Source organism: Numida meleagris, chromosome 2 (genome assembly GCF_002078875.1).
Source record: "Numida meleagris isolate 19003 breed g44 Domestic line chromosome 2, NumMel1.0, whole genome shotgun sequence".
In the NCBI taxonomy this organism is placed as follows: domain Eukaryota; kingdom Metazoa; phylum Chordata; class Aves; order Galliformes; family Numididae; genus Numida; species Numida meleagris.
In genome coordinates this window covers 67,033,029-67,177,207 of record NC_034410.1, presented here as the reverse complement: position 1 = coordinate 67,177,207, position 144,179 = coordinate 67,033,029, and the positions used below count along the sequence as shown (strand labels likewise).

At 39.0% G+C, this 144,179-nt stretch overlaps 3 protein-coding genes and 1 long non-coding RNA gene across 9 annotated transcripts in view; 3 read left to right on the top strand and 1 right to left on the bottom strand.

Annotated features, from left to right (window-relative positions):
- The window catches only part of LOC110394877 (cadherin-6), a 106,463-nt gene extending 103,420 nt beyond the window's left edge, over positions 1 to 3,043 (top strand). The window contains exon 13 of the mRNA XM_021388933.1: positions 1 to 3,043. This exon is cut by the window's left edge and continues 5,540 nt beyond it. The gene's annotated coding sequence lies outside the window, so the exon portion shown is untranslated.
- Positions 24,714 to 92,675, bottom strand: DROSHA (drosha ribonuclease III). 2 transcript variants are annotated; one of them, XM_021388931.1, is made up of 33 exons: positions 92,590 to 92,675; positions 91,634 to 91,779; positions 90,010 to 90,864; positions 88,051 to 88,143; positions 86,640 to 86,871; positions 85,628 to 85,769; positions 82,235 to 82,389; positions 80,546 to 80,626; positions 78,704 to 78,790; positions 78,512 to 78,598; positions 74,889 to 74,960; positions 73,323 to 73,404; positions 71,959 to 72,033; positions 67,919 to 68,088; positions 62,823 to 62,947; positions 60,280 to 60,379; positions 57,265 to 57,372; positions 53,414 to 53,521; positions 51,706 to 51,844; positions 50,980 to 51,040; positions 48,947 to 49,006; positions 46,952 to 47,051; positions 44,189 to 44,291; positions 41,707 to 41,777; positions 40,609 to 40,653; positions 37,351 to 37,508; positions 36,384 to 36,489; positions 32,899 to 33,040; positions 31,833 to 31,915; positions 31,613 to 31,716; positions 29,536 to 29,628; positions 28,684 to 28,730; positions 24,714 to 25,164 (listed from the first exon to the last, which is right to left on the bottom strand). In XM_021388931.1, exons 3-33 carry the CDS (start codon positions 90,855 to 90,857, stop codon positions 25,034 to 25,036), a joined length of 4,008 nt encoding a protein of 1,335 aa, XP_021244606.1. In that variant the 5' UTR covers positions 90,858 to 90,864; positions 91,634 to 91,779; positions 92,590 to 92,675; the 3' UTR covers positions 24,714 to 25,033. The 2 variants fall into 2 exon arrangements, with proteins under 2 accessions (XP_021244606.1, XP_021244607.1); XM_021388932.1 differs by having other exon boundaries at positions 92,487 to 92,623.
- C2H5orf22 (chromosome 2 C5orf22 homolog) lies at positions 92,630 to 106,242 on the top strand. Of its 5 annotated transcripts, none has more exons than XM_021388938.1 (10): positions 92,651 to 92,782; positions 93,116 to 93,178; positions 93,766 to 93,911; positions 95,075 to 95,224; positions 96,868 to 97,330; positions 98,932 to 98,994; positions 100,497 to 100,618; positions 102,133 to 102,199; positions 102,633 to 102,772; positions 104,092 to 106,238. In XM_021388938.1, exons 3-10 carry the CDS (start codon positions 93,871 to 93,873, stop codon positions 104,219 to 104,221), a joined length of 1,176 nt encoding a protein of 391 aa, XP_021244613.1. In that variant the 5' UTR covers positions 92,651 to 92,782; positions 93,116 to 93,178; positions 93,766 to 93,870; the 3' UTR covers positions 104,222 to 106,238. The 5 variants fall into 5 exon arrangements, 4 of the variants coding, with proteins under 4 accessions (XP_021244609.1, XP_021244613.1, XP_021244611.1 ...); XR_002435991.1 differs by lacking the exon at positions 93,116 to 93,178 and adding an exon at positions 103,059 to 103,220 and having other exon boundaries at positions 92,655 to 92,782; positions 104,092 to 104,224; XM_021388934.1 differs by lacking the exon at positions 93,116 to 93,178 and having other exon boundaries at positions 92,630 to 92,782; positions 104,092 to 106,242.
- LOC110394243 lies at positions 128,424 to 134,285 on the top strand. The gene is made up of 3 exons (XR_002435474.1): positions 128,424 to 128,472; positions 129,171 to 129,201; positions 132,994 to 134,285. It is a non-coding gene; the product is annotated as an uncharacterized LOC110394243 (long non-coding RNA).

Genomic DNA, 144,179 nt, shown 5'->3' with positions numbered 1-144,179 from the left:
ATGAGTATGAACTATTTTGTAAGTTGTGAAAGGCAGGGTATCTTTCTAACCCTCTAGACCTGTGAAACAGCAACCTCCCCCAGTAAATGTCAGAGCCACAACTGAAGAACTGAGGACTGTGCAGGCAACAGAGCACTGGCACAGGTTGCCCAGAGATGATGCAGAATCTCCTCCTTGGAGATCTTCAAAAGCCACCTGGACAGGGTCCTGAGCACCCAGCTCTGTGTGACTCTGCTGGGGGGTTGGACCAGATGGAGCCAGAGGTCTCTGCCAACTTCAACCATTCAGTAATTCTGTGATTTTTTTTTTAAATTTATTTTCAGTTTAGCCTTCTGCAAGACTTGTTTCCTTAGAGTTTGTTTCTCTATGTAAGAGAGATGAAGAACAAAAACATATTTAATGCCTACAGCCTTGTGCATTGCTCCAGGAGGGGAAAAACACAGCAGCCAACTCCACGCTTTAATGCCAGTCTTTCCCCTCAGCAGTTTTATTTAGGCACAGCTGAGACAATCTTGATCCGGCCCATCATTTTGCAATATTATACTTTTCAGCCCAGACCTGCACTCATCATGCACGAAACACTGCCCTGAACAGTTCATAAATTCAGCAGGAGGTATCCAAAAGCCTTGTCTGGGGTTACAAGGAGTTCAAGAGTCAGAGAGCCGGGAGTTTCAGGCAGAAGAACAGAAAATGAATTGCACAGGGTGGGAACTGGGGGGAGACAATCACTCACATGCAAGGCAGGCCCACGGCACTTAAAAAGTCACAAAGCTGTCATATTATACATAGAGTTGCTAGATTTCAAAGGAGCTTTTACAGAAGTTGCTCTTATTTTTTTCTGCATGTCTTCTTTCTTTAAAAAAAGAAGAGGAAAAAAAAGGAGCTGCAAACTTCACATTTCTCCTTTCACAAAGTTAATGTGACCAAGAAGGCATAAGTCTCACACACAGATTAATCCTTTCCACTCCCATGGGCTTTTGACCTTTCCTATGAGACTGCACTATTTATGTAAATATACCTGGAGACACTTTCTATAAGCTTTTAGTTTTCTACAATCTATTACCTTAGTGTTTATTAAAGGAACAAATGTATAGTATTATTAAGCATTCAGGTGAACAGAACAAAGAAACAACAGTGCAAACATAAAATTGTTCTGGATTTTGACATATAAAAGCTCTTCAGAATCACTGTACTGTTTCAATTCTGTGATTACTTTCATTGCTTTGAAAATTAAACTTAAAAAAAAAAGAAAAAAGGCCTTACAATAAATGCTATGTGCATCTTAACTGTGTTACTGAGCTAAATCAATCTGGCAAACTCCTATTGCGATTTGTGATTTTTAAACCCTTAAAATAAATGCTTTTCGGTATTGATTTTTTTTAATTAAAAATACATCCAAGAATAAATTGAAACCAGTGCCACGACCTGGGAAGATTTACTTGCTGGTATGCTCCAGCTACACAGCCTCTCGTGATGTGTCCCCTCGTGTAGGGGGAGCCTCAGCATCGGATGGATCTGGTCATTGTTCAGCAAGAAGGAACATTTGCGGGCGATAATATTTTTGGCACCCAAGAAATTTACACCTAGAAGCTTCCCTGTATTACAGAGGGACCCATGCTGGAACGATCACCTCTTCTGCAGCGTGAATGGGCAATTTGTTATGGTCAGATGGCAAGTGTGCACTCTCTCCCTTATATTTCTTGTTCACTGTACTGGCTTCTTTTCGGGGGGTGGAGGGCAGGGGGATTAAGGATTTAATGAGAAACCAATTTGAACAACAATTTCTCACAAACAGAGTGAATTTGCCTTTTTGCAAATTGATTTTTGTAACAAGTTATTTATATGATGCTACTTAATAAATTGTTTTTTTTTTCTAACTTGGTTTTTTTTTCCCCCCTAATTCTCTCGATCCATGGTTTACATTTTCACAACTATCATAAAGGTAAACCTTCAGAAAGATTCTGCAGTGGCTTTAGAGCACAGAGGTAAATTGGCTCAGTCTATCAAACATCATTTTTAAGTGTCTGGCTTGCAACATGCTGTAAAAGCAGTAGGATCACTGCCCATGGTTAGTGAGGCATCCCAAAAGAGTGATATAATTTCAGAAAATATCGTTTAGAGATGCTTACTATCAGGAGGATATTAATTCATGAACACAAGCCAGATTTTGACTAGCCCAGGCTTCCCTGGAAGCCAGAGGGAGCTTTACCTGAGTAAAGCATGTAGAATACCTTTCCTGAGGGATACAAAGATCATAGAATGTAAAATGGCACCGATATTTTTCTTTCATTCTATGAGGTCCAAAAAAAATAATAAAAAAGACTAAGTCTTTGTTCATTTAATGAGAGGACAAATGTCATTTGTGATGTCTTTTTACATAAGTAGAAAAACCTCCAGATAAAATTATTCATTTAACATTTCCTAAAGAAAATATCTGCCTACATCTCTAGAAATTTGATCATGCTCAAAATTCTTCCTAAAGGAAGAACAAAGAAAAGAGGGGGGGAAGTCACAGCAAAACAGTACTTCACCATAAGCATTAAAACTAGCCAAGAAGAACAACCAGTTTAATAGTGAGACCCGCCTGTACCTTATGAATGAACTGAGGAATTTCTGTAACCAATTAAAGTAACCAGCTTAAACATCCACCTGCAATCTTTGGTGGACTTCAGGAAGAAAACTTCCATACAATTAGCCCTAAACATCTTTTTGAACATTCAACAATAGTTCATAAAGCTATAAATACACAGGTCTACCTAGTAACTAAAAGCATTTGCTTATTTTTATTTCATTATCTGAACACCAAACCACAGAGAGAAAGCCCTACAGGTGGAGGACGCCTCTTTTTCCCCCATCCCCTGTGGTAAGGTCACACACTCACAGGAGCCAGTATGGAGGGGCTCCAGATGCCCTGCATCATGGCTCTGTTACTTTTTGTGTTTAGAGCAGCCCTACAAGTTTTCAAAAAACTCCTGCTTGAGTTCTTTTAAACTAAGGCATTAGCAGCAGCAGGGGAAGGAATCCTGGCTCACAGAATCATAGAGTAATTAAGGTTGAAAAAAACAAACACTAAGATCATCTAGTCCAACGTACAACCCATCATCACTATGCCCACTAAACCATGTCCCTCAGTACCACATCTACACAGTTCTTAACACCTCCAGGGATGATGACTTCACCACCGCCCTGGGCAGCCTGTTCCAGCACCTTACCACTGTTCTGGAGAATTTTTTTTCCCTAATATCCAACCTGGACCTCTCCTTGTGCAGCTTGAGGCTATTACTTCTAGTCCTACCACTGTCACCGGGGAGAAGATGCTGCCCCCCCCCACCTCCTTTCAGGTGGCTCTAGAGAGTGAGGTCTCACATGAGCCTCCTTCACTCTAAACAATCCTAATTCCCTCAGCCACTCTCCATAAGACTTGTGCTCCAGACCCTTCTCAGCTTTATTGCCCTTCTCTGGACATGGTTCAGGATCTCAATGTCTTTCTTGTACCGAGCGGTCCCAAACTGAACACAGCCCTTTGAGCTGCAGCCGCACCAGAACCAAGTACAGAGGGAATATCGCCTCCCTGCTCCTGCTGGCTACACTATTTCTGATACAAGTCAGGATGCCACTGGCTTTCTTGGCCACCTGGGCACACTGCTGGCTCACATTCAGATGGCTGTCAACTCACACCCCCAGATCCCTTTCTCTTGTGCAGTTTTCCAGCCACTCTGCCCCAAGCCTATAGCATTTCATGGGGTTGTTGTGACCAGAGTGCATGACCTAGTACTTGGTCTTATTAAAGCTCATACAATTGGCCTCAGCTCCTTGATCCAGCCTGTCCAGATCCCTCTGAAAGTCCATGCTACCCGTGGGCAGATCAGCACTTTCTCCCAGCTTGGTGTCATCTGCAAACTTACTGAGGTTTCATTCAATCCCCGCATCAGATCATCAGTGAAAGCACCAAACAAAGCCAGCTCCCATACCAACCCCTGGGGAACACCACTCATAACCAGCTGCCAGCTGAGCTTAACTCCATTCACCACCACTCTCTGGGTCTGGCCATCCAGCCAGTTTTTACCCAGCAAAGGGTACACATGTCCAAGCCATGTCTGCAGTCCTCCCCATGTACAGGGGGCTCTGACTGCCAGGAACAGAACACGGGGAGCCTCCTGCCTTTCTTTACTGGAAAGGAGAATTTGACAAATTTCTTATTTGAATTCTCAGAGAGCACATCAATTAGAACGAATTGTCAGCTAGAAGCTAGTATATCAGCTAGAAAACACATCTGATTCTCAGTTACTTACCAGTTTCATCTAAGTAAAATATGTCCCCACCCCACAATAAGCAACATAAATCACTAACACTCCAAAAGTTCAACTTTCATTAATACTACTGAAGTTATCACAGAGACAAGTTAACTAGATGAGCCATTAATGCTTACAGTGTCTTTTTAAAAAAGTTATACCAGTAATTGCTGGATTTCAAGGACAGCTCAAACAAGGAAGCCAAAGAAAAGAGTGATGTGTTTCACTAAGGCTTTAATCTTCACATCAGAACTGCAGGAATGATCATTTACATGAGCAACCAAGTGAATTCAATGTTTGTCCTTCCAATTTTAATATCAGATAATGTTACTTTTGACACTGTATATGATAAGGTAAAGACCTTATAATTTTTTTTTAAAAAAGGAAAAATAAAAAATAGAATGAAAAGAAAGAAAATTCCATCTTTATCCAAAGCCTTTGAAATCTTCCCTCTTACTAGCATTATATCATTCCATATTTTAGCGCAGCTGGCTGTCAACAAGCACCAACCCTCTACATTGTCCTTTTTCCATACTGAGTGTACCCTCTAACAGGTTCTCTGCCACTGCCCGTCCTTATGTCTGACCCTCAAGCTGCTCTGGCCCTACTGTTGGAAAAGATGATTCTACTTTCCTTATTCCCCACAAATTAGAAAGCAAACTTCAGCATCATCAGAAGTCCTCAGTCAGACGCTGTCTACTTTAGAACTGCCCAAGTACTCATTTATAAAAAATATAGTACCCAGTACTATGTTAGTCCATGGAGTGCACAATCCCATGTATGTTTTCACAAGCTATGGAGATAGGTACAGCCTAATAGGACATTATGATCCATCTTACTTCATTTAAGCAAAAGAGAAGGGACTTACTAGGACCAGAACATAATCAGGAAGACTGTATGCAAGGAGGCACAATGGCTTGAATCTTCAACAAACAAACAAACAAAAAAAGAACCCAAAACTTTCGGGGTGGTTCCTCAAATATAAAAAGGCAAGAATCACCATATGCAACTTTCTTTGTACCCCTTGCTGGAACTTTACCTTTCTTAACTCAGAACTTAGCTGGCTGGCTGCTCATGCATGCATCTTAATTAATAAACAAATGAATAAAACCCCTTCTGATTGCTTTTACATGTTTTTCTAAACATCTGCTTCTACCTACGATGTTAAACAAAGCTGTTCTCTTCTATAACTCAGCTGGGGAACTTATTTCTTTCTCTCTCTCAGGACACAACTGGGTTTTTCACGTCAATTATCTTAATTGGAAGCAAGCTTAACCCATTTCCCAATTACAGCTCCAGCTTATTAGAACAAACAAACTCTCAAACCTCCCTTAATAAAATATAATACGACCAAAAACACCCCAAAGAACAAACATAAGCTTTGTTAACGAGACACTGAAAAATGGAGTGAATGAAAGAGCTCTGGCAAGGGAAAGAGTGAGGCACTTCGGAAGCTGGTGGAGTGGCAGGAGACGGTGGGGTCTAATTGTCCAGCTAATCCACTGGTGCCACATTCATTCCCGCAAGTCTGCATACTGGTGGCTCACAGAGGGTGTGCTCTTCACTCTGTCACTCGCTGCATTTGATTTTCTTCCCCATGTACCAAACAAAACACTGAGCCAGATGCATCTTTGTTTTGTCACCACGGGGCATTTTGATGGCCCAGTTTCTCTACAGTTTAACCAGGTTTTTTCTGCCTCCTCCTCTTTACTCCACTCCCACCCTTTGGACACGAACCTAACACCTATTATCAAGGACAGAGAGCCTAAAGAAATAAAAGGAATCCAGTGGCAAGAGGGCCAAGCCACCTGTTACTGCTCCACACGATTGCTGGGTTAGCCGTGCCTCTTCATGTTTTCTTCTGTCTCTTGCTTACCCATTTTTGTCCCAGTGTCAATGCATCAAAGCTACAACTTCCAGTACTAAACAAGTCTTTCACTACAGATTTATGAACACAGTGCATTTTTACTTTTCTATTTGGCTTCCCATGGCTGCCACCAGCTTTTTCAGAGGCACCTTTTGTATACACACTGGATACTAGTCTAAGAAGCTCTGCACAGAAACTGTTCCACCACCTACATGCATAGAGCACAGGGTAAATGGGCAAAACATTTAGCCCACAAAGTTATAAAATTTCACCCACCTGCAGCATTTGCCAGGCACAGAACCAATAACAACTGTTTCCCCTGGCAAAGCTCAAATGTTCAGACATAGCAGTTATGGTGATGTTCTGATTCTGTTGTTTTCTGGTATTGTCAACATTTCTCTAAACAACATTTACAGTTGTTTTTGAGTAACAGAAGAAAGTCAAAACCAAACTTTGAGATTCACCGTTCTAATATCTCGGTATTTAATCAACCTGTAATATAATATTGATTGCAGATGCCCTGGAGAAAAGAGATTGGTACTTTTCTTTAGAGCAAATACTTCATATAGCTCTTTATTGCAGTAAGAGCCTTTCAAATGTTTTGATACCAAATATCCATCTGGCCCATGGGCTCGATCACTTGCACAGTCAGACTTTTATCATTGATTCTAGCAGGAGTGAAACGGGACACCTGGAAGACAATACATGTTAACTGTGTGATGGCCAGGAGGAACTGCAGCAGAGGGACTCGCATTACAGATATTGCTCCTGAGGGCTATGAAATAAAGGCACTGTGTTTGGAATAAGATTTCCGGCAGAAGGACCATAATATACAAAATATTGTAAGAAGATTTCATTTTGTTACTCACAAACAGATACCCTGCAAAACAAAAAAAAACCCACTCACTGTATGTCAGCTGTTACCCTGCTCCACCAAGCAGGTCACGTCCCTGGTGCAGACGGTCCTGATTTTGTGCTGGCTCTGGCTGCTCCTCCTGCATACTCAACAGCCATAGTAACTGGACCAAAGCTGAACTGCAGATTGATTTCATTCGTCTCTTGTTTTGGCATCTCCTTTCTTCTATCCGCTGCATAGCTTACGTACATTGATAAATGTGCACTATATATTAACCATACACATATAAAGCTGTTTAGTGAATGACAGCACAGTCTCATCATCCTTTCCATCTTGCCTTCTGAAGCCCTGCCGGATGTGTAGCTCCGTCTCACTGGCTCACCTCTATCAGTGTTATGAGGCTGCTCACACCTCTCTCTCCCCTTGGGGCTCTGCAAGCACCAGGTAGCAGGTTCTGAGCACAGTTCCAAAGCTTTTGGAAGCTCTTTTTTTCTGGTGAAAACAGCTGCCAGCTAGCACTCTTCCCAGGCCCCCAGCCCCATAGCACCAGCCATGGAAAAGGAAGAAAAGAGCTTGTGCTCACCCCACCTAAGGACAAAAAGGGGTGGACAGTACAAGAAACATAAAGGAGTGCTGAGGGTAGGCTGAAGAAATGCTGTTCCTGACAGAAATGTGAGCTGGACTGTCACAAAGGGTTAGCGGATGTGTTTACTTTTCTCCCATAACCCTGCACCATTAGTATCGCAGGCACAGAAGAGCTGAGCAAGGGAAAATCAGAAACCCGAAGACTGCTCCAAAATACATGGAATTTGTTTCTAGAACCTGGTGGGGGCTCAAGAAGCTGACTGAATTTTATTTTTTAAGTTAATTTCAGTTTGCCATTTCACCAAAACTAAAGGCACTATTCCCAGAGCATGAAATGAAAAGTGTGCATAAATCTGGGTAACATTGGTGCCTTTCTTTCTTCAGCTCCAGAACAAGGATTCAAATGGCACTGTTTGAAAAAACACTTTGGCACTTGTGAAGACCAGAACAATCTTTTTAAAGAATGTTATCTGTATTTCCCATCATCTCTTCGAGTCATATGTGACTCATACCACACCAAAAACTATAATGAAGTTGTGCAGGGCAAATGACTGGAACCAGGTGTATCAGAATAAGTGCTGATGTGGTGCAGGTATGAGAGCTCATTCTCACAATGAAATTACCACCTGTGGTGTTGTGCATTGCCAGGCGCTGTCCTCAAAGCCCCGCTGCCTTTCTGCGTTAGATTTCTCATCTATTTATTGTAACAGCTTCACATCATTTACAATGAAGTCAGTATAAGCATACTTGTACAAAGAAGCTTTGGAGAGTAAACTCATCAACATATGCACATACTCTAGGACAGGGTTCATTAACACAATTAATGTCCTGTCCACAGACTTGCTGCATTTGGAGGGACTGCGACAGTGCTCACTTCTTTGAGATTGCCTCTGTGAAAACGTGCCGGAATTCCCCTTTGCTGTAAGTGACAAAACGAGGGCCTGCTTAATTTCCTATTGCATTCTGGATTAATGCAATGCTCTCCTGCTGTTGCCAGTGGTTCTGCACCTGTATGGGGGTGGCTGTGTAATCAGATGTTCTTTGCCATGTCCTGATTTTACGAAGTTAGCTTTGTTTGCTGCATTGTAATTATATTTAATTTGCCTCGAGCTGCACAGTTTAGGTGAATAAATAACACTTTAGTATGTATTGGTAGTAAAAGGTCTCAGAGTTAGTTTGTTTAGAAGGAAAAAAAAAAAGACAAAAGAAAAAAAAAGGAAGGAAATAAAGTCCCCAGTCTTCTATTACAGCATGTGGACAGACGGCTGCATCTGTGCAGAGCACAGAATAAGGCAAGGAATATTTTACCAGGCTATCAAAGGGGAAAAAGTAATAAGGTTACCAAACATTTAGTGCTACTGAAACATTTAAAGACCCAGCATACAAGCTGTTCTGTACCTGAACAGTCTAAAAGTCACACATGTGAGGTGTTTATATAAGCAGGCTCTTTCTGTGCTACAGATTAACCTGATGCAATCATTTATTTTTTTCAAAGGGGTATTTTTGACTTGAAAACAGGTTATGCTTCCTGTGTTTTCTCCTATCTACATCTATATATGCTGGAACAAATGAGTCTGCCAGGCATAAAGACAGTTTGTGACTCAGACTTGTTGACAGTTGTATGGAGAATTACTATGAATTTGTATTTTGTGTTTCCTTATCTCTGGTTGAATTGAAAGACTTGATGCTTGATTTCAAGTATTTATTTTTAAAACCATTTTAGTTTAGAATTTAACCGGGGAAACATTATCACTCTTTTTAACAAGAGTGGCACAAATAGTATCTCTGTAACATGGTGCCCATTGTACTCAATGGCTGAGCTACAAAAAGCACAATGCTCCTTCAAATTCCTCCACGCAAAAGAAAGGTGATTTTCCTTATTCAGGTTCCTTGAAGTAAGAAAGAATGGGAGAGGAGATAGATGCAGCTCTTTGTGGTACTCCTTAGAAGCAAAGGTTGATCATGAAGTACGGTGCTGTTTTTAAATGTTTCGAAATGTAAAATAGAGATGCATTCAGACCTGCCTCATAAATGGACCATTCTAGTTGAAACTCTGAGAAATGAATTCCTGGCTCTGCTTCTTTTCACTGAGAAAGAAAACATAGTGGCCTTCTGGGGCAAGATCTTTAAAGATTTTCGATGAGATTTATATGGCTGAAAGAGCTCTCAGAGACAAATCGATAAAACTAAGTACAGCGCTCTCCTACAATCACGCTGATCCGGAAAACTGGCTGCATCATCACAGGGCTGTCATTTTCTCACTTGCTTTGTGCAAGATTGCCTAGGGTTTCTCACAACACTGAAACCAAACCCTCTGGATGACAGCGACAGCAGGGGCTCAGGAGCTGCATCGCCTTCAGTTTGAGGGTTGTCACACACATTTCTTTTCCTGATCAACTCGAGCTTCCTCTTCCCTTGTCCTGCACTGCCATGCAGACAGGTTCTCAGTGTGTCTGTCCCTCTATCAGATGAGCTTTATAACTGGTAAACAAATATGAGGCCAGAAATTGCATTTGTGTATTCTTACACTCTTTATAGCTCCATCCTATTTCTTTATTGGGGGATATATTTTCAGACTATTTGAAAAGAATGGAGAGCCAATGCATCGCCTTGGATCAGCTAGCTGGGTGTTTCAGGTTGTCAGTTATTCACTCCTTCCTCATCAGGTGAGCTGATCACACAATGTCTGTTTTGCTTGGCTTCTTTTTGCATTCAATCCACCTTGTACGGTCCCTTAGCATTGCCTCAGCCTTTTGTGGCTGTTTGCAGGCTGGTGCTGCCAAGGAGCTGTGCAAAGCAGGGCCCCGCCACTCCCAGTGCTGCATAGAGAGAAGGGCAGCTCCTACCAAGCAAGCATACCTCAACCAAGTAGCAGGTAGCCAAAGGAATTCAGGTATAAATTCTTAAAAATCCAGAATTTAAGGATTAGAAATTGAGCCAGCCGAGTCACTTAAATCCTGCTAGACCTCTACTTGCAGGTCAATGTGCTTACACGCAGCTGTCAACTTCGCCTGGCCCTTGGTAGGAAAACAGAAAGGAAAAGCATCTGAAGCACGAAATGCAACCTGAATGTGACTCTTGTATTTTAACTGCAGAGCACAGCTGCTTTTCCGTGCTTGTTTAAGTGCACACACCAGACACAGCCATGGACTGCAATTTCTTCCAACTCTATGCAAGTTCAAGCTGTTTGCAAGTAGATACGTGCCAGTGAGGAATCAAAGCAATAGGAATATGAAGTCCTACTTGAAAAAAAGAAGGCTACAGATTTTATCTGTTTCACCACTGCTGCAGCTGCCATAGCAAAACAAGATGTTTTCTGCTGATGGACGCTGAAAGCACAAGACAGCGCGTCAAAGTGGTGATATCAGGCTGCACTTTGTGGAAACACCCCTCAAACCATTTTAAGGTAAATTCTGCTACTTCCTAATAGCCAGAAACATACAGGATAGAAATTCACATATAAAATTAGTTCAGATCCTAAGATGTACTGGTGATAAAAAAAGATAGGGACGATACAAATTAGGGAAACAACAGGAGAAAAAAAGAAAAGGAACTGAAGAGAGCAGCACAGCGGAAAAGTGAAACCTCAGGAGGAAAATGAACATAGCCTGTAAATACCTTCAAGGTACCAATGTAAATGAAGTCAGGAAAACACACCAAGTCTCAGAAGATAACAGAAAAAGAAGTAATGGCCATAAGCAAAGGAAGGAAAAGTTTAGGCTAAAATTTTTTTGAGCAAAAATTGAAGAGTAATAGGGCTAGTAAAATAAATTCAAAGGTAGCTGAGATGCAATTAATAGCCACATTTAAGAACATTAGACAAAGAAGAAAATGGTGGAGATCTGTAAAATGTAAGTTTTGAGAAGAAAAAGAATGTCTTCTTCCTCGGCACTCCATCTATGACTCTTCTCCACAATGGTCTGATCAACTTCAGATTGGCATGGAGTTCAAATTCTGTTACTTGGAACATACCTATTGTTTCCTTCCATCTGCTTGTTCATAATTCTTTTTCTTTTGTGACAGCTGACATCAGTGCTATTCTTCTTTTTTTTTTTTAATCTTATTTGACTTCTCATCAGTTATACTTCAGTCACCGCAAATCCTCGGCTCATCTCATCGTTTTGTTCTCTCTTCCATCCAGCTCCTGCAATCAGTACAGAGATGCCTCTTTTGCAGCAAGCACAAATTTGACTCTGTGTTCCTTCAGTTGCATTTGCCCCAAACACTTTGAATTGTCGTGTTGCAAGAGAGCCTGTAGCTGTTCAGATGTAAGTGGCCACTGTTAAAAGCTGTGCAAATGGATGACCCTTGTTCAACACAGGGGTGGCTTTCAATAGCTTCTTTCTTTCAAGAGATATCTGTGTCTCAGTAAGTACATTATGATTTAGTGCTGATGAAACAACACCTATTCCGTGTACTATCTCCTTGATATTTTGATGAACTGTAAATTCATGCTTTTAAAGTCTCTGTTACTCACATGCCAAGGTTTCATTTCAAGGTTCAACTTTCAGCACAATATAGACACTTATTAAAGTCAAGGGAAGGATCCCAACAACTCAGATGAGTTAAGAATGAGGCCTCACACTCCTATTCAAGTCTAAGTAACCCAGAACATAAATTTGCCATTTGGATCCCTTCACAGTTGGTCAGTACAATAGCTTCCACTTCAGCTATCATAGACTATACTGTAATTCAATGCTCTGCCTTCAGCCCCCATCACAGCTCTTGATACTTTTGTATGTAAGTACTCAGAAGCGTAAAACAGACTTATATTCCCAATATTATACCATCAATCAAGAAGTGCTCTTTTCTGCTTTTGCAGATGGGCAATTGACACTCAGTTAAAAAGGACTTGGCTGCCCACATAACCTCGAGGACCCACATGAAAAGGACTTTTATAGTGTTCCAGATGCCCTTCAGATTTCCTGGAAAAAAAGCACCAGAACTCGAATTTCTCTGCATGGTGGAGACCATAAAGTGGGGAAAGCTGGATGGAGCCATAGCATGGCTCCTGCCAGGGCGGGCTGATGCAGCTGTAAAAACCTTGTGCCAGCCCAGGCACATCAGTGGGAGACAGAAGAGGTGGAAAAGGAAGACAAAGTTCATAGTGTCTTAACAGTTATCTCCTCATTTTGTCATTCTAAACTTGCCCTTGCTGAGTTAATTAATAGCCAGTGCTAGAGAAACAATGCAGGCTGCAGCTTTTACCCCTCTTCCATGTTTTCCATAGCATTGACTAACCCCTGGGACATAACCTCTGTGAATGCTCTCTCATTAACTTTCTACTAATTAGTCTCATACCATTTATGAGGTATATTATCTGGGGATTTTAAACAGTTTAACACATTAAAAAATAAAGTTTCTTGACATTTGAAAATGTTCTCACTTAAGAGAAACTGTCACTCCTCCTCACATCTGCACATAAGGAGATGGTGGAGGGGTCATCTGGGGATAAAGATGCATCTACCCCACAGCAAGGACTATGCAGTGTTAAGGTGGCTATGTCGGGCTGGCTCAATTTGAGCATTTGTGTCTTAATTAGAGCTATATGCCACACATTTAAAGCCCAGATTCAGCTTATCTAACAATGGGCACAGGACTAATGGAGATAAAGGAGCTGTCACCCTTTGGTTTTCAGACAAGAGAAAAGCACATCTAGTGGGTGACTCATCCTGCCTCAGCTATGAACCAGTCTCTCTGGAAGGACTGCCTTTTCTCTCCACTCATTATAGCTGTGGGCCTCAGTACCTACTACTTGGTAGAATGCGTTTCAATCTTAGAGTTTCATACTGCAGAAGAACTTGACGGGAGTTCTTGAGTCTGGGGCATGCTTTCTACAGACACAACTTGTCATAGTTCCATGTAATTTCAGCCATGGTCCTCAAAAATCCAGTATGCCAGCCTATGCCTCCCTCCACTGTTCTCTGTTCACGTGCACTCAAGTTGAAGACAAAGGTTACTCAAATTTCATTCTAGAGAAGCAGAAGCCAGGTTTGCACATTTCCTCCACTGAAATATGTTGGCTAAGGTACTTAAATACAGAGGCTACTGCAGAGCCAGCTACATTCACAGATTGCTGGTATTTACCTTCAGCAAAGTAACAGCTCTCAGTCATCCCCTCACTTCCCACTCCTCCTTGGAGATGAGAGAGGAATCAGTGAGGGTTAAACTTCTGAAAGAGCCATGCCAGAAGTCAAGAGGAGCTTTTTTCTCTCTCTTCTCAGAGCATCCTCACAGAGAGGAGATGGGGTGTCTCCTCCAGAGTTGCCTTCTTTACATATGCCTCCTTGTACGGAAAAATTGCTGAACAAAAGAAGCTGAGTTCAGGTGAACATCTTGAGCTGTAATACAAGTTTTAAGACAGAAGGATGTGATCTATTCTGAAAGTCCCTGATGATTTATTTAGTGGGCATATTTTTACATTGTTTCCCTTAATATCAGAGAAAAGGTGCCTTTGGAGACACACAGCTTTTATCTCACCTGCTTTAAAATCGCACCACAGATCTCGAAAGAAAGGCTATGCCATGTCAGAATTTAAAAGATGCACCTTATGGCTGTCACCCAAAGTACATGAAATATGTACCACAGAGTTTTAAATGACTGCTTATGCTGCCGATCATAGTTAATACTATGGAGTCAGGTTCTCTACTGAATGATACAAGTTCTCACCATTTTCCTGAAAGTTATGAAACTGAATCTTTTTAAACAAGAAAAGGATATGGCCCTTAAATTTCAACTTCATCTGAATCCAAAGTAATTTCATCTACTTGAATAATTTATCATAACCTATTTTTCATTAATGCGACTATGCTCTCGTTCCTCTCATGCTTGGTACTTTGTGTAGCTCTACTGCGAAAAACAACTATGTGAAATTAGAACTTTCTTACTCAGCAAATCCCTTTCCTGCATGAAGTCAGGAAGAGCACTGTTTAACTTACCATAAAAAGTACTAAAGTCTTCCTTTTTATTTTTATTTTTTTAGAATCAATAGAACTGAGCGGAAGCAAACAGGATTTGGGGCTTGTGTATTTACAGAACTATTCACTGAACTACAGAGCCACCTGCACAGCCTCTGTGTCTCCAGATTATGACTGCAGTCACATTCTCATTGCAGACAACGGAGAGCTGCAAGTACAAATACAACTTGCAAAGCTCTCGCGACTGATGACATGCAAGTTGAAACAATATGAGTCCCAAGTTCCAGATGATGTGCTCAACTCAACATAGACATTTGCATGCTTATAATAACCTGCAGGTATAAGCACTGCAGAATCAGGGCCACTGCAAGTTACAGAATCATAGAATCATTTGAGTTGGAAGGGACCTATAAAGGCCATCTAGTCCAACTCCCCTGCAATGAACAGAGATGCCTACAGCTACATCAGGTTGCTCAGAGCCTCATCCAGCCTGACCTTGAATGTCTCCAGGGACGGGGCATCCACCACCTCTCTGGGCAACCTGTTCCAGTGAACAGCCAGGGGACAAAAAAACAAATGTGGCTATCTGTAGGTATCCTTCAAATCATCTCCTGCACTAACCCTCCATTTAGTTAAAATAAATTGTGTAACCAGACTGAGTGTTCTAAAATCAAGTAAGATTTGAGGTCAATTTCTCAAACTGCAACAGAGAAACTGGCTGTTTTTTCAGAGACAGATAAAGTAACATCAGCATAAAATCTCCTCTCTTGTGGAAGAAAATATAGTTTGAGGCAATGTATTTTCCATTAGATCCAAAATACTATTTGTTACTTTTCAAGGGAAGTTATTTCTAAAACTCACATTAGAAATTTACAATTAGTATCCCTTTAAGATTGTCATTAAGTACAGGCAATGCAAAGGCAGAAACTTTCAAAACAGCTCTCAATTTCCCTTTGCCATAAAATATCTTTTATCCCCAGAACATTCTTCAAATTTACAGTCTCTAACATAAGACTAAATTTAAAGTCACTTAGATTGTCAAAAGGTAAAGGGCAAATGAGTTATAAGGGCAGCTGGGTCATCAGAAGTCTCTCTCTTTGGGTCTGATGCAGTGAAAAATATCCACAGTCTTCCAAACAACTGAAGTCCCAGAAGGCCACAAATCCTAGCTTTGCAACAGGCCAACCTATTCCACACAAAGGTCAGTATCGTTAAATGGAATAAACAGAACAATCCTATAGCCAGAAATGACAGATCTGCCTAGAAGGTGAAGGAGTCATGCAGCTGTCTCTCTGGGCCTCCTTCACTCCTACACTAGCACAGTCCCAGACCTCTTTATACAAGCACGTGCACACACTCATCTGCTTCACTCCATACACACATGTAGATACGTACATCTGTATGGTGTGTGTGCATGGGTCAAAATGTGGGAAGCCATCTATAGAGTATGGCTCAAGCATTGCCGGCTGAAGAAGGGGAGAGGTTGTGCAAGACCGAAGAACAGGATGAGGCATGGTACGGTAGCTGCCCTCTGGTCAGCGATGAGAACTGCCCCTAGCGACGCAGGCTGGATAAAGCCATAGCTACGCCTCTGTCACTCCCCTCATCTTACCTATGCCTAACCATGTGCGGCCTACTACTCATGTCCAGGGCCTGAGCTGTGACTGGAAGTCATCAAGGGAAAGAAAAAGCGCCACCTTTGGCAAAAACATGGAGACCATAAAATTGTGTGATGATTAACATATAAAAAATCCCTCACATTTTTGGGAACTTAAGGAACCACTGGCAGTTTCTCTGCTTCTCTGCAAAGTCATGTGTTTTTCACACCCCTGCTTATACCTCAGTCCGCATACCTTGTAACAGTGTGCCCCCTCCTTGCTTAACATGGCAAACCACATGTAAAAGGAGTATAAGATCAGGACGCTGGAGGACAGCTTTCAGAGCTCCCTTCAGCCGGCCTAAGACCCTCCAGCATGCACCCCCCCTCCCTAGGCCCCATCACATGATGGACGAGTTGATGAGACAGGCCACATAACTTCTCCTACCCTAATTTACCTTCCCTAGAATTTGTATAACCTTGTAATAGTGATTACTCATAGGCTAATACCCTGCTTGCTTAGAATACATGTGATTATAGATCAGATGTTTGACAGCTTGCACAGAATACATTTAATAAATTGTTTTGGTGCCCCTCATCTGTGTCAGTGAAGTGTGCTATAGTCACTGTCTTTTTGCTGGGCAAAACAAACGAGGGAACAGAGTGGGACACTACCAGGTAACCCATCGCTAAATAATATGGATGTAACATAATATGCTAAATTATATGGGAGTAAATGACCTCTTCCACATGTCTCCTACCTTCTGGACCTCTGTTGCTGCTACTCACCATCTCTCAGGACATGCTGTTTCAGTCTATGACTTGTAAGGAGAGATGTTCTGCTTCCAACCGATGCCTGCCAGTCAAAGCTGGGCTAAAAGCCACACATGTTCCCCCCCCACTTTCTCGCTAGTGAATGTGAGCTTGTTGCATGGCTGCTGGCCCTCCTGGGAGCCAGCACGCGGTGTGCCTAGGTCACAGGGACACTAAAAAACAAGGAAACAAGGAAATTGCTTTGGCACTCTTCAATCAAGTACTGTGCAGAAATGAGAGTGCAGCTGTTTGCACAATGATTTTCCCTTGTGACCAGGCTGCAAATATATTGCACATGCTTAGAGCCACTCTAACCTCAAACAGGTCGTGTTCTACTCGCATGCTGCTTGTCCCGTGGCCTGTCACCAAGACGGATGGGTGAGCCTCAGAGCCACAAGCCAGAGCTGCCCAGCAGGAGCTGATCATCAAAGGCAGGGAAATGCCAACACACTGGCTGCAGAGGGAGACTACACACAGCACTGACTGCTTGGATTTTCTTTTCCACTGGACTCTTTTATAATTACTTCCACAAGCTTTCGATTTGAAAGAGGCTATAGAAAAACACATTCTAGTCTGCTGTGCAAGAAATTTAAAATGTTGACATTAATGTAGAAATAAAATAATACCAGCCCCTAATGTTAAATGCTGTAAATAAAGAGCTACAATGGTATGGAGAGAGGACGAACCTCAGCTGGGGCTTGGAAGACTCAGGTTTTGTTCTCATTTCTACCCTTGACCTACTCTGTGACTTTGTGCAAGTCGTTGCTTTCTTTCTGTTTCTTTCTGGGTCAGGGACTGCCTGTCATTTTGTGTTCATACAGCAGCTGGCATGAAAAGCCCTAGCGCTAGTGATGATCTCTGGATACCACTATAATACAAACAACATTTTAATACCTGTTAAACAAGGAGCACAAGAAAACATTTTTCTTCCTCGGTAAAAAACTTTCACGCTGTAATGAGTGAAAACTTCATGTGCTTCATAAATAGTACATATAACGTATTTGTCTTAACCCCAAACACATATTCAAATATGTTCCTAATTAAACTCCAGAAAGCTGTTAGAGAATTGCTAGAATATTTCCCACTTCTATCACTTAAGATATTGAACTTTTATTGCCTCTTTTCTACTTCTCATAAAAAGTATTGATTGCTATATCTTGCTATACCCTTTAGATTTATACCCTAGCTTTGCATAAAACTGCACTCCTCGTGCATTTTTTTAAACTATCATTATCCTGAGCAGAGGGCACAATTGTATTTATGTTACAATGAAACCTGGTATTTTTGGCATATAGTTGAAAGTGGTTAATATACTACTTCTGTCCAAGCCAATCTGCTTCTCAGCAGTCAATGCTGAAATACTTTTTTCCACTGTTTTAGGTAACAGATCTCTTTTCTTACCTTTTTATTTTGGCTTACATGTGCAAATGTCCATTTATAAGCTATCAGCTGAGATAAATGCCAAACGATCTAATTGCATAAATTCATACTGTAAGCTGCAAAACGTATATCACTGTGTGCATAAAGATCTCACACACTCTAAGGTGTCCTACAGGCTCCTATAAAACTGCACAGAAAGATTCAGTATTTTATTTGTGTAGGTGCACAGTGAAGCTCTCATTCCTGCTGTTAGTACTTTATTTCTGATATAAATGCTGAAGTGTCACTTCCAAGGTGAAGGTCATTGCAAGGAATTGATAATGTACCTCCTAGACAAAAGGCAGCCTTGAAATAGAAGACCGTATAATACAGATTGAGATAAACAAACAAACAAACATGTAAAACAGAAGAAAAAAAGGAACGAGAAGTCTTGAAAACAAGTTGTAGGGTAAAACCACGAGTTTTCTGAAATTTTGAAGGCTTATAAGGTTGGCACTTTTTGGTTTCCCATGATTTTGGATTTCTGGTCAAGCTGTGATTCAAAAGAAAGCATGCAACAGTACATAGATTGTTCTAGCCTTTTAGTGCACATAGACTTACTAAGCCAGGATGCTGGTTGTAAGGTTTGACACATTTTGACAGGTGGAAAATATATTTAAAATACACGGCTTGGGTTTTTGAAGAAGACTACAGCATCGAACATTAAAAATCTTAAACATAAAAAATGAAAAGTTTTTACTATTTTTTTCCCTTTGAAAAGAAGTGCTGACAAAGCTAAAAGATTCTCATGTATTTGATAATGTTCATTAACCAAAGAAGAGAAGGTAAGAAGAGCAGTAATTTTGGATGACTTGTCCACTATGGCCATTAGACATTCTTCTTATAGAATTTTAATTTTTTTCTTTTCTGTAAGAGAAACCCACTACTTTATAATGGGATACTGAATAACACTAGCATTTTAAAGTGCTGGTGCATTAGGAAATGGTTGTTTTTTGTTTGCCAGTTCAAGTATCCCTCTGGAAACAGAGCCACGACATTTGAATTGTAATTCTAGTTGGCAGCAAAAACATTTCTTGGCTGGTCAGCATGTCAGGACTGTTCTGACACAGTAAATGGCTGAAGTAATGACAGGAGAAAGTCTGCAGGGAAGTAAATTTTGTTAGAAATGTTGGCTCAGCTGGCTTCAGAGGGGTCCCATGGGTTCCTATGACCACCATCCCCATCTTTATTTAAAGTAAGAAGCTACCTCCAATGACAAACACTCACCCATCACTGTCGCATCACTTCTGGACTACCGACACAGGAGCTGCTTCTGCCACTGATAAAAGCTCACAATTTGTCAGGTCAAGAGTCTGTCTTTTGTTAATAGATTACTTTTGAAATGTCTACTGGGAGGGAAAAAAAGTATTTATTTTATATATTGTTCTCTTTCTAAAAAGAGTACAAGCAACACGCTGTTTGGGCCCTGGCTTCTCATAGTAGGATCCCCAACTTTAGAGACTTTCTTCATCACTGTTTCCCCACAGCTCATCCCTTGAGAAAGGCATGAGGTTGACAGCACTGAGGCTGCATGGCAATGTTCTCTTTTTCTCTGTCAGAGAGGCTTTCAGGCACATGAAGAGTAACGTAGGCTTTCGAAGAAAAAAGATGCTTAACCCTTGGATGAAGCATCATTGCTCTATCACAGATCCCTCGAGGCCAGGACCCTAAAGTCATTTATGTTCTCATTTTCATTTCTCAGCAATAGTATAAATAGTGCTTTATTCTCTCAACACAGGTACTGTGAAGAGCAGCAAACACATTTTTGGGGCATTCAGACAGGACTGTAATGGAAGTCGCAGGTATATCATTTATACCTCTATTCATGAAAGATTTTGGAATTCTTTTAGGGAATGCAAAGATGATTTAGACAAAGGGCAATTTACCTATTTAGAGCGGGTTTGAGTGTATTTATTTGGTACCCTGTTATCAATAGCAAGCATGTGAAGGAAATGGCCTCTGAGATGAACTTTCTCCCTGAAGGGTGGGGAGATCAGAACAGCTGGAGCACATAACCTACTTCATTTTAGAACCCCAGAAAAAACCTGACCTTTGAAGGCACCTGAAATACCAGGCATGAGAATGAAATAATCCAGGTGAGTTGGAGAAGATAGTGACTCTCTTTGCTTTCTTGATTTTGAGCAGCCCTTGTCTTTTTTTTTTTTTTTTTTTTTTTTTTTTAAAGAGGGGAGATCTTTCCAGGCTCAGCCTACCTGTTCTGGCCAGTACACTCAGCCACAGCTGTAAGGTTGGCCTCTCTGTCTGAACTTCTGTCATTGGGAGATCTTCCAGTGTGCTGATACCTGCCAATGCACTCCAGGAAGTAATGCTGCTTTCCCATAGCTCATTACCTTCCAGATCAAGAATGTCCCTACAAGCAGAAAATGCAGACAAAAGAGACTAAGGTCTTCTTTTCTGCAAGCTTCAGAGAGTTCTTCTGTCTGAGCAACTCACTGCAACAGCAATGTGGTAGGCTACCACAAAGAAAAAATAAAGTAAGGAAAATAAGACAAGTGCAGATTTATCTACCCTTGCTTCCTCTTACAAAGAACTGCTTTAAAAGAGGAATCCAGCTAACAACTAACAAGTTGTTGTGATGGATGATCCCACCTAGCATTTCATTGCTAGGCAGCTGTACTGCGTTCATGAAAAATTTGCTGCAAAACACACCATCTGTAATTCAAACTGGGAATACATCAGAATACAAGGAATGAAAGCTATGAAATATTTTTTAAAAGCCTCACTAAACTAAAATCTCCATCTTGCCTGCAACATGAAATGACCAGCACATCCCTAGATTGGTAGTCCATTTTAATGAATGTTCCTATCTCAAGGAGAGATTATATCTTCAAAATATAAGGAGGTAACCTATGTTTTAAGCAAAACCCATTTGAAATTAGTGGTAGATGGTCTAATGGGCAGCTCTGCAGAACGATTAAAGGGTACTGAGATGTGAGAGTGACAGATAAGGATCTGGTTACTGCTCCACTTACCGCCTTTTTTCTTTTTTAGTGTAGTAAGAAAATACAAGTTCATTACACAGCCATCAGTTTTTTATGTAGCTGCTTTCCAGGTCATTCACCACATATCCCAACAAGGAATCAAAGAAACAGACAACAGAATCCAAAATGCCTGCCCCTGACACCATGCTAACCTGGGCTTACCAGGGAAGAATAATTACCAGAAACCACTGATGAGAGAGGTCACATCTTTTTCTGAGCTTATTCACAGTATCTTTTCAGTCATACCAGAAGTTAAACTGAGGCCTGCAGGGAACAGAGGGCAGCGGTATCTTCAACTGAATGTTTTCACTACAGCTTAGACACTGCTTCAGCGAGACAAAACGGGACCACCTTCTGGTTTAGTATTCCCCATCTGCGCAAAACTGTTTCAAATGCTGGATGCCAAACAGAAAACCTGTATGGGGCAGGGTGAGAAAAACGCAGGGTGGGATGCATGAGTCTCAGAAATTTTTATCACAATACCATCGTTTTATCACAATACTATCTCCACCAAAGATAAAATACTATGTAGATGATCAACTCCCTGAGATCTTACAGGCTTTATAAACTTCCTGCAAACAAACTTCACAAGTGAATCACTTCATTTAAATACAGAGCCTGTATAATCGAATCGCCTTTGAAGTAGGAAGACAGATGATCAGGACTCGCCTTTTGATCTTTCCAAATTGTTTTAGCAAGTAACAACCATGCCTGAAGTCTCATCTGGAAAATTTTATTAGCAGCAATGTTTACAGTAGTCTTAGAAACGAAGGTTCTTTTAGTATCTTACTGAAACTGAAATATCACAAAGTGAACTTCAGCTCCGCAAATAACGGCAAACTTTAGGCAATTTCAATTAATATTCCTAATCAAATTATCTGTTTTGCTTGTATTATTATTCAATCCTCCGTAAGTTATGCATATTAAAATAAAACAACTGTTTTTTCACAGGACCTGCTGGATCCACACAAACCTCACTCTTGTTCTTCAGACATCTACTTGTACCCAAAACAAGCCAAGGGATTTTGCACTGGCAACTCTATATCAGAACAGATCAGGCTCTGGAGCAAACAAAAAATAACTTTACTCTGTCAAGAAGCCAGAGACATATCTGCATCTCTGAAAAGGAAGGGAAGTAGTCCAGTTACCTATGACAACAGTTCTGTTGATTAACATGAGCTCAGTCATCATTTTTCTAAAATTTAAGTTAAACTTCATCTCATTTCTGTGTTACGCAGACTGTGTTCTCTGTTAACTATTCTCTGCACCTCCTCATATTACCAAACACACTCACAGGCACCTTTTAGTCAGAAAGATTACTGCAGCTTAGATGTAGACAAAGGAAACAGTCTTCTTACAGCTGAAAAATGAAATGCATAGGAAAAATGTAAGGAATGATGTAAGGAAGAACAAAAGTGATACTAAGTACAAACTAACACGTCCTCTGGGTACTCTGGTGATATGAGACATGACAAAATCTGCAAAGCAACCACACAAAAATGAAGATGTACCTTCTTTTTGTCAAACACCTGAATCTGGCCTTTGTTAAGAGAAAAGTAACAATGCACACAATTACCAACAGCCTTCTACCAATGCACCACTTCAACTTATTGCTAGAAGCAGAGGGGCAATTCTGCAAAAGAAATTGAAATACAAGACTTGGGGGCAGAGGAGTTGTTGCTTCTTGCTTTCTAAGTTTGCAGCTGTTCAGAGACATTTCAGCTTTTTATTTACAGATTGAAGTGATAAGGAGCTGCAATCACTTCTAAAAAGTCTAAGAACAGCAGCATCCAGCAGAGAGCAGCTCCCTGCCTTTATCTTGCTGTTGTTATTATCCCCTCCTTTATGTTTTAATGGTTTATTATCACACTCTAAATTACTGAATGTTTTTTTTCTCTGGTCCTCTGAAATGGATTTAAAGCACCAATCCATTAAGAAAAGACAATCATACAAGCTAGAAGAAGTGAGGTAGTGCTGTGGGGTCGAGTTTTAAAAACACTTAAGCACACCTCACGTTGCATGCGTACAAAAAACTGTGCTCATGAAAAAGCACACTGATTAGCTCAGAAGGGAAACTTTGGGAAGACATTTGAGTAGTCTGATCTTTTCAGCTACACTTGCGCCTACTTTGTCACCTGCAATGAAGTGCTTTCAGTGATCCCTATCACACACCTACAGAAAGGTGCTTGAGACAAATGAAGAATTAGTACTGAAAACTAGTGCTAGAAAACACCGCTTAGAGTAGCATGACGATCAAGCAAAAGGCTTTTTTCGGAAGCCCTCCATGAATCCTCTGGGCCACATTCATGCATCCATGCTCAAGAATCTGCCAGGCTACCTTACCAAATACATTTGTTATTCACACTAGGTAAGGTGCATAAATGAATTGCCAAAAAAAACATCTGAAGCAGGTAGAAAATGCAGAGCTCAGATTCAATCTTTTTTTTTTTTTTCTTGAAAAGAAGATGCACAGATGACTTGACTACACAACAGGTACTAGGTGACTCTTAGCTCACAAATCAGCACAACGGAAATGAACGGCGTGAAGCAGGCAAATTAAAAATAGAAACACAAACACCTACACTGAAGCCAATAGTCGGTTGGAAAAGCATCAGTAGACATAGTGGCTGTCTCATTATTTGGGACCATTCAAAGTTTTCCTTAAAAAAAGTGTCTTACACAAGCCTCAGACTTCAAAACTGAGAAACTGGGTGACATAGAGGCAGGTCAGCAGACCCAGTTGTTCTGGTCTTAAAACTGCACACCACCTATGAACTACACTTATGGAACAAACTCTGCCCTACTGTGGATACAATCAGTTTTCAATGAACTTATCTAGAACAGCATCTGTATGGAGCGTCTATTAATCAGGGCTACACTGGTATTTTCTGGACAAATAAACCTGTTAGAAATCAATCTGATAAAGCAGTAAGATGAGAATGAAACTAACCTTGTAAACGTAAATTTTGTACATTCTCTACAAAAAAAACAAACTTGGTATTCTCGTTTCAAGATTACCTTGTTTTCTTCTCTCCCTCCCCCTAAACTTTTACAATATTGACTTAAAATTAAAAGAACACCTCTCACACATCTGCCCCTGTGCAGGTGTGGAAAGGACAGTTTAAAATGTTTAAAACAAAAGTGAACATCTCTTTGGCTTAGGTTACTATACCAACCCATGTAAAAGGACAAGAAGCTTATGGCTGTGGTTTAGAAGAGTCTAAAAGTACATTTAGTCTCAAAAGTGGAGTTGGATACATACTTAATTTCTCTGCTGACGTAGTGTCATCACGTTTCCTTCCTCCACAAGTGAGTTCATACAACAACTGACACAACACTGCGACACAGGAGACTTGCTAAGCAGCTTCTTCTCCTACAGACTTTTGAAATTAATACTTTATTATTTCATACAAGATAGCAAAAAGAATAAAAATAATCCCACAACTTTCCATAAAAATTAAAATTTAAAAACAAATCTTACCGGAAAAAAAAACAAAATAACTTGATAATTAAAACCAAACTAAAGAAACACTATATACACACTTCAAAGTAGAGATTATGGTTTTCTATTTGATATCAACAGGCACTCCTCATTCATCATCTGCAAAAAACTAGGTTAGGTCTCCATAGGCCACAGTCAGAGTTATTAGGTAAGTAAATATGCCACTGCTTCCGTGCCCTCCTTTTATTTCCTTGCTTCTTCAGTCTCATCTGTCTCTCTCTCTTGATGCTCTCTTTCCCACCTCATTTCTTTCAACTCCTGTCTGTATTTCCGTTCAATGAACCGCTTCTGATGGGCCATCTGGGGAAAGTTATCTGACACAAGAAAAAATATTTTACATTAATAAACAAACTGATAACACAGTGAAAGTTTCATTTTTTTAAGCTTTCATAAGATCAGAGTGGGATGAATAATATTATTACCGTTTTTACTCATTTCTAATAATCCATAAAAACAGGGGCTGTCATAAGAATGGTTTCTTTATGATTTCCATGTTTCTCCTGCAACAAAACCCTGGCAAATCTAATACTCTCAGAAAAACAAAATATAAAACTCTAGTCTAGTAACATGGCCAGGTGTTACTTAGATTTTACATTCAGTTCCCTTAGCAACAGGTGGTCAATTCTGAAATATGAATGCGATTCTACTGTCAATGCTGTCAAGGTTTTTTGCCTTGTTCTCACTCCAAAAAGTATGAGCCACTGGTTCCAAGCACTGCACAGGCATTTCTTTCATTATTACTTTAGACCATGAGGAATCCACTAGATGCCCCACATTATGGCAAGGTTCCTAATGGAAAAGTAATAGCATAGCAGAATAGATTGCAGTAAAATCCATTCTTGAAAAAGTTGGTGTTTAGCTATATGCCAGTACACAGGCTTAGTGGAGTCTAGGGGCATGGATGGGTGAAGACTGGCTAAAACAGACTAGACACAGCTGAGGTGATGGAGAGATAGCTAGGGAGGTAGATACTTCTGATTTCAGACATTTGCCATTGGGCTGATACATAGGTACATGAGTAAGAACGGAGGCTGAAAAATCAGCTTATGTGACTGATCAGAACTACTCTCCATTTAGTGCACACCTGGCAGAAAATGGCATTTCTACCTGACATGGGTGCTGACATTCATCAGTGTCTGTTCTGCAGAGGATTGCTTGGACCTCTCTCTCCAGCCAGTCTGAAAGCAAGAGGTGGGAGCCCTTGACTGGCAGGAAATCCTGCCAGGGTCATACAGCAGCTGAGCTCTGGGATCAGAGCTGGCTACCCCTGTCTGAGATGAATGCAAAGGGTTGCAGCACTGACCTTTAAAGCTATAACCAAGTCTGGGAAACGTCTTGGCAAACGTCTTTCTCGCTAGCTAGCTATCACAAGAGAATTTAGCTGAGGCTGCTCAGAGAGGAGTCCCTGGGCACCAAGAGAGATCTAGGTTCTGGGTGGGCTTTTCCCCTGGAGAGTTTCTCTCTTCTTTCCGGCAGCACAGATTTTTTTCAAAGGGAGAAAACAGTGCAGAAGCCATCTAATCCGCAGGAGTTTGGGGCAGAGCAGAGTGACTTTCTACTGCTGTGTTTTACTGGCTGCTCAAACGTGTTGTGTTTTTTTAAATAATACCACTGGAATGAAAGGTTTACTCATCAGTTATTCACAACTTGGGTATAGGAGAGTATTTTTATTTAAAATATAAAACTACCTAAACAAAAGTAAATTGTTTTTAAATTGTTGTTATATTTAAAACTTCAGTGCTTTGTTTAATGGAGTTCTGGGGGATTTTGTTGCTCATATGCACCATAAAACAGAAATTGTGTTTTCAGCACTGTGCCTGTAACGTGATTCTTTAAGAACCTACAGAACTCAGCTCGGTAGCAACATGTTTTGTTTATAACCCATTTATGGCGTGGAGAAATAAGTTTACGCAATAAACACATCACAACTATCAGATACGCGAGCCCTGCTCCAAAAGTAATGCCTCCTACTTTATTCTGTTGGCCCACAACATCAGAGGCAGATGTTGGTGGTATGGCAGTAGAGGTTGAACATTCTCACCAATATTCCCTTACATTTAGTTGCCATGTGACAGACGGCAGCAAGGTGGCAGCTGGACAGAATAGCATCTGACATGGAAGAGCATACAAAGCAGTGGTGCATCATTGATTTCTCCCATGCAGAAACAATGGCACCCACTGATACTCAATGAAGCTTGCTGAACATTTATGATGACCAAACAGTGGATGTGAGCACAGTGAGGCAGTGGGTGGTGCGTTTCAGTAGTGGTGACAACAGATCACCTCTGCTGATGTTTAAGAGCTTGGCATGCAGGCTCTCGTTCTTTGCCAGCAAAAATGCATAGCTGATGGTGGTGACTGGTTGAAAAATAGTGTTTTGTAGCTGAGAATTTGCTCTATCAAACACTGTTATTGTGCTCTTTGTATCAGTTGTAGTTTCCATGGAAATAAATAGGAAGCATTAACTTCAGAGCAACCTATGTATAATCAGGTACACAAAAATGAATTTTACTTGAAATTAACTACATAGATATTCCTTAAAACAAAACAAAACAAAACAACAACAACAAAAAAACCAAAATAAAATTTGAAGCCTCTCCATAAATCTTCATACCAGAACAGGTGCCCATAGGGGCTATAGAGTCTCTATCTCTTTAAAAGAATCAAAATTTGAATGCACGAGGACCTCAGAAATATGATCAAACTTCAAAGTTGAGCTTGCTTTGAGGGGTAGATGGAATAGAGACCTCTAGAGACCCCCTCAACCTAGATTATTCTATGGTACCAAAAAAAAAAAATCATACATCAGAAAAGAGCAGTGAGGAGTTTTACACTAAAATAGGGGATGAAGTTCATAGCTCTTTGAGAGGCAACACTCACAAGAAAACACAAAGAAAACTTCAGGAAGATTCTGCAGTTATTTGCTGGAGAAGTTGTGTCTTTTACTTGTCAGATTTACTGGTGGTGAGATGTCTATGCCTAGCAGGTGGATATGAAAAAGTCCGAAATCCCTGGAATGACAGGGATTCATTGTCTCCTGAAAGTTTAAGTCCTGCAATTTCCACATGCAGAGATAACAGATTAAAAACCGTTGGCAGTTGGGGAACTGCAGATATTTCAATCAATCATAAAGATGTACCTTTAACCTTTCCGCATACAGAGGTTTTTTTGCTGCACAGAACACATGTCATCTATTTGTTTACCATACTTGCACACCTGGCATTTTAACTCAAGTGACTGGTTTTCATACAAGATGTCTGCATACGCTCACTTCTTTCACTTCAGATTTCATTGCAACTGCTCCCATGCTGGCATTCCTTTGCATAATTTTGAAAGATGCATGCAAAGATCACTGTACCTTCAGCTGATATAAGCTGCTGTTAACAGAAAAGTATCAACTTACATTGGCTAGGGACTTGCCTGTTAGACTTCAACCTTCCTTCTGTAAAACGTGTGATCAAATTGGCAACTTAAAATTAATTTTCCTCCTCCTATGAATTACAACATGATATGGATAGCCTCACTGTCAGACTAAGCAGGCTTATCGCACTGCATTTTTAAGCATGGAATAAAATCTAAATGAGACTACTGCACATGGTTCCCCTCATGATGCATTTGCTGTAACGTATCAACTCTCTTTGAAATGATGAATGATACCTATTGGTTTCATTAACACTTTTGTAAAATTGGTTACAAGTATTAATGAGCAAACCTATCACTCAGAAGCTGAAAGCATTCAGCACATTCTGTTTGATTTTGCTCCCACACAAAACCTGCACCTAACATTGAAGTCCAAACAAAAAACAATTTTCATTGTTGCCCAAATATCTTACATTTTTCAAGTGCATCCATTGCAGCTCCCATTTCTGCTTGTTGAATACTGTGAAAGCCAAACAAAAACATGTTAAATACGATTTAACTTGTATGGAATAAACTGAATTATCTAATAAAGTTATTACAAGACAGAGTTTTGTAATAAAACTCTTTGGATAACCACTAGCCCATAATTTCCAGAGTACATATCACCCTTTCTATAATTATGAGAGCAATAGCACTACAGCTCCAATAGAACATTTTAAAACTTAGATCAATAATGCTAACAACATATTCTACTTTATCCTTTGCTGAAGCTTTTGAGCTGAGAGAAAAAAAGGAACAAAATCGGAGGTATGAACTCTCTAAAGCCAAAGATATTTTTATAAACACTACCAGATTTGGTAGCACAAAGTAAGATGATGTATTTTGTGTTTGTGGTTGAAAACTTTCCAATTTTAGAAGCCATTCCAAAATACCTAAAAGTGATAACATCTGATGAAAGTTAAGAATCTTGCACCCCAACTTTGCCAGCCTAAATTGAACAATAATCTAGCAGTAAAGCCAGAGATGAAGTTACTATTTCCAGCACTCTGTTCTGCAGTTTCCACTCTGAGAGCCACAAATAGGAGATTATTGCTGGCCACCTTGTTCTTAAGTTCACCAAAAATGAAGCTTAAGATCCAGAAGTATACCAACATTGAGCTCTTCAGGTATTTCTGAGGCAGAAACTCAGAACGACCTGAGGAATGCCCCATGACTTTAATCTCTAAGGCTAGCCAGATTATTACCTATCTTCATGGTGGGGCGTTTTGGACACTGCCACAGTCAGACAAACTTTAACAACACGAGATTAATTTTTTCCACTATACCTTGGGCCTTTACCGCATCCTATTCTTTCCCCTTTGAAATAAACAGCTACTGTGTATGTCCTGGCATGAGATGGTCCCACTGTCTGTAGAGTTCTGAAATGAAAGACATGATTTATTCAGGCAGGAAGTATAAAAAGCAGAATCTGTCAGTGGCACATACATCACCAGGCTTTCAGTCCGGTAAATACATTTAGTGGAACTAATGCATAGTAAGGAGCAAGAGTTGAAGGATGGCTTTATAAACTACATTAACCCACAGATCACCCGTATGGTGCATGTGCAACAAAGAGAAGTAATTTACATAAAATGCATCTCATTCATATTGAACGTACTTATTCTTCAATGTTTAGTCAGGAGCACTCTATGAAAATTAAAACTTCCACCTTTAGGCAAAAAATGCATACTGCGCACAAAGCGCTGAAACACTGAATACACTTGGAATAAAATCACTTAAATTACATGAATCTGTGCAATTGCAAATAAACACACCGATATGATTGTGCACTCTATAATTTTAATCAGTGAGAGTCGTTCATCCTGTGAGGACTTCATACAGGACATGGTACCTCACTACACCATGAATTGTCACAGTACTTTTCCATCAGCTTTGAAAAGTCTGAGTTTCTGCCACAAAACAAACTTTCCTTTTGAACTAGGAATGTCTAGGACATGCATCAACAACCACCTACAGGGGAAAAAGATAATTCCCCAGACATACAATGAATTTGCTTCTTCTGCTGTCTCTTCCTTCTGTCCCAAATCTCTCCCTGCTGTCAGCTTGAGTTCTGTCCATTACCTTGTTTCTTTTTGGAAGAAGCAACAATTTCACATCAATTTTTAAGCATCTAACTATAGTACTCTGTGTGCTGTGTAACAATAAACATGAGCAAATAAAAGTCACCCCAGCGTGGCTGGCTGGGGTGCAGCACTAACTGCACCGAAACACATAACCACAAGAAAAAGAATTTAACAAGATAATAGCAAGATAACAGCGTATTACTAGCTCTAAGCTGTAAGACAGAAATCAATTTATTGTCATAGCAAAACCAAAACAAACATTTGGTACTTGATACTCAGTGGGTTTTACAAGACTCAGGAATCCTATCTTTTGTATTCATCTTCCTCACTCAAGATGAAGGTGTAAGCCCTCACTCCGTGACACTGAGAAGTAAGGTCTGCATACCATCAGTTACAGTGTTGAAATGATCATATTTCTGAAGAGTATTGTTTCTCACTAACTGAATTGCTACAATTCATTGAGAACTTTACTTCAGTAAATATGATAAATGCACTCAGACTTCCATTCTTCATGTATTTTCGATAAAATTATCCCAACAGCAAAAATCCTGAACTTTCTTAGCCTTTAACTCTTATTTTGGGGGCTAATATTGCACACATTCCTGCATAATTGAGTAGATGTGAACAAAACATACAATTCTTAAATTATCTAGTTTACAACTGAAAGAGAAGAGAAATCCATCCCACACAGCTTTAGGTATCTAACTGAGGTATCCAAGCTGAAATTCATTGCCCTGAGCTCTTCTGTTACTACACAGGAAGACAGATACAGGGTAAATTGCACATAGAAAATGTCCAGGATCTTTGTTGCCCTTCAAATGCATCTGACTCTGTGGCCTACAAACAGAGGCATTTATTGTGTTTCTGCAGATGTAGAGAAACTTCATACTATTACTGACAAATAGGGTGGAGGTATCTTGACTTAATATCCAAATAGCCACTGTTGCAATCATTCCATATAAAATATTCAAATTTCTTACACTGAAGAAATAAAAAATACAGAATTATGCCAATGAAATATTCCATCTGTCCATCACACATAACCTTTTCCCCTGAAACTGTAAAAGTTAAAACCACTTGCTAATTCTGTCACAGTTTAGGACATCTAAGCTTGGAAAAAAATAGTTCAACGTTTTCCATCTTCAGACATAGACTGGAGGACTTGGATAACCACAATAAAACTAAGCTATGGGAAAAACATAGGATGATTAATATCATCTTCCTCCTTATGAAATGAAAATTGACAATTAGTTGGTATCTGTAAGATGCTGGCTCTTACTTGTAAAGAGGAATGTCTGGTTCTTTTCCTTCTGTCCTGAGAGTCAAGCAGCACTGCTGAAGCTGAGATTTAGGGTCATTCCAATCTTGATTTAAAATGAATTCCTATAAGAAGTTCACAAAAATGTTTTTGCAGTTGAGAGACTGTGGTAGGAGTCCAAAATACAATAATGTGTTAAAACACAGTAGTGATAGTCAAGTAGGAAACTGACTGGTCTTACCTTTAGCCGTGGAAAAAAACATACATTCATGAAAGTGTGAACATATTCCAAATCTTTATCAATGTACAGGGCAGCAATAAAGGCTGGGGGGAAGGAGAAAAGAAACAGGTACTGTCATTCATCCAAGAAGAACGTTAATGGCTTGTCCTTTTAGAAACAAGCATCTCTCTGAGTACTCTAAAGCCACATTCAATTATGTTTCGCAGCAGCAATCTGATGAGGGGATTATTATCTTGCATACACAGGAAAAAACTAAGTTGACCAAGAGATTAAATGACTTACACAAATCCACTCAGTCATTTAAAGAGTTAGAAACAACACTCAGCTCCTAATCTCACATTTTAACCGGCAGACCATGGCTACTTACTAATAAATCACTACTAGGTACCATAAAAGAAGTTTTAGATATAAATCACTACTGTTTGTGTGCAATTTCCATTTGCTAAGAGGATTTGGCCAAAGTCAAGGAGCTTGAATGGCTCACAAAATGTATCAAAACACACAGGATACAGATTAACTTTCTTTGCACAATATTTATCACTGTTTCCACTTTCTCTGGAAACAACTTAGTACACACTTTCATAAATGGACAAAAAAGCATTTAATTTCCGTGTAGCTTTCCTTCTAACAGAATGATCATTTTAAAATATCTCATAAAAAGTAGCCAAATGAACCACAGAAATACTCACGGTGGATGGTATTACTTTATCTTCTGGGTAGTGACAAGAACACACCACTGAAACATTGAAATTGCTGTTAAAACAGCTTGACTCAATGGCAAGTTTTAAGGCTTTCTTCTGACCCAGTCATCATCATCACCACGATCATCACTTCTAAGACTATGGTTTTGTATCTGCAGTTATACCTCCCTCACACTCGCATATAGACTTCAAAAATTTAGGTTGGTGTTTAAAAATCTGGTAAGCAGAGATATAGGCATAATTGTTCAGAAAATCTGAACATTCCTTTCTAATAACGATTTGTAAGATTTCTGACAGCTTTCTCAAATAAGCCCCACAGGGGGGGAAAAAAAAACAGGGGGGCTGTTATAACCACACTGACTTACATTCCAAGAGATCAGCCAAAGTTTTAGTTCGAAGAGCTACAGGTCTTTTCGTCTTGTCATTAGTGATGGCAAACTCTTGCATTCCCAGCTCTTCTGCCACTTTGGCCTGCGTCCTGTTGTTCACCAAAGAACTTCTCAACAGCTGCAATGGAAAGAATTCCACCCAATGGTAACAATTAGCAATGCCAAACTATAAAAGGTAGTGAGAGCTGGGGGAAATTATTAGTTTTTATTCTTGCTGCCTCTCACTTCTCAGTTTATTGGTGTTTTGTTTCAGCACACCCTAAATTATTTAGGTAGACACACAACCCTAAATTATTTAGGTAGACACACACACCTCTCCACACCCTCATTCTTTCTACTGCTGATTTTTCCCTTATGTTTCACTTCTCATCAGATTTTAATTCTTGCATTTAAAATGCTGGTTTGGGAGTTTCTTTGCATTCACATACCATTTCTTCATCAGTCCTATGCTTTTTCAGTTAATCTGCATTTTTCTACCGTAAGTAGTACACAAAGTTATATAAACTTTATCCCACACAAAGTATAAACACAGAACATTCTAGAGACTATAGCACAGTCCCAAGTGTCCACCACATAAGAAATGGGCAGTAATTGAAACAAACGCACATCGAAGCAAAACTGTCTAGTTTCAGAACCAGCAGGTGAGAAAGATGCTCCATTATTTGGGTAGAGAAGAAAGTGCTTATCTGGATAGCCCATGTGTACTATTACACTGTTCTACTGAAGGCAGCATAGCTGAACTAATGCATCCCCAATGAAGACCAGGCTCTAACATTTTCAGTGTGTGACAATGCCCAGGATATCTGGTTCTCCAGCGGAGCCTCCAAAGTGCTTACCTCTGACTCTAGGCAGATTGCTTAAATAAACAGAAATCTGTCAAAGATAAAATCTCAGATAGCTGAAAGGAGTATTTTGGACTTAGAGGTTTCTGTTCAATTTTCTGAATGCCTAATAAAGATGAGCTCTTCTTTTTTTTTTTTTTTTTTTAATTAGATAGTGTAGTTTAATAAATAGAGGATATTCTGAGAAGTACACCTCTCCTTTCCACTGCTGATATATAGTCTAGAGTCAAGAAGCTGCATACAACATTTTTACCTCTTTGTCTTCCACGTCACATTTACGCAGCTTATTAGATCCAAGTTATATTCTACCTGGCTCCAGAATGTCAACAGAGCTTATGAAAATAAAGATTTATTCACTACACTTGATACTTCATCTCTGACAACAGATAAATAAAGAACAGTGTGCTCATAATTTGTTTGGCAATGATGTATGAAGCAGATACTCACAACTGGATCTTCATAAACTAGGCAGACTGCAGCAAGGATTAATACCTTTCTTCCTAACCTGCACTAAAACTCATCTTTTGTTTCTTCCTTTCCAAAATCACTCCTTTTTATGTCCTTAAGATAAACAATCAATATTCTTCCCAACCAAATCCTAACTACAGTGTGCAACCTACGAGAAAGAAGTGCAACAAAAATCATGTGACAAATACCAATTTCTTGCAATGGGAGAAGCACCGTTTCTTTTGCTGCATTTGCAGAGCATTTATTTCAACACGACCCAAATCCACGATTAGCAGTATCATAAAAGAAAGAGCCAAATATACACTACACAGAGAATTAGAGATGACAAGAGCCTGTTACACTACGACCCACAACTGCCGCACAGTGCTGGAGAAGTATCTTCCAATACTCAACAGAATTTTATTCTTTTTTTTTGACAGATCATTAAGCTGTCTCAAAATACATATGTAAGATTACAACCCCCTTCTTTTGTCTTACATACAGTTAATTTTGACTTTTCTTCACAAGTAACCACTGCACATCAGAAAGACATTGCATAGCCAGTCAAGCAGAATCTTCCCACCCTTTACCAACACTGTCTTCAACACTACAGACACCATCCATCTGATGTTTCATTATTACTTCAAATCGCCCCAGGAGAAAGGAACCCAGTGTTTGCTGTTTCTCTTCAGGTCCATCATTCGCCTCCTCTTACATCACAAGCCTCATTTCATTTGTCCTCATACTTAAAAGACTTTCAAAGACTATTTTCTTTTCTACTGTATCAATCCACAAAATTAAAATTTTCTTCTAGGCACTGCCTACCTCGTTATGTATTTTCAGCATTCACTCTACTCTTTGTAGTTTCCCCTAAATCTTGGACAATGTGCAGCTTGTTCTACTTGCCAATTCACTTATCATTAAATTAGGCAACACAGCGACATTCTGATCGTTGTTCCGAGTATTTACACCCATTAACAGCAACACTATGTCCTTCCTGCCAAGCAATTCTTGAAAGATTTATCTTACTATAACAACACTGATGCCTATGTTCTTAAAAGTCACCTACAAAGGAAAAAAAGCAGCAAATTTGGATTTCTGCCTTATGTTTTTGTTTCCTCTGTGAAAAATTAATGACAAGCCTCTTCCCCTTTTAATTTTTACATCAAAAGATCAGGCTTTATCAACTCCTTCTCCTGAACACTGCAGAAGAATTCATACAAATGTAAATGAAAGTTAAGTAATGGCAAGGAAAAATGAAAATGAGAGCACATATGCTTTCTGTTTCTTGAAAACAGCTAAGTAGTATTTTCCTCAAAACATACTGTCTGTCGGAGACTTAGCATCACCATCTCTTTATTGATTTCAGAAAACCACTTACAGTAGCAAAGACATCTAAACTGTTACTCCCTAATTTTAACTAGAGAACTTGACATATAACTCTAATACATGTATCAATTTTTTAATCTAATCACTACTTGAAAACTAAGAAAAATCTAGAAAGACTAAGGAAAGCATTGTCTTCTCATAGTGCTTAATATGAGTTGCAGTACTAAAGGATTCAGTTAATCAGGAGAAAAAGCTACGTATCTTACAACCCTGTACTTACAGTAGTGTGTATTACTGAAAGATCCCCAAATTTGGTTGTTCAGAGCCTGAACAAGAGAGACTGATCTACTAATCAGATACAGGTCACTGTAACACTAAAACTAAATTCAAAAGTTACTATGGGGGATCCAGATGGAAAGCAATAGGTAAAACATGGTAAAACAGATATTAAGAATTTCTCATCTGGAAAGGTAACCCTGCTACCTTGTTGCAGGTTCAGTGGACTAGAAGCCATGAAAAAACCCTTACGTAATGTGCGTATTTAAATAAATGGTTTTAAACACCTGTCTTTAAACACCTAGTCTTATCTCTTAATTTTGTAACTGACATCCTTAAAATTATTGATCCATTCCACAGAGAACAAAAATTACTGCACTGAGCTTATAAATCACCATTGTTCACTGCACGACTCATGACTTAAAATTAACCAAGCCTTATTAAGAACAGTGGTTGCTGGGATTTCTTTTATTAATCTAATCTAGAATAATTCACTTGCAACTTCCATAATTTCAGTCTCCTTCCCACACTTGCTTTCCCAGAGAGCATGATTGATGGCAGTCTCACCGTTAAGTGCCCTTCATGATGATCAGGGAAATGTATGAATAAATACTCTGTGGCTACCAACTGCATTATGGAGTCACCCAGGAATTCCATCCTCTGATTGTGGCCTCTGAAAAATGAGACATCGATGCAGCAAAATCAATAAGTACTCAGGGAGGAAAAAACAAAAGCAGCATGCATATACATATTAAAATAAAGAATGATCTGAAAGTGAGCCTTACTTGTTTTTAAACAAGTTTAAGACAAATTTCCAGTGTTAACACTGGTGAGACGAAAGCACAACAGAAACTGTTGTAACACTGACTCTGAGTTAGAAAGTAAATCAGGGAAGCCATAGATAAACACAATTATTAGATCACAGGTCTAGGACAGCAGCTGACATCAGGTTTGTGATGGGATGAAGTCTCTAACTGTAACTTCTTACAAGTAAGCAAACCAATGACTTCAGTAGAGAAAAAGATCTGCCCCTTCACAAGAAATTGAAGGATCAAGGTTTAAACCTATGTGAGAGCTTGGACTAGGTATCCACTGGTACAACTGTTTTCTTTACAAGAGGGTCTAGCAGCTCTAGTCAGACACCCAAAGCCTACTGCATGTTTACGTGCTGTACACACAATATAATACAAGGGCTGCAGTTGTCCCAAAAAGCATGACTTTACTTTTTGCCTCTGCCCAAGTGTATCTTCAAGCATGTTCTGATACAGTGTTAGGAATGATGTCCCAAAGTCAACAGTCCAGGAAGCTCAGAAGATACAACAGGATGGTTCTCTAACACCCTTAGAATTCCCAAATTATCACTACTGACTACTATCAGAGACTGGATACTCAGCCACACAGGCTGGTGAACATTTCTGTTCTTTCTCTTCTGGAGAACAGACAGATCATCTAGAGTTTGTCAGCGAATAAAGCAATTTGGTCTACTAACAGTAAAGCCATGGAGCTCTAAGAGGGTCCTTGCCAAATTACTCACAGAGTCAGGTGGTTAAAGCCTACTGTCCTCAGAGTGAATGCACGTGCTAGAAGTCGAACGTGAGTAAAGATGACTCCAATTGCATCCTCAAACTCTGTAAGCTTTTGAAGAACCGGAGAGGTCTCAATGAGTTGCCTGTCAGTATTAGACTCCTGCAGCTGTAAATAAGATGAAAAGCAAATAATGACAAACTGGTACTTCAAGATATTTCAAGGTATTTCAAGAATTTTTCAAAGAAAAACAAACCTTTGCTAAAACAAGGTCAAAGAACACAGTGAGCAAATCATTTTGTGGACAGCTTGACTGAGAAAACCCAGTTTCTTTTGGGTTTTTGTCTTTCATAATTAGCACTCAAATAAAATGTCAGGTCTGATGAACTTGCCTGAGATTTTTTTTTTTGCTTGTTTGTTTTGTCTTTTTTTTTTTTTTTAAAGCAACACTTGAGGTATTTATAACATGTTGCTTATATGGTCTTGCCTCATGTGAATAGCATGACAATGAATCAAGATGAGACCAAAACAAACAAATCTATTTCTTCCACTTCAGTATTAAAAATGAAGAACACAGTATACAAAAAATTCACAAAGACAAGAAAATTAAAGTGAACGCTTTAGGTCATTAAGTGTTCTTATCAGTTTCTTGTCTGATGTCCCTGATGTGTGACATTGTTAAATGGCTTCTGGGGTGGGGAAATTACTTAAGCATTTCCTCCAGCTACGCTAGGCATTTGACTTGTATACCAGTGCCTTAGAGGAGAAGGCACTCAGATGAGGATGCCTGAAGGAAAAGTAATAATTGTGCAAGCATATTAAGGACTTTCCTGATAACTATCTAATCCTTCAACTATCAACTGCAATGGACTGCCAGGTTTTATGTTAAGCATACTTAGTGATCTGCAGTAAGTTGTGCAAATCTCTTCCACAAGCTTGACCTTTGTCACATGAAAGCTTTCACTATCCTCAGAAACATTCAGCAACACGTTCCAGATCCACTACCCTATTCCTAAAGAACTAGCTTGCTCACTTCTAAACCCCTGCTGTCCATACTGGAATAGGCAGCAAGCAATTGGCTAACTGCTCTTCTACTCATGTTTTGGAGATGTCTGTTCCAGGCCCTCCCTTCCCATCAACTCTTCCCCCAGCCTGAAGATTACAGTCTAATCCCTTTTCTTCAAAGAGAAGCTCATCCATACCTTTGATCCTTTTTAAGATATCTTTGCTGCCTCACTAGTTCTTTCTTCCCAGCATCTTTAATATTTTATATTTCCACTATAGTCTTCTCAGAATGTGAAGAACACCTGATAATACTCAAAAGTGTACACAAGCCACACTGTTATCACCACTTTTTTGAAGTGGTGTTATGATCTTTTTTGGTCTGTTCTCTGTCCCTTTTCAATTAATTGATAACATTCAGTTTGCTCTTTTATTTAAACACTAGTGAGCCTATGTTTCATAGGCTAGATGGAATTTCATTCTCTTTTTCACAGAACAGCTACTGACTTTTGTATTCTGACTGTCAGGCTGCAATTCTTCAGCCACATGTCATCCCTGCTACCCTGAATAATTTGGTACTGTTAAATTACCACCTCATCGCTCCTCCTCCTACCTAAGGTAAGGATGTGAAGTGCCCATATTTCAACAAAGATACCAGGGGAATCTGATGATGATCTCCATTCCTTGTATGATGTGGTCATTTCAATCCTCCCATTTCTTACGTTTCAGCCATTCATTTAAATCTATCTAAGGAGAGACCAACTCACTATTTTGTTGTTGTTGTTGTTTCTGTTTTACTTAATATTTTCTTAATCATGGTTTCCGCTGATTTGACTGCTTCAAAATGATAGGGTTACAGGCCTACAGCTCTACATATCTCACCTGGAATTACTATTATTTAACTTTAATCTTATTTGCCATATTGTAACAGACACTTTAAAAATTTTAAAAACACGCTTTTCAGGCTAGCTCTACCCAAAGGCCAGCCTGAGGAGACTACACCTCCAGGCACACAGAGAACTAGGATGGCTCCTGGGACATGGAAGAAAATACGCTTTCATCATATAGAAGTTAAGACAGGAGAAAGAAATGACAAGCTGCATATGCTGTATCCAATCTCTAAACAGAACCTAAGCCTTCCTCATGAAAACTGAGACAAAGAAAATAAAAGATAAAACAAAAAATAAAGAAATTCAGAATAATAAATTTTTTCTTGGGAACTTGTGCCACCGTTTAGCATTGCTGATGCTGTATTCTTGGAAGTTTATCTTCCCACTAACAGTCTTTTCTGTTTAGTTTTGTCTTATACCCAGCACAGAGTTGGTTTTAAAATGCTTCAGGTGCACTGATCTGTTGCAAAAGATTTTGTCTATGTAACCACTGCGATGACCATATGGCTATATGCATTTTTTCTCATGGAGGTCTCAGAGTGACCTGCTGAAGGGTGTGCTCACAAGAACGTTTCAAAGGAGCCAAACTGACTCTGTACAAAACATCAGAGATTTGTTTGGACAAAAGAAACTCTCTTAGATGTCTGCACGATCCTGAAAACCTTACTGACTGGATCACAATTTGAATACAGCTATTCTTGCGGTACTCCTGCACGCTTGGAAAATGTAAAGATGGGGAGCTACAGCGCAGAGAGGTTCTGTGACTTGCTCTAGCTCTCATCCAGAATTCACTCAGGGAGCACGGACTGAGAAGGAGTTCTCCCAGCTTCTGGCCTTGTAAGCTAACTGCTTGAGCACTTCACAAATGCATAAAAGATATATCAGTCTTCAGATACCTTCAAAATTTTAGTGTTCACTTGCTATTAAAGGTACTAAAATCACAGAAACAACCATGCTGTCAATGAACAAAAAACCTGCAGCACTATGCTCTTAAGACATTTAAATAACGTGCCTTTCTACTGCTGAAGTTTCAGTTTTAATTTCAGGTTAACAAAATACATACACAGACTGTTTTTGTACCCTTCCACCAGCTTCCAGAAGATGAACAAGATGATGCCAAAATGTTACCTATCACTAGATTTATCACGAGAAGCACAGTTATATATCAAACATGAGCCAAGGAAAGGTGAATGATTAATCCAAAGAGAGGCAGAGATTTGTTCTTGATCCAAAAAGATCACAAAGGCATCACATACACTTCTCTGGCCACATTTTAGAAAATTTTCTGAAATGTCACTACACTGGAAACCTATGGAAAAGCATCCCTGAAAATAAAACAGAGCTATGAAATTTATTACAGAAAGGAATACACTTACTTGGAGTGGGTGTAGTGGATAATTAAGCCATACATCCCGCAGGTCCTGCGAACATTGAGAGATGCCTTTAATGCTCAAGGGAGTCATTTAACAAATTCCACAGTACTAAATAAAATGTCATTACTTGAAATACAGAACTATTTCAGATGCTGACACTGCTTATTGCAAATTCAATAGTGCTGGCAAACTAATTTTTAAAATCGTGTATTTGCTGTTCAAACTGCCTGTAGTTCTCCCAATTAGCTTGTGTCAAAGAGGTGGAAAAATCCTTGAACCAAATAGAAAGTGGTTGAAGGAAATAATAAAAAAAAGAAATAATTTTTCAGGCCTCAGGTTTAACTTTATTTGCATTCTTCAGTAGCAAGTTTGATTTAACCTAAAGTGAGAACTAAAGAAGACAAAACCCTCATGGCTCTTGTCTTTCATATAGGTTTCCTTCATAATTTGCTGCTCAGTGTCTGTAAACACTGAGTGATAATGTGCTTCAAAATACTTTTATTTCTACTACAGTTTGTTATTTCATAGACTTTCAAGACAGAAAAGACTGTGTAATTAATCCCCTAACCACTGCCACGTGTATTGTCTCAGCAGACTGTACTGGTTATTTCCCTCAGTCATTATATGGGAAAAATTCCAACTAACAGTGATTGAAGATAAAATATGCAAGAAAGGATCTGACTAATAGGGTATTTACCCAATTCCATAATACTTTTTTCAAAGATACATCTAAAACTATTGGTGATCGTATGATTTGCTTAGCCTATGAAACAAGAATAGTTGTTCAACATGTGCGTCCTTTCTCCAAAGTATGCTGCCCGGATGGATCCACAGCACCAACCGCTTGTCAGAGTAGCACTGCATAGAAGCCTGCAGGTTTCACGTACCACACACCCCTCCCTCCCTCAGCCAACCAACACATAGCAAACTTGAGGGAATATCATGAATTTTTGTGCCTGAACCAGTGCAGCTTGCTGTCATAAATACGCTGTATTACATTTAATTTCTAGGAATTGAGTCCCAGGTGTCTTCCTCTTCATTTGTGATTCTCAGGTAAATATTTTTTAAAGTGAAAGTTGAGTCATAAAAATACATGAATACCTTGTCATTGAAGAGCAAACGTCCAAATAATTGTTTGGCTTCTTCAAGACTACCCTCCAGATAAACTGCTCCTATATGAGGAGACAATATGTTAAAGCACAATAATGCAATTAGTTCCTAGAAATTACTGAACGCTGGTTTACTAGTTATTTTTTTAACAGCATGCTGTGGTAATAATCAAAACAGAATATCCAATTTTTTTGAGAAATCTAAAACACATTAGACACCAGCATAAATCAATGGCTGTAAAATGCACAGAAAAAGCTGACACAGTTAAGCCTTTGGTAGAAAATGATACAACCAAAGAGCAAAGTTTAAGCAAATTAGGACAGAAGCAATCTATTTCCAGAAGCAGTTTCCACTTTTCCAGCTGTCTTTACCATATGTGTAGACAGTGACAGGCATTAAACACATTTCAATATATAGCAAATAGTTTTCATTTACTCTGCACTTTCAACATTATATTCTGCATATAAACATGTCAGGACTGCTCCAAACTTCAGTGCCTCCCCAGTATCACAACAGTACATTATCTGAAATGGAAACTGCACCTCTTTCAATTTCTAGAGATGACTTGCAGATAATATATATTAACTTCATATTCAGTCCTCACTATCCCTCCACTTGCACATTTGTAACAAACTGCGTAACTTGTGCTAGCAAATTATGTTTTTTGTGTGTATCATATGCACTCTGTATCTCTGCAGGAGCTTTTAAAATTCAGTATCAGCACTTTGTCCTCTGATTATTTTTACAGAAGGGCTTCGGAAAACCTCTAGCTAGTCCTTGTAAGCACATCTGCTTTAAAAGCAAAGGAAATACACAGCTACATGAAGAATGCACAGCAAAGAAGTCAATGCTCCCACAAAGTGAGAACGCTGCATTGCTGTGCTTCCACCTCTTCCCTCCTTTTTAATGCTCTCAGTATGCCAGCTACTTTCTTTAGACTCTTTGGAGAATGGCTTGGGAGTTTACAGGAGTGTCCTGCCCAAGCAATGTTATGAGAGTACTGAATTTCAAGCAGGTCCTAGGCAGTCTACTTGTATTTTTGCTTATAATTTTCATCACAAGGAAAAACCATCAGACTTCTAGAAGGGTTCTCAAGTAGGTGCTTCAAGCCCCACATCCATTTTTACAGTCCTTTTGCAAGGTGCCAGATTTTTGCTATGGCCCTGACAAAACCTTACTGCTCAACCAACTTCACGAACAACTTTGTAGCAGATGTTGAACAGCAAGTTTGCCCTCTCACAGAATCTCAGTGCTTGTCCAATAGTCCTCATCACCATGTCCCAAACAGGCTGAAGGATACAAATGAAGCCAAATATAGGTATCTAGCGCTCCTTTTCTGTGTTGTTGGGGTTTTTTTTTGTTTACTTTTTTCCCCATTTTTTATTTTTAAATTACAGATCAAAGCACTCACAGAAAGCAAAACAGAGTTAAAACGACAACTCTTCATTTCTTGATAAGATGAAATACAATTTGGCCCAAGGCAGAACACACAAAACTTGCCATCTAAGCCTGCTGTGATCTTTTTTCAAAGCAGAACAAAAAGCTTTGGGAGCCTGGATAGAATGTAAAGACCTGGAACAGAGTTAAGCCTTTACCATAGTTAGTATCACATATAGTACATTTATAAGAATATGAAAATTAATCAGTCAAGTTTGAATTGTTTCATATATTCAAAAAGATTTATAAAAATATGCTACTTAAAATAGAACTTGTGTGGACGTAACGGAGCAGATTTCTCCCTTACTTTTTGCTGATTTCAATAACTGTGGTCAGGCACTCCTGACTTCTCCCACATAAATTTATCACAGACAGTCACTGATCAACATCCTACTGACCAGCAGCAAATTTGGCCCAATTCCCCTTCATCAGCTAGTGGGTTTGAGTAGCTTAATGACATATTGCCATGCTTTTTTATTTGTCAGAAAAATGAAAAATGGAAAGACAAAAACAAAAAAATTACTGGATGAATGTCACATTTAACCCACAGGTTATCAGGGCACAGAAGAAGTGGGCTGGTGTATTCTGAAAGCAACCCACAGATTAAAATTCAGGGCTGAAGCAGGACTCCTCATCTGCAGGTCCGTGCAAATACTAATGGAAGCAGTGAGTTTCCACTTTTCCTGCCAAGCCATGGTGAACAAACTGCTTCTTCCCAGAGGACCACACATGCCAGTCCATAGCGGTGCATGAGTGGTAGAGTCCTGCAGCGATGGAGGGAAATGCCACACCACAACATCACAAAATGGGTGCATATTCAGTATGTGGGAAGCAGAACACTGAAGATGAGATTCTTCTTTATAATACTGTGCATTCATACTGTTACACACATGGCACATGTACAAGAAATGTGAAGAGATGACAAATTTAAGCATTACTATCATCTACCCTTACAAGTGCTACTCAGGACAGACCTACATGCTATGTAAATGTATCAAAACATAGCTGTTTGCATACACAAATACACGTGCTTTACCTATTAGGGCTTCAAAGCAGTTGGCCATGGCATGGCGGAGATCAGATTCCCTGCAAAGGTCCGGACCGTGAGCATAAAGCATAAAGCGATCTAGTTCCAGCTTCTGCAGAATGTGTAAAACAGACAAAGGTTATAAAGGTACAAAAGAATTCAAGTTCTAGTCACTAGAGCTCAATTGCACTACTATTATGTAGCAAGTGGATCTGAGGGAACATTAAAGCTGTTCTCTACAGTTTCAGCTCAGACATAGGTTTTAAAGGTAAAATTAGAACACTTTGTCTATAAAAGGCAAACAGTGTGATACTGGGGGAAAGCCAGGAATTACCACACCAAAGTTTCAAGGGAGCCCAGATAGATTTAGGAAGGAGTTCAAGAGGAGGGCTGAGAGTATGACAAAAAATGTCTGATATCGGATGGATGTTAAAAAATGTGTCATGTTTCTAGCTATTAGTTTGCCCTCACGGGCTTTGCCTTCAGATAATGCCAAGGGGGCATACAAAGGAAGGGCACTTTACATTCATACAGGGAGAGGATGAGGCAAGACAGTGAGGAATTGGAATTCTGGCAGATACAATTCAGTAAACATCTGACTTATTCCTTTATGAGTTTCAACAGGTAGTAGTACCAAAAGCCTCTGGGCACAGAAAGGTGAAAAATGATGTTTTAATCCACAGTGCCACCTAGCTTTCTTTTTTCTTTCAATCATGCATCATTAACATTCATGTTTCCTAAGCCATAATTCTGCTTGCCAGTCAGAATCTTAGGTAGTAAGATATCTTATATAATATATGATAATTCTGCTATAGAAATGCAGGCAAGAGCTACTAGCTTCTCTTTCTGTATTCATCTTTTTGACACAAGCCCATTATTGAGATTTTTAAGGAAGAGAATTGCGCATCTTGCAAAATTTGTATGAGAATAGGTTCTTCCCAAATGGGTGCAAGTTGCTACTGACTGATTTCTCATTAACTTTCAACTTCATCTTTCCAGAGGATATTTAAGAGCTACAGGTATTTGAGAAGAAGCTAAGGTATTTGAGATATGTGGTTTAGACACATTTCAATTTGAAAAAAGAAGTCTTCCATTTTCAGTGAGCAAAAGCCTATACACTGCTCCTGAACACAAGGAACTACCACTTACTGCTTTATACAGTGCGAGAAGCACTTGTTAGAGTCAGCACCAAGTGGAATATTAACTTTTTTACAATGAATTTAAACTTCTTAAAGATTGTTTCCATTTGTTTGTGTTACCTCTTTCCTCCAGTATCTTTGTTCCATTTTTGGAGCTTGCATTCTGTATATTTTGCATATTTTTTTTCTCTCATTTCTGATCAAGACATAGTGCTCAGACTGTTTTTAACATTTCTGCTACATCGTCCCTTAGAAGCCACAAAAATTTATCCTTTGATTTTCAATTAAAACAGCACTCCATACACTTACGAGAACTTAAGGTGTTGAGAATTTTATTGAGGAAGTAAACAGAACACAACATGACAGTGCTTGGGTCAAAGGGCAAGAAATCAAGAAAATCATATAAGATACACGAGAGCGGAAAAATGAATGCATGGATTTTTCGAATATGTCCAGTTGTATCTAATACAAATAGAGTTTAAAAAATGTCACAATAAATTTTCAGAGATAGACCATTTAGAATGACAAATATTGTGAACAGAGCTTGAAAAATGTATGAACTTGCCTGATATAGGTTTTAAAAACTAAATTCAACTGTCAGACAGTTTAATACCATTTTTAAAAACAAAGCCCCAATTGAACTGTTTTTCAATCAATTCATGTCTGTCTAAATCATTAAAGAAAGCTTTCGAGGAAAATGATTGTGTTCATTCCCTACTTTGCATTTCTCCCGAGGATTCAGCAAAAAGGCACGATAGAAATCATGCAGTTTTTTTCCAAAATCTCAAGACTGCATAAGCTTGTTTAAATTATTATGTGAGTATGAACAGACAAGATTAAAAGAGACTTGAAAACCATCTGCAATACACAGCGGAGTGGTGGGGGGGATGTGTGCGCACATGTATGGCGTAATACATTGCACCAGTAAGCCTCAGTCTAGTCTTCATAAAAATTCTACCAAATTCTCTGTGCACGAACAGAGACCTAGTCAGCCTCATATGCCATATTCCCACCCACCAGTATTAAGTAGAAATGGGGAAAAAAAAAAAAAAAAAGCTCTTGTCATTCACAGAATTAAATGAAATTCAGAGGCTGCTCAGTTTCTCCCATGATTTTTTTCTTTTTTTCTTTGCACCAAAACACTTCCTAACATTTTACTCTTGCACAGTTCACATTAAATTTGAAGGTAAATGCACAAGTTACGGAGTGGACAACATGATTCCTCCCCTCAATCCCCACACTATCCCTACTGCCTACTGCCATATTCTATCAGGCCATTCCTTTATATCAGCCAATTTGTCAGAGTTTGCACTCCACACCCACTACCTTTCTGATATCAGCTATCTGTGCTGAAGCAGTTAAATACAGAGACGACTTCAGCTAAGCATCCTAAAAACCTATTCTCCTAGCAAAAATTACTCAATTACTCCTCCTAAAAACCTGCTTTGTAGGAAACTAAGTTCTGCTTAATATCATTTCCACACTGAAAAAAGCTCCTGTATCCCAAACCTTGTATATAAAAAAATTGTGAAGACTGATGCTTGAAGAAGACAGATCCTTCAAGAAGCAACACAAGCACTAATAATCTTGTATAAGGGTTTTAAATACAGACATGTAAATTATAGGAACGTACCTTAGCCAGCATGGCCAGATGTTGGTTCTGAACTATGGCAGTGCGGTATGTAGCTAGTCCTCCTTCCTCCAGAGTGGGAAACAAGTAGTACAAGTGGACACTGGCAAAACAAAATCAAATCAGATGCTGGCAGCATTTGGTTAAAGATGACCCTTGTGTGTCTTTAAGGAACACTGCTTTCCCACCAGATCCTAGCTAGCAACGCTGCTTGAAGGAAAAGAAAATCAAATATTAAAACATTTCTCAATAATATTGACTGAGTAGCACAGGGAGTAGGGAAGCAAGAGTTCTGTTTCTTTACCGGATGGCATGTAATTTCCAAACCCCTGCAATGACAAGCAGCGCCCTCATCTGGAGGTGTCTAGCAGCAGTGGGCTCAGCAAGGCTGACAGTTACAGGATGCTGAGGAACAAAGCAGATGGTACCATGCAGATTGAAGACCACGTCACAGGTACAGTGACACTACAGTGACAGCTACAGTGCTTTACTGAAGATACTTGGGATACAGTTTTTAACAATTTCTTACAGTAGTCTAGTAAATAATTGCTCCTAAATGCCAGCAAAAATAGGCTGCTTAAAAACAACAGCATTGAACAGGTGCTAATGGAGCTAAACAGAAATCAACAGTCTATAGTTACCATATGTGTGAAGTCATTAGTATCACAGAGAAAAATGAGTAAAAATCACAGGCTTCCAATTGCCTTTAACAACATTTATCATCATGAAAGTAAGATATTTCATAAAACAAAAACAAAACAAGAATTCAGTGATCCAAACAAGACCTGAGTAAAGGATAAATGATTCTCTCTCACTATATGGCTATCTAACCCATGCCAGAAAAGTTAGTGAGAGTTTTCAGCATCCCACAACTGGATGACATTATAATAATTAATGTTCTCCTACCAATATTTTATTAATCCACAACAAAGGGAAGAGTATGCAAGTGGGTACAAGATTTAAGAACAAAAATCGCAGTGAAACTCAGAGGCAATCCAATCAAGGATCATAACTCACAAAAGCAGAATCCTGATGTTGTGTGGGGGAATAAAACTTCAGATTTAAATAGGTGCTTACATGCTTTATTGAATAGAAATGTAGCACATTTTTTTTCTTAATTGAGACAAAAGTTAGCTCAAAGTCAAGTGACGGTTGATGAAGAATGACAATGAAAAATGTAAGACAATTTATTCAGTAAGTCTTCCATCTTATCAGCCTGTATTTTGCTGTGAGAGAAAAGGCCACAGGTTTTAAGGGCAGCAGAAACCTTTCTAGAGTAGAAACTTTTAATATTGAGTGGCTAATGGCTAGTGGAGTCTAATAGTGAATGGAGATACGAGCAATTTTGTTATTTTTATGACAAACTTATTGTAAAGCTTTGCTTTATGCAAACAAGACTATTCCCTTATTAACAATGGTAGAACAAAGCAGTCAAAATGGATAATAATCTTTATTTTGTGCAAATTGGTTGCACCAAAAATATATTATCTCTAATTCACTAATTTCAGAGTACATGGAATGGACCCAAACTGGAGCAATTTTTGATGAACCATGATTTTTTGCTATTACTTCCAAGTAATTTAGATGCATCCTCAACATATTCCTAATAGCTAGAACTTAAGAACTGCAACACAGTCAATATTACCAGTAAATGTTTTTCACTGGCAGCTAGAGAAAAAGAACTCATGGAAACAAAATGGCACACTAAAATAAAAATCTTTTCTTTCAGGAATTGTAAGAAGTTCAACCTGTCTGTAGCTTACATACTAATTTCTAATAACTCCAATCAACTTTAAAGCACACTCCATGAAACAAAAACCCTAGTTTTTCATCAGCAGCACTGGAAGCATTTTCAAGAGGAGTTTGTAGATTTGCAGCTCAAATATCAGGGGACTGCCAAGATACACAGCGGTAAAGCATGTGCTACAAAGCTGAATAAGCCAAATGGTATGAGAATAACATACAAAAATGAGGGCTATTGAAGAATTGTCCATTTACCTTGTTAAGAACTCCACCACAGCATCTCCCAGAAATTCTAAACGCTCATTGTGGTTAATCCTGAAAAAAGGTATTTTTAGGTATTTTTACTATTGGTTAAAGATAGTATGCTGGTTATTTACACAGTATAACTAGAACAAATTTGACTTTCTTGCTGGTCAGACACGAATAGCCATTCTTGCAGCATTCCCCCACCTTTTCTTGAATACAATCTTTTCCAAAGCAGAAAAACTATGAATCTTGGAACTCATGAGTGACACCACTGTCTTTAAATTTTTTCTACACTCTATTCTGAGATACAGTCAGAGCTTAACAAATGTAGAGAGGAAACAGTACTGCTGATTGGCACCGTGCAATACCCTACTGAGACTGAGCTTCTTTGTCCAGCAAAGGGCATCAGGGAATTGAAACAGATGATCACCTTCATTTTTCTATGTGCAACTAGGGAAGCTGACATAATTAACATCAACCCCTGCAGGGCATGATGGTTCTGCAGCAGATCTGTTGGTATGGAAGAGCTACAAGTACTTTCATTCTTCATGGCACTTTAAAATACCATAAAGACATGCACACTGTCCGGCTCTCTGTAATTTCCTTTGAGCTCAAAAGGAAAAAACACTGGACAAGGAGATGCATTCATAGACAGTAGAAAGCTAGTAGAACTTTATATTCCCTGTGTTTTTCCTTTCTTCTGTGTCTGCCCATGTTTTTCCTTTGTTTTGCGGGAAGTTTCATTTACTTGTAAAACAAAGGACAAATAGGACACAACTGAAGAAGAATTTGTCTCCAGATATATACAAATTTCTGCTCTACATCTTGAGGCGTGTAAGCAGCATCATTGTGACTTCACACGTGACTGTAACAGAATCAAGGCCATTGCCACAGGATTTCATTTTTTTTTAATTTAATATTTCTCAAGTGTTCGACAGCTTTTACAATAATTTGCATTCCCTCAACAATTACATAGTTTATCTGCCTTCTGAAATAGCAGGCCTTTGTTATGGGCTGAAAGAATTCAAGTACCTACGCTGTTAAAAACAAAGCGTGATGAATACAGTAACTCCATCACATCGCACCATAGCAGAAAACACATCTTTCAGATGCAGGATTTTATATTTGTGTATTATTTCACGAGAATCAATGCAATTTAGTCTTATCTCACTTTGTTCTAAGAGAGCTGAAATAAGCTTGAGATTGACTCTTAAAGAAAAGGGCACGGCCTAGCTGAAACCGCATTTGGAGAGGACTACAACAATCATTTATTCAGAATTCTACTTCTCCTGCTCCCCAGCTTCCTCCAAAATGATGACTGTTTAAAGACCAAGTTATAACATCAGTTAACCAATATACCCTCTATCCCCTAGTTTGTGCATTTAGATTTCACATACAACTGCTTTTTGTATTATCCTTGTCAGCTTTGTTTATTCAGTTTGGCTACATATGGTGTCTGTGGCTGTTAAGCTCATCTAGTATTAATTCCTTGTGGCTGTTTAAGCATTATTACTTAACAACGCCAATGATTCAGCTTTTTGCCCTTATCTGTTTATGCACGTCTTTAAATTGGAACAGTACACCAGCAAAGCCCCACACTGGGCGTCATACTCATGTTAACAAGGTGCCATGCCAGGAACGTACTGCTATAAGGAAAGGTGATGGAAAATCCAATTTACAGCAATGATAACAATAACAACAAATCTTATTTTTCATTCTGCAGAAAGCAAAAGGTAGCATTTTAGTTTTCCTCACCTCAAGGATAAAGAGAAATTCCAGAACTAGCTGTTAAAACGTTCCTCAGAGGGGCTCTGCAGGTATCACCAGACATTTACTATATCACTGCTAAACAAACTTTAGCATACCCCCAGAAAATAAAAGTTAATTCAAAACGACTTTCCATTTCAATTACTTTCTAAAGCTCTTACTAACGGTAAATTCACAGATTTTATTAAACACCTCCTTTTGAAACAGTTTCTCTCCTTGCAAACATAGAATGTAACTAATACCCCCACAAATCTAAAATCAATTATTATTGTTACCTGGAAGGAGCTGGATCATCCTGTCCCAAACGGGACATAATATTTATCAAGGTGTTTATCCCTAGAAATATAAACAACATGCTATTAAACAAATCACCACTAATTCAATTTAAATAGACTTAGAAAGTAATTACTCAAAATGCTTCTTTGTAATACCTATAGCACAAGATGTTCCTGTTATTTACAGAGTTTACTTATAGTGAGTATAATTTACAGATGCACTCTGCCTAACTGACCACAGACCTATTACAAGCTGCTTTTGTATGTTTGTGTTCAGAGAGGCAGATAGAAAGCCAGCATGGAAGGACATGCCAAACATTACATAAACAATAAACAATTTACTTCACTACATCTGAATATACTTTTAAGGGATGGGGAATATTCTGCTGCAGATAGACCACATATTTTCACATTAGGAAAATACTTTTACCAAAATCACCTCCAGGATGCATACTGTATTGAATAGCAAACTAAGAAAACAATACTTGCCAAAAATTACAGAAAATACCTCATATATCACCCTTGCTTTTTCTCAGCTACTCATTTGTTGACTAATCTCCAAGATCGAGTCATTTAGAAAGGTCTCACTGGTTTCTAAGTAGAACCACTGAAATTCTTCACTAAAGTGATCTCAGAAGAGCCACGGCCAATGAAACAATAACAGACACAAATTTTTTTACTGATTAAGAATGAAGTGAGAGACAGTGATAGTGGTGTAATCCATACCTTTTTTTCTCATATGCATATGGTGAACTTTTCTGTCTCCATACTTCGGCTGTCGAATCCCACAGTTGGATAAGGAATTTCTGGCATGGTCTGGATTCATTCCAAAGTTTAAGTGATGGCTTGGATGAGTCATGGCAAGCTATAATGTAACACACACAAAAAAAAAGTCTTAGGCATATTTTTGCAAGTGCATGAAAAAACATATTAGATTGGTACCTAATAATTATTATTTTTCAGTCTGAAGAAAGGCTACAAAGTGAAGTCATAAATTACTAGCTTGGTTCCAGCAATTTAAATGTAGGATGTATGATTTCAGATGTCAGAAAGAAGTGACACGCTCAATCATCACTTTACCTAATTAACTTTCAGTAAGGTTGTTTTTTTTTAAAGAAATAAATTAGCTTTGAAGAAGAAAGCATGAATTGTCAATTTGCCTTAATTTTTTTGCTTACCAGCTTTGCTGACTTGCTCTAAATACAACTGCGTTTGATTATTTTAAAAAATATATTACAAAATCACAGAATTGTAGAAGTTAGAAAGGACCACTAGAAACCACCGAGTCCAACTCCCCTGCTAAAGCAGGTTCCTTACAGCAGGTCACACAGGTAGGCATCCAGATGGGTCATTCTAACACTCATTCTCTAATAGTCTATTAATTCCAACATTGTACCACAAGTGTTCACCTCACAAACAGGAACAACTAAAGAGCATCTCAACCATTTAAGGATTTGATTAAGATTACATCAATAGTAAAGCTTTTTTACTTCAAAACAAAACAACAATAAACAAGTATATTATCTCTGTCATAGTTATTCAAAGCAGGACTTTCCCACAAGACTATTCAGAGCGACTCTTCAATTCAAAGTTAATAGCAATGGCAGGATTGCTTTTCCATTTTACATTTGTACCACTGAGCACCATCAAAAGCTTAATCTGCTGCTGACACCAATATTTCTCCAGTCAGTGGAGAAGGACTAGGTATTTTAGGGAGAGATCCTGAACAGAAGCTCATTTCCTTTCAGGAGCTTTGGATGAAATGTAAGGAGAAAAGGAACAGCATGTCAAGAGTCAGTCTTCTGGAGCTGATCAGTTCCACACACAGACTTACATAAATGGCTGATCATGCACCAAGGAAGTATTTAAAACAAATAAGAAACTCTACAGTTCCTGTCCTTGTTCATAAACGCAGGATTTCAACACGCACTTGTAGAAATCGAGAGCTGAACAGAAGTTTACAAATTCCTTGTACTAGTTATAAATGTTGCCTTTCTATTTTGTATTTAAATTATTCTTCTTTGGAATAACAGGCTACAAGAAGAAAAAAGGAAAGCACACAGACTCATCTCCAGAAAAGCATGGTATTCTGCTCAAAAATCTAGGAAAAGAACTTCATACGAAATGAGTACTGTACCTGCCCACTGTTTCAGTAAGCATATTTGTATCTTCTAGACATTGCAAGCAAATTCAGGCCTACCACTGAGCAAAGGTAGGTATATGCCTATATGCACAATAGATGTCTCTAATTTATTTAAAAGATCTGTTGGGATAACTAATACTTTGAAAGATCTGCAGTGCAAATTATCAACCATTTTCAAGCTATGTCAAAGCAGCTCATTTCTGTGAGTTTATAAAGGAGATGGGATTACAGACAAGCAAAATAATTTTAGGACGATGAAACAGCAAGTAATTTATTTTTTGCACTTCTTACCTGCAGCAAGCACCTATCTCGAAAAGTGTAGCCTATCAACTTGTCCAAATGCATCAGACACTGATGGTAGCGAATATGGTGGGTGAGGACAGGAAGCATCATAGCATGCTAAAACAAACCATAAAAAAAAAGCTTTCAACTTCAGTGCATGGAAGACACTGTTGAGTAAGCTATAAACAGAAATACATCCCATTTGTCACACGTTACTCACTGATTTTGGTTTAAATGAGAAAACAAGAGAATTGGAGTTTCCCAATCTCCATCGTCACGGATTTGCCCATCTACATAATCACAGTGAGGGCACATACCCATATCAACATAAATAGAATAACAGATACATAATAATAGTCTTCTACCGAAGCATTCTGAATGAGTTTAAGAAATGTCTGGTCACCAGCAAGGTCCATTTTCAATAAGCTGTGACTCAATACGATGCTAGACGCTTCTCGCTTTGAGGAAGAATTAAGGGCTTTTTGAATGCTGCAGTCTGGCAATTTCTTGGATAATGTGGTAAAAAATATAGGAACAGCTGTTGTATTATCATCTAGGACACAGATAATCTTTTCTGCTGGAGGAAAATTTAAAATTAAGCTTATGTTGCATCAACCAAAGTCTCCCTCTTTCAGTGTTTCAAAACAGTATTTGTACTTAGCATTACTGTTTGTGGACGAATTTGGATTCAAATAAATAGTACCAGTTTACCAGTATAGCAAATAATACTGACATCAAAAATCTTGTATAGGAGTGAAAAGTGAGAGCCCTACAAGAACTTTATGAACATGACCACTTCCGTGGCACTGATGTCAAATTTCAGTTCATTTCTACTAGTGGCATTATGTGAATATATTCAAAATTACAATGTATTTTAAAGCAATAAAAATCCAAGGGCTCTCCATATTAATTTCAGGAAAAAGAACGTGTCTGATTACAGGTAATACACATATTGTGTGGAGAGCTGAAAAAAAGCAAAAATACAAAGAAGGTGATGTATAATTTATGGAATAAGTGATGCTAAGGATTTCTGCAGGTCTTTAAAGAAGGGAAGCAGAAAAAAAATCTTATGAAGTTGCAATATTGAGAAGATAAGAATAACCATTGGCAAAGATTTCCATTTCAGTAAAAGAAGGTCAGTTCAGTTTTTTAGAACTGAATATATAGCTAAAAGGTAGCAATGTGAAGTGATTGGTTAACAGTTAGGGAGCAGCTCTCTGGATCTCTGAATGGCAGAAAAAAAGCAAAACCACTGCAATCAAAATGAATAAGTTGAAATGAAATTTTGTTTCCCTGTTACTCATTTAGAGCCGCTTAGGGTAATGTACAAGCTGGGGGAACACTCCTCTCATATCTCCACATAAACTCTACAGATGCGTTTCCTAGGTTTTCCTTCATGGAAGGAATTAATTACAATAAACAAAAAGGTTGTTCCACTGCACAGGCTGCCAGACAATAGAGTCCCCCAAGCAAGATTTGATTTTCTTTACACTTAGCAACCAGTGCGTGTGGCCCAAAGTTTGAGTACTGGAATATGAAGTTTTCGATTATATCAGCTGCGGTGAAGTGAACGAGGAATAGATATCTCCCTGGGAGGCACAGAGGAGGTCTTTGATTTGACTCTTGCAGTTATATTGACAAACTGCTGCTTTCACAGCACTAAATACTTGATTGATTCAATTAATGTGTGTCATGTTAGATTATAGCTATTTGATGCTTCTGATGTTTTATTTATCTGCATGAGAAAATAAAATGGAGGCTTTTAAAGTTGAATTAGTCTAAAGAATGGCTAGCGATTACAAAAAATTTCCCCTGAAACAGCATGGGTACAGAAGTCATCCCATAACCTTGGTACTTGAATCTAGTTATAAACATACTCGTAATTTTTATGCGTACAATTCTAGCTGTGCTGCATGTTTTTTTCCTGCTGCAGCTGCCATGGCAAGCAGCAGACTCTCCCAGATGCCCCAGCTATTCAGCAGCAACATCCTCCCGAGTCTCTGGGCAGGTGCTTCTGACCTGAAGCTACTATGAAGTCTGGCAAGCCAAAATAGTTTGAAATGCATCATTTCTCTGCTCATCCTGAACACCAAACTCAGCTGCTGAGGGCATGTCAGCAGAAATACAGGCAATGATGAGTGGGTATCTTTTTGGTGGGAGCCAGTCTCCACCAAGGGTCCCATCTCAGCACTGGCCAAGAATTGCACTTCACCTACTGGATAATTTTAAACGAGCCTGGAAGAAGATTGCCACTGCACATTTTCAAACCATTATGCTCACCTTTCTTCCTCTCTTGCTCCGAGTAGTTCATTTTGAAAATCACAAAGACCAGTGTTACAGCTACGTAGAACTTGGAGCAACTTTGAAACTTTTAAGTCATTCTAATAGCTTTAATCTTCTATCTACAATGCTTTAGAAAGCTAAGGAAAATGAACAATTTTAACTCACTGCACTGTCACTCTGCTCACAGAGTTGATTTACATGTATTTAGTTTTAGTCTTCTCTAATACAGGTAAAAGCACGCAGCAACAATAGCAGCCTTTCATTTTTTACAAATATACTTTTTACCTACTCTTGAACTCTCAAAGAAACAAAATCAAAGGACTTCTCTAGTAGAACTGCCTGATTTAGATATTCTGGTGGCAGATATGCACAAAAACACAAAATAGCTTCATTCTCATCAGCCTTTGCTGATTTGCTGTCCTTCAACAGCAAAATGAGAATAAGAATATCCTATGATATGTTAAAAGATTAATTTTACAAGACCATACGAATAACAAAGAACTATTTCAATTCTCTCCTAAATTAGAACTTTATATTCTTTCCTTAACCTATAAAAATAGACACAGTTTACTATGAAAAAATAGAAAAGGGCTATAACTTTCCTCTGCTACTATTTATTCATTGGCTTCAGAAGCGATAATAGAATCAAAACAAACGTTTCAGACAGGAAAAAAAGCTATTTTAGTTATTAGTTTTTCCTCTCTTATACAAATTCCCCTTCTAGTCTTAGCGGGGTTTCAATACATCAACATGATTTCTAATTATACCTTTACTATATCAACCCTAAGTTAATATTGATTAAATTTTTAGTCTTTAATTCTTAATCAACACCTCCCAAACAGAAAAAAAATGACCTAATTATACCACTAGTATATTTATTTGGCTGTTATTTGAGTTTTGCTAGTACAATATTAGACAAAAAGACTGCAATTCTTGTTATAGTTAACCTTTGTTTGTAATCACAAAGTTGGTGCCTGTCATCTGCTTTGAAACAGGATCCAGCAGAGATCTGTACCTTGAAAATGTCACACATACGGAACATTAACTTATCTGAAATGATCTTCCTACTGAGGGTTATCCTTTTCTAATCCGTATTCGTTTTTTTTTTCTTTCACCTCTTTTCATCCTTCAGTGAGAAAAATAAATCAGAAATCCTTAAACAGAAAAATATCTTCAACTAAAAACATTAAACGCCAACCCTACTGATGGATGCAGAAACTCTTGATGTTCAACACCAGACCCAACATGTGGCTGACATAAGTCACGGCTGCTGCATTTCAGACCTCCAAGCCTCAAAATGGCCACTCTTGTGAACCCCTTACACCACTTTCCGCATTGTGCCACTCGAGGGCGGCAAGCCTCTGCACGGGGCTAGAATATTAAACCTATAAAATAGCTTTTTATGGGGAAAGGAAAGGAGGCCAGAATAGTTCCCTAAAGCAACAGACCATGTTGAGCCAAAGGTATTAACTTCTAGACGTTGGTTCTTCAGCACAGAATCATAGCAAACTCTTACACAAAATAAGTGGCAGCTATCAAGAAAGACAACACATCAGACATCTCTGCAGTCTAGTCACCTGGCAGACATCAGAGCGTATCCCTGTTTTCCAGAATCCCTGGCTACTCAACTCGACAGTCACTTCACGTCTCATTGTGTTCTTCTGCCGGATTTTCTGCAGTGCTTCCTAGACAGGAAGAAAATGGAGCTCTTGCAAAGAACTTTCTACAGCAAAGCAACATTAAAGAACACACATTCATTCACAATATTTAAAGTTCATTTTTGGCAAACAGTTTTTCTAGTCCAAACCTTGTAACCGTTAGCCACAGCCTGTGATGGATGTGCCTGAGAATAGTCCAGATAGAGGATTTTGTTAGACCAAGAAGAAAAAGAAGGTGACTACAGTTCTTCTTGTAGATGACAAAACAAACCAGTTCTATTTGTACTTCCAAAAATGATATATACACAGACAAGATCCTTATAATGAACACACTTTTTTCACCGTGCAAAACAATCTCTTAATTCAAGTCTATGTCCACATGTATTTCTAGTTCGAAGTATTCAGTAGAAATAAGGTAATCAATAGATTGAGTAAAAGAAAAGTCTTGTTACAGGATGCTAGCTACTTCACAGTAGTTCCTCTTCACTACTGTCAGTATTTGCATTCTGGGAAATGGATCAGCATTCACTGATCCTGGAGCCTACTACAATAAAATCTACCAATACTATTACAATCAAAAAATTAAATTTTTTAAAAATCTGTTTTGACTTGACCACAGTTTGTTTGGTGTTGTGCCAACAGTGGTTTTGTCTGTATAAACTATGAAATGGACGCTTAGCTTCTTTGACAGAACCATTTTTAAGAAGTATTTTCTGTAAAAACGGATGAAAGAAAAATAGCTGAAATAAATCACCTCCAGATCAGGATCTCCTCATTCAAATATTGCCAAGTCCCTGGAGTATGGAAGCTCTTCACACAGTGTGCACTTAAGTAAAGTTGTCTTCTCTCTTCAGTACACAAAACTTCTCAAAGCTGCAATGCATCCTCCCTCTCCTCCTTTTCACTACAGAACACCTGTTCAAAGCCATCTATTCTCAGCTCCCAGACTGAAGCCCATGAGCATCTCTGGGCAGGAACAGGCTCTGCCTTCTGCTCTGCAGAGACTCACAGAATGGTTCCAAGAGACACATCTACCCAGTTTCAAAGATATTTCTAGACAGTACTGAGATGTCTAGCATAGGATGCTAGTTAGCCCAGCTTCCTTTTATATTCAGTGAAGGAGGATAAACTGCTTCAAAAAACGTATTTCTCTCTCCACTGACTTCAAAGCAAGCCTTAGAGTCTCAACTTATGCTCCTACTGTAAGCACTAGAAGTTAGGTATAAAGCCTCTAGGCACCACCTTTTCACAAACATCATGCAATCACATGGGGTGATGAAGGCAGAGGGAAGACAAGTCCTTAAAGCACTGCAATGATGCACCCTTGAGCATCATCTAAAAGTTGCCTTTCAAGACTGTGCCATTGGGTGTTTTCCAACAGGTGCTGCAGTGCTTGCTGTACTTTCAGGCTGACTGGCTCAGGAGCACTCCAGTGTTATTCATAACATGTGACAATCTTCAAAAGCATTGCTACAGCTTAAGTGCAGCCCTGCAGATCCTACTACTATGTTTATGGACACTCGATTGGCAAAATGTATTATTTGTCTTCACATGAAACTCCTGCTTCAGCCCCACACATTTCCCTAATTGCAGACAACTACTTGAGAAATGCGTTATCCTAGAGAACAGAAACAAAGACCAGACCACCACGCAGTCGGTGATAAACACCAAAGGAGCATTTTATCTTTGGAAGCTAAACTATCAACCTCCTACAATAAATCCACCAGAATTTTATACACAAGTCATCCATTAGCCCCTAATAAAAAGATGGCCATAATACAATGGTCTCCCCTTCCACTTGCTCTTCTCTGATAAGCGAAAGCTGTAGCAAAGATAATTCATCTTCAATTGGGTCAAAACAACTTCTCCTTAAAAATTTTGTCACTGCTGAGTTTTTAATCCTGAGTGGTTCTTTTCCTCCACGTTTACAGGGAAGGAAGTTAAGGACTTACTTAATACCCACATAAAGAAAATGTTACTCTAAGTCTCTCCCTCATGCAACAGCATAGTAGGCTTTGCAGTAATAATAACAGGTATACTGTCAAATATATCAAACAGCTTCCACAGCCACAGCATAAGCAAAGTAAAGATAATTCAAATAAACAAGCTTTTTAATAAATTAAACCACAATAGCAGTTAATTCCATCATATACCAAAGAAGTTCATTTCTCCTCTGCATACTTTTTAATGTAAGTCATTCAATCATTAGTGCCTGGTAGACAAACCATCAAATGCAAAGCTTTAGTCCACGATCTTAAGTGATGGATACCTTAGGACAGACTACTTTAGTCTCTATTTAGGTTAATTATCTCTATTATTCTAATTTTTATTCCCTATTGGCTGAGCATATGCACTTAGGAATTGTTTATTTCTCATTGCTTTGAGAAGAAAAAAGAAAAAAGATAAAAACTCAAAACACACCTCATTTGTCATTAAGTTCCACTGAAAATAAAAGCCATCAGATTATTCCAACTGTTTTTTAAAATGTTCTATCACTTGAAGATCTTAAGGAATTCACTAAGACTGCCTATTAAATTAGGGCTTAAAATTATGCACAACCGTGGCAGTTTTTAATCTCAAAAGAGAAATGTTTAAAATTATGAGACACTTAAAAGACCATTCTGAAATGAAAAGCCCTCCTCTATGCTAATTCCTGAAACCACTAAAGGCAAGGGCTATAAAGAAGTTATGGTTCCACAAGGATCATTTTCTGTAATTGGTTAAAACTTCCAGTAGTCTGGGAGTTGAAAAAAGGAAAAAAAAAAAAATCCATTCACTAGCAAGCAAGGATAAAAATAAAATCTGTATTAACAGCCTGAAAAGAAAACCTTTTGTGAAGGATTTCTATTGTTTCCATAAAAAGGGCAGTCACACAGCTTTACTCCATCCTGAATTACCATGTTCAATTATCAGATACAGGAAGACCCAGCATACCTCTCTCTGAGATAATTTCTGTTTATCAGCTTGTTTGACTTTGGGACTGTTAGCTAGCAGGTGACGCAGCTTCACGTAACTCTTCCACAGTTTTTGATATCTGAAGGACAAAAGCAGAAAACAAGGATTTTAGTCAGTACAGTAGAAGTCTCTTGTAGTTTGGCTTTCTGAACTAATATACAATGTAGACAGATCTACAGGCATCTTTTTGCTCCAGAAAAATCTCGAAGCATTTTCAAAGAAAGGTGGCAGTGTCTCTGCAGCTGACACAGCGACGTGATCAAAACAGCAGTGTGAGGTGAACAGCAAAGCTCAGGGCAGAACTCAAAGTCTGAGATACCCACCCATCCTCATCGAAGGATGACTTCTGCCCACTGAAAAGACTTGCCTACAGCGTGACACCTCAGTTCATGCAGGTGAAGGTTCCCTCTTCACAAGATTCCCTTATCACTCACTGAAAAGCAGTTACCTTTTGCAAGAAGTGTCTTTCCTTACATTGGCTGAAATATTTCAATGAAGCACACAAAAAAGATCTACCAGTTGTGAGCTGCACATAAGCATTTTGTCAAAGTGAAGTTTCATTCCTTACGGAAACTGAAAGCCAAGTTTTCTTCAGCTACCACAAATGTAAGTTTCCTGGTTTTATCTAACGACCTTGCCTGTTCATATTTTGGGGGTGTCTAATTACACATAAACTCGTGTAACAACTCATCTGTGGAAGCCTTTCAGTGACCTAACACTGATTTTCACAAATGAGGATGTTTCAGCCTCAAAATGAGAACTTCACATTCTGAAGTACAACATACATTTTACTATTAATACAGGCAGAACCAACTGTGTTATTGCTGCTATGTTTGAGAAATAATAAACACATGACAATATGACAAAGTGATAAAAATTCTGTATGAGAACGTCACAAAAAACATGTTACAGGAAATTCTTTCCTGGGCATTATATATTTCACATATATATCAGAGTTAAGGCTGAGATTTATGATGACATAGTTTTGCTACTTTGATAAAAGAAGCACATCTAAATTCTCCAGACAGCTCTAGAGAGAGAAAAAAAAAAAAAAAGAAGGAAAGACCATGAACATCTTAAAGAAAGATAAAATATAAAATGTTGGAAAAGTAATATCTATGGTATTATAATATTTTCAATTAGGAAATTCAGCATCAAAATAGAGACGGTTCTTACATTCTCATCTAATTTCTTACAGTTAAAAAACTAGATGATTAAGAAATTAAAAGTTATACCCATAGTTAAAAATAAATTATTTTATTGTTTTGATAAGCACTCACTCTTCCCACTCCTGTGGCATTTTTGGTATTAACATGACAGTTTAAGTTTGCATATTTTTTTCTCAATAGCAACATATCAAAGCTAATTAAAAGATGTCAGCAAGTGTGCAGAATTTAGCAAAATCTGTACTGCTAATCTAGAAGCCTTTCAGATTAAGAAGGTATCATTTTCTTCAAATAAATGGGAAAACACTGAAGCAAAAATTTGCTGGTGATTTAAAACTATTTAGGATATTAAATCTAAAATTCTCAGAGTTGTAGAATAATGTGTGTGTTATACATTCATATGGGAGTGAATGTATAAATCTGTGTGTATAAAATCTGTGAATTATTGGAAGAGTTCCCTGAAAACATCAGATTATTACAAAAAAAACTTGTGAGCAGAACCCAGAAAATACTTGTACACCGTTACACAAATCTATAGTGAGACAATTATCTGCTCTGCCTGAACTTCTGGTTTCCTCTCTGTTCCTTCACTAAGTTCGTATCTCTATAAATACAGAAAAGGTTCAGGCAAAAGTAGAATGGATGCAAAAGCTATGAGAAAAGTAATAGACCTCACCCTACAGCTCATAAAAGGAGATCATGAAGAAGGATATGACAAGGTGCAGAGAAACCAAATTGCCATGAAGAAAGCAAAGATGAAATGGATACATTATACATTACTAAGTGTAAGAGCTGAAGAGCATCTAATTAAGTCAAGTAGCTGCTCTGAAACAAAAGAAATCAGTCATTTTTAATATAATGCACAACAGCACTGGGGAAGTTATTACCTGGAATCTTCTCCCTGTCAGTAGACTAAAAATGTTCAAGCAGTGATTTGAGAAATTTAGTGAAGGTAGATTCATTAATTAAAACAAAATGTTAGACAAAATGATCTAAATGCATCCTCTAGCTCAGAAGTCCATATACTACACTGCCTGAGGAAGAATGGTTTTCCCCTTTTCCTGTTATAATATTCTCTCCAAAAAAAAAGACAACTGGCTACTCAAGGAAATAACACAGAGCTACAGCAACCTTTGGTCTCACCTAAAAGAGTTATTCACAGGTTAAGAAAATTCCTATTGCATGTGCATCAGAAGTTCCTGAATTAAACCAAAAAAAGTTGTATCTCATTCTCAAATTTACAAAAGCTATTGTCCAATGCCATAAGCACTAAGCTTTATGTCAGACTGATAAGCATATTTAAGTCACAAATGACACCGAGTTTCTGAGCAGAAGATAGAAGGAAAAGCATCTTACTGAGGATCTCCAGCATAGCTGAGTTGAGCAGGTCGTATCCCAAAGTGGACAATAATGGGGAAAGTAATTACATCAGGATTGAATTGCTCACGGTCCAGTTGATCAATACGAACTGAGCTGGGTTTCTAGGAGAAAAACAAAATATACCCAACTGACAACAGCTCTATGGAAAATTCATCGTCTCTAGCCCACATTGTCCAGGAACTATGAAGCAGCAATATTCAAGCTTATTAAAATACACATAAAAACAATCCTTTATATTATAATCGATATTTGGCAATAGTAATGATTAAAATAAAGTTAATTGACTTCGCTCTCCCAGAGAAAAAAAAGAGAAGTCTACTTTCATTTTAAAATTTAAGAAATATACAGTTTGATTACTTTTGAGAACCTAATGCAGCTTTCTTTGGTTGAGCATCACTTTGGAGATAAAATCAGGACTAGAATTCTGGCATCCACGCTCCCACATGCCTGAGCACTTCACTAAGATTAGGTTACCTCTCTAATTTTAGTTCTCTTCCTGATTTCCCAACGTAAGCAAAGCCGTTATTAGATCCATTCAATCACACAGATTGAATAGCATAAGAAAAATTTAAAAAGTATAATCCTAGGTTGATATGTACAATGGGGAATATAGTTTTGTATAATGAAAAGTCTTCCATCCTTCTTACACTTCAAAACATAAGCTTTTTATAGTTAAAAAGGACAGTGTAAAAGGAAGTGATTTTCACTTCACCTTTAAAAAATGCAGAAAGAAAGTAATTACATGTCATTGCAGAAGACATACTGCTTACAGAGCTCTTGATAACTTATCTAACATTTAAGAAACTCTGTTGAAGTTGCAGTTTGTCTCCAAGTAAATATTTTTCCCCATTACCTTCCAATCTGCTTTGTTATATGCCTGCTTACTCCCTACTTCACAATCAGCTGTATGAGGCCAATATTTTCTGCTTGTCTAAGGTTTCAGAAAAAGGACATTACTTCTAGTTACCTGCATCTCAAAACTTCTAATTGAGCACTGTGAACTTCTCAAAAATGAGTCTTAGAATTACAGAAACAGCTCCCACCATTCTCTTTACAAAACAGTAAGAATTGCATCAAGAACAAAGCTTTCACCCTTCAAACCACCTTCAGAGAACTGTTCACAGGAATCATTTTCTGCATGGATAAGCAAAGCCAATTCTAGAAATAAAGGCAAACCTCCTCAGGTGGCAAAACTTCCAATCTATTCTAGAAAAAAAGATTACCTAAAACTTGGGACTTGCAGATAGAGAAACATTTACCAAGGGAAAAATGCTTATCAGCTTCCCTTTGGATATGATGACAGAACACAGCTGCCCACTCAAAAAAAAAAAAGTGACTTAGCTGATGCTAGCAAGTTTTAAACTAAGAGGAGAAAAAGGTTTTCCCCACAGCACTTCCAATAAGAGGAATAGGGCAGCAAAACCTAATGAAAAACATGGGAAGGATTTCTAACAGGCATACAATAGTTCTCTTAACCAGAACTTAAATTCCTGAAGTTTAAGTGTATCTAGTTCTGTGGGTTTTTTTACAGAGGCAAATTGAAAAGGTTTGGATGGGTGGAGGAGTGCAAATCTTCACAAAAGTTGCTTGTTTTTCCCCTCTTAATTTTAGGAATGTGGAACTTTTCCTTTTTTTTTTTCCTTTTTTTTGTATGTTTTTTAAAAATATAGTTTTACTTCACAACAACACATCTGAGAATCAAAAAGACAAAATATGATTAACAGAACATGTTAACAATAATTATACTATGTACACTGATTAAAAAACATTATATTAAGGTTACAGACAATGTTTTCATATTCAAATATTTCACATTTTACACATGTAAAGACAAGTAACCCAATCCTCAAAAGTGAGTAGAGAAGAGCATTCAATATATCTGTGGCAGGGTGTATACCCGTAGCAGGCTGTGTATGTAAAACATGTGGGCTCAGGATCAAGCTGTTTTAGATCATCATAGAATCATTTGAGTGAGTTGGAAGGGACCCTTAAAGACCATCTAGTCCAACTCCCCTGCAATGAGCAGGGACACCTTACAGTGAGATCAGGTTGCTCAGTGCCCCGTCCAGCCTGAGCCTGAGTGTCTCCAGGGATGGGGCATCTATCACATCTACGGGCAATCTGTTCCAGTGCCTCACCACCGTTATTGTAAAAAAATTCTTCCTTATATCCAATATAAATCTCCCCCTTTTTGTTTGAAACCATTTCCCCTTGCACTATCACATCAGACTCTGCTAGAGTCTGTCTTCTTTTTCCTCACAGTCTCCCTTTAGATACTGGAAGGCCACTCTCAGGTCTCCCCGGAGCCTTCTCTTCTCCAGGCCGAACAGCTCCAGCTCTCTCAGCCTGTCCTCGCAGGGGAGGTGTTCCATCCCTTGGATCATTTTGGTGGCCCTCCTCTAGATACGCTCCAACAAGTGCCACTCAATTACACAGTTGTTACTATGCACTTAACAACTAGGACAGAAGACCTCCTTATCTCTTGATCACAACTGTTGCTTTGAAATTGTGAGGGTTATGAGAGGTAAAACTATGCTGTGTGTCCCTGCCTCCCAGAGTACAATGAACACCAGCTTACCTCTGGTACTGTATTTGTAATAAGCAGCATTGTAAAGAAACACACAGTATAAAGTATGTACCAGGAAACGGGACGTAAGCAAATTAGATGTTTTTTTTGTCCAGACTTTTATCCCTCACTTCTTTGCAAGAAGGGCTGTCAGAGATCACCTAATAATCATAATCAGAATCCTGTTTTTAACATCTCTCCCAAATCCAAGAAATTCTAACAGAACAGAGGTCCATTATCTTTGTTTCCTATTCCAAACCTCATCAGCCAAGGCTTTGCTTATAGCAGAAGGCAAGGTTGGGACTGCATGCAGATGTAGTACAAAAGCACATTACAAATATATGGATTTGTACTGGCAAAAAAAGCAGCAGCATTTTGAAAAGAAAGTGAAGTATTAAAAAGGATTAAAATCTGACCCTTTAAATCTCTTCTAACAATTTTCACTGAACTAATGAAACACTATGAATAAATTAAATAGTTATAAATAATGCTGAACTATTGTCGGTGGTTAAGTGGGACATATGCCTATCATTTTTTCCCCCTCTATCATGCATAAGATTCACTTCACATTTTATAGAAAAATTGGATCTGTTCAAAAGAGAAATTACTTCTGAAGCGACATTGTGGAAGAAAGCAGCAAAATAAAATTTAGTGTTTTCACTTTGTTGTGTCAAGTGGATAAAATTGAATTGAAAAGCTGTCATTTTCTAGAAGTTTCACACTGTCTCTCTAATAGAAATGTTTTATCTTCTAACCCTGTAAAATGCACAGAAAATATTTTAAACCCCATTTTTCACTTACTTTCATACTCATTTGAATATGCTGCAATGAAAAAAATCCACGAACTAAGAAAAATATCATAGCATTCTTCTTCTTCAGATAGAAGTACATTCTAAGGATGGCATTATAATATGACAACTTTTCAAAGTGTTGCAGATTTCTTTTATGCTTACGTATTTTGAGGTCCACGCATCATTGAAAACATTTTGTAGAATGCCAAGTTTGTCAGTAAAAATCACACAAAATCTCAGCGTTAACACTGCCACTCAAACCGTGCTTGTGCACAAAGACATTTGCAGTTCTTCGAGGGATTCCAGAAAGGAGTATATATGCATACCCTCGTGTTAAACAAAGACCACCAAGTTTTCAGCTAGCTGAAGTCAGTGCATCTTCAGCAAAATTACGTTAGTGTGTACCATTCCAATGCTGAAGACTACACACTACCGAATAATTTCTATCACATAAACCATTGGCAATATTAAGTTGAGCAATTAAGGCTAACAATTTCTATTACAAGATTCTACTTTGCTTTTAATCACCTCATGTAGAATTTTCCACACTGAGAGTTCACATGTATTCTGTATTTCATGCTCCCACACATGGTCTTATTTTCCCTTTGGTGTAGGAAGCTTTAGTCAGAACAAAAACACTGAATGAAATCAAGGGAAAAATAAATTAATCTGACAAGTTATGATTAATTTATAAAGTAATTTACTAAATGTAACACTACCATATTTTAAAAAAAGGAGTTTGAAATATTTTCCTAGAAAGGTGCCACGGCTTCAGTTTGGGGAGAGGTTCTTCAGTTAAATTCCCCTTTAGGCAAGATTACACCTCAATTTTTTTTATGGAGAAGCTGAGAAGTTGTGTAATAATCAAAGGAGGAAAATGAAGTCGAAGGAAGAAAGGTCTTGCAACAGAGAAAGCTGCAGGAAACTCTAAACTGAGATCCAAAACAAGCTGCTATTACTGAGATACCATCTCTGTGATGCTGGCCAAGCCATGTGGACAGACTTTTACAGCTTTTTGCAGGCACTGTTTAATCTTGTGACCCACATTTCTTAAGTGTGAAATTCAGAAAAATGGGCTAAATCTGCACATACACTGGAGCTGAAAGAAGCCAAGAATTAACGCTCTAAATACTAACAGTTTCAAAAATTATAAAGCAATATTGGTTTCAAGTTGTGCATCGGATATTAATGGATGCACTCATTTACATACACAAAATTCTTCAGAGTGAGCAACAGCAGTGTAAGAAATGACGTGGGGAAAAAGCTTGCAGAAAGGAAGAACATTTTCCATATTCAGGGCAGAATCTACAGAGAGCACGTTAAACAGAGGTAGGGTGTCAAAAGAGAAACATGAAAGAAAATAGCAAATAATTACTAATTCTCTGGTTGTATGTTGGTGAAAATGGAATAAGATCACATTCATAAAGACCATCAGAAAAAATCAGGAGCAAATTACATTTTCCTATACTTAAAATATAGCCATTCCTTTCAACATGCACATTGAAACTGTTCTCCCCTGGAAATCTGCCCTGGGATAGGGCAGCAAAAGGTACAACTCTTCCTAGGGCTGGAATAATGCAATAAATTGTTCCTATAGCAATCTGCAACTGTCACTGGTCATCTCTGCCTTTCACAATTCAGACTCCAGCAGACTCTCTGAAACAAGATATCTACATATTATTGAGTTATTAATTTGTCTTAATTATTTGTTCTACCATGCCAGGGCTGGTAACGATCATCCCTTTGCATTCTTCTGCATATTTCTGCCATTCCAGCTCTTCCCACTGAAGCATGTTGGCAATCTCCTCTTCAGGCACCAAAGCTTTATTGCATCGTAACAAGTAGAGAAGAATCTGATGCATTGACAGTACTTCCTTCCCTCCATCTTAAAAACATAATAAATAAAATGCATTTCAGATATTCACTCCTAAAGCACAAGGAAAATATATAGGATGTAAAATATTCAGATGAGCAAAGTAAAATGCAAAATGTTTAAGCAACTTGACAATTAAGGAAGCAAATGTTTTACTGATGAATAGTGCACATGCATAAACACACTTCTTCGCTAAACTGGAAGCAATAATAGTAACAGTAGCAAGAACGACAGTTTCATCATACTGTAATGCTGAAGTTTCTAACTTGCTGGAAAAACTTCTAAATGAGTAAGCAGAACAAATCAGTTATGTAGTCCAGTTATGTCTTCCTTTTCACACTTCTACCATTCTTTTTACAACAGAAGTTAAAAAGCCTCTAGGCATCCAAGCAGTTTTTTAAGGACCGCTCAAAATTTTACAGGATACTTTTGGATGAATGTAGTAAGTTATCCTTGTATTTGGAATTCATCTGTGGTGCTTACATGCTGCACCTGCAGTAATGAAGACTAAAGAGCCTCATGCTGTCTTCTGTCACTAAATGAATTGAGTGCATGTGAAAACTGCTAAATACTTCTGAGACCTCTGGAAATACGCACAGCAAAGGCTGCTTGCAGGGAATTAAGACAGTGTAATAAACATCTGATCAGTTCCAGGCAGCCAGTTACAGTTGTCAACATGAACAGCAAAAGATGAGTGATAGTCCTGACAGAACACCACTTGGAAGACACTGACTATTCAAACTCAGTATGTCTGCTCATCCGATTAAGAAGACAGACATGTTACTACAGTGCTTTAATTTTGGAGGAGGAGGTCAAAGAGATTTGTGCCAACAGTGGAGAGTTAATCTACAGTTATAGACATCTTAAAGTTATAGGCATCTTTAAGTTTCACCCCTGACAGAAGTAAAAATGTCCATCTCCCTTCCAAGACAGACATGGAGTACACTATCATGACACATGATAAGGAACAGAGAAAAAGTAAAGCCTACAAGTGGTATGGAGGATAATGCCACAGCATAGGGAACATGATCCCAGCACACAAAGAATCTTGCAGAATCTCAGTGTCACAGCAGTGTAGCCCAAGATGCCTTTTACAAGACACTTGAGGAAACAAACACTTTGTTCCAGCGGGGACTGTAGTACTACTCTATAACAGGAAAGACGAAAGGGAATGATGCAATTCGGCCTACTAAAACAATTAACCTCATTCAGCAATGTACGCTGGCAGCCCAAAGGGCCAAATGTACCCTGGGGTGCACCAGCCCAGCACTGCCACTGGGCGAGGGGAGGGGTTGTCCCACTGTGCTCTGTGCTGTGTGGCTGCACCTCCAGCACTGGGTGCAGGGTTGGATGCCACAATATAAGAAGAACATTAAACTATTAGAGAGTGCCCAAAGGACGGTTACAAAGATGGGGAAGGGTCTGGAGAGCAAGGTGTGTGAGGAGCAGCTGAGGTCCCTGGTTTGCTCAGCCCAGAGCAGAGGAGATGGGGGGAGGCCTCATGGCAACTGCAGCTCCTCACAGGGAGCGGAGGGGCAGCACTGAGCTCTGCTCTCTGGTGACAGCAACAGGGCCCGAGGGAACAGCATGGAGCTGTGTCAGGGGAGAGGCAGGCTGGGGGTTAGGGAAAGGTTCTGCACCAGAGGGTGATGGGCATGGAACTGGCTCCCCAGGGCAATGGTCATGGCATAGGGATGGATTTCAAGAAGCACCAAGAGTGAATCTAAAATGGGGAAAAATCAACCCCAAAGCTCAACAGAAATAGAAAATACTTCTGAAGAGCTAGAGACATTTTAAAAGTTAATTTTTCCTTCAAATGAAAGAGGAATTCAATTCACAAGACTTCGGAATTTGTCAGCTAGTTTATATCATTCTGCAAGATGCAGAATCCAACAATCCAACAATCTCTGAAACATACTGAAGATCGTACAGGAAGGGCACAAGTTGTTACAGACAGCTGTGCTAAATGGTAATTCAGAGACTGGACCTCTCTTGAGTCAAAACATGCCATAGCTGTAAACTCAAAATAGTTCTATAGCATTTCATTCTTTAATATATCTATGATGAAATACAATACAGCAACTATTCTGCATGCCATGCATCTCTGGCACTCAACAAACCTGACGTGATTCACTCAAAGCTACCCCCAAGATCTGTCTCTGCAAGTATATCACACTGAAAATGTGGGCAGTGAGACACTGGGACAGGTTGCTCAGAGAAGCTGTGGATGCATTTGAGACCACGTTGGATGGGTTCCTGGGCAGCCTGATCTGCCCATGGCAGTGGGGTTGGACCTAGACGATCTTTAAGGTCCCTTCCAACCTAAGCTATTCAATGATTCTACAAAAACCTGGCATCCTAAACCTTGACTTTTCAGACCACAATAGAAAAATTAGAAAGGTAAGTAGGAAGAAAGAGAAATCAGCTGATTTCTGTCTTCAAGGAAGCAGCTGATGGATGAATGGAGATCTTTTGTAACAGTGTATCTTGTTTGAACAGACACAAATAATGTTTTGCAACAATATCTGAAGGACATGGATTCCCACTCTCTCGGGGATTTAAAATCCCCAAGGACATCTCAGAGAATAATATAAAATGTATACGTAATTAGAAATATATCATCATAAAGATACTAGAAACTAACTATACATGCAGAAGTAACAGGAAAAGCCATTTTTATACAGAATTAGAGAACTGAGAGCATTAAAAGAGAAACACAAAGGAATACATGTTGGACAGACTAATCTCTCCCTGCCAATAAATCCAGCAACACAGGAAGAGCTGACTTCTGAACTAAAGCAAAACAAATCAGAATGTAAAAACTCCTAAGTAACTGGAAAACACCCTCAAGCTACACAGTCCAGGCAGGTCAAACTTGTTCTCATTTTGTGATGAGGTCAAGTTAATCAGCCACATGTGGCTTGATGGCTTATTCTGTAAATTGCTTCAGCAGAACCAAATCAATGTTTGCTAGCAAGCCTCACAGCTCTGCTTCTGATTGAATAGTATTGTGTATTCAGGAAGGAACAACAATTAGAAATACAGTCATCTAGCCTTCAGTACTCTCCACAGTAGCGAGCCAAACCTCATTTAGCTAAAGCTATAATTAATATAACAACCAAGTTCCAAAGCCCAAAGCAGAGAGCACCTTCAGGCCACAGCCCTCTTGATGAAGTCCGTTTCACATCTAATCTGTGCTCTCAGTCCAGCAGCTGAGCACATCTTCCTTTCCACACAACCCTTTCAGAATAATCACTGGCAGGATCTCAGCAGGACACATTTTCAACGGTGCCATGACATTTATACCAACTGAAAGTCTGTCCTACTATCTTAGGATGTGTTAAATGCTTTTGTAAGCTGTTCACTCAAACTGAGCATAGCTCTCTGCACTCAAGCTTGTCCTTGGCTGGCAGGCTAGGGTTGAACTGTACTGCAATGGTGTTTTTCTTTCTTTCACCGTTTCTTGCAAGATCGAAACTTACATTAAAGATAAAAGAAGAAAGAAGCAGAGCAGCCTGTGCTCAGGAGTGACAATCTTGCTGATCCTCAAAACTGCACATCAATAATTTCAATGTAATCACATGGCACGTATCCTGAATAGCAGAGGGAACAAGAAATTCAGTTTCATGTGTGAGAGTAGATACTAACACTGCTCAAATCCTACAGCTCCATAACAGGATGGATAAGGAATGACCCAACACTGCCTACAGTCACCATACAACAGACAAAAGCTGAGGGTGATACCTGGCCTGCCCATCAGAATTCTGGTGCTGAGTAATCTACACAAACCATCAGTGATCGTGAAAGACTTCAGATGGAGACATCAGTTCTTCACAACTGAACTATTTGACCTGCAATGAATTTAAGATCTTATTACATTACCTGGAAGAAATCTCACAAATCGTGGCATGAAGTGAAATCTGGGGCAGGAAACAGAATCATTTTCAAGTGAAGGACCTTAAATATGAAGGAAAAAAAAACATGGAAAGTTTATGAACAGCAACAGATTTGCAAAAGAAGAAAAAAAAAAGAAAGAAACCCTGCCCCAGACGAAATCAATGGCCAGTGATTATATTTGATAGGGCTTAAATTTCAGACAGAAAAGTAGTAAAACGCATGAAGGAACATAAGAGCAACTTCTAATAAATGCTTCCACATGGACAATTTCAAAGGAAGCTACAGTAGCTTCAAAAAATAAAGAATCTAAAAAACACAGTGTTTTATTTAAAACTGCAAAGAAAATTATGTTTTATAAAGTTTATCCACTTAAGTTTTAGAGGCAAAGCACTAGTTTCTGATTAGTCCCTCCCGCTTAGTGGTTTGTAGTTGTTTCCTATTACAATAATAAAAATAAAAAGGAAATTTCCAAGATATGATTTAGTGTTTCTCTCCTTTCCTATTTCATCATCCAAACCCTTGCAATGAAAATAAAAACAAAAACAGTAAGTATCTGCCATTTAAAAAAAAAAAAAAAAAGCAATCAGAACCAGTGGTACAAAACAACATTAATATTTGAAGACACTCACCCAAAAAAGACTACACAAAATGTATGAAATTTGTGTGCTCCTCTGTTTAACTACAAGTGCACAGCACATCTCTACTACGTCAAGACAGGAAAACACCCCTACGGATTCTTAATTAAAATTCCTTTGAATTTTTCTTTGTTTTCTTTCAGACCAAGGAAAGGATCATTCCTGAAATTCTCCTCTGTCAGTCTTCCCAGGAACACACATTTTCATCTCAACAAGTTAAAAACATTCAGCTACAGTAACTTACCCTTCTAAAGCAGTCTGTATGACACTGCTTTGTGAGCTGATTGTTGAGAAATACTGCATGAGTATTTTTTTTTTAGCTTGTAAAAACAGGATATTTTACCTGGCATCTTGTATGTGACAATACCCTGCACACAATACTGTCTAATAACAAACAGTAAGAGTTACCATTTCATTAAAATGGTCAGTTTTTGGATTAAGGAAGAAATTTAGTTAATCTGTGAGAAAATAATGCCAGACTTTTGCATTTTAATTGCTCTTATCCCCACTAACAACCTTCAATAAATTTCACCTTCTCAAAGAACGAAGTCCAAGTTTGCTCCTCTCACTTAATACACCATTTGACTATTATTTCAAGGTCATTCCCCAGTTTATATTAAAAACATTAAAAAAGAAAAAAAGAAAAAGAAAAAAGCAAAACAGAGGTCTATTTCCCAAAGCTTTTCTTTTTTTTCTTTTGGAAGTAAAAGTTACCTTTAAGATTCCAGTCATAGAGCTCCAGAATATCTTTGAATAGATAAGAAGAGAACAGCTCAAGACCTTTCACACAAAAATTCTGTGGAATAAAAACAAACAGCTTTATGATTACATAATATTGTAATATAGATAATGCTACTACCGGTGTCTTCAGATTTGTCAGCTGCTAGAAACGGGGCTTTGGAAACAGTATTGATGCATCTTTAATCATTTACTGCAGCACAGTGGTCTAGTCAGAAAAGCACTATCAAGAAAGCATCATAATGAAGATTCTTTATGTAATGCCTACATCCGCTCCATTGGCAGAAATCATGAATCTGGTAATTCACCATGCACCTAAACACTTTCACTTTCTCCTGAGTAAGCTAAGCAGACAATAATATTTCTGAGAAGGATCTTTTTAATATTCAGTTTTTCCTACCTGTTTATAATAAAAGCTCACAAGTTATCAGCTGTAGTATAATGTTCACTTTTTCCATAGCAACAAGACAGTACAATGTAAATAGAGGATTATGACCTTAAGAGCCAGCAGGAAGGGGGCGGTGGGGGGCAAAAGAACAAACAAAAAAAACAGCTCTTGCTCATCAGGTAGGGAAACAGTTCCTCCACAGCAAGGAGCTTTCAACCAGAAGTGTAGGAAATGTTGCTTTAAAAAGTCTTCCTGAACAAACAAGATCAGATCATGACAGGATAACATAAGTTATACGTGTATGAAAATGGCCATAACTTCCAAGCTCAACAACACAATGTTTCAGAACAGTGCATTAGTAAAGATGGTTTCAAAGTAGGCTTTAGATACAGGCATCAGACCAGGAGTCCACAAAGACAACACATCAGATTCAGTAATAAGAAATGACCTACACTGATCACATTAATCTTGCTGAGGAATTTCAGAGATCTTGCATATATTTCAGATAGTGTTGAACAACAAATAAGGAGATAACTAGAAAGAAAGACGTAACTATCAGGCTAAAACACTGATCCTATCTTTGTAGTTAATATGCAGAGGTATTTCTGTACCTACATCTGCTGTTCCAACACAATTTAATTCACAAACTGGCTTTACCAGAGATTAATTTCTAATAATAAAAAAAAAAACATTATGAACTGAATGTGCTTTGTTTGTATCCACCGGAAATTTGTTTTGGCAACAGCTTATAGTAAGTACTGATAAGTGATCCTTAGAGCATCACACTCAAGATTAAGTTTCAGCTTAGCATTGACTCATGTCGGTCTGGAAAACCAGCACCTCCACATTCATTATTTTTATCATCTGTAAAATAAGGATAATGCCTAAGTTGGCTCACAGATAGAGTATCTGACAATGTATGTAACTTAAAATGAATAAAAGCACTTCTTACTATTTGATTTTAATATATGATAGCCTAGGTGGATGGATTTATGCTAACACTTCTGAGTGAAAATTCCTTTTCAGACATTCATTCAGAACATAGCCTGTCTCTTACCATCTCTCTAGAAGAAGGGATTCTGAAGAGTTTAATCCATTAAGCATATCAACAACTCTTAACCCACTCTGACTTTTTGACTAATTATCCTTCTTACCTCAGGCATCATCTCTTCAATGAAATGAATTGTATAGTCAATGTTAAATCTGATTACTTTACATAGAGGAATCTGGAAGGAAAAGAGATTCAGCATGAAAAACCTTACAGTGTCAAATGTACAGTTAATACAATTATGTATTAAAGGTATTACTATCTGCTGAAAAGGGAACTTACTAAAACAGCTACTTAGTGGGATCACACAAAGATAGGAATGCAAGCATTTACAAGGGAAGCACCAATTCTAACCTCCACCTCCAATAACACAGGGCTGACAGGATAGTAAAGTAAGATTGAATGATGCCATCTACTGGAGATAAAGGTTTGTTTAGAAGAAAAAGCAAAGTTCATTCAAAAATTTACACACCCGCTCTCACTTGTTTGTTTGGAAATGGATTTATTTTTGGTGATACAATATATCAGACTGATACACTAACCTGAAGGTAAGCTGTTTTTAGCATGTTGCCAATTCAGTTAGCAACACAATCCTAAAAAAAACAGCATTAAGTGATGAAAATACAATCTAAGACCTTCAGGATAAATGTTGAAGATGTGTATAATTTCATTCAATAAATATTCCTACAAGTTCACGCATCTAACTAGTAAGAAAAACATGTAATTCATTTCTCTACCTACGCTGGAAAAATCCACAGACTGCTGAAGGTTGTTTTGCAGTTGTTGTTTTGTGGATTTTCTTGGATTTATATTTTTTAAGCCAAAAAGCCACATTTCTAAAAACTACAAAGATGCTTAATCCTACCATCCACTGCCCTTGCAAGTGTAAGAGTGTTGATCTGCCTGGGGGTAGCAAGGTCCTACAGAGGGATATGGACAGGCTGGATCTCTGGGCTGAAGCCAATGGGATGAGGTTCAACGAGACCAAGTGCCGGGTCCTGCACTTTGGCCGCAACAACCCCAGGCAACACTACAGGCTTGGGGCAGAGTGGCTGGAAGGCTGTGTGGAGGAAACAGACCTGGTGGTATTGGTCGATGCTTGGCTGAGCATAAGCCAGCAGTGTGCCCAGGTGGCCAAGAAGGCCAATGGCATCCTGGATTGTATCAGGAACAGTGTTGTTAGCAGGAGTAGGGAAGTCATTGTCCCTCTGTACTCAGCCCTGGTGAGGCCGCACCTCGAGTACTGTGCCCAGTTTTGGGCCCCTCACTGCAAAAAAGACATTGAGGCCCTGGAGCATGTTCAGAGAAGGGCAACAAAGCTGGTGAGGGGTCTGAGCACAGGCCTTATGAGGAGCGGCTGAGGGAGCTGGCATTGTTCAGTCTGGAGAAGAGGAGGCTGAAGGGAGACCTTATTGCTCTCTGTAACTACCTGAAGGGAGGTTGTAGTGAGCTAGGGGTCGGCCTCTTCTCTCTTGTAACTTGTGACAGGACAAGGGGGAATGGCCTCAAGTTGCACCAGGGGAGATTCAGGCTGGACATTAGGAAATTCTACTTTTCTGAAAGAGTGGTCAGGTGCTGGAATGGGCTGCCCAGGGAGGTGGTTGAGTCACAGTCTCTGGAGGTGTTCAGGGAGCATTTAGATATAGTGTTGAGAAACATGGTTTAGTGAGAAATATTGCTGACAGGTAGATAGTTGGACTGGATGATCTTATGGGTCTTTTCCAACCTTTGTGATTCTATGATCTGGGAAACTGATGCAGATCAAGGTTTATTTTGCATTGAGATACATACAAAGATTCAAACGGTGCTAGGGTTGCATTGAAATCAATGGACATAAAGACAATATTCTCCTTGCACCTTCCCGTAGCCCACTGTTAAAACACTTGACTGTTTTGTCTACGTACACCTGCTGATGACACAAGGATTTACAAGAAACAATCAAATATAAAAACTGCATTCCTACGACTTCAACTTTCCTAGGCTTTCAACTGTTAAACTATTAAATGTTGTGAATACAAAAATAGAAAAACTCTGCAAGTATGATGTTCCATCTAGAATGTGAGAGGGAAACCTGTCCCATTCAAATTAGTGATGCTTTTTTAAAAGTATACAGGGAACATTTCCTTTCTTTCTAACACATAAGTTCAACCAGTTTAGGATGTTCTCACTCAGAGGCTCAGAGTTTTTTTTCTTGCTACCAAGTAGAAAATGAATGCTTTGGAGAGACGACTACAGACTAATATCTACATTAACTAGAGTTCCACACAGAAAAAAAAAATACATATTAAAAGAACATTCGTCTGGTAATATGAAATTGCTACGGCAGCTATAATGAAAGTTACGTGGACCAAAATCTTCTCAGAACAGCCAGGTGATCTCTTTCCGAAAGGTTTTATGCCTGTTTGTAACAGGAACAAGCTACAGTGTTGCATCATATTCAAATCAGTAGAAAGGTAATCATTTGCTGTTGATCATTTCCCCTAGTGGGAATGAGAAATTACTATCTGATTCCAGCCTCAGCACACGTACTTTACAATAAGAATCAGTTTAATGTCTGTATTGCTCACATCGAACAAGAAGAGCTTTCCTTGTTCTCAGTATAAAACAATATTTTCATAACACTCTGCCTTCTTGTCACATAGCAGGCATTGTATGTGAAAGATAAGGTAGCCTCTTTATTCTTTTAATAAGAGAAAACAACAGAACCATTCCTTTTTGCTCATTTGCAAAGTGAAAATAAAGCCTTGGGCTAAATCTGTATTGAACCCCAAGGCTGAGTTAATGCTGCAGGGCAGGAGTGCTTCACAGTGCTACCCCACAGGTTGAGTACCACTGATTTGCATGGTTCTTGTCAACAGCAGACCCTTCTGCTCACCAGAGCTAAAGTGTTGTCATATTCACTAACCAAACTGTCAGCTAAAAACACTTGTTTTCCCTCAGTGCCTCTTAGTTTGCAGTCCTGTACTGATGACCATTTTTATACTGGGCTTTGGCATTGATGGTGAATGTAGTAACAATGTCCCAGAGCATTTGAAAAAAAAATTCTTTGAAATATCAAGATAAGAAAGAACAAAGGTACAGATATTTTTAATTATTTGCATATTTTTTGTTCTGATATTGCTAACAGTTTATATTGCAAAAGCAGAGTCATCTGGTATCAACTTTTTTGTTGTTATATTTGCTTTCTGAAAAGAAAAAAATCAATTGCCTTAAAAACCCATGATTATTATTAAAATTTGTGAAGTGCTCAGTTACTGAAGAAATTGAACAGATATTAGAAAGTAACAGATATGCCTAGGTAATTTTTTGGAAGAGAGAAATCCTTTCAGAGGGGATATCTCAAAAGAGTCCAATCTCCATTTGTCACTAAGGGAAAAAACAGTTTTTTTGTTGTTGTTTTAAACAAACTTTTTCAACTTAAAAAGCTCCTCATCCAATTTAAAACCAATTGACAGTTTTAACAAGTTATTCCATGATTTATTTCACTTTCAAACTGTGAAATGTACAAACATTACAGTGATGCACATCACTGCCTCAGTCACAGTTAGAAGGCAGTGCCTACCACCATTACACAAGACAAAACCTGAGATGCATTAGCACCAATGTTTTCCTCCTGTCTCCAATGCTGGTAAGAAGTTTGTAACACCCTTTGGAGTGAAGTTCTACTTCAGGGCAAAAATAGTTTGCCTTCCAGATAAATCCCATGTGCAGTGTAAGGAATATACTTACGTTTGTTAGCGGGGCATGCGAAAACATGGAGAATCCTTCAAAGATATATTCATGGTCATCATACTCAATAACAGTAGGTCTGTCTGTCTAAAAAGGTAAGCAAAAGCAGCATGGAGTAAACAAGAAGCAGTACTACTTCCACCTTGAAAACAAAATTAGAGTTCTAGTTAGAATTATTTGTAAACTACTTACTAAGAAGTTTGTGGGAGGTGACACTGTAATTCGATAGTGGTACAGTCTTCCAGCATTGTTGGTCATGGGGCGACATGGTTTAATGGGCTTAAAGAAAGAGATAAGTAGAATTACGTGCAAAGTCAAGGCAAATTTAGATTAAAAGAGAGAATAAAGCATTTCTAATAGCCGTGAAGTACACACTAGGAAAAATTAAATAAAGCAGGTAGTCATAATTAAGCATTCCAGGAAAAGCGAAATTGGCTTTATCTATATAGTCACTTCCAGAAATAGTTCTAAAGCTATTCAAAGCAAAAAAGAGAAAAACGCTGCTTGTAACTATTTCACTTGCCATTTGACACTGTTTTCTACAAATAGCAGTCAACTATTTACACAAAAGACTGATTTCCTCTTTTGTATTAATTTGTTTCAAGAAACCGACTTTAGAACTTTACAGAAATAAACTTAGGCCTTGCATGAGAAGATCTGAGTACATTATCAAGAGACAAATATTCACTCATCAGCTGGGGGTAAATCTGCGCCCTGAAGAGTCCATCCCTGGCATTTGTAATCTGTCAGGTCATAACACCTGCCTGTGAGAAGATACAAGAGGGGTGCTGCACAAGACAGCACTACAGAAGTTGGCCTGGTGCAAGAGCAAGGCAGCTACACCACTGCACAGTCTTGTGCCAGTTGCAGAACCCATCCACGAAACAGAGCGGTTACTCTGCTCAGCTGCAGGTTATGCTTCTCACTGTTGTGACAAGACAGTTACAAACCAGCTTGTTTAGAAGCTAGCCAGGATTACCTGAAGGATAGGATAAAAATTAATATATACTAGATTTTCTGAAGCCTCACATTCCTAGTTGGTATCGCTCCTTCATGCAGGAAGTTTTATTTATTAGTTTTCTCCTGCTAAAGTTTTCTTCCTCCTTGCCTGCAAGAAAAATACTAGAGACAATGCGGGGAGGAATTGATCCTTGAGTGATTTACGGAGAGCTTCAGACCAAAGCCGTTTTTCTGAAATGGAATAATTCATCCCTTGAAACAGAAACATTCACAAATCCTCAACTGCAGAGCAATAAAAGAATGTTTCAGTAACCGCTTCAGAAGGCATACTGAAAAACTAAATTCTTAAAGGACATTTACAAAGGTAAAGTGTAAAACAACACGTTTCCTTTCTTACATGTTTACAACCAAGTTGTTTTGTTTGTTTGTTTTAAAAAACCAAAAACCTTAAGGTGGTCTATTTCCAGAAATACTGACCACAAAGCAAATGAATATTTCTATGGAAAAATCACCAAACAGTATTCTGACAGCATTTTCCAAATGAAGGGCACTACCATTACAGATGTTTCAGGAAGCTGATGGGCACTTTTTTTTCTAATTGAGTACTAATTAAAAACTTAATAAACTGTTTGATGTTTTGTAGTGCAGACATGCTTTTATTGCCAAAGCAACACCTCATGAAAAACTTGCTGCTTCTCCACTAGCAGACCTACAAATGCATATACTTTTTCTTTTAAAGTAAAAGAGGGTTCTTATAACATACTCATCCACTTGACAATGAGACATCTTTCCTACATTCTCTATTATTACCATAGTTGTGCTTCAGAAACTTTAACAACCTACAACCAAGCACATATGGGCAAAAGTTTTCCATAGTTCTCAGGTGGATTTAATTACCAATATTGCATTTTAAGTGTGAGGTTACACAAAGTGATTTAATGTTGCAGACGAGTTGTTACTAAGCCTGTAAGCCATGGGAAAAAAAAAACAACAAACAAGCAAAACTTAAGAACACAAGCACAAGTTCACTGCAGTAAGTCTGTATTCAAAACTGCAATCCTTAGAACTACTTACCTCTTCACCAGGATAAATGCCATGTCTTATCCCTGTTCGTCGGGCTTTAGCACTGCACTTGCACAGTGGTCCATCATTCATCTGTCAAAAAACAAAATAGGATTCTGTTTTCATTGAAAAACTGTAGGTGATTGTGTCCGGAAAAGTATGTTGGTTTTAATGCCAGGAATGCTGATGCTTCTAAAAGCCTGTTATGCTTAGATTAAGTGGATGCTCTTAAGCCAGTAAAAATGGAAACAGTATAGACTAATGTAAGAAAAACACACAATAGCATTATAACTCCACGACTGCTTCAGAAGCACAAAATGGGAAAACAGTGTCAGCAGAATTGTACAGTTCTGCTGTGATGTGCACCTTTTCCATTTCATATACACACAAACAGCATGTCTGTCTAAAATAAAACTTGGACCTTAAACATGAACACGTAAATATACACTGAAGTCTCTGCATTCAAATAGTCCCACTCAGTTCACTCACTGAAAGCCTGGCCCTGATTAACCCATCTGCAGCTAGCAAGCATGTCAAACAAGGTACGTAAAGCAGACCATTTGAAAGTTTTACTTGGCACTTACTTCTGAAACAAACTCAGTTCTTGGAACTGTTCAGCATTAACACTGCGTCTGTTACTTTAAATACACAGAACGAGACTGATGGAGACGTGAAGTACCTGTAAAGCTCAGGGCTTGAGAATCAAGTGAGATACACAGGAACAAATCTCAAGAAAGTTTGGGAAGGAAAGCTTTTCAGCAGGAAACTCATAAACCACACATTCTGGGAACTATTCATGTAAGTTATCCTACTTCATATTACGGGCTAGAACATCACTTTGAAATGTGCCCAAGAGCAACACACATCTTTTTCAGTTAAATGCCTAAACAGTTCGCTAATTTTGTTTTCCATATAAATAAAAGCAGCTAGCTCAAATTATGATTTTTTTTTTAAACTAGAAGCATAAATATGAGTTAGTAATAGAATATTCAACAGACCTCTGAATTACCACAGCAGCAATAAGCATTGCAGTAACTCTTGGCACTGTGATTTGCTGCATTCTGGACTTATGAATCATACAAAGTGCCAGAAAAATAAATTTACTGGGTTGCCATTTGACAAGGAGTTAGAATAGACCATAAAATATTTAACTAAGAAAGATGAAGATGGCAAATTCGCAAACAAAAACTAGTCTTCTGTGCAATGTATACATTCAAAACAACATTTTGTGAGCTCAGCAATCACATTTAATGAGAACTATAATCTCCATGCAATTACAAAACAACCATTAGACAAGAAATTAGGAGCATTAACAGCATATTTAAAACATTATTTATCATTATGAGCGGAGAGCTTTTAGGTGAATAATTTGTAAAGGAGATAAACATGCTGCCTTCTCTTGATCCCAGAACTCATCTGTGTACCTTTATCTCAGGGCTAATAGGACAGAATTAGCACACTGCTAGCAGTTCAGGTTTTATTAACACTGTCAGACATGATTCCAGCCGAATACTCCACAGGATTCACAATCTGGAGCCACACACTTGAAATCAAGTGTTTTGAAGAAGATGAGACAGAATAGGGAAAGGGCAGGGGAAGCATACAGAAACAGATGTCTCAGCATATCTAAGAACAGTGCAGAACTTTAGGTCCACAGGGGAGAAAGACTTTCAGAAACAAAACTATTTCCTCCCACCATACCTGTCCTGGATCATTGTACCATAGCTCCTCATGAAGGCGATCAGGGTGTGCTTTTTTACGCTTAATTTCCGCAATGACATCAAAAACTTCTGAATCCGAACTGCTAGAGCAGCTGCTGTCATCATCAGAGTCGCATTCTGAGTCAGTGGAGCTCTCTGATTCAAGCAGGGAAAACAAAGTTAGTTGAAAAAACACTTCCACACGTTCTCCTTTCAGAACCAATGCGTTCTCTAACAGGTCATAGCTCACAGTGGCACAATGAAAGTTTAAGCAGTGTGTGACATTCACTCTAATGAAAATGACAGCAACTTCATTTTTAATTAGAAGTGACAACAAATGCTATGGATATTAGAAGACCTACATCAATGGCATCTGTTTGCAGTTTGGCTGTCCAGTGACACCACTGATCAGCTGTTGATGAGGAATTTAAGTTAAATGACTTTAAAATGCTTAGTGAAACAAGACTATACAGCTACAATTGATACAAATATTACCCTGAAGTTAAACAAAAAGAAGATATAGAAAAGAGAAATAAGACATAAATTCACAAGAACAAGATAAACAGAAACCCCTGCTTTTTAAGAAAGCTAATTCAGATTGCTACAAGTAAAACACTCACGTTCAGTTACATTTTACCTACAAAATACTTCCTGGCCGTAGCAGGACAAGGTCTAGTCACAAGTTTCCAGACAGCACACATGGATACAATTATCACAGGATGCATGCCATTACTCATCTTTAAAATCAAGTAGCTCTAATGAATCAGTTATCACATAGTAGAAAACAGATGTGAAGAAAGCCTTGAAATGACTGAAAAAAAGCTGCTGCTGAAACCTGAATGAATTCAGTCTTAACTTTCACAGAAGCCCTGTTCTAATGAGCCTTCCTTTTTTTTTTTCTTTTTTTTTTGACATTTTCTCCATATTTACTGAAACAATTCCTCTGATTTATCAAAGGAAAGAAAAATGCTGAAGGGGGAAAAAAAAAAGCACAGGTCTCACACTTGTTAAAATGTCTCCTCTGCACTGCTGTCAAAGTGATGGTATTAAGTACTGGACCTAATCCAAAAACTTAGAGCCTGATCTCACATATCCCTAAGCTCCTGTGGTACTTAGAAACCACTCTTATGGATGTTTTGTCATACATTTCCACTGATCTTCTTGGCTCCAGTTTAAATAAATAAATATTCCCTGTTCAGCTGCAACTGTCTTCCACCCCACCAGTTCATCTTACAGCAAGAGGGACAGCCTGCTCCCACTCCTCTAAGGCTTCCTCCTTGAGGAACAACCAGCCTTCCTGGACCCCTTTCTCCTTCAGGACTGAATCCCAAGGGACTCTCCACCCTCCAGAAGTCCAAGGCAGCAGTTTGGCTGACACCTCTCCTGACTTCCCCAAGAATTGAGAACTCTACCATTTCATGGCTGCTCTGCCCAAGACAGCTCCCAGGCTCCTTATCTCCCACCGGTCCTTCTCTGTTTGTGAAGAACAGGTCTAGCGGGGCACCTCCCCTGGTAGGCTCTGCATCAGGAAGTTACTTTCAAACACTCTAGAAACTCCTAGACTGCTTCTTCTGCTCCTTCCAGTTCTAAATTTTACTTAAGAGAAAATACACTTACAACTACATCGCCAGCGCTTGGAAGTTTGCTAGTAATGTCCTTCCATTTTTTTTTTTTTTTTTTTTTTTTAAGGCAAAAGAATAATCAGTATGTATTCTTACATAGTCCTTAATTCAGTATGAGCTGCTGGTCCTTGGGACATATGGTTTACAGAGGTCACATGCATTCGGTTGCAAGTAAGTTTTGTTTGAACATGCATATACGCATACCCACACAAATATATGCAAACACTTGACACTAAAAAATTCTCTGACAAAAATTAACAAGCTGTGTAAGTCTAACTTTAAATGCAAAAACAGCACGGGACTTGTGAGAATAAACTGGAGTTCTGAAAGACCAGTGCACAATTCCAAATTTCATGCATGAAAATCAGCCTTCCATAATCAAAAATGATCTTGGAGCACATTAACTATCTCACTAAAATATACAGCTACTGCTAATGAAAGGCAGGACAGAGGCATTTGGCTAGCTACATAATAAGATAAACTATTAGCCCCAACAGAAGCGTGGCTGTGCGAGAAGATTGCACAGGTACAATGCCACAGGCCCAGGGTACAGTGCAGATGCAGAGCCGTGGAAGAAGGAAAACAGCTCACGTTGCTCTTGGCCTCATCACTTCTATCCTGGAGCAGAGAAGAAACACTTTCTGTGGAGATCCAAGTGAAGCTTAGACAGATAAGGTGAATGTAGTAGTGATGCCCTTCAACCATGTACATGAAAATCTGTCTTCTAAATGTGCAGTAGGCTTTAGTTATTCCTAAGTGAATTCAAGCATGCAAATCTGCTATCCAGAAAAGCACGCGTTTTCGCTACACAGCTTAAATAAAATAGGAATCTTATTGTTTATTTTTTGTCCTTTCATCTTTATCTTACCATTTTAACTTCCAGCATATAAATGACTGTCATTATATACACCCATATTTCAACCTTAGAATTTCAGGTATTTGATTGTGAGAGTTACTAAGCTCAGATCGGTGAGTCTAAGCAGCTCAACAACCAAATACAAAGCATCACTTAGATATTCTGCTGGGCTGGCTTTCTAAGTCAATGGGACATGCCTAAGAATTTCCTGAACGCAACTTACTTTGTGTGTGAAAAAGCATACTACCTAATGCTGAAATGCTGGAAATACAGTAACAACTAAACAGTTCCCAGTAAACAAAATCAGAAAATAGCTTTCAGTGACTTCAAATTGTTATCAAAAAGTATGGCCTGCTGTTTCAACCAGTATTTCCCCCAGTAACCGATACAGCTAGCAAATTCATTTCACTGCAAAAGAGCCATATGGGAACCATGACAATGCAAACTCTTTTGCAAATTAATACTTCTGCATAGGATGATGACAAACAGAGTTGCATAGCAAAAATACAGTGCAGAAGTAAAATGAATACAATGCCATAACAGGCAGCCATATGAGTTTATCATCCCTGCTCTTGCTTCCTTTTTATAAATACAGAGAGTTGGAGCTCCTCAAAGCATCCTGTACACTACAATTTGGCTTACCTGATTACACACAGGGCGCTTCCATTCCACAGAAGAGACTTCAGTATAAAGCAATGCTGGATACTCTCTTTTCCCTTAGGCTTTATAGATATAGCATCTAGCTCTACTTCAGTCAAAAATAAAACTCAATGGAATTGCAATAGAAAGGATGGATTTAAAAACAGGTATTAGCCCACTGATATCATTGAAAACATACAACTTCAAAAAAAAAAAAACAAAAACAGGTGATCTATAGATTGCTCTATTTCAAAGCTTTGCCATTATCTCTGCCTACCGAGATCTTCATCCAGCTTGGTCTTTGGTGGCTCCCACGGTGGCCTGGCTGCTTTGGCTTTTGCCTGTCGTTTTCCTAGCTCCTCCTCAAACTTTTCATACAGATCTCGGAGTTTGCTTGTTCCTACCACAGTAGAGTCCCCCTGTTAATTAAGAAAACAGGAAAAAAGCAAAGGCAATGCTGACCCAAGAGAACAATATGTATCAGTGTTTCACAATAAAAAGCCTGTGTAAAAAGACAGATCTCAGCGCTGTAGTTTAAATGAAATACAGAAATACTTGATATGGCTTTAGTGTAAATTACATTGCTCCATTAGGTGAATGAGCAGAGAATCTCATTTGTTGGAGAATTATCATCAACTTAGTCAATTACCATTGACTAAGCCAAGCAGAACTATGGCTAAGTATATTTAATAAAGCTCAGTACTGATTTCTAACAGCTCAGATTTAAAAGAAACAGGAGACCTCCTGTGCAAATATTTTGCAATTCAAAAGAATCATATAACACCCTAGAAACACAGAACTTAGCCCACTTTGTTGCCTGCTTTGAATTAGTGATTTCACCCTTCATGTAATTCTCTAAAACAAAGAGAAAAGAAGAAGATAAACCTCCTCACCCAAACACTACTCCCCTGCCCTCCCAGTAGCCATTACTGGCAAATAAAAAAAGACTTCCTCCTTCTGCACAAAACTTTTTCAGCATTTAAGGGAAAATAAGGCACTTTAAGTAGTTTTGATCAAATACTGGCATAGCAGAAAATACCTTTTCATATGGAGACAATGTCCCTCTCCAATGTACCATTAATCCAAATGAAAATAGATTAAACAAACCAATGAAAACGGAGAATAGAGCTATAAAATCTCATCTGTTGTTAAAGACTGAGATGGTTGGGAGAAGGATTCAACACTGAACGACACAAAACACAATTCTGCTGAAGCATTCACATGAACTGAGCAATCAAATAACCAAAAAAGGCCAGTGTGCAGTATTTTCAGTGTTCTCATGAACGTACCACTTGATCCATAGGGTCATTGGAATAATAGCTTTCAGAATGGGTACAGCGAACCCAGACTGGTTTAAGTAATTCATCATCTTCATCTTCATTTTTTTCAGATGCATTTTCCTCTGACTCCTTGTCTTTGATACTAGTGTAATTTTTTTCTTTGTTGGTGCTCTGGCTCTCAGACCACCTTTCTCTTTCCTCCTCCCATCGGGGTCTCTTCCTTTCCCTGCTTGGAGAGCGGCTTAACAGGAGAAAGCAAACAAAACCAATTAGCTTTTTATTATAAAGGCAACTAGGTAGCTTCCAAAAAGCATATCACTCTATCATATGAATTACATCAAAGTCTTTTCCAGCTTTTCCAGCTTTTAACTTTTCACTGTAATAAATACTTTGGAGTTTAGACCTATTATTAAGAATTAGAATTACAAGTGCTTTCATATTTTAAACCTTAATCAAGAATTAAAAGGGAAAAAAATGCTAGTTCAGATTAAAATTTTTACTTAAATTCTAGGTGAGCTGTTTTTATTTTTTTTCCCCTTTTGAAGCCCATCTGTAATGGTATAACATGATAGAAAGCACAGCAATGACAGCAAAGTAGTAAAATTCTAGGCTGCAGCAAGTGACGATATGCTCAACGCAACAGCCGTGGACACAGAAACAAAGGAAAAAAAAAACCTACTTACCCCTGGAAGGCCACAGGTAGGCAGGGATCTCCAGGGAGATCTCTTTGCCTCCACTGCCAACCCTTAAATGAGGATCCTGGCTCCACCCCTTCCAGTCACTCATGTGCATCGCTTGCACCTGAGCTCCCTTGGGTTGGCCCTGCCTTCCCACCAAGTGCTTAATCACTGGTTCAAGCCGTGACTTAGCATTTCCACTACACCACCAACTAAAAGTTATAGCACTATGAAGTTTAAATACATAGCCCACAGGCTACTTGTATAAGAAAATATATAAGTTTTTACTGGATTATATAGAAAGCAAATGGCTTGTGTTGCTCTAATTCTAGCAGTTCTTTGAACAACACCAGTTATGAACTTTTTTCCCCCTTTTTTAAACTTTTCTGTCTATAAAGTCCATAATGTCACAGTGAATTCAACTATCCAAGATTTAAAAGGAAAGGAGCATTAACACAAGAGAAGCTCCTAAATGATGATCTAAACATGTAATGACTCTGAGCAAACTTGGCACTTTACAGACTTGAATCAGATGTAAGAGAGAGTCTGGTATGCAGTGGAGTCTCCAGAGACTGATCCTGCTTCTAATTCCACAAGGCTTTGATATAACCATGATATTTGCAAGCATGTGAAGATGGTTATAAATCTAAGATTCAACTCTGAGTTTCAAACCAGTTATGCACGCACATATTTGTACCCACAGAGCCTCAAAAAACAAGGGAGACCAAATACGTCCTCCTTACCTTCCTGTTCTTTTATAATCTTTTTTGTAGGACCTGTCTGGTGATGGTGATCTTCTGCTGTCACGGTGCCTATGCCTGTCCCTCTCGCGCTCCCTTGAAGAGTTCAAAAACAGAAATTAAATGAGAAATCTGGCACTTCCATACATTCCACATCTGAGATCATGTTATTCAGAATGACGTGGCATTTAATGAAGTAATTATCTCAACACTATGCTTGAATTCATACGACATAGAGGTATCTTCGAAACATTCACCGCAGGACTTCTTGTCATTCCTCCTGTTCTTCTGTAACAAACAGTGAAGGGTAGGATTACTACACCTTTAACCATTCTTCATGCCTCAAGGCATGGAATGAAATCCTATTCCACACACAACTTTGGAAGCACAGCAGTAACTCAAGTATTTCAGGCAAGCCCCTTTCTCCTGACAGCCACCTCAGCTACACACACACAAAAAAATGATAGACATAAAGTCTGCGCTACACCAAAACCATGAATCTCACCTATGAGACTCAACTTGCACATAACATAAAGAACTACTCAAACACATTTCTGAAGTAAAAGAGCTTTAAGTTAGCAGGAATTATTGGGTACATTAAGTACCAAAGATCACACACAAGCAGGGTTCCAGACTAACAGCCGACAACTTTTAAGACTACAATCATATGTGTAACTGTCACACTTCCTAGTAAAAGAATCTGCTGATATACAAGGAATCATAAATACATACCTCAGATAGTTTTGTGGGCTAATGCAATGAATCATCAAGATTATTTATGAATATATGTATGTTTCCACATGCATACCCACAAAATTACGTGCAATTTTACAAAACACAAAGTTCATATAATTTATCTACTGTTCTTTCCTACCCCCATTCATCCTTGCTCAAGCGTAGATTTATTGTATATTCTACTGCTCTCAGGTTTGCTTGAGAGATGGATGCTGTGGAAAAAGACGTACCAAGGCAGGGAAAGAACTGTCTTTACAATAAACAGATACGTTGTAGACTAGATCTAAAAACTGTGGTCTTCAATCAGTAACAGGCAAATCTCTGAGAAGGAAGCTGCTGGAAAGACATACTTTCAAAACTTAAAACTGAATTTTTCAATCATGAATTTTTCAAACATGAATCGTGAAATTATGTGTTAAACACCTGGGTCACCTATAAAACACTGGAAATTCCACAGGCTCATCATACAGAAAAGGCTTAGGGAAAATCCTTTTCTGGAAATCAGTTTAAGATCAACCAAACCAAATTATGCTTACTAAATGCGTGCATTTTCTTCTGTTTGTTTGTTGTTGCTGTTGATGTGTGTTTTAATACAGCTGTTTCTGTAACTACATTTCTGCATTTCGAAATCCAAGTAGTTTCATTTCGATAGACACTAAGTACAAATTCATGTTACACATGAAAATATCAGATCTCCTAAAATTAGAAGCATGTGATCCAGGTGCCCTGATAAACTCTATATTTAAGTATCTCCATGAATTCTCACCTAGATCATTAGACAAAAAGAGCAAGCAAGAGAGCAAATGTACTGATGGTTTGCTCTAGAGCACCACGCAGCAAGCTGTGTAAGGTCAGCTCACTGCTCTCAGTCTGATTCTATTTCATAAAGCAGAGGGACAGAAACTTCAAAATACATCCCAAAATGAGCAGTCTGCGCTCATCTACCTGAGTCAAGCCACGTGAACACAAACTTCTACAGTAAATCCCAATGAGATCAGAGCACTGCTCAGCAACCCGCTCTGTTTTCAAGGACAATGGGGACAAGTCTGCCAGCCTGCAAAGGTGAAGCAAAAAGCCTGCATCTGAAAGACAGCAGAAGAGCAGCTCTTTCCATCAGAGCTGAGCACTGGCAACATTCCACAACAGAAGGGAAAACAAGGGGGAGCGAAGAACATAGATTCAAAGATGACACAGCTCTCTCACTGCAAGCAGAAAGTATCTTGTTACCTGCTACGCTCATAACTTCTATGATGAGGGGACATTCTTCCTCTGTCATACTCGGTCCGGTGCCGACTGCTTTCCTGCCTCCTCCTATCTGGACTGCGGCCTCGATCCCGACGATCCCCGTGGCTATTGGACCGATGTCTGTCACCGTGGATGTGACTGTGCTCACGATGCCGGTGCTCATCATAGTGCTTGCTCCTCTCTGGAGACCGTCGATCATTTTGTGACTTTTCTCCCTGGTATTGACCCGTGTGCCGAAAATGGCTGCTGCCGCTGCTGCTATTGCTAGTACTGCTCTGAAAGGAGCCAGAGTTGTGCTGATAGCTATTGAAGTTAGGTGGTGGGAACGACTGCTGGGAATACCCTGTGGAGTAGACAGGCTGGTAGTTGACTTGCTGTGGTATAACTGGTGGTGGGGGAGGATGGGGTACTGCAGGAGGAGGCATCATGTATGGAAAGGCGCTCTGCCCGGTAGGAGTTGCTTGCACAGGAGCATTGCTAGGGTTTGGCACCGGTGGAGGAGCAGGAGGGAAGCACGGAGGCACTGGGAAGCTCTGCCTCATCTGATGGTTTGGAAATGGTGGCCTCATGGGACACTGGCTGATGGGATTTGTGGAAGGGGGCACTGGTGGGGGATATGGAACAAAGTCTGGCCTGGGAGGCATGTAACCAGTGGCTGAAGGGTTTGAATAGGTAGCTGGAGGTGTGGTTTGCTGGTCATACTGGTACTGTACAGAGGGCTGTTGGGGGTGAAGCTGCCGCAGGTTCTGAGGGCGATAAGCCTGTGCTGAAGTTCTTGCTCCTGGTCCCCCCTGCCCACGGGGACATCCTCGTCCAGAGTGGAAAGACATGGCTCACCTTTAATGACGAAAATATAAAAGTCCAGAGTCACAAAGCTTTGTAGAAGGCTCTCTGTACATTTGCAAGAACTATTCCTGAAATACTGAAATTAATTTCTGTCATTTCCTTTAATAGAAGCAGTGGAAGATGGCTACTCTTTCAGCGAGAGCTGTGCACTCCTCAGAGCTCTAGTACAGATCATTACGGCCCTTTGATTTCTTTAAGTCTTTAATCCACTACAGTAGTCTACCAATAGTCTTTAAACCAGAACTCCAACTGGACCACGCTCTCTGACTTAGGACAAAGTTAATTTTAGCACATGACTGAAAGGACTGGCCATGGATGCAAGCAGCTCCACTAGAATGTACTAGATACATCAATATTAAGCCTTCAGGTACCCTGTATCGCCATAGAAACCAATCATGTTAGCATCTGCAACAGTCACCCAGGTCCTAAAATGAGATCTTTCTAGCACACTATTCTAGAGTTCAGGTAGGATGACTTTTCTGACACCTCATCACAAGTCACCTGGTCCTACAAATCATGCACACTTCAAATGAGCTAAGTAGCAACTCACATTCATGATTTACACCTCAATTTTTCACAAGGCATGTTCAACAGATGTTCTGCAATATATTAAGTTAGGCAGATGTCTTTCCGTAGTATGAGAATCTAACAGCTCACAAGAAAAATTTTAAATGTAGACTGTGCTGTTACTTAATTTAATTGAAATACACAGTTCCAGAAATTCCTCAACTCAACTGTCTGCTTGACCCTCTTTCCTTACCAGTAACTGCCACTGCTTCAAGTAGGCTGAAGTCTTGTTCAAAACCATGCACGTATGTAATGCATTGTATTAATGGATAAATGAAAACGACTGTGCTTCATAAAAGTTAAAATCCATTCTTTAATTAAAACGCTTAAGGTTAAAACCTGTGGGGGAAAAATAATAGAAAAATAAAATAAAGTTAAAAAACCATTCATGATGTCTTGCTTGAAATGGAGAGAAAGAGAAACTTTAATCAGTTAAGTACCCACATAAGTCAAGTCTTGTTTTCCTAAAAGATCATAGAATAGCTTGGGTTGGAAGGGTCCTCAAAGATTGTCTAGCCCCAACCCCTGCCATGGGCAGGACTACCACCCACCAGCTCAGGCTGCCCAGGGCCCCATCCAACCTGGCCTTGAACATCTCCAAAGATGGGGCACCCACAGCTTCTCTGGGCAGCCTGTGCCAGCACCTCACTCCCCTCTGAGTGAAGAATTTCCTCCCAAATATCTAACTTAAATCTCTCCCCTCTCAGTTCAAAGCCATTCCCCCCTGGCCTATCTTGACGGTGGCATTTGTTCCCTTGTCACAGGGATCAGAGGCCGAGGGATTCAGTGAGAAAGCTGCCTTTCCAGGAAGCATCAGCCACAGTAGTAAAGCCATTTTTCCCTTCCAGTCAGCAGTGCCCCTCCAGCACCCTCCCCTCTATAATGGCTCTCAAGAAAACCCACAGTTCTAAGGCTTCCTCACCACCAGAGAACCGTTTTGGCTTTAGTATCTTCACTGCTCCAAAATACCCAGAATAACAGATAAAGCCCCTTCCTCCTGCCACACAGAGCACCGAGGCACAGCCGCTCCCCTCCCCAAGACTCACAGACAGCAGAACAACCGAGCACCCGGTCCTCGAAGCACAGCCCGCTCCCGCCAGCCAGCCAGCCTGCGTGCCCTCAGTCCCCCCGGCGCACAACCGAGCCCACCTGCCACCCCACAGCCGCGGCCAGCCCGGCCCGCTGCTCCGGAAGAGGAAAGCGCAGGGCGGGCGCTGCGGCAGGAAGCACCGCCCCGCCCGGCATGAGCGGCGCTTCGGCTGCCGGCGGGCCCCGGCCTCGCGGGGGCGGGCTGCGGGCGTACCCGGCGCTGCCGGTGTGGGTGGTGGAAGACCACCAGGACGTGAGTGGCGGCGTCAGGCGGAGCGCCGGGCCCGCGGTGGGAGGTGGAGGTGGCGGTGGCGGAATCAGCTCGCTTTCTGCTTTCATATGGAGATCACGTGTCGTTCTCTTGCCCGGCCCGTTTATAGCCCTCGTATGCTCTGTGCAGAAGGGCCGCGATTCGCGGGGTTTGTTCTGGCGGCCGGGACAGTTGCTGCCTTGGAGCGGAGGGAAGTTCCGCTCGCTGCAGCTCGGTCTGGTTCTCGGTGAATCGCTGTCTCTTGTCGCCGCTTGACATCACTGCACAGCCGTTATTTGCTGTGCTGCACATTGATGAGTCTCCTGTTTTTCACAGCATTGAGTGAACATCTCCAGCAGAGGATGAGGGCAGTGGGCAAAGTACATCCATTCAAGTCATGTAGGCATCAAAAGTTAAACGCATTTTTTCAAGCTGGATGGATTAAATTACCTGTTACTCAATTTTCTTCTCTCAGAGGGCAGTGAGGCACTGGCACAGGCTGCCCAGAGAAGCTGTGGGTGCCCCATCTTTGGAGATGTTCAAGGCCAGGTTGGATGGGGCCCTGGGCAGCCTGAGCTGGTGGGAGGCAGCCCTGCCCATGGCACAGGGTTGGGGCTGGGTGGGCTTTAAGGTCACTTCCAGCCCAACCCGTACTGTGATTCTATGATAAAACCCAATAGCAAGCCTTTAGTCATGGAGCTGAATGATTAGTGAGAAGAGTTGCAAACACAGTGCCTTATAAAGAAGGAAAGGGAGTAGAAGCGTAATCCTCTGACAGCTTCACGTGTGTAGAGCTCTGGGGCTCAGGGATTATGCCTCATGAGCTGAAGTTGCTGCCCCTCTGTATTGTTCGCTGTCTCCTCCTTCCTCTTCCGACATATCACCAAAATTCTAAGGGAGTGTGTGTGGGACTGGTGTTTCTGCTGTTATATCCATCCTGTTTGTGATCTCATTGGTTACAGTGGAAATACTTTGTGCTCTTTTAGGTGCTGCCTTTCATCTATCGTGCCATTGGTTCAAAGCATCTGCCTGCCAGTAACATCAGCTTTGTTCACCTTGATTCCCACCCAGACCTCCTTATCCCCGTGAATATGCCTGCAGACACCGTGTTTGACAAAGAAGCACTTTTTAGGTAAATCCTATGTACTCCATCAGAATACACTGTCCACTTCTTGCTGTGTTTGGTTTATGTTGAATATTGATACAACTGCATATGAAATACGACCAACAGATGTGTAAATCAGCCTCAAGTTGTATTTTGGTTTTTTTTTTTTTTTTTTGCTTTTATTCAAAACTTCATAGCTTTGGATAGAAGAAGATATGCTTCTTTTATGAATGCGGTCAAATTTTTATGTTGTATATAAAGAAGATGTAAGACTTCTGAATTTACTTTTAGTTTACATTATCAGACTGGGCATTTCCTCTGGGTGACAGGACAGCACCCCAAGTGATACTTTTCAATGTGAAGAGCTGGATGGTTTAGAACAGCTTTTCTCTCTTAATATTGACAAATTGACTAAGATTAAAATAACATCTCTTATGTTGACATGATGCATCTGTGAAGTTGAGTATGATAATTAAGACCAATGTTTATCCCCGTCTTCTTAGGCAGGCAACAAGCCACAGGGTGATCTGTTTTTGTCTATTATTTCCTGTTTTAAAATAAATATTGATTGTTCGTGTGTTACAGTGGTACATAGCAGTGACAAGAGGAGATAATTAGTATGTTAGCAATTGTGTGACCCTGCCAGTGGTCCATATTTAGTTTTCTTTGCTGGATGAATGAGAAGCCTTGTGGGCTCCATCATACATGTGAGGAAATAGGATAATAAGGACAGATGCTATTCTGTAGGTGCTGACTGACTCACATTCACTACTGAGGTTATATTTAAAATCTGCTTAGAGCAATGTATAATAAAATACTCCTCTGAGGTCAATTACGTAGAATGGAGTTAATGATGCACCTTGTACTTTTATTCTGTCAGATATATTCAGAGAGAAAGACAAGAAGTCCGTGCAGTTAATAAAGTACTGTACTAAGAGTGAAGCTGACTGCACTTCATAATCCTATTATTATTTTTAAAATTTTATTATAGACATTTTTGGTTCTTCTTATGAATCAAGATTTCAGTCCTTTTTCTTTTCTTTGATGATGTGACCTGCACACAGAGTACTGATTTCAGATAATTTGCATGGGGGGCTATCAAGATGTGGAAGGTGTTTGTGCTGTTCTTGACAACATTTTACTTGCTGGTAAAGTAAATGTTACTGCCAGTCTTTCTCTCTTCATTGCAGTGAGCTAAGTATTGAGAACTGGATTATGCCTGCTGTTTATGCTGGCCATATTTCTCAAGTGCTGTGGCTTCACCCGCCATGGGCTCAGCAGATATTGGAGGGAAAACACAATTTTTTAGTTGGGAAAGATGTATCAACAACTACAATCAGGTAAATTGTTTGCTATCAATTTTGCTAATTGTTTGGTAACATAAAAGCTACATGCCATATATTTTGTATTCTTGAATAAATACAATGATACATCTTCTTTTCTCAATGAAAATTCAATTTGTATTTGTGAATCTTTTGGGATGTCATGTGACCATTTAAGAGGTACAGTATAAGTTGTGCCTTAGTCTCTTTTTTTTTAATATGTAATTCAAGCTATTCACACTTCATTACATTCAGCCAAGTTTTCAATTAATTCTCTTTGATAAAATGAAAATCTTAGAAAACAGTAGTTTTTTAGAGGATTGGGGTAACAGGACAGCACTTAGATCCTCCTCAAACGTCCCTTATCAAGATGAAACAAGCCCACTTGGTCAACTTCCCCTTGTTGCATGCTCCATCCAGCCCTCTAACCTCCTTAGCCATCCTCTGTAAGATCCTCTCAGTTTGTTGACTTCTCTCATATTCTGGGGGCTTGTACCTTGGCAGAATATGTCCAGTGTGACCTCACTGGTGCTGAATACAAGGTGAAATCTCTCTTTGGGCAATGGTTTTGCTAGGACAGTGAAATTTTGCAATTAGTCTTTATCTCTGTAGGGGTATACGGGTTGATTGTGCTCACCTTGCTTTACACTTTGACTGGCCATTCCTCTTCTGTAGCATCCTGCTGGTCTGTGCCAAGCTCGTACTGCTGCATGACATTTTTCTGTCCCAAATGCAAGACCTTTTCTTTATCTTAATTGAATGTAATGAGATTCCTGTAGGCTATCCTTCTGAGTTGCCCTAGGTCCCTCAGGATGCCAACATTGGGAACTGAACTTCAGGTTTCTGCCGCTTCTGAAATTATTTGTCTGTGGCTGATGGATAATGATACCCTGTAATTGATAGAGGCCTTAACACAAGTGAACAGAAGTTCACGTTTCCTCTCAACATTATTTCTTTAATCTAAATTTATGACACTTAAGGCTTAATGTATTGAAATAGTGGCTTGAAAATAGTATTATTTAAATTTTTGCTGCAAGTGGAGTCTAGGTTTTGGGCTGTTTTTGTTGTTGTTATTTTTAAATTAAGTGGAGTCCATGGATATGTAGCTATTCATCCTTGTTACCTGCTCTCCCCACACTTAAAGGATTCATATGTCAGGGTGAAGAACAGTTAAATGCTGTGTATTAATTCATAGTGTTTTACTAACATCCATGGGCTCCAGAGCACTTCTCAAATGCAACCATAATGATTTTCTACACAAAGGAAAAAGGTGATTGAAGGCAAAATATCCAGTGCTTTGCATTATTATGCCATAATATTGATTGTAGCTTGTTAAATTATTGATGTAAGTTACAATTCATTGGCACATTAATCTTAATTGCACATAACATAAATCTTTCTTACCCACTAAAAATCTTACAGGACTACCATCAAAATTCCAGAATTAATTTTAATATATTGATTTAGCATTCAAGAGGTAGAAAAAAAAATCCCAGTTAAACGCTTTCAGATTAAAGTAAATAATTTTGTATACACAGTTTTATTGCTTTTGCAACCCATCAAACATCAGTTCATTTTTCTTAGGGTGACTTATTTGCACATGTTTTTTGCAAAGCTTTTTACAAAGATGTGTATTAACTGTGAATTATTGTCTATTGTAGGGTTACAGGTACAGATCATTACTTTTTAAGTGATGGACTTTATGTCCCCACTGATCAGCTAGAAAATCCGAAGCCTTTAAATTTACATGTCATTCTCATTAATCCTACTGAGGCATCAAACAGCCAGGAAGAAAATGACAAAGTAGCATCTGCTAAGAGACTGAAGCTAAATACAGATGACACAGCAAACGCTGCTGCTACCTCTTCATCAGTGGCTCCTGGTAACCACGATAGCAACTCCTCAAGTGTGAAGAACAAGGAAGTACAACATGAAAGTGCCCTGAACGGGGCAAAAATGCTGCCAGAATGCTCAGCTTCAAGCTCCCTAAGAAACAGTGAATGTCCAATAAGGGAGATTTCTAAAGATATCTGCCAAGTTCTTCAGAAAGGGGATGCATTTGTTTTAGACATTGACTTAGATTTTTTTTCAGTTAAGAATCCATTCAAAGAGATGTACACAAAGGTAAGTATGACCGTTGTGGTCATGGAGAGTCCTCTTACCATTCATAAAAGAGTACTCATCCTTCTAGCACTTGATGTCTATGGAGAAACTCTTATAAGCTAAATTAGTGGATCATCTGATCATAATTAATGAATCATACTAATATTTGAGAGAGCGACAGTATAAGGGAACACATACTCCAAAGTACAGCAACCTAGCAGGATTAGGTCCTTACGTTTGAAATAGATATTCAGGGCACATTCAAGCTTAGAGATATATGGCATACCTCTATGTGTTGTGTAGGACATAAAAGTCGTGCTTGGGTTTCCACAGGTAATGTTCCAAATACCTGCATCAGGATTAATCAGGGAGATGACAGATTGTATTCCCCACCCCTCCCCATAACATGCGTTTAAAAGACCACAATGGTATCAGAGGCTGCCAGTCCAAAAGATATCGTAGTGTTGATTATTCAAAGAGTGGTGACTCCTCTCAATGAGAGATCGTAACTAATTTCCTTTGGCTGGGCTAATGAGCAAGTAGCTTTTGCCTCTGATGCCGTGGCTCTGAGCTCAAGACTATGCCTTGTGTTCAGTTTATAACTTGACTGCACAGCAAAGATAGCTCACTTGTATAGTGTTATAAATATGTAGATTCTCAGAGTTGCTGAGCAGTTAGGAAGCTTTCTTGATGTGAACGTGATTTTTAGGAACTAGCTAATCTGCCCTGAAAATGCAAATTCTTTTTTACAAATTTTCAGTTTGCAAATTCTTCTGCAATATCATGACTGTTTGTAGCAGCAAAGCTTCTCTTTAACAGTACTTTAATCTCAACCTATGCTGGAGAACATCTGACTTCTCTGCGTTTCAGCTAGAGTACCACGTCATTTCCTTGTTCACTATATAGAAGTGAATGCAGTGGCCTCATCTCTGTTAGCTTCTGACACTGAGTATTTACAATCATGGTACCATCAGACTATCAGCAACACTAATCATTTAGAATCACAAAAGAAGCATAAGACAAAGCAGAAGCACCGTGGGAGTCTTGTCACATAAGAATAAAATCCAGTAACCCTCTGAGGGCTTACAGTATAATCTGCATAAAGCCATGGAAGAGTCTTGTTGGTTGGTTTGTTTATCTGGGAGGTGTTTCTTATTTTCTTGTGCTGTGCTAAGTTCTCGGAACCACTTTTAGAAGCAGGCTTGTACAGAGCTCCAAGTATATCTTTTTCCCATGAATATTTCTTAACTGTGTTCTTTCTATTGTAAAATGCAATCATTCCATCAGAACACGTTGCTCAAGTTCACACTTGGAGTAATAAGAACCCAAGGAAAAACTAAAAAGCAAATATGGCTTAGGAATTCAGAAGTCTGTTCTCTTTACACACACAAAAAAAATCCAAAACATTTTGTTAGAGATGTTTTGTATTTCTGTAAAATTCAGTGACCTCTTCGTCTGCCATTTCTTTCTTCTTCTACTCCTAAAAAAGTCTAGTGTTCATCTTTTCAGTGCTGTTAAATAAATGAGATTTATTTACCTGCAGTATTGTAGTAGAGAAATTATTATGTTCCTGTTTTTTATTTTCATTTGAAGAAACTAATTTTTTTTCTCATTTTTCAAAGACAGAATATGAGCTGTTACAAGAGTTGTACAATTTCAAGAAACCTCATAGAAATGCAACAGAGGTATGGTACTTCTTGTGGGATGTACGAGGGAATGATTCTTTTGATTTACAAAATAAAAATGACATCAAAAAGAAGGAACCTATGAAAGATGCTTAATGAAATGGTCTTTAATTAAGCTATGCAGTATGCTGAACACTAATCAGCAGTGTCTTAGTGATTCTTTTGTGTCAAACATTTTAACACGTCCGTGTGTAAATATTTAGCATGAATGTACAAATCAATTTCCGCAAACAAATGGTAACTGACAAGACAGAAATGGAAACATAGCATGTCATCTGCCATGTCTCTTTGCAAGGTTCAATAGGATTTTTTAGTGTTGCGTTCCCCCCCTCCCTCTTTGGGTCTCTTTTTCCTTGCCTTAGTTGCTCTCCCTTTATAGGGAGAGCTGTGCTAAATGCCTAGTTGGTATTTTACACATTTATTTAGATGTACAGTTAGGTCTATATTTCTGTCATACAATCATAGTCCTAGAAAATAGCATTCTGTTTTTTGTGTTGTTTTTTTTTTAAAGTAGCGTAGGGATTGGATCTTTAAGGTTAGTTACTGGTGCTACATAGAAAGATGTCTTACTCGTACCCCAGGATCATAATGTGTACTCTAGGAATGGTTAATACCCTCAGCTTTTCTTAAAATTTAACGAAGTTGACATCACTGGCAAAGAGAAGCAGCCTCTAAAGTGGGAACAAATATGTTCTTAATTGTTAGCCATTTATACCAATGTGTTTTTTAATAATTTCCCTTCACATACCGCTGCACTGAGCATCTGTTATACCAAGTAGGCTATGCATTGCTTTTAGCTTGTTATGCTGCATATCCTGCAATATTTACATGCGCAACTCTATGCATGCATGTATGTAGGCCTACTTAATGAAGATGCCTCTTCCTGTGTTCTGAATGTTTTTTAAAAAGTGCATGAACTTTTGCAGAATCAGAACTATAACAACGATTTTAAATTAACCCCAAATTCTTTCATTGCTGAAAGAACTTTAAAACCTCAGCTAACTCATTTTGCTTTTTGAAAGTTTATCTAATTTCATAATATTTTTTTAAACCTAAAGTATGAAAGTCTCATTTCATTTTAACAGTGTAAACCTTGCATTTATCCGAGTTCCTGTATGTTAACAATAAATTAATCAAATACAGCAGCATTTCAATGCTATACAAACAAATCCAGCAATTAATCATTTACACTTTCATTGTTCTCCTTGATGTATTCACCAGAATATAGATGTGGTCTTTTATATGTTATAGGAAAGACAGAGCAGAAAGAAGTGTTTCTTTGTTGTTTTTTTTTTTAATGGTACCAATTTCTGCAGGTAGCCGTTCTGATCATCTTGAAGAGAGACGTCCTGTAGCTGAGAACCAGTTGGTTTTTTTCCCTCCATTTTACACCAGATGAACCATTTAAAAGCCTGACTGGTAGTGTAAGCCATGGTTTAGCTAGGAAAATCATTCTTACCTCTTTTTTCCTAACTTTTTTTTTTTTACATGTGTATTTAAAGGAGGATTTACTGGATTGTGTTGAAAACCGTGTCCATCAGCTAGAAGATCTAGAAGCAGCATTTGCAGATTTTTGTGACAATGATGATGAAGAGACCTTACAGAAGTGGGCTTCATATCCTGGGTAGGAGATCTCTAAATGGCTTAAACACTCCCACCGTTCGTTTATTCCTGTAGCCTTTGGAGAAGAATCTTCCTGAACTGATGACACAGTTAGCAGTAAAGTGTTCTTCTTTATTACCATCATATTGGAACCCTTCCTGGTCAGCTTGAGTAAGTTGAGATTACAACATTTCAAATAAGTTAGCCTCTTGTTGATTCCTTCCTGCTAAAACTACTAGAATGGTCACCTCTCCTGAAAGACCATTACCTTTTCCATACTAGCAGGGGTAGGCTTTGATTTTCCTGTGGAACTCACTGTTACTACCTTCCTTCCTTATCTAAGATTCAGCTGTCTACTGCAATAAACAAAATCACTTACCAATGCCAGTAAGGTTTTTCGTGCCACCTCTCCTTCCCTGGAAGCCTTTCTGGAGCACAGAAGACAAGGCTGTCATTCCTGACATGTTGCAGAAGTAGTGCTGCAAAGAGACTTCAGACTTATCCTACTGGATTGTCTGTGCAGAGTCAGTAGTGCAAACAGTCATAGCTCTGGAGAATATCTTCTGTCAAAGTAACACTGAGGGAAAAAATTACTATATGCTATAGGCTAGTAACCTGAGTCAAAAGGATGTGATTTCAAATCAGTTTCCTGAAAAAAAGTATAGTTATCATCGGTATATTTCATCTGTGTAAGACATGTCTTATGCTTATACCTACGAACCTTTGGGTTCAGTCCACTTTCCTTAGCTCTGCAGTGCAAACAGTTGTTTGGGAACTGACTAGCCCAGTGCTTCTCTAACAGAGAAGTTTGGAAGCTGTATAGAACCTATGCAAGGCTACCATTTTTTCTTAGATTCTAGAGGAAAGTCAGACAAAAACAAGAGCTAAAAGGTCTATTCTCTTCAGTGCCATGGTAAGCTTGCCAAGATCGGCCTTATGCAGCTTCATGCAAATTCTGTTGTCTCTGGAGAGGATCAGGTTTAGTGACTTTAACAAGGCATCTCTGTGGAACAAAACTCAAAAAAGCAATAAACTATGGGGAATATGGAGTATATGGAATATTGGTGCTCCAGAAGGCTGAAAGAAGATGAGTGAAAGGTTGAAACCATGTGAGAGTGTCCACAAAACATTTCAGCAGCATCTGCTATGCTTTTAAACAAACATTTCAGCTGAAACTGAGCAAAAGTCCAAGTTTTCCCTTAGTAGAAAGATTATTCATTTTCCCTATCAGATACAGCAATTACTGCCAGGCCTGTGTAACAATGACCACAAGCATTTTTTACCATGTTAGCACTACTTTTGAATTGCAGCAGCTTCTCTCTAGATTGCCCTAAAAGAAAGGCAAAGAGATCTTGTGTGACATAGGTCTGAATATAGGAGTTTCCTGAAGAAGATCTGGTGAAACAGCACATAGTACTGGTACTCTCTTTTTCTCAGGTGCAAGATGACAGAGGAGCAACTTCTATATTATTTTTTTTAATTTGCATATATGTTTCCTACTGCTAACGTAAGTTTTGGTTGTGTTTTTCACTCCAGATTGAAGCCCCTTGTTCAACTAGTACACAGCTTGAAAAGCAGAATGGAGAGCCCAGACTATGAAATGGTAGGTTACTGTAAAGGAGTGAAAAGTAATTTCAAAAGTAAGACTTAATCAGGGAGGGAGAAGGATGTGCTTAATTTTAAGGTTGCTTCTTGACTTAAGTATTTGAAGTTTGTTTTTTGTTGTTGTTTTTCTAATTTGTTATTGCTTAGGCAAGCTTTTTAAAAGCTTCTGAAATTTTACTCTGCTTGTCTATACTTATGCAACATTAATAAGATCTTTCTGGGCTCTCATGTCTCAAGCTGCTTCCCGTGAAGTAAGTTTTCACTTTACCAGGGTCTGTTTATTTTATTTTTAAGTACTAACTGAAGAAAATCTTCCTGCCTGAAGTCGTGAGAGTTAGTGCTGGGCTGGGGTAGGTTAGGGACTTATTGCACAGATAAGTTATATTACTAATTTGTCAACAGAAATGAAAATCTATTTAATCTACATGTAGGTCCATCAGGCTGGTCTGACCTGTGATTATGTGGAACTTCCCCACCATGTTAGCACCAAAGAGGAGATTGAAGGCCTCTTAGAGTCCGTCATGGTTCTCCTGAAAAACATGCCTAAGCCCACGCTTGTGACAATTGCTCGGTAAGACTGTAGGTTCTTTTTTTACTCTAAAACATACTGTGCTTATGAAACTAAATGATTCTATTACTATAGAATTTCTTTTTAAGATATGTCAACCAATGCTATCTTCAAGAGAAAATCTTGGCATAGTGAAAACTGGCATTTGGAAGCCTTAATCATTAGGCAGTGACAGTATCTACACTACTGAGAGAAGGTTCTGTGCTGATGTCTGTTTTAATTGGGCTTTAGAGTGGCCAGCACAGACTTGAATAGCAATGAAAACATTATGATTTAACCTTCATTACAGGCTATATGAAGGCTTTGTATAGCCTTGTGTGGTGCAGAGGACAGCTGTCACTGAGGTTCATATTATCTTCACTACTTCTGTTAAGATAGAGCTTGGACAAGCCTGCATGGGCTAAAATGTTATGCCTTTCCTGCTCTTCATCTAAAATTAATTGCACTACAGGTAGGATTTCTGTTTTCAGTGAAATTTCCAGTGGAAGTGGGACAAGTTTTCATCTAATAGTCTGAAGGATATTTATATTGTAGAAAACTCTAATAAAGTTTTGCGTAGAGTAAAATTTGTGCTTCCGGGACTGCAAGGGAATTATTTGGCAGGACAAAATGGAGCTTGAGGCCAGGGTCCTAATCCTGTCCTGAGAGAATTTAAATACCACTGTGTATCTACTGACAAGTTATTGCAACTTATTCTTTTGAAGAACACAAAGTATGCCCTCAAATTACAGACAGCAGTGCCAGTATCTGACTTGAAATAGTTCTTGTTGAGAATAAAAGCATGGCTAATACTTAGAATAAAAGAAAGCTGTATTTCCTGTGCCAGCCACTGAGTAGGAAAATACGGTAGAAAATACAGAATCATTTAGGTAGGTCTTGATAGATCTAAGATCAGTATCTGTTAGTGGTAAATGTTATGTGCCAGGAATTGTGCAGATTTTTCTTTTAGCTTTCCTACCTATTCTAACTGGCAGCAATTGATATTTTCAGTTTTTCCATATTTTCCTTTTTTTTTTTTTAAATATCATTTGCTTGAACGCAAACTGGCAACATGTGTTGGAAGAAAGCAGAACTGGACTTCAACTTCATTACTGGAAGAATGGTCACACTTCTGATCAGCTACAGCCTTTCTATTTAACTTCAGGCAAATGTTATTGTTGAAAGCACTGCACAAAAGCACAGTAGCGCACTCTGAAGAGATATTGGAAGGCTGAACTTAACAGTTTGAAAGTATCTTCAACACCCTAGTTACAACACATTACAAAAGTAAAAAGTGATGATGATACCTATATTCTCTCATTTTTTTCAAATTTTTGTTACAGATCAAGTCTGGATGACTATTGCCCTTCAGAGCAGGTTGACATCATTCAAGAGAAGGTTCTCAGTTTACTAGGTTTGGTGTATGGTTCTCTGGACGTGCACTTAGATTACTCAAACAACTCATCTTTGTGAACTTTCTTCATGCATTGCTCTCTAATGCAGTAGATGAATTTAAATTGCGTATTAGCTGTTATTTCAGCAGGTGGCACTAGAACCCAAGCTGACCAAGAGTCTAAATTGCACTGCTTTTTCCAAACCAGCTGCATCTGAACTATTACCAATTTAGGATAGTTCAGATGGTTCTGTGATTCTTATTTTTCTGTCTTGCTTATTCTTAAAATTGATGCAAGATAAACTATCCTTTGTCCACATAATGTATTTTTCCACCCAATTTCTCTAAGTATGTTTAGAAAAGTAAATTTTAAAACTAAATGGATTTCTGTTTTGTGCTTAAACTTTTTTGATGGAGTTCAGCAAGTAACAGATTTCTTCCTGGCTTACATTGTACTTTTCAAAAAATAATCTCAAAAATGCCATCAAAACCTTAAGTTTGCATAAGGATCTCTCCTAACTGCTGTGCTTGAGAGTTTCAGGCCCAGCCCTCACATTTCCCTAGAGCAGCTTATGACTTCTGGCCCATCCACAGAATACTATTTATAACATACATTACTATTGTTTATTTTTGTTCTAGAGTATTTCACTGGTGACTCAGAAAATACGCCCAATGTACAGACACTGGCTTGGTCCAAGAACAGTGTAGATACCTCTGTAAATTGATTTTTTTCCTTCTTTCTGAACTCTGCTGAACAAGTAAAAAATAAATGTAAATGAGGAAAGAAAGCAGCCAGAGTTCCTCTGGGTTTCATTGACAATGTAAAGAACATGCTGCTGATTGTATTTCTGCTGTTGTACTTAGTGCCAGCAAATCTCTATGAAGAATTTTTTGTTTCACAATAACAAACTGTTGCAAACTTTAGCTAACGCACTCCACATAACAGTAATTATAAATGCATACAAGTTGTTTTGGTTTGGTCTTGGTTTTTTGTGCATTGTATTTTTTCTTTGTTTTTGCTTTCTTAAGCTAAAGCACCTGGAAGCTCCAAAGAAAGACAGGGAATATGCTGCATATCCTAGAAGATTGATTACTGCAAAGTCATAGTCTGTAGTAAATTAGAATACAGAAAATCCTAGTAACTATTAGGAGAAAGTGTTTTACCAGCCTTGAAAGCCAATAAATCAAATGGATAGACTAATGTAATGACTAATACAGCACTATTAGGAAGCACGATATGGTGATAATTAGATAGTTAGGAAAAGTATGGAAAAAAAGACAGGAGAGAGGAGTGAGGAGGAGAGAAAGCAATGGTAAAAAATTGTTATAACTTATGTATCACATAAGTAAAAGGCAACAAACTAAAAGAAAAAAGGCTTTCTCACATCTGACCTCTTTACTATTGAACTTAACGTTCACCATCTACGGATTTCCATGAGAGCAGAGAAAGGCCCAGAAAACAAATGAGTAACTACAGAAGACACGAGGCATAAAGAAGATTAAACCATAAGAAGAAAGGCCTATTGTGTGCATCCTTCTGCTATGGAAAACAACTTTTCCATATGATTGCTGCTTCTTGGTAAACTCACTGGTACCTACTGGCTTTTTGTAGCCCTTGACTGTCTTAACCTGCTCCAGTATTAACTAATTCAGTGAATGGCTGAAGTTGGAAAAGAACTCTGGAAGTCATCTTCTCCAAACGCCCTGCCCTGTTCAAGCAGATCACCCAGGAGCTTGTCCAGATGGCTACTGAACTTCCTTGGAGATCTTCAAAAGGATTAGAATTACTGGACCTATGGACTAATGCCTGAAATAATACCATCCTGCTTTATTTTTCTATATTACACTTCTTCTATATGTCCCCAAAGACTATGTAACCCCTTGAAAGTGAGCAAAGAGAGACAGATCCCCACAGGATAACCTGTGTGCCCAGTCTGAGTTGAAGAACTGTCCTGAGGCAAGTTGTTTTCTCTTCTGGTAATATTAGGTGTTAAGGAAGACAATTCTCCTGCTTTTAAGTTCTTCGGTCAATGCCTAAAATCTGGTTGATGGATTCTACTCTTATAAATAGAATATATTAAACAGCTTTTGCTTAGACTGCCTTTGTCACACTGTTAAGTTTCTCACTTTGAGAGTTCACACATACAGAGATAATGTGAAAAGGACTGAAAAAAGTTAACAATGATGAAAGCTAAACCTGAAAAATAGAGTGAAACAGGAGTTGGAAACTACACATCTGCTAACATTCCATACTTCCACTTGCCTTAATTATTCTCAATAACTGTGAAGAAGCAGTAGGAGAAGCAGTGTAAGATATAATACACAGGTATATTAATTTATTTGCTAAGGCATCAAAGAATACTGAATTGAAGGCCTGATGCACCTAAACAGTTCCATGAAACTGCGGTATGCAGTATTTGGTAATGATGTTTTGCCCTCTCCTAAATATTGTTATTATTAAATAAAGCAAAGTGGTTACAATATCTGGGCAAAAAACAAGCAAACAATACCAGGAAGATAAAGGAGAAATATACCTTAACCTGCATCTATCTAAAGTTTTAGCACTAATTATATTTTGTTGAATGTTATCTAAATTCTGTTAGAGAAATGTGGGATTAATTCTATTCTGCCTTTTTTTCCCCCCCACATGAAACAAGTTAAACATTTTCATTGTTTTGACTGGAAAATAAATGACAGCTGAGGAAAATACTATTTATCTCAGATTTAGCAGCAAAATAAAGTAGAAGTAAAAAGGCACTAAATATGGATTGCTAAGCACTTGCAAGTAGAAAAAGTCACAATAAGTAAGTATTACAAAATTATCTTATTGGAGTAGGCAGAAAAAATAGAAAAGTGTTCTCAGGGTTCTAATGCTTCCAAAACATGAGGAAGTTCATATTTCATGACTAGGAATTGTCTGATTCCTATTAGCTGTTTCTGGATTTCTCATTTCATATAGAGTAAGACTGAGAAAGGGACTTACGGACAGGAGAGCCATGTAAAAAAGTAGATGTTGTTTTGGACTGCACTGCCAAAACACTGCTGAGAAAGATCAATAAGGTTTTTGAGCAAGGAAATATAATTGTGCATGCACTAAATTAGGTAATAGATTGTCCACCATGAATGAATTTAAACTGGACTCAAATTGTGAAATACTTAAAACCAGCTTGGTAGTCGCTTGTTCTAGCTGCTAGATATTTATAATCAAAAAACTTACAAAGTTATTTTTATTTGGAAAGACCAATGTTTTCACAATAGATAGGCAGCAAGTAGTGTGAAAACTGATCCAACCAAGGTTTAATGTCTTACATGCAAGATCTAATTACGGTTACCTTGTAGAGCAGCGACACAGCTTGAAGGAATAATCAGTTGCATAAGATAGGCACCAATTAGGATTTTAACCTGGATCCTAACGATCTCTCAGGAGTGTTATTTTTGTCTTTTTGAGTATACTCAGAGGATTAAAAATTTAAAGTTTCTTAAACTGATACAGAGCAGGTAGAAAAATATCACTATTTCCAAAACCCTTATATAAAAGAACTATATGCAAAGCAAATATATGTATATGAGTTTTATGAAACTTTTACATTTTCATAAATTACTTGGGTGTTGGAATGAGAAGACATTTATTGAAGGGCCCCTCCAACCTAAGCCATTCTACAATCCTATGGATGTAAGGCTAGAAGCTGTTTTGAACAAGTTTGCTTAGAATACTAAATTGGGAGGCGCTGTTGACTCCATCGAGGATGGTGAGGCCTTGCAGAGAGGTATAGACAAATTAGAAAGCTGGGCAGTCACCACTGAACAAAAGCAAGTGCCTGATTCTGCACCTGAGAAGGGGCAATCCTTTTATACATACAAACTGGGGGATAAGATGCTGGAGTACAGCCCTGCTGAAAGGGATCTGAGAGTCTTGGTTGACAGCAAATTGAAAGTGAGCCAGCAGTGTGCCCTGGCAGCCAGGAAGGCAAATCGTATCCTTGGCACAGCACTGCCAGCTGCTCAAGGGAAGTGATTGTCCCACTCTGCACAAGTGTGGCTTCAACTCAAGCACTGTGTTCAGTTTTGAGCATCACAGTTCAAAAAGGACAAGACTAGAGAGTGTCCAAAAGAGGACTACACAGATGCTGAAGGGCCTAGAGCAGAAGATCCATGAGGAGCAGCTGAGGTCCTTTGGTTTGTTCAGCCTGGAGAAGGGGAGGCTGAGGGAAGACCTCATTGTGGCCTACAGCTTCCTCATGAGGGGGAGGAAAGAGCAGGCACTGATCTCTGCTCTCTGGTGACAGGACCTGGGGGAACAGCACAGAGCTGTGTCAGGGGAGGGTCAGACTGGGTGCTGGAAAAGGTTCTTCACAAGAGGGAGGTGGGTACAGCCCCAAGTGCTGGAGTTCAAGGAGCATTTGGGCAATGCTCTCAGACATACGGTCTGATTTTTGGGTGGTCCTGTGTGGAGCCAGGGGTTGGACTCAATGATCCTTGTATGTCCTTCCCAACTTGGGATATTTTACAATTCTATGATTTTTAAAGGTCTTTTCTCATTTTTAGGTATTTAAGAATAAAAAGTAAACATGTGTGCATGCTATATTGAATCCTGTAAGGAGTTTAATCAATTTCCTAGAAAAATTTGATTTCACTGAAGTCAGCAACAGAGCCTACTGTCCCAGGTTTTCACTTATTTCACTATTCCCACATGGAAAATATGTTTTAGAACCATTTAATCTGGAAAGCAGTCTAGTTCTAGAGAATGCTGCCACTTCTAGAACAATAGCAAAAAGCAGGATTTGTTTGGGAATTGAAATGAGAGAGAAAATACTACCCTATAATATTGTTTCTCTGTGAATGAATTTTGCTTTTAATTTCTTCTAAAATAGTTTGCTTATAAGCATTTGCAGTTGCTCTCGAGAGACTTCATGCACTTCTACAGCTGTTTTTTTTAACTGTTTCTGCTGTCGATTTAAATGACTAGATGATAGATCGTAAATAAATGTTTTAAGATATTTCTTGTATTGGAATAAATTCCATGACCACAGCCCCATTTTCTTCTTGCTTATGCATTCTTGGATTGTGTATCCAAGCTCCTTAGAGCTTCATGAATTACAAAGCCTAAACTACATATAGAAACTAAATGGGGTAAGATATGAACTGATTGTGTAAAGAGGTAACCCACCACACTGCTCAAGCTTGCTCTAGACTGTCTCAGAGCTTTTGAGCACTCCTCTATTGCAGGACTGAGTGTGACCTGTGAGAGTTGCCCTAAATTCTGTAGTGATTGGGACAGGTACAAGCTCTGGCATGGGTTGTTGGTAGTGAGTCATACTCCGGGGGAGAAAGGTAGGCTCCAAAAAACCAGCATGATAAGCAGGACCAGGATACTAGTGAAACTTAGAAGCTTTTCCCAGCAAAATAGTAAAGTGAGCAAAATTAAGAGTATGGGTATTGAGAATTAGAGTCTGTTGTATGTTGTGTGCTGATACCTCCTAATACAGGCATTGTATATGTCAACAGCCAGCTACCTTTACTGCATGCAGAAAAGTACTAAAAAAGGAAAACATTTTTTTCCTACTACCAGCAAAGACAGCTATGTATTCTTTCCATATGCTTTCTCAGGTTGACTTCACAATATATATAGTTTTTAGATATAGCTATGACAACTGCGTGAATCTTGCAGCAAATTTAGGCTACAGAAGTCACTCTGCATTAAATACGAACATGAAGACAAAAGATCAGCATCCTGTGCAAAATTGGCAGTATTTGATTTTATCTGGTCACTTTTTACTTCTTAGTGCACTGCAAAGTGTCAACTTGGTCTCAGAATATTCTGTAATGAAGAAGTGGAGGGGGAGGGATTAACATGGTTTCAATATAGCATTTAGTCAATAGCATTTATTTCCATTGTCAAATATTTTACTACAGAAATGAATATTTGTAGTAGAATATTTTCTTAATACAGAGTAAATCAGGTGGATCATGTCTAATTTTTTTTAAACACTGTTACATTCACCTGGAATTAAATTGGATGTTTTAAATTGCGTGGTGGTTTTCACTCGCCTCAGAGAATTGTCTGTTTAACTTTTCTTACTGGTTATCTTTGGTGATGCAGTCACACTGACCCCTGCATATACGTTTCCTCTCTGATGCACATATGCCATGTAAGCCTTTCCATTTTTAGGGAGGAATCCCAATTTAGAGCATTCATTGCCTTATATTTTACCATAAGGTAACGCTATAACTCTGTGTAGTTTAAAGGATGCAGCTACAAAAGCTACAAGAGAAACTTCTGCTCTGCTTGGAGGAGTCTTTAAATACGTGTATTCTGGCCACAGGTGACAGTGCTGATGGAGCCAGAGGCTTCTCTACCACAGCAAGAAATATCTTGCATGTTTCCCACTAGGTGGAGAGAGAAGTGTGTGTTACTGTTTCTACTGTCCTGATTATTTGAATGGCTGCAAACCCATTTCTCTGTTCACACTGTGATTAAACTCTGTTTATCCTTCGGAAAGGAGAAGAGAATAACCAGCCTCCTTAACACAGTAGAAAATTCCCTCTCACAAAGAACTCTGCATCAGTGTTTGTCCTTAAAATCTATCACACAGATTAACTAGTTAAATGTGCCTGAGATACATATACATAAATGGTGTAAAATGAGCCTGAGGTAGGAGCTGAATGCAAAAAGTTATAAAGAAAACTCAGCTGAAGTTGTTGTGTTTTGACCCAACAGGCAGCCAAACACCACACAGTTGTTAGCTCAGCCCCCAAGGCTGAGATAAGGACAGTTTGTTGAACAGGAAAGGAAGGGAAAATAACAGTGATAAAAGAACACAAAACAAGTGATGTCTAGCCAGTTCATGAGCAGCAGTCCCCAGCGAGCTCCCCCCAGTTTCATTGTTCAATGTGAGCTTCCATGTTGGCAGGGCAGCATGAAAAGTTGAGAAGTCTCTGACTTACTGTAAGCACTGCTCAGCAGCAGCTAACACAATGTTGTGTTATCAACATTATTCTCATCCTACATCCAAAGCACAGCACCATTACCAGCTACTAGGAAGAAAGAGTTAACTTTATCTCAGCTCAAACAAGGACATAGTTTTGTGAATGTGAACTTAAATAACTGATCCTTCAGCACTGCAGGGTTTAAAGGCCTATTGCAGAATTTCAGTTACAACTGTTAGAGATCAGTCGTCAGAGAGCAAGTAGTTCTCCATATATAAATGGAGTTTTCAGCATGAGGTTCACAACAAGGCAGATTAGCATCTTAAGAACAGAACTGAAGTTGATCTGAATAATTAAAGACCACCACAATAACACTTCAAAAGATTATTTAAAAGTCTGCAGTAGAAAAACACATTTTTTACTTGCTAAGCTAAGATGATTTAATGCCTTTCTTTTCTCATGTGTTTCCCCACAGTTACCTCTGTATTAACCCCTCCACCTGATCTAGTTATTTGGACTTTTTTAAATCACATTAAGTCAAATCTGTTTCTTAGCTCAGGATTCTGAATCAGAATCCATGTTACTTGACTGTTATCCTACAATACAGTCCTTACAGAAATAATACTTTTCCTCAGGAATCTATATCCTAGTAGAAATGCTGAAAGACTGCTCAGCCCCTCCAAATGCAAATTGAGGAGGTAACACTGCATACAGTTCAAGGGAATTCCTTTTACCAGAGGGCACTTCCCTTAAAAGTTGCCTAGGAGTGTAGTGATCAGAAAGACCAATACAATGGAAAAGGCATTCCAAAAAGAGATGGAATGACCAACACAATAACAACGTGCTACAAAGGAAGGGAAGTAGATTGCTCACCTGTATCAGAAAATTCTGGGTTTGCTGGAAAAAGCTTCCACCAAGGAGAAATCTCCAGAAAGAGATCCTTCCTCAGTGGCAGTCAGCCCTTAAATGAGGCCTAAGACGGGTGGAGCCTGAATTGCCTTCACCTGTGTTCCCAGAGCTGACTGGGTCTTTCCTCCAGGTGCTCAATCAATGGTTCAGGCCATGACTCAGCAGTTCCCATACAAGGGGAGAGACAGTTTCAAAGAAATTGGCCCTAATTATGTTTTGAGATTTGAGAAGAGTGTGAGCCTATTGCTTTTTATGGTGTGTAATTTACTTGTCCCCAGGAATGATTGTTATAGAAAAATCGCACACCTTGAAAAAAGTCCTGTCAAATCAATCTTCCTCTTGTGTGTTTTTTTGGATGAAGGAAGGATGGCTTGACCTCCTGCTGGTACAAGAACATGCAGTGTTTTTATTGCAGTATTTCACAAAATTTGTCTGTGTTTCAGTAGAAACACAAAATTCCACTTCTGTCATCCCTCTGTTTTCCTTCCCCAAATCACCCTTCAGATAAAACAGTTTATGACTTGATAGGCTGAGCAGTTGGCATCTATACCAGATCAGCATCCAGAGAAAATGCAGGGATCTAGACTGCAAAGCCAGCAAGGTTATTGCCCTTTCTTGGGGAAATACCTCATTGTCCAGGTTCAGCTGTTCTGGATCTTAAGATTCTACCAAAGAATAAATGTCTGTTTTTGTGATGTTAAGCTCTGTATATTGCCACAGTATAGGCTGGGAATACCTTTCCTTTGTTGAGATGAGCCCTGTGGTGGAACAAGAAAAAGACTGTAGGTCATTAATATGGTCCATTAAGTATACACTCTAATTGCTTTCTTTTCTCTGAAGGCAATGTCAGCACTACTGAAAGCTTCCTTAACCTATTTACTAGATTGAACTGATTACTGAACACAGGCACAATACTGAAATCACTATTTTTAAAAGGAACTTGTAATCAGAAAGTAAATAATCAGACATGTCAAAAAGGCATAGAACAGATAAGACCAAGCTTTGGAGCGAGCAGAGGCACTGGGTAGAGTGTGTGTTGGGAGAAAGGGGAAGGTTAAACACAAAATGACATGTTATGCTGCCCCATTCTCATGACAATTGCCAAGCATCTTCTTTAAGGGCTGCTCAGGTACAGAGCTATCCATGGAAGGTGCAGGTGTTTTTGTTAGTCTGTAACCTGCCTCCTCCTTCACCATGTATTGGAGTTCTGGGGGGAGCCACCAGCCCTCACTGCTCTTTCCCTGCCAGGGGCTAACACCCTCCCACGCAGAGATACTGCAGAATGGCCTGGGCCCAGTGTGGAGTCCCAGTGCCCAGCCTCATGCCCTCGTGCTGCTCTATGGATCAACCCTTTTGGCCACCCACTTTGACCACACACCTGGCTTGTTTCTGAGCTTATACTCAGTGATCACAGGATCAGCAATGGGACCTGCTGCTGTCACCATCCGGCTCTGCTGCTGGGGAGTAGTGTTGTCGGGTTTCATTAGTACTGAAGACATCTGTGCCTTAAATTAACACTTTAAGTAACTTTAAGTAACTTTTTTTCTAGCAAGTAGCTAAATAAAACTGCAATTTCTCAGTACTGCTCTAGTGCAGGATGTCTTGTTCCCTTGTCTGGAAAGTAGCTAGTTTTTAATAAAGATTGTTTTCTTCCCATAAGTAGCTTTTAAAATTGGTTTTATTCTCCAGTGTGTGAAGACAGGAGAGCTGAATATGGTCTAATAGTCTAACATACATGTGAGTTCATAGAAAGGAAGTTAAGCGATGCACTTCTTTTATGCATTCATGTGCATGCAAAACTGGGCAATGCGCCTGAGTGGCCAGAAGGGCAGGGAGAGTTCTTGGACACAGTTAGCAGTTTCCAAAGCTCAGCGAAAAATTTACTGAATGGAAAATATAATGGAAATATCATGTACTGCTCCCCTTGACATGAGTGAGATGAAAATACTAAAAATCAAAGGAGATGGAAAACAAGGCAAAGTTTAAAATACACTTCCAATTCATTGGGAGGTTGGATGTAGAGTTGATTTGCGTCTACTATGAAAGTCGTATCCCAACAGCAGTGCTACTTCGGGTGCTGCCTGCAGGTTTTTGTCCACCAGCAGCTCAGGCATCCAGGCTCATTTTGGAGTTTATATTCTACTCCTGGCCATGGTGATCCTGGGATGAGAGATAATCGACGTTTTTGGTACATACCATACTCCAGTAAAAACATAAAATTGAATGATCACTTCTTGAACATATAGATTTGCTCCTGGAATCACTGCTGAAGCAAACAAAATGGCCTTCTGACCACCAGGTGAAAAAAGAGGAAAACAACAAAAAAATATTGGGCAGAGAACTTCAGTATGCTATCGTGGGTAGCTATTCCAAGTCTACATTGGGAGGGGGAAGAGGAGGGAATAGTCGCCTACAAAAGTTCTTGAAACACAGGTCCTGGTGAGAAACCTCTGAAGAACCCTAGATGAAATCCGCTGGATTCAGTTTCCCCTTGAGAATTGCCTTTTAATCAATGAAGGATTCCAAAAGTTATCATCAAGCATATGGCTGCATCAATATAAAAATCATCTTTTCTTGGACAGCTCTTTTAATTAGACATATCCAGTGATGGCTCCTAAATTAGTTAATACCCCCTACAGATATGGACATGGGAAGGAATGGAGAAATAGAAAGATTTGGAATTATTACAGGATTAAAAGATCATCCCGAAGTTCAAAGTTGATCAAATATAGAAATTGTCTTCTCGAAGACAGAGGAAAATAGTATGGACTTACTTCTTAATCACATTTATAATTTCAGTCTTGCTATCTGAAAAACAATATGGTAGCACCTGACAAAGGAACACAATCATCAGAGGTATGGATGGGTCTTTTCATAAGAGAAGAGATGAAACAGTCTAAAAGTCTTCACTCCAGTAAAAAAATTGGAATTAAAGATAGGTGACACGCAGAAAGTGCAAAAGGAAGATTTTTTTTTTCTGCAACAGAAGAAACAGAGAGCATCTGATGTAGTTATGAGATAGCAGGCCTGAGAAACAAACAACAGGGCATATTTTCCTTAGAACACCAAAGTCGTGCAGCTCATGAGCAGGTAATGTGTAAATAGTGTAAGCTCAGATGGATTTGCCTTCTGTACTTTCTCTCTAATAATCTTTTTAATCTATCAATTAGGACTACTAAAACACATAGCAGTAAGATCTTTCGCAAAGTCTGCAAGCTGCTAGGATCTGAGAGAGTGCTGGAACAATGATTTTTTTAGGCCTCCTTTCTATAACCATTTCTGTAAGCATTAAATGTTGCTGTGAAATTAGAAATAATATGTGTGAAAGAGCTGAATTTGAATGGCAGTCTATGACGTAACTGTAGCACATGGTAGCAAATGTAAATCTGTGCAGTTTGTAAAAAGTCATGAAGAAAAATGTATGATGCCACAGCTAAACATGACACTGCTTTTGCATTCTCCTGCTCTGGGGAAGTACTTGTAAGAGTTACTGAAAAACCACTGGGACATGTTTATAATTCAGCTTTTTTTTTTTTTTTTTCGTAAATAGTCTTATCTGAACATGATAGACACTGTACACAGATGAAGTAGTCTAGTGCCTACTCATGTGAACACCTTGGGGAAAACAGAATATAACTGGTTTTACACTGTTTTGATAGCCTCCAGAAAAATCTCCACTGATGCATCCTGTTTTGATTTTGTTTTTAAAAGTTGTCCATGTGTTTCAAGGTTGAAAAACCAAGAGCAATGTCTTAAGTCCCTGCATAGCTCCAAATAAGGGCAGAAACTTGATTCTTCGCTCTTCTGAGTGTTTGTTTGTCCCCTTGCTCTCTATTTCTTCAAAAAACAACTGAAGTCAGTCCCATTTTTGTTAATGACAATCAGCTCTTCAACATTTGGGTAAATTTCTCTGTAAGAGAAATTTTGCAAGGTTGATTTCTACTTTATAAAAGTAGAAACAGCATTAGTGTTCATTCCTAGGAAACCGACGTTTCTTTGAGGTTTTTGTTGTTGCTTTGTTTGTTTGTTTTTCTGTCTTTGATGGTGGTTTTACTGCATTTCTACAATGTGTCTGCAAAGTGTGCAAAATGTGTCTTTCTTCACTTCCTAACCCTGTCACAGGACAAGTACCACAGAATCACAGAACCACAGAATTGCAGGGATTGGAAGGGATCTCTAGAGATCATCGAGTCCAACCCCCCTGCCAAAGCAGGTACCCTACAACAGGTTGCACAGGTAAGTGTCCAGACAGGTCTTGAATATCTCCATAGGAGACTCAACCACCTCTCTGGGCAGCCTGTTCCAGTGCTCCATCACTCTTACTGTAAAGAAGTTCTTCCGCATGTTAGTACAGAACTTCCTGTTTTAGGCCATTACTCCTTGTCCTATTGCTATGCGCCACTGAGAATAACCTGCCCTCATCCATTTGCCTCCCACCTCCCTTTAGATATTTATAAACATTGATCAGATCCCCTCTCAGTCCTCTTTTCCCCAGGCTGTACGGACTCAGGTTACTCAGACTTTCCTCATACAGGAGATGCTCTAGGCCGTTTAACTTGGGCCTCTCATGTGGGAGGTGAGAATTCTACCACTGAACCACCGCATCACTAACAAGATTAGGATGTGCTGTCAGGGTCATCCATCTCCTCATGATGTATCCTTGCCTACCAGGTAAGAAGAAGGAGCAGCTAATTCCTCTTCTCTTTGTAAGAGATGAGCCATGTGGGAGTCTATCAGAAAGGAATCACTGCATAATACCCAGTTGAACGGGAAGAACATCTGCCTCTTTGGAGAAGTTTTTGCCAACCACTGTCACTTCAGTGCTAAAGGAAGGCATGTGGGAAGAGAAGCAAGTTTGGAAGGCCAGCAAAAATCACTGTGTTACAAATCTGCCTCCCATTTCCACCGGGACACTTGTGATCTTGTCACAACTGTCACCTTCATCAGTGCCACATTAAAGGGAAAAAGATAAAAGAAAAAAAAAAAAGCTAGTTTTAAGTTGAATATTAGGAAGTAAAGGAAAAGGTTACTTCGATGTTACTGACCAGTTTTCTTTTAAACACTAGTTTTGTTACGCACTAACATCAGTTGTTAGTCCAGTTTTAGTTCAGGACCACAGACTATAATGCTGTCTCCTCAGTTCACCGTGTGCTTTTCTGTGAGAACCAGGCACACACTTCACCAAAAACACTTAGAAGGCTCTTCTTGAAATTTCTGCCATTTTCATCCTTTCCTCTTATACAGCCACTAGACAGGCAAAACAAAATCTCTGACAATGTTACAGTTTTACAGCTAGATTTGTTTTGTCAGAGATCAAATATTTACCCTGCTGCAGAAATGGCTTCCTGCTTGAATGCAGTGTATTCATTTCTCTTTGCAACCAGCACTGTGGTAATTTCAGCTCTCAGAAGCACCTGTCAGTACGATAAGATCATTCTTACACTCATGAAAACCATGCTTCTGCAATAGCCTTTAAACTTTGAAATTTATGTTAGAAGTGGTGTGGAAACTATTTAATTTTGGAGATGCTGCAATAAATTAATAGACAGGCTACTGGCCTAGGTGAAAAGATCAACTCATCACTTTTTCCTGAAGAGGGCAGATGGAAAGAAAGCTTAGAGCCCATTCAGTCCCAACCCCCTGCTGTGGGCAGGGCTGCCTCCCTGTTCACTTGTCCATCCATTTGTGAAATCTGAGAGTGTTAAGAGAGATTTCCTGCTCACAGAGCAACTCACAAAATCTCCAGCTTTTACGGCAGAAGAAGGATTAATAGTGAAATCATTGATGAAGTTTGCCATGCCGCACTCTGTATAAAGCCCCTTCACTGGGGCACAGGTTATTTCTACTAAAACAGATTTCTGCATCTTCATCTGCATTTGCTTTTTATAACTTTACCATTAATCCTTTTCATCTACTTGACCTGATCCAAGACATCTCTGAGATGACTCTGGGAACAGAACTGAAAATATCCAGAAAGTTAATTTAAATTAAGTACTCCTCAAGATGTTTGCACTTCAAGAATGCTGTCTCTCAGACCTAGCATTTGCTCTGACTTTCATACCAGTTAGGCATGATCTTTTGAGCACCTGATGATATTCTTTATTCATCATTATTAGATAAGTGACTGGCATTAATTAGCCTGGAATGACAGTAGTGTATTACAATGAAGCACAAGTTCGAGAATGTTGCGGGGTTTCTCTTACGATTAGAATTTAAATTACTGTTTAAAATTGCACTTCATTTTCATTTTAATTCTTAAGTCCATCCGTGCTGATTTTCTTCTATGTCAAGAAATGGAATAACACTGTTATTTCTCAGCTCTGCAGCTACAGATGCTTTATTCTCTTTTCTGAGACACTGACACAGGAGTCACTTAAAATGAGTTTGTTTGCAATCCAAGCCCTTCTTTTCTTCAAGTTGTAAGACGGAAAGCCTTTAAAAACTGCATTTATCTACTACTGCTTTGAAATACAGAATAGGTAGCCTTGCTTGGTGTAGCCTTGTGAGCTGGAGATAGGCAATGTCTCTTTGAATTTATGCACAGAGAGTGGGTCAGATAGAGCAAATGGAAAGCCACAGAGCCATCCAGAAATGGTAAAAAATTCCTTCAACACACAAACTTTATAAAAAGATCTCTAAAAGATAGAGCTTTGGCTTCCTCTTTGACAGAAAATTAAACTTAAACAGGATGGAGAGTTCAAGTTTGTAAGTAGGAGGTAGCCCCTGCACTTTCTCTTGCTTTGTGTGGGTACAAAAAGGAAGAATGCTGTAGGACATTTGGCTTTTTCCTTCTGAAACAAATATGTTACACAAACTTAAAAATAACAGAAGGAATGTAGAACATTTTTTAAAGACAAAGACACCTAAGATCAGCATGTTTAAGAATTAGAATTAGTGAACCAGGACAAGCAATATGAATTCAACTTTCTTCATGTGCAGAAGTTGTAAGGGTACAAAGTAGTATCTCTCAAGTAAAAATATTCACTACCTCATCCATACTACCATACTACTGATACCATCTTCTTGTGCAAGATGACAAACTTAAAAAATCCATGTATTTCTTGAGGCTAGATCTTATTTTCATGGACGCACATATGACCCAGGAATCGCTACAGTGAAAATGAATTTTAGAATTTTATGCTGTTTGCAAACAATAGGGATAAAAACAGGATATAAGTTATTCAAGTACATCATGGGCTAGACACAGTCATCAGATTTCTACCCAAAGGAGGTCCATTAATACCTTGGAAAAAGTGGAACTATGGTTTGTGTAGGAGCTCATCACATTTCCTTAGCAATCACCTTTCGCTTGAGGAAACCAAGGGTCCTAGAAAGAATCAGAAATTGCCCAAGGCTGAACAGGCCTTTAGGACTATGCTAGCTTAACCACACTGTGATAAGCAGTGATTCTAATGAAGTTGACACAGTGGTAGGCTTTGAATTAGATGCTGTGACACAGAGGAGTGGTCTTTACAATTGGAGAAGGATGTCCAGAATCTCTAGAAGAAACTCAGACAGCAAGTCAAGCCTAAGTGAGTCCTCCTACACAGGGAATAGTTATCTGACACTTCAAACCTCAAAACTCACTTGAATCCCATCCTGGGATGAAATGGAGACTTCTCAACTTGATGCAGCTTAGTGTTAGATTCAACACTCACCACCATCCATTGTGCAGACCACGGAATCACAGAATCACAGCGGCTGGAAGGGACCTCAAGAGATCATCAAGTCCAACCCCTGACCATTTCTATGCTATCCAGAAATGATCTTTAGAAAAACAAATGATCTCGCTTTGTGATTCTACGCAGCTAAGCAGCTAGCCATCCTCTCATGATTGTCTCAGTTCTGGAGTCCCATGAGCTGTGGTTATCTCCCAGACTGAGAAATCCTTCCAATCCAGGGATGCATTTGTTATGGTCACTAGGTGGAGCAATAAATGCACCATTTGAAAGCTGCTTGGAAAGCTGGAAATAAGGTAAAAGAAACACAGAGTCTTCACAAGTCCATCCCCTGACTGAGTTGTGATTATGAAAAAGAAATGAGATAACCTCCTCTTGGATATTCATGTATTTCTGTTACCCTGAAAGCTCAGCACTACTGCTCACCATTTTAAAACGTGGTGTATCTCCACTGTAGTGGAGTAGGACAGTCCCAAGAAAACATGAAGGATGCATATAAAAACTGAAAAAAGTGTCCTAAAGTACCTAATTTTCAAGGGAAAAACAAACAAACCAGAAAAAAAAAACAAAACCCTAATCTTCTAAAAACGTTTATTTTTAGTAAAAATTTTGACCCGAGCATGGCATAGATGCATTTCCTGCAGAAGGAGAGGCCTTCTGTAATATATGGGACAAAAGTCGAAAGGCTGGTTATAACTACTAATAACACCCACGGCAGTCTTAAATAAAATTCCAATTTGTTACTAATGTAGTCACTTCACTCTCTTCAGTTATGTCTGGGTTTTTCTTTGCTAAAATCACTGGTAGCTTATCTCCGCAGGAGCACAATTTCACTAGAGTTCAATATCATGAATTGTGTATGTGTTAGCCAAGTTGTTTAAGAAATTTTCCTTTCAGGCACAGTTTTTGCTCATGAATGCCAAATTGATATCTTCTGAAATCTACAATTAACGCAGACTGTGCTTCTTATTCCAAAAATGCCAGACTTACACAACTGCAAAAAACATTAATGTCTGTAATAAGAGGAAATTTGAAAGTTTATTTTCTTCTTTGGCAAAAAGCAATCAGGAAACAAACCCAGATGCAGATATTCCTCTTTTTCTCTTCTGCTGCATATGGCTCTTATATTGACCACACGTTCAGATCCTCTGTTACCTGTGTCTGCCCCAACTTTCTCTCAGCTTATTTTCAAGTCTTGCATGCAGTGCAAGCCAAGGAAATTTTAATGCATTGCAGCTGTAATCTATACTGTAAGGATGGAACTTTAATACCCTGTAGAACTGCGTAAGTTACTCTGAAAGTAATGTTTCCTATTTATTTCCATGGAAACTGCAACAGATACAAAAGGCACAATAACACTGTGACAGAGCTAATTCTCAGCTACAGAACACTACTTTTCAACATAGTCACCACCATCAGCTATGTATTTTCACCAGTGATTAACAAGAGCCACATGCCATGCTTGTAACAACCTGCACCAGCGGAGATGACCCACTGTTTCACAGTGTTTCACCACCTACCACCTCATTGTGCTCACATCCACTGTTTGGTTTCCATCAGTATTCATCAAGTATTGATGAATATCAATGCGTGTAATTTTTTCCACATAGAGAAATGCAGTGACACGCCTTTGCTTCATATGCACATCCATGTCAGACACCATTCTGTCAGACTGCCCCTCTGCTGCCATCTGTCACACAGCAACAACATGTAATGGAATACTGGTAGGAAGGTTCAGCCTCTACTGCCATACCTCAACCTCCACCCCTGACATTGTAGGCTGATACAATAAAATAGGAGGCATTACTTTCAGAGCAGCCCTTGTAATGACACTTCCAGTAAATGTTTCCTTACTGGCCAACACTGTACATCGAATAAAGATATAATATCATTCAGGGAAAGAGAGGGATAGAGATGTGTTAGATCTGCTGTTGGAGTTCTAGCCCTAAGTTTGCACCTAACTGGCCTCAGTCCGAGATATAATGAAACACACATGCAAATGTAACATTATTTTTCTACATTTTGTCAAGGGCCTTGAGTAAAGTTATGTGCTAACGACTCTGCTAAGGTTAATTAATTTCATAAGAAAGCTCCCTAGCAGACAATGCAGTCCCCTGTGGCAGGCATGTAAAACCACTGGGATGTTCATGAGCATTGCTGACAACATACAACAAGCTTTTAGTCAAGGAGGAATGGAGTGATGTGACCTCGCTCCTTCCCTGGAAGGGCTAAATATCCTAATTTGAAATGGGACATTCCAAAAGTGAACTGCAATTAAATGGTAAAAAATAAATAAATAAAATAAATAAATAATAATAATAATTTAAAAAAAAAAAGAAACAACAGTACTGGTTGAAAATTCAGTTCAGACCCTCATCCTTGGTGCAATAGGAATGTTTCTTTTCCTCTGAAATGGACCCTGCTGGAGAGTGATTCTCTTGCTTTCTTGCCTATCTTCCTCAGTGGCAGCAGCAGCAGAAGAGAAATTTTTATGCAATTGACTCTTTGACCCCATGATCCAGCTCAATACCCAGAGAAACTCACAGAGCAGTCATCAGATGAGGAAGGGAAAGGAGAGAGCTGCTATAGACATAGACAGAAAGCCTGCAATGAGGGAAAGAACTGATAATGGAGGACACGGTAACCTGTAGCTACCTGGCTCATCTCCTCCCTATTTTCCCTGAAAAAGCTCATCTTGTTCCACAGTGACAGGCATGGAAACTTCAGTGTGCCTGGAGTCAAGAGCTGGTGGTGCACAAGGAAGAATGCTGCTGCTTAGTATGTCTGGTTTAAGATCCAATGTTGTATTATACACAAAATAAATGACTGCTGTATTTTTTTCTAACAAAATGCTCATTCTGATGGTATGTCTTAAAGCTGAGTGGCTATTAAGACAGAATTCTCTCTGCATAATTCTGCTGCTGAGGAACATCTCTGAATGCCCTCCAGATTACACAGCCCCACTCCTTCATGGTGCCAAAGGGAGCAGCAGGGACAGCGGGCCCATTGAGCTATGGTGTGAGTGCTGCTGTTTAAAGAGGCATTGCTGTGCCAGCATCACCCAAATTATGAGGCCTATTCTGAAAGCAATGCCTCCTATTTTATTCTGTTGGCCCACAACATCAGAGGTGGATGGTGGCATTATGGTAGTCAAAGCTGAACCTTCCCACCAATATTCCATCACATTTTGTTGCCATGTGACAGATGGCAGCAGAGAGGCAGTCTGACAAAATGGCGTCAGACATGGAAGTGCAAATTAAGCAAACATGTGTCACTGAATTCCTCTATGCAGAAAAAATGGCATCCATTGACATTAAATGATACTTGCTGAACACTGATGGAGACCAAACAGTGGATGTAAGAACAATGAGGCAGTGGGTGGTGTGTTTCAGCAGTGATGACAGTAGGTCACCTCCGCTGGTGCAGATTGTTACGAGAGCAGCATGCAGACTCTTGTTCATTGCCACTGAAAACACTTAGCTTATGGTGGTAACTATGCTGAAAAGTAGCGTTTTGTAGCTGAGAATTTGTTCTATCAAATAGTGCTATGGTGCTCTTTGTATCTGTTGTAGTTTCCATGGAAATAAATAGGAGGCATTACTTTCGGAGCAACCTATGTATGTGAAATTGAGGTAATTTGCTGAATCTCACTGTACTGTGTACCATTCTAATATTTATGCTCTTTGTGTTTGGCTTCCTATTCAATACCTCTTCCAGCCATTCTTCTTATCTCTATAACCATGTTTTGGAAAACAAATATTTATTAAGACTCCAAGTTGTATGAAAACATTCTCAGATGCTCTGCACAAGGTGGTCCCTTCCTGTTGCTTGATTTTTCTCCACTCTGAGCACTTGTGTTCAAGCTAAATCACTCAACTTCAATGCATCAAAGCCGTCCTCAGGGCTTTCTTCTCTTTAATTCAACTTCATTTATTTTTTCACCTAAAGGTAGCATAGGTCACTAGCTACCCAATTCCCAGCAGTACAAGGTTGTCTAATGATTTTCTGCTATTTTCTCTGCACTTCCAGTCGCCTGATAGCAAAAGTCCCCTTTTTCCAGACAGCTTGCTCCATCTCAGTCTCTTCCTGCCTTGGCTCTAAGCTGGTCATTAAACTGGGAGATGTTCAGTCCTCTTCAGTTTGTACAGAAGGCTAAATCAGCACTCGTGATGAATCTAAGTATTACCTCACATCATGAACATTGAAAAAGAAAGACAACTCATATTCTCATTTATTTATTTTTAAAGAGCTTGGCGTTCCTAGAAGTGCAAACAGATCTTGGATGAATTCAGTTTCCATGTCTCTGAGAGCTATTTTATTTCAAGTATGTATGAGACTGGTTCGTGGCTGGCTCATTAAGGCTACTGAGAAGTGTAAATCAAAAGCTGCTGCACTAGTGACTTCCATTTCTCAGAGAGTCCAACAGTCTCAATGCAGACTACAGCATTGTGTCAGTCAGGAATACTTTAGTCATAGGATTTTTGGTTTCCTTGTTTATGAATTTCAAGGAAAAGAGATTTAAACATATAAAATATAAGTGATATGGTATAGTTTTTGCAGGGTGCTTGACAGCAAAAATATCCAAAGCATTTTCTCAGTCTTCTAGTCTCTAATGAAGTCGTTTCTTTTCTTACAGGTTTGACACAACAAAATTTGTGGATTAAAATTCCTCTCTTTATTAAGGTTATGGATGATGCACCCTCTTTTCGAAGAAGTCACTTCATGTATCATTAGACAGTGCAGAAGAATAGAAGCTATTCTCACTTTGTCCTTTCTCAGATTTCATAGAGACAAGCAACACCAGCAACAAAATCTCTGCTGCTTCTCTTCACACCAGCTCATCCTTTTTTAAATCTATTTCTTTCCCCTTGGTTCTCTTCCCTTTGCTTCTAGATACCTGCCATTCACACCTCACAACCTCTGAAAAACATCATTATTATTAATTTACATTTCTATTAATAATTTATGTAGCTTCTTTTGTTCAGGAAAGAGGAGACAGCAAAGATACTCTTATTGCCTTTCACCCGTCCTGGTCCTGAGTGTTGTGTTTCAGTAAGAAATGCAGATGTGATAGAGCTGCAAGCCATAGGACACGTGAGGCACAAAACATCTCTAAGCTCTGAATTTTAGCCAACTCTAATGTCATAGTATTAAATATCCTACCTATTAAATAGTCACCACCTGTGCATGATACAGAGTAAGTAATACTAAAGTGATAAAACTAAAAATCTCATTAATGGGAAGGTTGCAAGTTATATGTATGAGCTTCAAAAGATCGAGTGCCAGGTCCTGCACTTTGGTCACAACAACCCCTTGCATCGCTACAGGCCTGGAGCAGAGTGACTGGCAAGCTGCACGGAGAAAAAAATCTCCAGATTATGGGAGGGTTTTAGTCAATAGGTGTAATGGCCTTACGTTGTGCCAGGGGAGGTTCAGGTTGGATATTAGGAAAAATTTCTTCTCAGAAAGAAAGAGCAGTGAGGCATTGGAACAGGGAAACGTGGAGATGTGACACTGAGTGACATGATTAGTGGGCATGGTGGGGATGGGTCGATGGCTGGACTAGATCTTAGTGGTATTTTCCAACCTTAATGATTCTATGATTATAAAGTTGTGCAGCTTAAGCACTTCCCAAAATATCCCTGTAACGGCATCAAACAACTGAAAAGAAGGACTGTCAGTGAACAAAATGGTTGGGAGTGACTCCATGGAGAAGGGACATTATAAAAGCATTAAACGCTTTTTTTGAGGATGACTTCTCACTAATGTGTTTATTTTCAGTGTTTTCTGTGATTCATTAGGTACCTGGGGTACCTGAAATAGTGCCTTCAGACAGAAGTAACAGCAGCTGCTCACTTAAATGTATTTTTAGGAGAAAGTTCCAGATGTAAAAGTCTATATGATACCCTCTTTTGTGTTTATGTACAAATAGAAATAATTCCATCAAAAAAATAAGAATTTTCATTGAACCCCCCCCCCACAAAAATACAGTGTAAACTTGCTAAATACTGGCAAATAACAAGAAAAATATTGTCCATCAGGATGTTGAAATATTGTCAAAAACTTAACAGTTGTGAGTTGGGATTTATTGTACTTAATTTCTTCTGTACTTTTCTTTTCAAGAAGTAGTATTGTCATGTTCTATGTCACATTACTAACATGAACGAACAGAAGAATTTATTTAAAAACAAAACCAGCAAAGCAGTAGCCTGCAAATCACAGCAGCTCTATTTGATCTACATTCTGCTTTTATCTCCTGGTCAAGTCCATAGTCCCATAGGAGTAATCAATAGAACTAACTAAAGGGCTTTGGCAGGTGAACTAATTATGGTAAATAATTTATTTACTACATTTAGCTTTTTTGCCTGTTAATAAAAAGAAGGACCTGCATCTGGATTTACTGTCTCTCACCATCTGTGCTGAGTTCCTAAATTTGAGGTTTTTCACATCAAGCTTGTACTCTTTGTCCCAAATGGAAAGTTTTTTTGTCACATGAACGTTGCTATCTTATGTTCAGCATTTCAGTTCTTTTAGATGAATACCCAGAGTTCTTTAGATATAAAAAGGGAATGGTCATTGTATTGACCACATTTTGTAATGCAGCATATTGAGAATCACCTAAAACTAGCCAATTTAACACAATTGGCAGGTACAGTGTGCATAGTACATGTCATAGAATCATAGAATCATAGGATGGGTTGGGTTGGCAGGGACCATAAAGCCTATTCAGTTCCAACCCCCTGCCATGAGTAGGGCTGGCCCCATCAGATCAGGCTGCCCAGGGCCCCAGTGGCTTTCAAAGTTTGCCTGAAGTAAACATACACAAACAGTTTGTTTATCTCTGGCCATAGAATAATCTTTAGCTCAATTCTACAGTGTAAATTTATACAGTAAAGACCATTTGTGTTCATAAATGCATACCTGTATGTAACTGTACATACCATCTGTAATTCTTCTGTGTATAATAGTTTATCCTCTATTAAAATTTGTTTCAGATGTACAACAGTCTTTACCAACATACACTTTAATCAAACTTCTCAATCCCAGGGAGTGTTGCACTGAGTCAAGAAGAAAGGGAAGAAGAAAATGCTATACCATTATTTGGTATGTCTGTTACCGCAGAATTTTTGTTTCCTGGATTCTGTAATTTTGGTTGATCAATGCAAACACAAAAACTAATAAGTAGTCATGAAAAGGGTTACTATTAATATATTAAGTACCTCTTACACCACCCTACACATGTTTATTCTCTGAGTGTTCTCCCTGTGAGATCAATATTGTGGCTGTGTTTCGATGATACAGTTTTGATGATCAGAAGTATGTATTTCATAAGGGTAGAATAACATCAAGTATGAACTATCTGTTGATAAAGGTCAAGATGTGTATATTACTTTCAAATATTAAGTTAGGAAAAGGGAAAAACTATGTTTTTTGTTGTTTTTTAATTTTAAAAAAAAAGAAAATATTGTGTTGTTAGTATTTGCAACATTCTGAAAATTAATCTTCCAGTTGCAAAAAATAAACCTGAGAGGATATTTGTGAAGAATACAATTTTCTGTCTTTCTTTTCTTTTCCTTTTTTTTTTTTCCTGGAAGCAGAGTGTACATACGTTTGCACAGTCAAATAACCTGGATATTTGATGGCACAGAACAATATTCCCTGTTATGGTCTAGAATCTTTAATTGTTTCATAAGCTGAGAAGGATTTCAGTATAGCAAGGGATGCTGGAGATGGACTCCAGTCCTGGAAGGAAGGGACAGTGATAACCTGCTTACCTGTACTCTGTAAAGAACAATGAAACTGAAGGATCTGAATTAACACTTTAAGCCCTATCCATTCTGCAGATGTAGGACAGATAAAAAAGTTGGTTTTGAGGAGAGCTGCAGAAGTTCTAAGTAATGTGTGGTACCCTAAAGAAATAAGCCATATATTACCACATTATAGGAGTAAGCATGACTGTTGTCATCCATCTTCCTGTTTCCCTAGATAAGTGCTGATTCTGATGTGAGTCTCTTTGACAATCATAAAGTCTGCAAGGGTTTGGACTTAAGCTGTTATTCCAGGAATCACGTCTTATGCATGTAGTGCACTGAGTGTGGACACAGCCATGAGAAGCAATGTAGCAGTCAGAAATGAAGATGAAACTCGCAGATCAACAAAACAGAGGGTTGGTGGGACCAAAGCCAGCTCCAGAATATCTGCAGTAGGAAAATACTGTTGAAATCTAGATCAGCAACTCAGCGTGACAGAAACAGCTGTTATCTGCACCACAGCTCATCCAATAAAGTCCTGCAGAACTCTGGGAGTGCCTGGGAGAAAAACTTGCTTTGACTTTAATGGGATTTATCTGTGAATTTACTTTTTATAGTTTTGAAGGTTTTTCTAACAATGGTCTAGGGGGATACTAAAAGGAAATGTGGAAATAGTATTTACCAATTAAATTGAAGCTTGTGATTTTCATATGTATGAAGATTAAGCAGAAAGTTGAAAGTGTGATGAGAATCAAAAGAGAACATTCCTTGAACAATAGCAACAGAAAAGACAAAAATATCTGAAACAGCCCCTTATTGAAGACAATATAATTATATTTCCTTCTGTGGTGTAGTGGAAATGCTAAGTCATGGCTTCAACCAGTGATTGAGCACCTGGTGGGAAGGCAGGGCCAACCCAGGGGAGCTCAGGTGCAAGCAATGCATCTGAGTGACTGGAAGGGGTGGAGCCAGGATCCACCCCTCCCCAGACCTCATTTAAGGGTTGGCAGGGGGGAGGTAAGAATATCTTACTGAAGATCTCTGACTTTCTGAGGCTTTCTCAAGGTAAACAGCTTCTTTCTTTTATTTTTTTGCCTAAGGCTGTTGCATTTAAGCACATCCTTACTTGCAGCAGTCTGGCTGCTCTGCTGTTGTTGCTGTACTTTCCATCTCATTACATATGTGTTAAAGGAGGCTATAATGCATTTGATGCTTTCAATTGTAGAGCCCTTCTGATACAAAGCTGTGGGATTTTTCTCATTAAATAAAACAGCTGCCAAAGGTTGTCTCACCACTTTATCTTGCCAAGAGAACCCTAGGGCTTCAAGACTTTAAAAGGGCTAGACATTAGCTCCTATAAAAACCTACAGAATCAGTCTTATGTGTGTGTGTATGTATATCTCATTATATAAGTTACATATGTAACTTTACATATATATATATAAGCACTTGTAAGGCAAGTTTAGTTTGCATGTTAAGAGAATGTTCTTCACCAGAGGGTGGTGAGCATGGCCCCAAGTGCTGGAATTCAAGGAGCGTTTGAACATAGCTCTCAGACATAGGGTTTGGATGTTGGTGTTGTTGTGTGGAGCTGGGAGCTGGAGTTGATGGTCCTTGTGGGTTCCTTCTATCTCAGCATATTCTATGAAAGAAGATTTCATTCCTATGAGACTTTAACTACATTGAGGTACAGGACTTAAAAATAATCACAAAAACTATGTGGTCTTTTATTTTCCATGTGGACTACTTGATTGCTGTGGTAGCTACTTCCTTCATCTGGAAGGTTCCAGATCTGTAAGTAGAGTGATTTTTTTTCTTTGATCTTATACAGTCATATATCTGTGTGGTTGTAAACATATGAAAAGCTCTTGTGGGTGGCTTAATGCTTCGTGTACTTCTGCTAACAGTGCTCAGAATGCTATTTACAGATGTGGAGACAATTGAAACAGCAGATTTCTGAAATACCTTCTAAAAGGGCAATGGCTGCTTCACCTTCACCCAGAATATCTGGATATCTTGATCCAGATTCTGTATTGGCTGACCACAGGAAATGGCTCTTAGTCACTTTATGTCATACTTTGTGACTGGGAATAACTTACTGGGAGGAGAAGTGAGTGCTTCAGCTCTCAAAGGGTAACTAAAAGGCTCAGGAAAGTATTTCTCAAGGTCTCACAGGTGTGTTATATGGAAGTGATGAAGGAGTAGTTGATGTTCTAGTCTGAGTGAAGCTGCTCACAGAGATCTTCACTGCTTTTGAGTACTGAGATTCCAAAGAAAGGTGGAGAGCCTGAACACTTAATCTGCAGAACTCAATGACTTGAAAGCAGTCAAGTTCTAAGGCTTGTAGAGTATTGATTCATGCAAGCTTCTGTAGGAAGACATCCACAAACTGGATATGTAGAATTTCAGACTTTGGAATCTGTCATCTTTTCTGAGAAGAGTTCAGCAGGAGTCATTGACCATTCTGCTCACCACAGGAATGGTGTGGTGAGTAGGACTAGGCAAATAATCCTCCCCCTGTACTAGGCACTGGTGAGGCCCCACCTCAAGTACTGTGTTCAGTGTTAGGTACCTCAGTACAGAAAGGACATTGAGGTGCTGGAACAGGTCCAAAGAAGGGCAACAAGGCTTGTGAAGGTCTTGGAGAACATGCCCTATGAGGAGTGACTAAAGGAACTGGCTGGGACTGTTTAGTCTGGAGGAGGCTGAGGGGAGACCTTATTGTTCTCTTCAAATACCTGAAAGGTGATTGCAGTGAGAGCAGGGTTGGTCTCTTCTCACTGGTGATGGGTGACAGGACAAGGGGAAATGGCCTCAAGTTGCACCAGGGGAGGTTTAGGTTGGATATCAGGAAAAACCTCCCAACAGAAAGGGTTGTTAAGCACTGGAACAGGCTCCCCAGGGAGGTGGTTGAGTCCCCATCCCTGAATGCGTTTAAAAACCATTTGGACGTGGTGCTCAGGGATGTGATTTAGCAGTGGGTTGTTAGGGTGGTATGGTTAGGTTGTGGTTGGACTTGATGAACTTAGAGGTCTTTTCCAACCTGAGCAATTCCATGATTCTGTGACTCCAGTCCGATCCTTCAGAAACTAGTGGTGACATAGAAATGTATCTTTTGCTGTTTACTCAACATTTAGGACTTGAGTTGGTCTCTTATATCAAAATTAAAGCTTTTTCTTCTTTGCCCTCAGTCCTTGGATTTGGATGTGTTTAGCCTGGAAAATAACAGGATCTATGAGGCTTAAAGTTTGAGGATTTTGCAGAGCAAGATTCTCTCCATGCCTATTTCTGGAACAGGACCTGCCTCAAATATATCCAATAAAAAGACAATCACAGAATGGTTGGAAGGGGCTTCTGAATATTTTTTTTATTCAAGTCTTCGGCTTAAGGAGAGCAATTGACCACTTTGAGATACTTTTGGAAAGCATCTGCTCCTGCATTGACCAGAGGTCTTTAAAAGGTCCCAGGAGATACCTCATTACTTTTAAGTTTTATCTTCCTTTAATCCATCCTACTCAATCTTGTACAAAACAACAAAACTTTAAGAGCTTCATACCTATCACTCACTTGGGTAAGTTTGTGGGTTTTTTCTTTAGATGCATGTATGCACTGGTTCAGGCACTTTCCAGTTGAGGTAGCTTAAGAGTTGGGAGAGGTGGGCATAACAAAAGCTTTTTTGCGAAGAAACTCCTATCTTAGTAATTATTGAGAGATTTCTCCTCAGCAAGTAATGACTTCAGACATAGTTTTAGCATTCCAAATTAAACAGCTCTTATTGTCTTAAGAACAAAGATCAATCTCCTTCAGCAGTGAATAAAGACAGTTGAATTATGCTAGAATAATAGCAGTAAACTGCATTCAAATTGGGATGTGAAGAGTTCTGTAGCTTCAGATTAGATGTAGAAACTGAATTGCTCTTTAATGTTCATTTATTTTTCATTGTTGTTTTGAAATCCATTTGTACTGAATCTCTCCTATGGAGGCAGATTTGCGTAGAACTGGCATTTCTCTCTTCTGCTGTTACTGCACCACTTTATTCCTTTTTCTAAGATCAATTTTAAGAAAAAATGCTTTTAATGTTTGCTGATTCTTATTCAATTTCACGTAAAAGGAATTTGAAACTTTGACATTTGATGTTTAGAAAAAACTGGAAATGCAAGTGTAACCCATAAACCTTATACAATATCTCTGCTTCCACGAGAGAAACAGAAGCACAGACCTATATTGCTTTTCTGAAGGGACATACAATCTGGTAATAGGCTATAGTAATTAAATATCAGAACTGAGATTTTTCAGGAAGATATTCTAAAGAGATTACCATTTTGCAGATAGAATTTTTACACAGTAAAAACTTGCAAGAGAGGGGAGAGTACTGCAGAGAGAATTTAAAAATGGACTGTTACCATTTTTTCTTTTTTTTATAAAAGCTAGTAGCATACATAAATTTTCAAGCTATTTGGCATTAGATAAAACAGTGAAATTTTTATTCCTTTAAGGCATATATTAGCATGGCCCTTTCCCTAGACATAATAGCCTTATGGATTCTGTCCTCTCTAAATGTTGTGTATGCTGCTTCAAAATATGGCATGCTTTCTGAGGCTTGGGGCAGGACAAAACTACTGGGGCAATTTGAAATCAGAATTAGCTACCATGGAGATAGAAGTTAGTGTAACTCTCTTCAGAAGAAAAGCAATTAAACATACAGGAGCTGCAGGCTGTTTCCCAGGGTAAATACTCAAACATGGTGCTTAGGAATTGTATTAAACCTCGGCTCCTGATCTGGATCCTTGCAAGGCTCCAGCCACACCTGACTGGGGAGCCTTCTAATCAGGGGCTTCTTGCTTCATGAGACCGCAGTTCATGAGGAGTGAGACCCCACTAGTAAGTACAGAAAAAGGAAAACTAAGGAAGATGAAAACAAGACTGCCTAAGGAGGGCTTGGTGTCCCTTTACCTGTGAAAGGTGGTTCAATGGAGTTCATGTTTCTGCTCAGATCTGCCAGTCTCTTACCTTACACCTTAAAGGCAATGAAAATCAGCAATAGCATCCTTGGTGAGCAGGGCTTTCTTCATCACTTCCTGCTTAAAAGTTTTTCTTCAAAATGTATCTGTTGCCTTATGGATATCCATAAGGAAACTGTAGTAAACATTATCATGGTTTAAAAACTAAGTACTAGGGGCTGCTCTTAAAGATAACATGATATGTATATATGGAATCTGAACACTTCTGTGCATGCTCTTTCCTTAGTGTAAATACTTTCCCCAGGAGTTTCCCTCTTCAATTATGTCTTGTGAATTCAAGCTAGTATTCCTTCTTTCCAAACTCAGGAGAAATGATGAAGTGCATAAAACTGTCTTTACAAAGACAAACCCTGTTATTGGTTGCATGGATCTCTGATATAGGTGGTTTCACTTCACAGCATTGCATTTTATCCTGTTCAATGTAGAAATACTCCCTGCTTCCTAGTGATTTATTTGAGCTGAAATTCCACCCATGGTAATCCTCTGTTCAAAAGCTTTTTTCCAGATGATTGCATCCTTGCTCCTACATCTAAGTATTTTTTTCATTCCTTTCTCCTTTTTCTAGGTAACTTGTAGGAAACCCTATTCGAAGTTTCTCTTCCGCTTCAAATTCTCCTTACAGTGCAGCATGTGATTCATTAGAGTAAAAACCATTCCATGCATCAAGTTGCGGATCAGCCTGCGGTTCCTTTTCTGCAGTTTTTTCCAAGTGCGTTTTCTAATATGTAGACTGTGCAAGTTAAGATGTCATCTGGAACGTAAAAATCAGGATAAATGACCATGTGTGTATCCAGTCAATATGTGGGATTTAAAACAGCAAGCAATGGATAAAAGAAGCATGTAAAATGGCCTATTGTAAGAGTGAAGAGAAATATAGCAGCAATTCTAACCTTTATTCTCACTGTTGTGGCATGATCACTGTTTTAGTTGCTGCATAGCACTTTGAGATTAAAGTCAGCAATGCAGACAGCGTGTGTTTCACTTAGGAATGCAATATATACCGCCTTAAAGGTGGCCTATGATTGAGCTCTCTCAAACAATTACTAGGTATGAAATGAATTGTTTGCTCTCACTTAGATACGATGTTCAATTAATAGAGTTCTATTAACATTCAGCTTGGAGAACATGACAGGACTCATCAGTTAATTGACTGTTTAGTAGATTGTTGTATTTGAAGATCTGAAATGAACTGTTCTTCACACTTAATGAGCTGGAGTATTTTAAATTGGAAAAATGTTTGCCACAGTGCTCCAGCTGTTTCCATTATAAATGCCTGGGGACCCCTCTAGTTTAATTTGTTATGCTCTCATTTAATGTTCACGACAACGTATTTTAAATGGTAACATATGGATCAGGAGGAAAAATGAAGAATCTTCTGTAAAAGATGGTTTAAAGACTGAACAGATCTGTGTTTCAGCCCTGAGAAAGCCTTGAAGTAGATATTAAAAGCAAGTTGTTTATGGTGGGTGATAAACCTCATGTCAGAGACACACCACAGTTTGGAAAAGGTGCTTGTGCTCTATAGAAGTCATCTGCTTGGGGACTTTTTGCACCAGAGAACCTATGCTTGGGATGTTGTGGTTTTTATTAGGTAGGAGGAGGCAGTGGAAAAAACTTCATATGCATTTTGGATGTAATCCTAAAATGTGTCCTGGCTTCTGGAAAAAAAAAAAGCATGCAAGGCTGTTTTTCTCATTAGATTAACTTTGCAAGTGTTCAATCAGAGTTTACGTCTAGGAGGAGCTAAAATACCTGCAAAGCAGTGGTGGGAGGAATTGATTGTTACCACCTAATTTAAAGTTCCTTCCTTGCATTGGGAAATGATGTGCAAGCACATAGAAGTTCCCCTGCCTAGGAGAGGCATGTGTGATTGAAAGGGATTTCACATTCCTGTATAGCTAGAGAGATGATCAAAACAGTCAAAACTCTTGATCATCCTAATTTAAAAGTATTCTGTTTTATATCTAGAAATTATGGAGAAGAATATCTCAATGTCATCAGGAGATTTCCTTTTTCATAAATAAAAGCATGGCTTTATCTAAATATTAATATTGCAGTTCATCTAGTTTTATGCCTGTATGTGCTTTTAAGGGAAAGAAATGTATTAGTCATGGTGAGAATAAGAAGTGACAGCACAGTCTCTGTAGAAGAACTCCAAGCCAAATAAACATAGGATTGCTATACAAGTTTTAATCCAAGTCCAACTGAGATCTGCTAGATCAGTGATTGTTGTTGGTTCTTAAATTCATAGCCGGGGTGACAAGTCTCCTTCTGTGTGCAGATGGAGAAAGCAGGGGTTAGTCTACAGCCAGAGCAACTTCAGGCTTCAAAGACAAGCGATACTGTATACTTCTTTACAGTGTAGCAAAGTGACTGTGATTATTGAAGCATACTAGGTGTTGCACTGGAATTATGAGGGCTGCTGCAAAAGTAATGACCCCTCTTTCATTATGTTGGCCCATGATGTCAGAGGCAGATGTTGATGGTATGGCAGTAGAGACTGAACCTTTGCATCAGTATCCCATTCCATGTTGTTGCTGTGTGACAGATGGCAGCAGAGGGGCAGTCTGATAGAATGGTGTCTGACATGGATGTGCATATGAAGCAAAGATTTGTCATTGGATTCCTCCATGCAGGGAAAATGGCACCCACTGACATTCATTGAATGTTGCTGGATGTTTGTGGAGGCTGAACAGTGGATGTGAACATAGTGAGGTGATGGGTTGTGCATTTCAGCAGTGGCTGTAAACTGAAGTCCTGCTACCAAAACATCACCTCCTCCACCAAAGCTGTAGGAACATATTGATTAAAAGGCTAATCTATTTACTTTCTGTTTCTGTCAACAGCACAAGAATGCTCTGTATCCATCCATGGATTATAAAGATCCAGTATTATAAAAGTTGTGATCTTTTGTTGTGGTTAAACCCTGCAGGCAGCTCAGCACTACACAGTTGTTTGCTCCCTCCCTCCCAGTGGGATGGGGAGAGAATGGGGGGAGGGAGGGGAACCCCACACAAGTAACAAAATAGAACTCCTGGGCTGAGATAAAAGCCATTTGCAAGACAGAAAATGGAAGAGGAAGAAAGGGCAATAGATACAATTAAATGTATATAATCAAAACAAGTGATGCACAGTGCAACTATTCACCATGTGCTGATCAATGCCCACCCATTCCCTGTGCAGCTGATGGCCAGCTCCCCATCATTTTCAAGGTTCTTTTTCACATGATATCACATGCTGTGGACTATCCCTTTGGCCAGTTTAGGTCAGCTGTCCTGGTTCTGTCCCGTACTACTCAGCAACAAGTAAAAGCATCAGTGTATTTATTAAGTGTTTTTTCTCCTAAAGCCAAAACATGGCATTGTACAAGACACTAGGAAGGAAAAACCAACTCTGAGCTGAAACCAAGGCAATTTTCTAACCACGTTGCTTTGTGCAGTGAAGAGACTGTAGCATCTTTCCTCTGATTGCATTAACATGGATTTGTTTAAATAGAAAACATAGATGTGATTTCTGGTGGAATGGAATAGGGTCTTCAGCACACAATTAAATGCAGAACAGGCATCTAATTTCAGTAAACAAGACTCCTATGTTACAGAGTATCTGTCTTGAGAGAGAGGTGTTCCCACAAAGCATCACTTAACATGGCAATTTTAGCTTTATTTTAGCTGTGTTGTTATCACTGTATTCTGGGTGCAATTGTACACCAGTCTCTGAGGCTGATTAAGCCAAGGGGTTCTCCAAGTGGAGAAGAGACCTCACTGAGTGTTAACGGTCCTGTTGGTCACATGTAGCAGATGTGCTCAGACCAAGGGTGGGAAGGGAGTGTAGGGGAAGTGGTGTTGCCCCCTCTCTGGTTTAAGTAAGTGTTCTCTTGACACATATAGTTTCTTCTAGCCGTGTGGTACTGGCACTGGATTTATGGAAGTAGAACCACATACAATTATTAAGGTTTGAAAAGATCACTAATCAACAGGATGGGGAATGATTGTTTACGAGAGTGGATAGTAATAGGACAAGGGGGAATGGTTTTAAACTGAGACAGGAAGATTTAGGTTAGATATTAGGGGGAATTTTTTCACTCAGAGGGTGGTGATGCGCTGGAACAGGTTGCCTAAGGAGGTTGTGGATACCCTGTCCCTGGAGGCATTCAAGGCAAGGCCGAATGTGGCTCTGGGCAGCCTGGTCTAGTGGCTGGTGATCCTGCCCACAGCAGGGGGGTTGAAACTCGATGATCTTTGAGGTCCTTTTCAACCTAGGCCATTCTGTGGTCATCTATCCATCCATCAACCTATCACGACCATGCCTACTAAACCATGCCCCTTGGTGCCCTATTTCCATGTTTCTTGAACAATTCTGGGGATGGTGTCTTCACCACCTCCCTGGGCAGTCTGTTCCAGTGCCTCACCGCTCTTTTGGGGAAGAATTTTTTCCTATTATCCAACCAGAACCTGCCTTGGTGCTACTTGAGGCCATTATTGAGGCCATTACTTCTCGTCCTATCACTGTTATCTGGGAGAAGAGACCAATTCCCCACCTCTCCACCACCTCCTTTCACGGAGCTGTAGAGAAAAGTAAACAATCCCAGCTCCCTCAGCTGCTCCCCACAAGACTTGTACTCCAGACCCTTCACAGCTTCGTTGCTATTCTCTGGACACACTCCAGGGCCTCAGTGTTTTTCTTGTAGTGATGAACCCAAAACTGAACACAGTAATTGAGATGTGGGCTCAGGGAAAAAAAAGCTAGCAATAATAATCTTGAAAAGGAGTGGAGTAGCAACTTTTTTCCACCGTTGCATAAATTTAAGAGCCTGCTTTTAGAAAATAATAAATTGTTTTTGCTACTTATGCATAATGGAACCTTATTTTCCATCTATTGTCCTAGACAGTCTGTTCAGTTGCCTTTACTATGGTCAGAAGTCACAAGCCTAGAGCAGAAGATTCTCATCTACAGCAGTACAATTGATTCATTCAGAAGTAAGATTCTACATTAGAATACTCCATCGTAAAGAGATTGAGGCAGGTCATGTTATTGTTTCAGGTTTTTTGTTTTGTTTTTAACAGAAAAGTAATAACTGTAGGTCAATATATTTGGGCAATGGATGAGCTGACTTCTTCCTGAAAGAAACTACTTAGAAATAAAAGCCTGAGGCTTATCAAGTTGATGAATCTGCAGCCTATTATATCTGCAGGAAAATATGGGCCCCCAGCAGCTCCCTTAAATGTTCTGTTTCCCAGTGATTTGTCAGTGCTGTGACACTGCTTAACTGTTTAGGGATCATCAGCTGCAGTATATATATCATCACAGTCTGCATCAAAAGGGAAATTGTGTTATTACAATGCATTGAGCAGATACAATTTCAGACACAATTTTTTCTAAACTTTGCTGCTTTGTCTTGTAATGTATTTTTACAGCTACTTCTGGATAGATGCTGGAAAATGTCATTAAGAGAAAATGGAAGGTACTATTCAGCACTGAACAAATTCTAACATTTCAAACTCTCTGTTCCAAGAGCAGGAGGAAGGCTTGCCATACGTTGTTGAACTGAAAAATAAAAACACCTTATCTTGCCAAGATTCCATAAATAATTAATAAAATGTGAATAAATTCAGACAGAGTTTGGCATTAAACTAAAGAAAACTGCAGCACGGAGCAGATGCAAGCCAAAACTACAGAAATCACTACTGGTCTCTGAAATGCTGGCTGCCAGAGATAATGTTTAGGCATGCAGAGCTGCTTCTTCAATCTTATGAGGTACTTGCAGCAAAATAGTATCCCCTAATGGTCTTTGAGAAACTGAAATATTAATGGAGACAAGTGTGCTACTTGTGGTGTGTGGTGTATATTCTGCAGATCCCCTGGCATGTTCACAGGAGGCTGTAATTGGTAGATGTGACTTTGATTGTCAAAATGACACCATAGAGTTTAAAATCTATCCACTGTAAGTGGAGGTACACTTGGATTGAAAATGAAAGCTTTGTTTAGATTATTAGCTTAACAGCTCAGTTACTTAATAACTTTAATATTAAAGTTTGTTCCAGCTTTTTCTTAACGCACTCACCCAGCAGGCTCTGATCAGCAAGTGAAAAAAAGCTCACTCCAGAAGGCCAGTTCCTTAGGTATCTCAGCTTTGCAAAGACAGAGGCTCTTACCTTCAGTTTCTAACTCCAGAAATATGTGGCAGTCTGCCAAATGACTAAAAAGAATGTGAAACTGGCTCTTTGTTATTACAGCATCCAAAACATCATGAATTTCTAGAGCCACACAGAACAAAGTAAAATCCATTGTTACTTCCTTGCCAAACACTTAGGTCCAGCAATCCTTGTGCCTGGGCTGAAATGCACCTCCAAAGCTGAAGAACGAGAGTATGGCTAGGAGTTCATGTTGATATGTGTTAAATTTGAAAAAGTTCATGGTCCTGTTCTTTGTACTCACCAGTTTCTGAGCAAAGATGATAATGCAGATATTTTTGGCCGGTCTTCTCTGTCACCAATACATTCAAAAATAAAGTGTATAGGTCTGGTTTTTGACATTGTGGAAGTGAATTGGTCTCAATGTTACCATATTTGGTAGCTGATCTTTCTTTAACTGTAGATGTCCACACCATAACTCTAAAGGTTCAAGGTAAAAACCTGATTGCAGTGGTGATTTGAAGTGAGAGTATAGTTTGCATCTCTGTACTATGAGGGAGTTACCAAAAAAAAAAATACTGCCACTTAAAAGGCAAAGAAAATATTGTGTGAACTGCAGTGTCCAGTACTTGAAGGTTAAGAAGGTCTGGGCTTCCTAAGGATCCTCAGTTCTATCTCCTCCTGCATTTTCACTGTCAGAGTCCTTGTGTGACAGCACAGCTGCTTCAGGTCCACAGGCTGAGTGCAGAGGAGGCTGATCGCTGCATTCATGGCAATTCATGTATGAAGGTATGAGATAAAACAGAGGATCCCTTTAATAGCATAGTCTAATCTCAGCTGCTCTATGACTTTGAAATTCATTGACTGTTGCATCTTATTCCTTGATTACATACTGCTGCACAAGTAAGTGTTAGAGAGGTCAGTGTGGGAGCACTGGAGAAGGGTCAGAGAAATTCCAGTGTATGAAGACAGGGGAAGGTAGGAGTAGAGAGAGTGGAGTTCAGTTGGGGAAACCTCTGAGGGGCTGAAAGGAGAAAATAGCTGCTTCTCATGCAACCTGACAACTCTTCACAGGTAATATCAAGTTCAATTTTGTGAAGGGCTGTGGAAGAAAGACACGTAGCTTCCACAACTGGAGGACAGGAGCTCTACATATGTTCATGCTCTGCACTTTTGAAAGAACTGGGATTTTTCTAGTATGAGAAGCAATCACAACCTTCTACTAAATCAAGGATAAATAGGTGCATAAGAGCCTAGTGACTAGGCTTCTCTCAAACTGATATCTGAAGAAAAGCACCATTATGTGATTAAATTACCTGAGGCATGATTTGCTGTAAAAAGGCAGCCTTTGGCAAGTCATCGAAGATGGTCCTCTGCTTTCTTTGCATTTCTAAGTATGTAGCTGTAATGATGAGGAATGGAGATTCTGAAGGCTTACTTTCCCTCTGTATATTCCCAATTGAAGTCTGAAAGCTGGCAATAAAATACTCAGTTAACATCTCACTCTTCTGCAGTTCCGCTAATGAACAGACTGTCTACTTAACTAGTAATGGCCACTTAAGAATCAAGTGATTACGCTTCACAGTGAAGCTTACTATTATAATTCTACCAGCAAGAAGTTTTTTGACACGTCTATTCTGCTAATCGAAATAACGTTCCAGGCCTTCCTTGATAGTAGAGAGGACGTTGATGAAAGGTAACAAGCTCTTAAGTAGTGCTTAAATGTCCTATCTCTGTAATAGGAAGGTAGCAGCCCAAGGGATCTGAATACACATCTGCCAATTTACTACAAAAAATAGCTTCTACAGTTTATCTTCATTGTTAAGACTCATCTCAGCTGTAGGCTACAATATTTCTTAACCACAAATTAACTCAATGTGTTCAAATTCAGATGAATCTGAGTCCTGATATGTTTGAAAAGATACCTTTCAAACAGCTGCAAGAACCTATTTTCTTTTTTTTAGTAGAATTAAAACCAAGTTATCGTGTTTCATACATATTTGCTTTTGTAACTGTTGATGGTTAGTTTTCATAATGGTCTTTCAAAATTACTTCACTGACAAAAGATGAATTCACACTGATCCTAACAAATCAGTAAATGTTGTGTTTAACATCCTGTAACTATGAACCCCCATGTCTTCAGCTCAAAAAGAGTTTATATTAATTGGTAAAGCTAATCCATACCAAGAAGGCAATGCAAAGACAGTTATAGTAGTGACCTAGCATCTCTAACATCAATTAAAGAAACTGTTAGTGTTAGTTCTAATGAAAATATATTTTGAGTGCTGAAGGGTAGGATAACAAGGAAAGCAACGAACCTTCTAGTTGAATATTAAGTACCACTTTAGTTGAAGTGGTGGCGATAACTCAGAAAACAAGGGTTGGTGAAAGAAGATGAGCAATGGCATACAGAGAGAAATAGATTCAACAATATTGAAGATTTACTGTTTTCATTAAGTATCATTTCTCAAGGACAGAGGCACTCAGTCACAGGATAACATGGGAGACAGTAACTTTCAGAGCTCTGTTACAGGCTGTGCTTGTATTAATACCAGCTGTAAAAAATGCTTCCTCTGAGTTCTTCCACAGGATGTATGCCTCTTAGGTTAATCCAGGTCGTCTGTATCATAAACCCACAGACCTTAATACATCAGAAGTTTATAGTGTCTGCCTTGTCCAAAGGCACAGACATGGGGATTAGAAAAAATACTCTGCAGGAAACGTGGGTTTATAGCTGAAACCAATTTGAGCAAAAATCACTTAAAGTCTCCAAATCATAATACTTAAGAACTCTAAATCACACAGTCAGAGCCAAGAAGTGTAACACTTGAGCTCTTTTATAACTTCTGTAATCTCTATATTTTTACACTGGCTTGCCTGTCTATCCATGCTCAGTGTAAACCTCACCATTTAGTGAAGCCTGAAAACTGTGAATCCAATTCTTTAATCTCAGCCTACTATCTGTTTTCCTTTTGTAGAGCTAAAACGTGTACTTGTAAATAAACATAGCTTGTAACTGTCTAACACAGCTAGGAATGCTAGGTAGTTATTTTTAATGTGCACCTTTCCATTTAAAAAACCCTTAAATTAGTTAAGGAAAGTTTTTTTATGAACTCCCCAGGAAAGAGAATTATTGCTTTTATTTTTCTCCTGTATGTTTATATTTTTGGAGCAGAATGACTTGTAACATGGGAGAGAGGAAAACACCTTTGACTCAAACACCAAAGACTGCCCTAAATGCTCAGCAATGAGAGTGTTCTTCAAACATCTACAAATTATTGGCTAGTAATCTAGTTATCTACTGAATTTCAAAAGAATTGCTTCAGCATGCTGAGCTGAGATACCAGGTATCCCATCCTTCTCAGAATGGATAAGGAGTATCTCTGAGGATTTTTGAAGCCTGTGAAGCAGATTTTAGCACATCAGGCAAACACAAAGATTTCTCATGATGAATAAGGATTACAATGGATAGTCATAGAGCAGTTCTGAAAATGCAGACTAGGAAGGTGTGAAATCAGAAAGATGGCATTGTGGGGGGAAAAATGACTTGCAGTAGTATGGACTTCAATATCTGAATGATCAAAGGTAAAAAATCAGTATCAATTCTCTGATTTAATGATATTTACCTTGAAATAAATGTTCTAGGGTAACTTCAGGCTAGCGATCAGTTTAAACAGAGAACTGGACACCTGCTGTTGTTTGACTTTAGTGCTAGTCCGTAACACAAATTTTGGCCTCTAAAAAGATGTATTGTAAAGACATGTGAGTAGCAATGAAGCTCTAGAAGCAAGAGCTGTCTTTACCAATCTTGGATACCATCAGGTTTGTTACTGTGATTCTTCATTGCACTTCAGCGTGGCTGGTTCTATTTCTTTTCTCGTTGACAGGCAAATTTAGTCTTCCTGCTGGTGACAATCTGTGGTGATCATTGTGAATTATATCTGTTACTCTTGAGCCCAATATTTGCTGGAGTTCTACCAAATAAATCCTCTTGCCTGTGCTGTTGTTGGGTGGTTGGGCCCTGGAGCGGGCTCCCCAGGGTCGTGGCCTCAAGCTGCTGGCATTCAAGGAACATTTGGACAATTCCCTCAAACATGGGGTTTGAGTTTTGGGTGGTCCTGTGGAGCCAGGAGCTGAACTTGGTGATCTTTGTGGGTCCCTTCCAACTCAGAAGACTCTATGCTTCTATAAACCTATTTGTATAGCAGCATAGGTCAGTTTACAACAGTTAATGATTTCAAGGTCAGCAAGGTGTCAATTGTCTTTTGGGTATATTGAATACTTGATCTTTATCACTTCGGTCAAAAAGCAGAAGGAGAGACTAAAGTAAACCCAACAGCAGCCAAACTGATAAGTTTATGTGAAGTGCCACCCAGAAAACAACAATTAAATCTATTAAAATTTAGATTCACTGTAAGACTTCTGTCCTTTGTATGATCTTCCCACAGCAAACACATCACTGGAGAGGTGACAGCCCAGCCATCACACAGCTTGCTCACACTGTGGCTGCTGAGCTAAATCTGCCTCAGAGCAGGCTGCCCAAATCTCTGATGGGCTTTGTGGAAATGAATTGGTCAGCAAAGTTTGCAGCCTGCAGTTCCTAAACTGGCTAGCTGAAAAATGAGTGTACGTCTCCATGCACAGTCACAGGCGATGAATAGAAATGGAGGCTTCTGTTGAAAAATACGGGTGTTGGGTTTTGTTGTTCGTTTTTGTGAAGATTAGGTTTTTGGTCATGTTTAGGTTGTTTGTTTGTTTGAGGCTCTCTTAAAAGACTGATCTTTTTTAAGCATTGTCATCAGAAAGTCAAGCACTGTCTCAGCAAATAAATGGAGAACTGATGGATAGTATTCAACTGATGTTCCAATAAGTGATTGGAAAACCTTTTCTTCCTTTTTTCTTTTTTTTCCCAAGACTCTAAAAAATTAGCAAAAGAGACACTTGAAGAGACAGATCTATTCAAGGTATTCCTTAGAGAAGAACTGAATACTGAAATTTGACTTCACAAAGAGTATAATGGATGCCTGTAATTCTTCAGTCTGAACAAAACAAACCTCCACAAAGTAATCAAAAGCACTGCACTAAACTTACTTTCACTTGCTGATATATTTATTTTACTTCTAAAACTATAGACCTTAGGATTAGGATCATTGACTAGGATTAGGATCCTTGTACTACCACAGTGAAATCACCTGAGAGACAGGCCTAGAACTTCTGTCTCATGTTACCAATTGGCCTCCAGGTTTCTACTGTGCCTCTCTGCAGGTCAACAGCCAGTTAGAATTCCTGCTTCTCCTCTGATCCCACCCATCTTTGACTATTATATCAAACAGTTCTGGAGACTGCCATGACTTCTCTCAAGCCTGAAACGTATTTTGGAGTGCTGCTGCTGGAGTAAAGGTTGTGAGTGAGGAAAGAAGGAAGCAAAATTGAGGTATTAAATATATATATATATTCCATACTGGAATTCATAAAAACTTCACAAAGATTATTTTGCTTTCCTTTATTAAACACTTTTACATAGTTACCACAAATTTAACTACAGTAAACAGATATATATCTATATTCATAAGCACACAACTTTAAGTGACCAAATAAATGGATAGGCAAGCAGAAGGCT

Excerpts from the sequence above, each read along its gene's own strand:
- DROSHA (XM_021388931.1), bottom strand. The coding sequence starts at position 90,857 with ATGTCTTTCCACTCTGGACGAGGATGTCCCCGTGGGCAGGGGGGACCA. Across the intron at positions 60,380-62,822 it reads AGCTATGCTGGAGATCCTCA|ATATCAAAAACTGTGGAAGA; the intron begins GTAAGATGCTTT and ends TTTGTCCTTCAG. Across the intron at positions 53,522-57,264 it reads TACGCTCTGATGTCTGCCAG|CATGCTATGATGCTTCCTGT; the intron begins GTGACTAGACTG and ends GGTTTGTTTTAG.
- C2H5orf22 (XM_021388934.1), top strand. The coding sequence starts at position 92,684 with ATGAGCGGCGCTTCGGCTGCCGGCGGGCCCCGGCCTCGCGGGGGCGGG. Across the intron at positions 93,912-95,074 it reads GACAAAGAAGCACTTTTTAG|TGAGCTAAGTATTGAGAACT; the intron begins GTAAATCCTATG and ends TCTTCATTGCAG. Across the intron at positions 100,619-102,132 it reads AAGTGGGCTTCATATCCTGG|ATTGAAGCCCCTTGTTCAAC; the intron begins GTAGGAGATCTC and ends TTTTCACTCCAG.